This window comes from Numenius arquata, chromosome 2 (genome assembly GCF_964106895.1).
Source record: "Numenius arquata chromosome 2, bNumArq3.hap1.1, whole genome shotgun sequence".
Classification (NCBI taxonomy): Eukaryota; Metazoa; Chordata; class Aves; order Charadriiformes; family Scolopacidae; genus Numenius; species Numenius arquata.
In genome coordinates, this window is record NC_133577.1 from 21,582,371 (window position 1) to 21,705,910 (window position 123,540).

Here is a 123,540-nt window from a genome sequence, read left to right on the forward strand (position 1 = left end):
TTCTCAAATAAAGAACATTTCAAGGGATGCGTAATGATATGACAAATGATGTTTAGGGTAATTGTATCATCATTTGCCTGAAGGCTGCCAATGACTAATCCACTGTCTTGGAAATACTTCCATTCCAGTATATATCAGTTAAATTGGGAAAGAAAGCAGCTAGGTTAACCTCCCACCACATTCTGAAGATTTCTCTCTGGTTTTATTATTTTAAAAAGCTGAAGGCATCGCGTACAATTTATGATAAAGAAGAAAAGTGTGACAGGGTGCAGCATGCAGGGACATAGATACTAGAATTAATTTTTGGTAGACACTCCAGGTACCAAGAAGCTTCAGGAAATGTAGATAGTATTAGACAAACTAACATGTCAGTGCTGATTAATTATTTTTAGTGTCTTGCCTTCCTAAAATGCTATCTCCATCAATGTATCACTTGGTTGTCTGGCAAAATTGTGGAAGAAAAGCTCTGTGTTAGCTTCTTTCAGTAGATGTTAAAAACAATGAACATCAATTAATAAATAGAAGTTCAAGGCAGAAAAGGATGTTTTCCTTATATTGACATCTTACTGACTGCCTTTATTTTGTTTCCTTTGGGGAATGGAGTTGCTTACATGAATAAAGTTAGAGAGTTTACATCCCTGGTTGCAGTCCTGAACATGAAAGTCAATGAGTGAATGCTGCTGATTTCTGTGATAACTGTCTGTCACCACAATACATGCCTAACTCCCTAACTCCAAAGGTATAAATAATCCTACTGGAGGCAGTGAGGCTGCAGGCAGGCTTCAAAAAGCCTTCGTCCTAAATGAACAAGGTAAAGAAGCTTTTTGCAAATTCCTGGAGTGGTGGATCTTGGAAGCCAACTATAAAATGCAGTAATGCCATTGTTTTGTGATTGTATTAAAATATAATTTATATGTATGTTATAAACAAACATACGTCTTGATATAAGGAAGAATTTTTTTTACAGTAGGAGCAATCATTCACTGGAGCAACCTCCTCAGGAACATGGTAGAGTCCTCACCGCTGGAGGTTTTCAAGATGCAATTGGAAAGGGTTCTAGCTAATCTCATCTACGCTCCCTTTCCCATGAAAGGTTGGACCGGATGATCTTTGGAGGTCCCCTCCAAGCTGGGCTGTTCTATGATTCTGTGATTCTGTTATACATGCTATAGGATCTATAGTGAATATATGTAAAATGTAGAACCTCAGTGTGAAAATAGACCAGCTTAAAACAGATTTTGAACTATATCATGTTAAAATATTGCAGAATTGTCCTCTTTACCTGATGTGTTAAGTACAGACTAATACTTTACATCAAAAATATATTGAGTACAGAGGGATGAGGAGGGAGGGAGACAGGAGGGGAGGCAGGGAAGGAGGAAGCTTCAGCTCTCTTACGCTTGAGCTGCCGTGCCCAAACAAATCATAGGGATAAGGGAGCTGCTTAACTTATGACATCCTACTTCAATACCCCAAATAATAACTAAAGAAAGGCTGTGGGTTTCCACCTTCTCCTTCACCATTGTGACATGCTCACAATGACAGTGAGGAGAGCTCGCAAAATGGAACTTAATTATTTTGAGTTCACCTGAACATTTCTTCTGGGTTGTTGACTTGTCAGCTGGCTACTTGGACTTCAGTGATATCCCAAGAAGCACAAAAGTAGCAAAACTGAAGCTGAGAAAATTGCCTGTGTCTGATTCACCAGTCTTTTACCCAAAATTCAGGGTCTATTAATTTATTTCCATCAGGAAGGGAAACAGACAGTAGAGCTATTTATTTATTTATCATTCATACTACAACAAAGTACAAAACTTACCTTCTTTAAGACAAGAGAATTGGAACAACAGTGCAATGTATTTGTTTGGAGATTCAAAAGTGCCTGTTAAGCTTTTCATCAGGATTACAGTATTTCTGAGGAGGGCCATGAAAATGGTCGGAGGCCTGGAACACCTCTCTGATGAAGAAAGGCTGAGAATTGGGGTTTTTCAGCCTGGGGAAGAGAAGGCTCCAGGCAGACCTTGTTGCAGCCTCTTAATAGGTAAAGGGGGCTTATAAGAAAGATGGAAAGAGAATCCTATAGTGACAGGACAAGGAGCAATGGTTTTAAACTGAAAGAGGGTTGATTTAGATTGGATATAAGGAAGAAAATTTTTACCATGAGGGTAATGAGACACTGGAACCGGTTGCCCAGAGAAGTTGTGGATGCCCCAGCATTGGAAGTGTTCAAGGTCGGGTTGGATGGGGCTCTGAGCAACCTGATCTAAAGGAAGATGTCCCCGCTCATGGAAGTGGGGTTGGACTAGATGGTCTTTAAAGGTCCCTTCTGACCCAAACCATTCTTTAGTTCTGTGGTTCTATGATGCTATGGCTATAGAAGATCACTGCTGTTGATTTTCTGTTGTTTTTCTTTCATTATGTATCATTTTTCGTCTTGACTCACTCTGTCAGGCACATACCTCTCTGGAAGACTACCTATTGAAACCCTTATGTGTATCTGGTTTATATTTCTTACTGGTTTCACATGTTTGTTTGTTTGTTTTGCATTGTGATCTGTATCCCTGTTTTGTTTGGAGATGACATGGTTTCAGCCACTGGGTTTCCTAAGGGAGCTCTATGGTTTCTTACAGTAATCACAAAGGGAAAAATAACAGTTGTATGTTGCAAGTTCAGTGAGGTTTAATCATATCCATTATAAGAACGTGTTGTGGAAGAGCCAGGAAACACATATTTTTTCACCTTTCTCCTTTTCTATTAGCTATCTGTAAGAGACAGAAAGAGTTTAGATGTCCCTTGACAACAGGGGTTACACATTTTTAGCATTTGCATTGGTAGCCACTGGATGTCAGTAATGGTTTACAGAAACATGGAAATCTGTGCACTTTTTCCAGGCGGTAAAACAATGACTTAAAGAGCACAAGGCTTGGAGAAGAAGCATTTCTATGTGAAATGGGAGCAAATTATATCAGTGTGCAGTAAGCATACATCTGGTTGAGATCGCCAAGTTGTGTTGAAATTGGTGACTTTTTAGGCAGCAAAGAGATCTTCTGCTATAAGACTCTGGGGAACAAAGCCTGCAAAGTTTTCTTGCATAGCTCTGTTAAGACACATGAACATAGCCAAGCTAGAAGAGAAACTCCATATAGGAAAAGGTGTGAGTTGTGGTGTATGTATAATGGATATTGCACATAGGTATATGCTCACACACACAAATTCCACCTAATAACACCACAAGAGAGGAAATAATGAAGAAGGCTCAGATGTGCTGTTATTGTATAAACTGGTTAAGGGGAAAAATACACATCTGAGGATTTTAATCAATGTACTTTAAGCTGGCAAAGCGTCTTCAGGACAACATCACCATACAAGTGCCACTACTGCTGTGCTTTTTGCACTGCAAGCCTCAAGAAGAAATCATACCAAGTGACTTAATGCTGCTGTGATTTTTGGATTAAATTAGCAACCACTAGCATACCTGCTACAGATGTAAGACTTACAGACTCTGTTCAAGAAATCCTAAAGAGAAATTTCTGTTTATGCAGCACATATGCCAGATATCAGACGTACTCCAGCTGCTTCAGATTTGCTGTGAGTGTACAGATCAGCTGTGCAGCCACCATGCAAGGGATGACTGTCTACTGCAGTCCAGGCAGGTGTTTTGGTCAGGTCCACTGGCCTCAGATGCATTCCCATTGCCTGGAATGCCACGAATTTCCTGACACACCCAGTCAATCTGCTCGTGCACCACCAGCCATCTGCCAGCAGCTGCCTGATTTCTGGAAATGCCAGAAAAATAGCCAGATTCTGCTTTTTCTTCTAGGACATAAACTGCAAGAAGGAAAAGAGGGCATGCCAGTCAAAAAATGAGGCTATAACCAAGCATACAGAGAGCAGAAGTAAAGGTACACTATAAATACAGTATAATCACTGCTGTCTGGGAAGTTGCTAAGGCAAGTTGCCCTTATACATGAACACATATTTGATCATTCTTTGTTCGTTTGCTATCTCTATTTTGAATACTATTATTTTTTGCTTTGTCTACTGTCAGTTCCTTCCATTTCCATTTTCATCTCTGTTTCTAAGTCATAATCGTGTTAATGTTTGTGTGCTCATTAAAGCCCAGGCACAACTGAAAGTGATAGTGGCAGTGGTATATGCAAGGTGTGAATTTTATGGTATGGGATACAAAAAAAACCCCAGGCAGACTATAATGAGGCTCAGTGTACTAGTCACCTTGGTATAACTCTTATGACTTCAGATGGATTATACCAATAAAACAAAAATGTACTTTCTTACTATGAACAAAAAGACATGCAGCATCAGTCAATGGCAGCCAAATGTAAGACATCTGCATTTTTAAGAGACTGATCATTCATAGACAGCATACCCATAGCTCTCTCTTATCAGTGCTTGGGCCAAGGACAGATGCTTACAAGATGTGCTATCAGCTCCTTTGGGGGACTGCGTCCTGGTCTAAGACCTTGGAGAGCTGAAACTTTAATCTTGGCTCTGACATTAAGTTCCTTTTTGATCAGAGGCAACATGCTTAACCTTTACTTGACTCCGTTCCTCCACATTTTAAAAAATGACTGCACAGCTGGAAACTTAGAGTGATATTATTTTTTTAAAAAAATCCTAAACTCTATTTAAGTTAAGCTTACCCAAAGGTTCAGAAAAAAATGCCTTTTATGAGAAAAGCTGTATTTGATTGAAATTAATTTTGCCCCTTCCTACCAGGACACTGTCAGGCTGAATCGTTTTCTTCTGAGAAGAATTCTTAATCCTCATGCAGATGGGAAGTAACAATAAACACCATCTGCTGCAAATTAGGTTACTCTCTTAGCAACGAATGAGATCAAGCTCCGTCTCAGCCTCCTATTTTCTGTGCTGAAGTACACACTGGCACTTCAGCCTGTAAGAGAGCAAGTGATCAGAAACAAAGTGGAAATGAGAAATCAAAATCTTTCTTACTCCCCTCCTGGCGAGATCCTTCCCATCCCTGCCAACCCCGCAGTTTTATTGCTGTACACCAAAGAGGCTGAGCTCTCCTCCTCACCCCATCTTTCTCCAGCTCCCAGCACCTCCCAGGGGAGTGGGAGCAGCATCACGAAACGCTGGCAATCTCTCACGGCTGCTAGGTGCTGGGAGCCAGCCCAAAAAGTAAATGGGATCAGCAGGGGAGGGCTACGTACCAGTTGAGAGGAGATTTAAAGCTGTCTGCTGCTGGCAGAGCTCATGGAGAAGAGGGCCAGCAAGGCACTCAGTTGCTACCTGGCCTCCCCCGACAGGACCCATCCCCTGCTCTGTGGCTGCACCGTGGGTGTCGTTTGCCTCCCCAGCCAGCCATCAGCCTTCTTCTGCCCAGCTTCACCCCGGGACTGCTCGATGATCACAGCATGCCAAGTTGTTGAGGACAGCAGGTGTCTGAGCAGACACTTGTCATTAACTTGGCATGGCATCTCTCCATGCAAAGCTCTCTCTCGTGCGCTGTGACAAGGTGATTTTAAAAGGTGATGGTCTGGTTTTTTCCATCAATTTATATGGTGTCTGATCAGCACTCTCTGTTGGTAATGTCCAAGAGGTCTCAACCAGCTTCAGGAAGTCCTTAATTCAGGTGCTGTGCAGATCACAGATTCATATGCATTCTCAGAATATAGAAATTCACAGCCTTCAGAAGTCATTTAAAGTTTCTTTCTGATGCAGCTATATAAGGAAATGTTATCTTTGCCCTGAAATCACCAAAAATACACTTGTAGATAAAGGACTTGAATTTGACACACTGCCAAGGAAAAAAGTCTCTCTTCTCTTTATTCAAATATTTGTGAAAAATTTGCACATCTTGACAGTTGCAAGAACTCCTCATGAAAATACTGTATGTGTCATTCCTTTCTCATATTTGTCATGCTACGGTTTCCAGTTAACGTGCTGGTAGGTGCGCATTGGCATGATTAGTCACTGGGAACCAACCTTTTTAATCTGCTCAGAAAATTTTACTGGCTGTGTATTGGAGTTGTTAAATTAACTCATGTGATGCTCCATAAGTTGTGAGACTCAGCTAATTGCAATGAGCCATATAGACTATTTAATGCTTCTAGGGTATGTTGCACTCTACTGAGTGTGTGCACATGTGCTAATGAGCTGATGCTCCTGAGAAGGGTAGGGTTTATGAGCCCATGGGCTAAACCATCCACATGTTCATGTGTTGTTTCTACAGGTCAAGCGCTGTACATCTATCTGATCTATTGATGCTCTGAAGAAATATGCCAGCTTTCCAGATATACAATAGCCTGGTCAGAGCTAGTGAGAAATAATGCCAGCTGCCCAGAAATCATAGGCAAATGTGAAAGATCCTCTCATTCTTCCCAGGCAAATTTTTTTGAGTGGAAAGAGACTATATCTGAGGCATATGGTAGCTTGAACTACTCATAAGACTGTGAGTCACTGTCATTGTCTAATGCTGTACAGTTAGAGCTGGGGAAAAAAAAAAAGAAGTTATGATTTGCAATCCTCATTCTGGCCTTAGGCCAGCTTTGTCAGATTCTCACTTAGGCTACCAATTAATTTACACATGGCAATAAATGATCAGACATGAGCCCATATTTTCTGTTGATTCGAGCATTTTCTGCTTGTCCTCTGCCATCTAAACTTAATGAATGGCTCTTGTCAGGACACTTGTGCAGCCAAGTGCCTTTGCTGAAAAAACTTCCCCCTGACCTAAGCTACAGTATAGAAAGATACTGTAATTGCAGGTGAAATCTTCAATCAACTAGTTTTATGTTGCTTTTAGTTTAGATAGTTTATAACACTTCAAAGGAACCACATATTCAAAAGCCATGTTTGAAGCTTCTTAAGAATCAGATCCCCACAAGATGGATCACATTCAGCATCTGAAAAGCAAGGCAGGCAAAATCATGAGTCATTTATTAAAAAAGTAGAACGGATCTGTCCTTTACCAGTGGTGTAATTATGTGCACTAGGTTAAGAAAGCTCTTTTTATTAAAAAGAATTTTTAGCATGCACCCTCCTGAGATATAGGCAAAGAAATTAGGAATAGAAATTACCTGTTTGGTCATTAAGTGCATCCCTTCACAGCAGGATAATTGCTGTGCAATAAAGAACACAAATAGCTCAAATAAACTTAAATTTCTTATGGAGAAGACTGAAGACAAGATACGACTTCTTTGTACAGATAGAAAGGAGTTGCTTTGATGAAGTGGTCAGAGTTTATTATAAAAAAAAAAAAAAAAAAAAAAATCACGGTGCCAAGAAGGCAATGCTCAGCCTGACTCAGTTTCTGAAAAGCGAAAATTGTGGTTTCATCTTTTCTGCCATCTTTGAATGTGTGGTTCCTGTGAGATATGGGAAAGGTGTGCTATGGACACTGATTAGAAACCGTAGTGGTATATCATTTGCCATGACGAACTTCTCCCATTCCTTCCTTGCTGCTCAGTGTTGTTGGCCATTCTCCACCTTCTGAACAAGTATGTGTTGTCCTATTCTGTAAATCTTGCCTGAGTGACGTTGGATATACGGTGTACTCTGCTGTGGTTCCCCACACCCACCTTAAAGGTAAAGGTGGAGAGTGCGGTGCTGGGCTGCACACATGTTACCGGTGGCCCTGTCTGCTAAACTAACAGAGCTGACTACCCCTGAGTCACCCCACTGTGGGGGAGCTGCCAGTGGGAGGGAGGCATGTATGTCAGCTGCTCGCAAGGCTCCCACATGTGCTGCTTGCTGGTAATTTTTATTGTAAGTCTCATAATACATCACTTGTTTCCTTGAGTTCCTATTTCACTTTTCTTCACCATAGCCAAGTGGCAGAATGGGCAGCAGCTGTTTTTCAGTAGCTGGATGAATTCTTAGGGGCATGTACAAGGACAAGGCATAGACATTTGACAGACAATTAGAGAAGTTAGGAGCGCTTCTCAGCCTGAGATCAGAAATTCACACCTCCCAGATATGGTGTGCAGCCCAAAGTTGGACTGACAGGTGGTTTTGAGAGTGCTCTTTGGGTTGCTCTCTTTAAAGGGTTGTGTCACTGAGGAAGCCCCAGAGCGTACTGAGCACTACTTTGCATTTTAGCATATTTGCATCTCCACTAAGGGGAGCAAGAGAGGAAAAACAGAGGAAGAAGGATGAAGGAGCCAGAGTGGTCTGAAATTAGCCAGTAGACCTATATACAGGTGCTGCTAAGATGCCCAAGAGTGCTGTGTGAAGTATTTGAAGTAAAGAAACCGCAGGAAATGAACCTGGAAGAGTTACAGGACATCTGGGAATGCTGAAGAAAGTGGGTTGAATTCAAGGGAAGGGATAGCTCCTGTCTGAATAATGAGAGATGCTCATGAGAAAAACAATGAGGTTGTAATACTCTTAAGCCTTTCTGAAGCCCACCTCTAAAAGTTGTTGCCTTAGAAACTCTTGGCAGTGCTGAGTCATCTGAAGCTCTATGATGACTATTTCCCTTGCTGTTCACAGCTTGATTCCACTTGACCAGGTACCTCTAGATCTATCTCCACTGCCAGATTGGTTTTGTATCCATTTGAAGTTCCATAAGCTGCATTTCACATGGCTATAGTAAGTGATTCCCAACTGAGTATGTTGCATCCACAACAACAGCATTGTTTGAAAAAGAGAGAAAAGAGCCTGAGAGAATTTTCAAGGTTGAGGTACATTTCAAGTAGATATAAATAGACTAAAGCTATCATCACACCTGCTTCTCTTCTCTAACAGTCCCGCAGATCACAGACTCTAAGTGTCACACTTGGCAAGGACAGGAGAATACAGAAGAGAGAAAGGAGTACTGCTGGCAGTGTAAAAAATACAAGGTTTAAATTTATTTCTGGCTCACAGGCCCTAAACCATGACTATTTTGTGCAAGTTGTGAGTTCAACCATGAAAGCACTTTGGGTCACCTTGCTACCAATATAACTCACTGATATTTTCTCTCATTGTCTCGTAAAGTATGGTGGGTGAGGTTTCAGTTCTGCTTTACTGTTCCGGCGCTCTCCCATTCTGCAACTTCCCTTTCCTAAAATGTTTTCCCTAGTCTCCTCTGTAAATTAAAAACATTTCCAATTCAGCTTTTGGGTTCTTTTTTTTTTTTTTTTATATATATATATTTTTTTTTTTTTTTAAGATGATAACAGTTGCTACAGAAAGTCTGATTGACAGCTCAGCTGACCCTACATTCCATCTTTGGTGGTATCTAAAACCAACAAGGATATTTATTGAATCCCTGAAAGATACTCTCCTGAATTCTCTCCCTAGCAAAGTCTCAAAAGGGCTCAGATGCCTCAAAGCAAATTAAAAACCTGAGATGTCAAAAAAAATCCCTTCTTATCCCAAACAGTGACTGCAATGTCCCCATTAATGAAAAAAAAAGGCCAAGACTTAGGCTTACAGTTAGAACCAGCTGCAGGAATAAATACTCCAATGACTGCCATGACCATGTGCTTGGAAGGACCTTGCCATGTGCCACCCTGCCCAGTCCTGCATCCTGTCAAGCCACCCCTCTGCAGCAACCACGGATGTGCAGGCTTTAAGTCAGGATAACTGGTGCTCTCTTTCCCTTTGAAGGAAAGACAGCTTCACGTACACTGTGGCACAAGATAGCTGTGATGCTGGAGCAACAGATGTGTTCTTGTGGGAGGTGGTGGGTGTGCAGCTCCCGGATCTCTTTGGCAGCATCCTGTGCAAAGACTGGGCTGGTGTTAGGACCTGCGCTACCCTGTGAAAGCACTGGTGAGGCTCGAGGAGCAGCATGCAGGATGGGGTGAGGCACTGGAGGTGAGCAGAGAGAATGTGGGAGAGGTGGAAAGGATGAAGACAGCCATGGGATGGGCTCTCACCATGTGAGGGAAGGTAAATGTGCTTATTTTAGAACAACTTAGGGCCCTGTATCCAAGTTTGGCGGGTGGCCCAGTTTTATTTCAAGCCAGTCTTTACAGCACACATTCACTCCTCACCAGAGAAGGAGGAGAATTTTCTTCACAACATCTGAGCTGACAGGACCAGCTGGAAGCAGACAGAGTGGAAAAGGGAAGGAGGACTTTGAACTGGTCTTCACTGGCCTGGTTGACAGCAATAATTTAATTTATTCCTTCAGCTCAGAGCCTCTGCAGAGAGCAGTGTCTCATCAGCATCCTGATTTGTCTTTGTGACCCTAGGGCAGAAATCTGTGCTCTTAGTTTTGTATTGACCTCGCAGATAATTTTTTTTTTTTTTAATTTTTATTTTTAAGAGAGGGCACAGGAAGTTCCACGTGCTCTAACAACATTTGCTGTTTATTATCCTGCGTCTCACTCAGGTTATGGCTTGCAGCTTTTGCACACTGGGGAAGTCTGCATAATAGTTTCAGTTCACTTGTTAACAGTAATTATTTTTTCCAGTCTCTCTTTTGATGTAGGCTGAATAGCGTGGCCTCTAAGAGATGTAATTAGTGATTCCTGCAGTTTGCTATGGAATGGGGCAATTGCATCATTAATTTCAAGATAAGTCTTAACTTGATGTTTGAGGCTCTCACATAACGTGTTATGCAACAAGGGAATAAGAGCTACATGATCCTGCCCTTAAGAACTTTGCCCCAGTTATTTCTACCTCTCCACAGCTTTAATGCAAAGAGAGAAAACACAGATTTACCACTGCAGATGAAGGGATATCAGCTGCCCAGTTAGCATCAGCTGGCATGTCCTCAGCCTGTGTGACACAGGATGAAGCAGTGCAGTTCCCTCCACTCCCCTCCCCGTTTTGGCTGTGCAGCTAACAGAGGCTGGATATAACATGCAGCAGCAAAGATGAGAATCGATACTAACTCAAGAGAAACAAACAAACCAGCCCCAACTTATTTGGAAGGGATGGTAACTGGGGGAGTCAGGTCAATCATGCAAGAGTGTTATCATTTACTGTTTTCTCTCAGCTTGTTTGTTGTCTTCTGTGGAAACACAGTTACTGTAATAACAACACTTGAATTTTTTTTAGCATTTAAGATCAGTAAATATATAAATAACAGAAAAATGTTAATGTTATTTAAGCCTCATCTCACTCCTGTAAAGTAATCATGATGTTATTAATAAGAATATCTATTCCTTAACTCATCGGGAAACCAAGGCACAGAAACTGTAATGTTATCTGTGTATGGTTGTGCATAGAATAAGTGGTAGAGTGAAGAACTGATCCCTAGTAACATGCAGCTTTACGAATTCCCTACCTTCCTGTTTTATGCCAGTAGCAAAATAATTCAGAAAAAAAATCCAGTATCAGGGAAAAAAATAGAATCTTATTTAAGATTGAAACCTATTATTTAAAATATTATTTACTCTTTTCATTTGATTCCGCCCTCCTCTTTGCAGATAATTAGGGTTGATTTTAAGGTAATGATTCCTGTAGTTTATATATAATCTCCTTAAAAACATCCCTGAGTTGGGACTGTCCTTTCCTCAAAGTCATATTGCAACCCTGTGACAAGGCAGTGTTGTACCTGCACACAGAAATCGTAACACTGCTGTGATGATTGATAGGACACTGCCACATAGGAGACAGGAGCACGTTTTTAACAAATTGCAGTCCTGTTTTAGGACATGCAATGCTGAACTGCATGACACTCAAAAGAAGTGGCAAATACACCAAAACTTACCACTTTTATTTGTCTCCCCTGCCCTGAAAGCTAATACGTACCTGGATGGGTGTCTCCAGTATTTCTTTTCAAATCATCAGTTGTTCAAACCACACAAAACATAGGTAGTCATTCTTTGACTGTTCCCTGAAGCGCACCAACATACCTCCATTCTACAGTTTTACTAGGGCTAATGCCTTGTCCTCTGATATTATCAGAAAGCAAAGAGAGAGGTGAATAAAATGTTCTCTTCTTTCATTATGTTGCCTTTTCTAACTATTTTTTGTGTAGTGTATCTCTTGCCTGCATGCATATTCTGAGATTCCCTAATTGTCTCTTTTTCCCTCCTCTCTTACCTGTTTTCCAACAGTTTTTGTTGCTTTTTCTCTCCCCTATTCCATTCCAGTTCTTTACTTTTAACATTCCTAGGAGAATATCCCAGATATCCTAATGGATCCTGTGAATACTGGGCCAGATTTAAAATCCATTTTAACCAAGGGAAATCTCTCAATTTCAGCTATAGACAAAAATAGCATAACAAGAGCTGGAGTTTGGCATATCTGGTGTCTTCTTCCATAGCCCAGATCACACATTGGAATTTGGCAGCTCTGTCCCATATGGTGTTTTTTAACTTTGCAGAGATACAGTCCATTAGTAGGCCTTGTGCATGTTTTTCCATTTCTGAATTAGCCAGAGCTCTTGATTTTAACACCCAGACTCTCATAAATGTGTCTTATTACAGCAGTATCAGTACTTCCTTGAAGATAATATCCATTGCATTTCTGGCTTTTTTGGACAAGCTATTTCTTGCCTAAAACATGGAATCATTTTTTGAAGATGTCCTTTTACACTCGATTAATTTGTGTACCGTATCTTACGTATCAGGCATTTAATTCCTCATTCTTACTGTAGCCAATAGGCAAGAGAAACATATAATTCCTCTAAAACTTGCTACCACAGGGATCAAGCCCAGCTTCTTCAGATGATTTTTGGGATATGCATGGCTGTACTCAGGTGGCTGATCCTCTGTCTCTCTTCCCCACCATTCCCTGTCCCATTGATGGATGAACATTCTTGGGATCTGTGATGTGAGAACTGTGCAATAGATCTCTTCCCAACTTTGGTTCACATGATCCTTCTATTCCATCAAGGTTTGCCAAAGAGAAAAGAACAACAGGTAGAAATCTCTGATTAAGCTGGGAGCAGAGGCTGTCCTAGTGACATATGTGAAGAGCAGCTCCCCTTGCATTGCCAGGAAGCTCAGCTACCAATAAATGTTAATTAGTTCATTAGCGTCCCCATTAGTGTCTGACAGCATGTGATTAAGTTGCATAGAGCACAATGGGGAAGCCAGTCAACAAGCAAGGAGGAACCCAAGTCACTCTGAAGAAGTCTGCCAGCAGCAGAGTATTGGAGGATACTGCTCTACAGTGTCAACACAAGTCACAACAATTTCTGCAGGAGTTAAAAGGAATGGAGCTCCCACTGTAGGTGAGGGAACATGAGGCAAGCCTTGCCTGCTTTGGAAAGGTTGATTGGGTTGCTCTCTTCTCTCTCAATCTCTTCTTTCACCATGTCCCTCAAAAACACAGACTTCTCATTGATTCCCAACATGAGGCAGTTCCACGGAGAGCACTGTCCATCTGGACAGAAGTCTGGACTTCTTTCTTTTTCACAGAGAGAGAAAGGTGTATGATTGTTTGCCTTATAGTTCCTCTCTTTCCTAGTACCTGCAAGGCTCCTTTCCTTGCATGGGAAGCGGGCAGGAGCATCGCTTTTGCATACGCAGGCTGTTCTGCCTTGAATGGATGCTCCATGTGCAGAGGTTGTAGATGACACCAGCAACTGGGTGAACAGAGCCCTCTTGCACAGGCACTAACACCAGCCACGCTCTGCCCTGCCTAGCCAACTAATCCCTCACAAAGCCTCGCAAAGGAAAAAGAGCTTTAGAAATACCTAAGCCCCTGCTCTAGTTGTCATCATTTCCCACTCCTTCACAAAGCCAGAGGCCACCACCTTCGAGGTCAATGCACACGTAGGCCCAAATCCAAAGGGTGGCATGCGAAAATCCAGAGCTGCAGCTCTTCAGTGTCCCTTTAGGACAATACGGCTGCTAAAAACACCTCCTGCGCAATAGCTACAGATTATTTTGTAGAAGTGATTTTACAATGATCTAGGGAAATAACTTCTCCATTCATTGACTACTGCAATGACTTTGCAGTTTGTGAGAAGTCTGGGATTTACTGATTTGAATAATTTGTTACAGCATCCTCACCTCTTAATTTTTAATGAAGTGGCTTAAGAAAGTTCTAGTAGCTATGTTATAGACATGTTTTTCCCAGTGTAGCTTGGGCAGTATTGTTCCTGCAGTTTCCTTACTCTGCTGAGAAGCATAAATCGTCAGTTGCTTAGTACTGTGCTAGGGATACATCCTTCAAAAATGTGAGAAAGAAGCCAATTACTGTCGAAATTATTTTGGATAGCCAAAGAAAGCTGCCTTCGCATGCCAAGCTTAGCTTTCTTGACAAGTCATTAATATTATGTTGGCAAAACCCTTCTTTTTCTTTTTAATCTATATTTTTTAACTCAGCGTCCCCATTGATTTTACAGAAGACTAATGCCATACTAATACAACCAGTGTAAAATGAGGGCACAAAGTTACACAGAGGAAACAATAAAAAGGAGAAGAAACATGAAAGAGTATATTGTGGCAGGGACTGAGTTCCTATCAGTGCCTGCAAGTAAGGCTGCCTGACACTTCCCAGATAAGACTGCTTTCTGTCGACTGTAATTATATAACTCTTTAGCTGTTCAGGATAAAACTTGCCTTCCTGGGTGTCTGCTGCAGATAGATTTCTTGGTTTTTTTCTTTATTTATTATTTTAATGCCAACTAAATACTCAATGACAGAAGAGAAACCCTGAGGAAGCTTTCCCTGATATTCACCATCTGGAACAGTAAATTCCAGAATGGCATCCTATGAACCAGGACTGTCCAGAAAAACCTCCGTAATGGGTTATGATTTATGTGGCTATTGGCATAAGCAAGTAGAAAAGCTGCCTGCTTCTTTAACATAGGTAGCAATGCCCTGGCCTTGGAAACCTCAGCCTCATTCAGTGACCTACCCGTTTTGAGAGACCACAGTTTCTGTGATGGGGTGTGACAACTTCTCAGTTTCACAAGGTAGTGCAGTACATCAGATCTCTTTTTATGAAACTGAGAAAAGCAAAGGTGAGCAGCTTTGCCACTGATGAAGAGGAGAGACTAAACCTCTGTATGTGTTTTCATCCTTGCAAGAGACAGTTGTAGTCAATTGAGCTTCAAGGCAGTAACACATCTTTGGTTGGCCAGTCTTTGCATGTTAGCTTTACTAAGTGACTGTTCCTTTGTGCTTCAAGTCTGTCAATAGCTCAGATCCCATCTCTCCTATGTAGGAGAAGGAATTGTGTAAAGACTGGCGCTCTACCCTGAGCCTCTTCCTCCCTTTCCTCAGCTGTCACTCCCACCTATATTCACATTCATTAAGGTTCATGTTCATCCTTGGGTCCACCCATATCCACTCTTGGTTCATTGTGAAGGACAGATCCTTCCTGTTGCTGTAAATGCTGCCCACACCCCTTAGCTCGGGCTCCTTCTGCAGAAAGCAAACAACAAAAATGCTTGCCCCAGGGATCTGTGATCGGTGACGTGCCTTGGCAGAGTAGCTTCAGCTTTGCAGCGTAGGACCGACCTGGATCTCATTTCCAGTGAATGGAGAGCACCCAATGGGCCTGTCTGAGGCACGCAACCCAGAGATAAGCCACAGCGGCCTTAGGGACTGGTCCTCACTTCCTGAAGCATTTGTGGGTTATGTAAGTGTATAAAGGACACAGTGCCTTTGGAAGAGACACTCACACCTCAATTTTATTAAAAACTGAGGAAATTAGTCATGACACAAATTAACTCACTAAAGCACTACTTTTTCTAAGCATGACTTCTGAAGCTAAAGAGATGTTAAGCTTTCTTTTTGCATTCTCAAGGAATTCTTCTGCAATAATTAGAAGTCAAAAACATCAGGTTTGTCCTTGTATGATGTAGAAAACTTATCATTTTGAGTTCTGATATCCTGGTCAAAATAATATTTTTAATATGACATACAGTGATGAAACTTTGCTTGCATGCATACTATTGCCAGGTCTGCCAAATCAGCTAAGTAAAGCTGAAAAATCAGTTGGTCATAACTGGATTCAAAATGCTGGTCTAAAAATACACCCTGAGCTGAAATTTCTGTTACTGATAGGAGTGGTAAGAATTGCCAGATTTTTAATAATTTTGTACCTTCTGCCTTCAAATCTTGATTTGATACTGAATTTTTGGATGCAAAAACTTTGAAATAGATGGCTTAAAAACATCCATCTGTTACTTTGATTATCTGAATTTACATGTCACCTAATTTTTCATTCTTTTAGAATCTTTTTTGTTACTGGTCACTTAGAAACCTCATCAATTTCCAAGCTTCTGGTAGCAATCCTTCCAAAAAAGTGTGGCTTCTTAACTCTTTGGGTCAATGAAAGTGAATTGAATGTTGTTTTCATAAGTGGGTAGTTGATGAAATTTCCAGACTTTGCAGTACGTTAGAGAGATTGCTCATCGTGATTCAGTAGCAAAGAGGAAGATTAACTTTTCCATCTGACATGACATGCCCCACCATTCGAAGTCTCATTTCACGATCTTTCACTGCACCCTTTCAAAACACGCTGTACCAGATAGCTTTGGGAGGTAGAGCCAATGCCTTCACACAGACAGTTCCTGTCGTTGGATTAAAGACATGCATGCCTGGTGCTGTGACTAACACTTCCCACCTTATGTCCTGAAATGCAGCATCCTGTTTGGATCATTTCTTGCTTCCTTTTTCTTACCCCCATAGTTATGTAAATAGCTTTTGGCCTGTCTCTTATGGTGGTTTTGGCTTGTTGCATTCAGAGCATGCCTGTGGCAATAAATACATCAAATTCATATTTCCTTCTGTTGCCATCTGCTTTCTACACCTGACACAAAGCCTGGCCTATTAGCAAAATCATCATTGTGTGCACTCTATTTTTCCTCCACGAGAAGTTGTTGCTCCTCATAATAGCTAATCTCAATCACATTTGTCATGTGACATGTTTATTTAATGTCCTTCAATTTATTTGTAGCTCATTTGAAATCATCATCGGCTCCTCCATCATGCGGCAAAGTATTTCATCATGGAAGCTGCTTCACAAAATTGCCCTGAGCAGGATGGCTTGCACAGACACTTATGTTAACCTTGTGTCTAAGTATTTGGGCAATGCAAGATCTGAGCAAGACTCTTCCTTGGCTAGAATTTTCCTTGGATGGTTCTGCACTGGAAATACAATTTACACACTTCCAAATATCATTGCCATCTATGTAATCTCTTTGGAGGGTCTATTAATTGAATATTGGAAGTACCTGAGCTGGACATCATGTTTACTTCTCTTCATTCAATGTGTAAAGGTGCTTTGGGTCAACAGTTTCTGCATAGCCTTTTCTCCTTAACTGCAGGAGAATGCCCATACTGAGTCAGAACAAAGACTCCTCTAACTTGTCATCACGTCTCTGATACTGGCTAATAGCAGATACTTAGAAGAAGGCAGTAAGAAAAAGGGCAAATATAGAACAATCTTTCTTCTATTTCTTGATGCCTCAGCTGTTGAGACATCAACAGCTGGAAGTTTTTGGACCAGGAGGTTTTCTTCACCTGGAAGACTTAGCTAGAGCGTACATTAAATAACCCTTTGTGGACTTCTGTATTAATGAATACGTCTAGCAAGTTTTTTAACCCATTCGTGCTTTAGTCTCCTCAACACCTGTGGCAAAGAGTTCCATGGCTCAATTACCTGCTGTGTGAAAGAACACTTCTTTTTGTTTTATTTATATTTGTTGCTGGCTATCTTGTTTTGGTGCTCTTTCATTCTTTCATTATGAGAAGCAGTGAAGATCTGTTGTCTGTTTCCAAACCATTATCATTTCATAAACCTTAATCATATTTTCCCTCAGTCATCTCTTTTCCAAGTTAAAAGACTCAAAGCTATTTCCATAGCTTTGAACACTTATTTCCTTTGTCCGTATCTTTTCCAAAGAAAAAAAAAGAAAATTTTTTTCTTTGAAAAAATGTGTGCACACAGTGTATTTATCTAATAATGATGCGCTCTATTTGTGATTCCCATCCTTTTTTTTTTCCCCAATGTCAATAGCTAAATTAGAGCCCACTCACTTTTATGTATACTTAGAAGTGGTTTTCCTGTAGGTGATACAATAATCTTAACCTTATGTTTTGTCTGCCATTTTATTTTGCAGCTATTTGGCGTTGCAAAATCCCTCAGCCACTTTTTGCAGTCATTTTTAGAACTGTTTTTAGTAAATCATTTTTTATCATCACAAAAAGTTTGTCACCTACACATGTACCTCCTTTTCCTGTCATCTGTAACTGTCTCACAAGTCCCAGCACATAACCTTTGGGATTCTTGGTGGTAATTTCCCTTCATTATTAAAAGTGACTGTTTGTTCCTGTCCTCTTTCCCCTATGTCATAAGCAGTCTTTAATGATAAGAGCTCCTTCTTCCCCATGTCATGATAACTGTATTCCTTTAAGAGCTTTCTGTGAGAGAGCTTACCGAAAGCTTAGAAAGGAGCCATGGAGCAGGGGTGACCTCTGAGAGCTGGGGATTCAGATTACAGCAGCAAAGCATCTGGGTCAGCTGGACGGAGCTAGAGCCGCTGAAGGTCACAACAAAACAGCTGGAGAAAGTATTAAGAAGACCTAAAATTAGGTCTGGTTGAGATAAAACAGGTTGGAGAGGATAAATATCAGGCCGTATCAGATCTTGCTCAGAAAGCTAATTCAGAAAAAGCCATGCTATACAAATGAAAAGAATTATATTAAAATCATGTCACAGACAAAGGATTAGATCACTCGAGGGAGAGGCTGCAAGTCTCATCCCTATTTGACTGTCAGTTTAAATCCAGATCAGGGCTGTGTTGCTCAAGACTTATTAGCATCTTGTGGCCCATCTGAGTACAGTATGAATTTCTAATTGCAAGTTCTAGTCATTCAAATGGAGACAACACAGAATTTCCTCTGCGTGTCTGCTCCATCCTTGAGCCAGTTCTCATGACCAAACCTCTTAGTGTGTATGGATGGCACTTAGTCCTAAAGTACCATATTAGAAACTGTTCCTCTCTGGGTGGCAATTAATTCAGAGGGGGGATAGCTCTTCAGAGAGATAGTGGAAGTAGGTCCACAATAAATATTGAGGAGTCGGAACCCAAAGCTGGTTTCCTCATCAGTCTGTTAGTCATGAAGGGTGCCAGCAGAGAAGCCAAGGACTGACTGGGTAGGAGGCAAAACCTCATTCCCAGCCCACCAGCAAATCCATTTCCAATGGGCTTGTACTGATAACTAAAGACACAATTTTTGGTCAGTGAGATCTTTCTCTTTGTGCCAGTGCCTACTTCTGACCCAGCTGATTTATAAATGTTACAGAATTTTGAGAGAGAGGTTGAAAATAGGTTTTGGAAAATATTTGGACTTGCCTCTTCATTACCCAGCCTTGGCTTTTTGGATGTGCTACATGCCCAATCCATCTTTGTAAGGGTACATGGAGTCTGCTGCCACCAAATTGTCCTTCTCAGTAATAAAATTGTGGTATTTAATGGAATATATTTTTATTCCCCAGACTTTCATTCACTCAAACTGCTCCTTCTGCAGTGTTAATATATATTTTAAAAAGGCAAGGAAATAAAAATACTGTATGATCTATTTGAAGAAAAGTAATGGCTGACAAGGAACTTGAGTTTATGAAAGAAAATGCTTTAGATGACTGAGACAGGGCTCTAACCACATATCAGAAAATTCCTTCCATGTGTGTTGTTATGTGACCAACAGAATTACAGGAAAAAGAGCTAGCATTTCTTTGTAGAGTATTCTCATGTTTCATCACAGAAATGCACATGGTTCATTACTGAAGGAATGGGTTTGCTGCATGAAAAGACAGAGTTCAGTATGATATGTTGCTGTGCTGTGCTAGTAGTGACTTTTATTATTCCCATACACACAGCCAAAACCTCTTGCAGTCTGGATTACTTTAATTTAAATTTCAGACTACAAAGGGAAAAAAACAACACACATTTCCATGTCAGATATAGTACAGTGTGTGTGTGTGTCTTCTTTTCAGACTATTGTGAACTCCCAGAGGGTTATTAGCTTGAAAAGCTAAATACATAGAGCCATGAATCTCAGCAGTTGTCTTCATTGCCTGTGTCTAAATTAACATTTTAATTTGGACAAATAGTGAGGTTTTTAAAGAGAATTCTGTGATTGTCTCCACTTATCACCTGTTGCCTTGGTTCACCAAGTGGCATCTGTGCACAGGAACTGAATTTGCTTCAGAGAGAACTAAACAGGAAGCTCTGCTCCAGCAGTGCACCAAATGCCCTTGCACCCTTACTGGGAAACCTAGAGATCTGGAACAGATATTGATCCTTGGTACAGCTTTGAACCACAGACACAACAGAATCATCAAGTCCAAGAGTCCATTGAGTAAAGCTAGTTCAAAACACAGGTATAATGTAGACAGAGGAGCCTCATCTAATCTGCTCCAGTCACCCCAAGTTAGATGCTCATGCAGACAGCTGCTGAATACCCCAGTCCACAGACAGGAGTAGAATCACAGCATCATAGAATTGTCAAGGTTGGAAGGGACCTTTCAAATCATCAAGTCAAATCATCAACCTAACATTGACAAAAACCACCACTAAATCATGTCCCTAAGCACCATGTCTACCCGTCTTTTAAATACCTCTAGGGATGACAAGTACTGCAGAATGGACAAAACCAGACATCTTCCAAAGTTAAATTACCTCTGTTTAAATAAGACTTGGTGGCATGGACAGGAGGAGCAGCCTGTGGATGCCTCACTGTGTTGCAGGGTGCTACTCTGCTTACTGACTGGACATCAAATAAATCATCAAAAAGTTTGGGGAACAAGTTGTCCTCTGGTCTCAAATACCTGCTTCCCATGTGGAGTCAGGCTGGTTGAAAACTGAGCTTCCAGTGAAAAAAATTTTCAGTAAGACATGCTTTCCGCTGATGGTGTTGTATTTCCAGGCAAAACTTGTCCAGAACATCTTTGTCCCAAACTTTCCAGTCTAGTAAAAAGACCTTCAAAAACCTCCTTGTCATCTTCTGTGCCTTTACCCCAACACATTTGATCAGTTTCCATTGGGAGCTCAACTCCAAGATGGCTGAAATTGAAGACACCCATTCTGGAAATATCCTTTTGCTCCCACCCATTGCCCATCACTCACCCTTTCCAGGCAAAAAGAGAAAAATAATAGCTTTGCATTTGGGTGAGGGTGGGTGGGTGTGAGTTACTGGAGTAGGTGGAAGGTGAGAGAGCCAAACTGACAGAGGAAAAAGGATGTTTGAAACAGTGGGTAACCAAGGGACTATTTAAAAAAAAAAAATATATATACACGCGAGTTTCAGTGCCTGAAAAAAAAAGGACAGAGAAAAGCAAAAATGTTAGAACTGAGAGAAAAAGGGGAAAGGAAAATCAGTGTTCAGACAGAAGGTAAGAATAAAACTGTAGGAGAAATGTAATAAAAGGGATGAAAGCCTGGAAGAATGGTATTAAAAGACTGTATTTTCATGATGAGAAAGCAATTTGGTTTTATGCCCATGTGTTAGTGAATGAAGTTGGCTGTGGTGCCAATTAGTTTCTGAGGGCTTACAACTTGTCCTCATTTTTCACTGCATTTTCCCCCTCGTCTCAGCTGCAGTTTTATTTCATTTCAAGTCTATTCTCTCTTATTGGAGCGGCAGGAACCATGACCTGCTGTGCCACCGGCGTCTCACTGGATGTGCATGGAAAGCTGCGGGGGCTGTCAAAAGCAGGGCAGATGGCGACTGTCTTTAGACAGAGCTTCTTCAGCACCCGCCCAGGTTCCTCAGCATAAAACCAAACTGGTCAGGGTCCAGCTTCATCTTTGCAACTGCTGACAGGTTCTCAAATGGCATTACTGCAGTCCAGGGCTTCAGAAGTTATTCATTTGGGGGATTGTTTGTTCTTGCTGTCTAGCCCTTTGAGGTGGAAATGTACTGTTTTTCAGAGGAGTTGATGTGCTTTCTGTAGTATTTTAAAATTCTGGGGACGGCATCCTTTTTCAGTGAAAATTTGGGGACCTTTTAAGATTAATTTCAACTGAACTGCATTTTGACTCTTGAGTACTCTCTTGTTCCTGGAGGTCACTTGGAGAGGTCTTCCTAAGACCACAGGATGTTATACAGAAGGACAACAGGAGCAGGAGTTCTGAAATAATTTTTTGACATAAGGAATAAAAATAAAGTTTTAACCAAAGAAAGGAAAAAACTTTCACATTTCCAGATGCACAAAGTCTAACAGCCATTTCCAAAGCTCCCTGAAAAAAGTGGTGAGGTTTACTTTTACTCTGCACATGCCATGGAGCTGTCTCTCAGCCCTCCTTTTAATCTGAAAGCAATGATGACTTGCTGTGACTAATTTGTTCTGCATCAAGAAACTCCTTAATTCCTCATACACTCTAGAACATCAAAATTTGTGGTGGGGCAACAGCGCAAAAAGTTTAATTAAAAAAATAATAATTGGATAAAAGAGTAGTAGTTTCCTTGTGCATGAATACTCCAGCAAGGGACTTTCTGGAGAGCATTTTCATTAACAACAATAATAAGAGTAATAATAATAATGGTAAAAATTAAGAAATATATTTTGCATTTATATGAAGAAATAATTTATCTAGAAATTTGCTTCCGAAAGTGATATTATTCCAGTCCAGTGACATGCACTTACCGTGTTGCATGTATATCTAATTAAACCTAGGCAGCAGTGCTCCAATTTCAGATATCTTATATTTTTAATAAACTGTATAAGAATAAAATCCATCTGACAATAGCATGAAGATCTTTCAGAAGCAGGCTTTATTAATCTTTATTCCTGCCTGTGAGCACTTAGTCACATGAGGAAACCTACTTAAATGAATGAGAGAATAGTGTGGAACTCTGCACCTCTGTAGATAATTATGCGTAACTTTGGGAAGAAATCTTATCAATGCTGTCTTTGTTCCTTCTTGAACCAAAGGGAATGACTGACCAAGGGATTTATAAGTCACATAATCAAATTTGTAAACCGTATCTGCAATGAAGATTTGAAAGTCACCTTCTGTTAGTTTTCATCCAATTTTGGGGTGTGCACGGTAAACTTGCTTGTTAATTTAGCCCTTGTGTTGACTCCAGCTACTAACATAGAAAGCATTCTGCTTGCCAATAATGAAATGCTTTCTCTTGCACTAGTGGAAAACTGCCATGTAGTATCAGATTTGCATGGTATAATCCTGAGTCTATGTCTCCCCTCTGACTTTGAGCCACTCAGAGTTCCCTTAATGACTAAATGGTCAATATACGTTATAGGTTCTGTATTCTTTCATTTACATTTTTTAAATTATTATTATTGTCATTATTGTTGTTGTTGTTATTATTACTATTATTATTATTACATACTGTGCTGCATTCTTTAATATGTTCCTCCATCGACAAGAATAATGGAATGGATGTGGCAAGTTCAACAGAAAATCTTTAAAGGCGATGCTTATACAATTATTTACATCTCTGTTCACTCCCTATTACCCTTGGGTTTTTTAGATTCAGGGAAGGTAAATGATTAAACATTATGTTGATTACTAAAAACAATAGTAACATCAAAATCCTTTGATTATTTTTATTGTGTAGCAAATTCTTATATTTTGATAGTTTTCCAGTGTGAGTCACATTCTGCTTAAAACTGTCAATTTCTCTTTAGATTGTAACCATGCAGGTATTACACGGGGCGGGGGGGGGGGTTCGGTTCTGGAGAAGGTTAGATACCTGCCTTTTCCTTCACTGATTTGCCCTGGTATTTTAGTACTTATCTCAGCAGAATTATTGACTTAAGCTAAGTCAACCACAACAAATATATGCAAAGCTGCACACCCACACAGCAATTTCTGCCTGGCATCATACACGAATGACAAACACTCTTTTGCCTATTTATGCCAATCACCTAAATTCTTCTCACCAATTTGAAGGCTATCATCATTTTTCCTTTCATCAGGTAACTCTAACAACCTCTCCATTGCTGCAGTGACCATTTAAACAAGCACACTTGCCCATCAGTGCTCAGACTCACCTTGAATGGGCGCTTATGCTCAGGTGGAGATGTGAGTGGGTATAAATCTCAAAGAGGATTTTTCTGGTAACAATTCTCCTACGTGAGTCAGATTCTACATGGGCCTTGAGAACATAGATTGAAAGCCCCTCCTCTCACTTGATTCTGTACATTTTCTCTACTTGCCCAGTCTATGGCTGTAGGCAGGCGTCAGCAGTGTCTGCGGAGGATGTCATGACTCCAAGTAATGCAAAAGAAAGTAGTTAGGAAGGGCTTTTGAAGGTCAGTAAACTCTCTCTAAAGAGAGGATTCAAATTTTGTGGCGTCCACTCATCAGCACCCACAAAGGACCAGTAAAATAATATTAGATATTAATTTTAAAAACTAGCTCAAAATTTGCCCCAAATATCTGTCCCTTAACCTTTCTTGCATGCTTTCTTTTGAATCATCCCTGGCGAGTAAAAGGAAATCTGATCAAAACAGTGATTTTGCCTTCTCATTTGACTAGCCCATTACCAGAGTTCAAGCCTGGGGACTGTTCAGCATTTGAATTTTGTTGCTCAAAGCCATCTTGATTTTGAGTTCAAAAACATTTACAGATGGAGTGAAGAAGCACTTTTCCTGCAGCGAACACTCTTCTCTCTGTGCTGCTTTCTTGTTTTCTTCACAGTGATTTTTCCTTTTTTTCAGGGACAGACAGCATTTAGCGCTGAACATTACCATAATGTTTTCTAAAAGCACTTTCCGTGATTGAAGAGACCACTGCTGGATTCCTCACAGGCCCGCTTGGTAGCCTTGCAACAAGGTAAAAAAAAAAAAAATGTAGGGTAATGAGAGAAATCTGCAAACTGACATAATTCCCCACATTAATAAATATTTTAAGTCATCCCACTAATGCTGCGATTTTCTAAGAATACCCAGAGCCTTTCATTAATGACCTCTGCTAATGCCTTTTACTGGCTAGAGTCGTTCCTCTCAGTCACACTAATAGAAACATGACAGACAGGCCAGTAATGGCATCCCGGGGGCTGCAGCCACCGCAGCCCAGCCGGGGCCTTGCACCAGGGAAAGAGGGCTGGGGGAAACTGTGCCATTCCCCTTGTGATGGCCATGGGCTTGCCGTCAGCCCAGGATGCCTCTGCCGGCGTCGGTCGGTGAAGGAGTGGTGCCCATGGGAGAAATGGGATGATCCAAAGAAGAGGGAAGTAGGGAAGCCCATGAGCTGCTCTGAATTTTGTGAGGGACTGAGCTCACCCTGGCTGCTTCAGGACCTGGGAAACAGTGGAAGAAGGTTTTAAAAAGCCACTTTGTCATGATCTTAGTTGCTGCACTCAGGAATATTGTCCAACATTTTTACCATAGTATATACCTTTGATATTAGTATTTTTGCAGGAACATCTCCTAAGAGCACAAGGAACTAAGAGCAAAGGTTATCCACATAACAAAGGTAAAAAAGCATCCAGATTTTGATAGTTATCACTCTGCCCATAGAACATTCCTCATGCCTTTTTCTGGTATCTGTTGAAAACATAGGTATGTTCCTGCCTCCGTGGAGGCCACTGAGGAGTGGAAACTGTCATCATCTGACTCCGGGGAGGAAAATGCTGCTGCTCTGTTGGATGCTCTGGGACTTGTTCTTGGGGACCAGAGTGAGAGAAAAAGGCTGAGCTACACACAGCACTTTCAATAAGTCCATGCCTGTCAGTGAGGGTGGCACAGGGCCCTTTAGGAGGGCCTTTTACTCCTCAGGAGCTCACTCTGCCACCAGCACAGAACTTGCTGCCGGACCCAGCCTTCTCTGTGCATCCAGGAACACAAGTCATCAATGTTTCTTTATGAAGTGCCTTGCTCAATTTTCACTAGCAAGCTTGCTAGGGGAGACTTTGGGATGATGGCTGACGTGGGCACTAACAGCTCCGCCAGCAAACACATATTGTCAGCCATTCCCCAAACTACTGTTGCCCCAAGAGGGGCTGTGGGTCAGATTGTGTGCTCTACTGCCCATGCATGGCCCTTACAGGACGGTGCTGGCTCTTTACCGTGCTTGAGCTGATCCGAAGCATAAGTTGTTTTAGATCAACAGACTGATGTAGAGCAGCAGCAATCTCCAAATCCTTGCTTAGAGCAGAAATGTCTAAGCTGCCCATGTGTGGTGGTGACAAACATGACACTGCTCCTAATATTTTCCAGCTCTATCTCTGTCATGCAGGAAATTATTAACAAATAGCTTCAAGTTATGCAATACAAATACACCTGGTGTGCACCTCGTGCTGTAGTGCCTTTCATCCATTCACCATATCGGTATCTTTTCAGACAGATGCCAAACAGTTGTTGCAGGGATGTTTTTCAAAGAAGCTTCTGGTGTGAGCATCTTTTCTTAGTTCTCCAAATTAAAAAAAAAAACAGATCTATAGCTCAGCATGATAATTTTCCTTCCCCAACTTACAGTCCTCAAAATAGCTTAGAAGCAAAGAATTTAAAAAAAAAATAGTAAACTGAGTTTTTCTTCCGTGTTCTCCTTAAACATGCAGAGTTAAGGGAGAAGTTGAAGGACCAAAGTTTAGTCAAAAGTAATGCAATATGACAGATGCTTTTGACAGAGATGTTAGACATGCCTAACATCAAACTGAGGTGAAACCAGCTTTGCTGCTGTGTTGCATCGTGAAGGAAGGAAGAGATTTCTAGTCTTAAGATGACTGAAAGACATCTTTTTTCGCTTACTCTGTACTGAATGACTTTGGTGCTTTTATACATATTTTGGGTGTAGACAGGACAGCAAACAATAAGGAACCTTAAGGGTGAGAAATCAGAAATGCAGAGCGCACTTTCTTTTCAAGCATGTGATTCAAAACAGTGGACTACATCTGCAGCTGCTAAAATTAACTTCATTGTAACCCGAGGACAACACTGTTCAGTTCGCCTACAGGATATGGCTAACACTGTTTCCCACACATTCTTGAGCAATGCACCAGAGAGTATCACAGACTATCACTTCCATTGCAGCTTTGACTTAATACCTTACAATATGCAAAACATCTACCTCTCAGGGTGATCAGCAAAAAAGTCAAGACAGGAAAAGTTCTGGTTAGTGAGTTTCAAATGCTGCACTTTTAGATACATAATTTGACAAAAATGCTACCGGTAAATCCATCTGAAGTTCTAAATAAAAGTAACTTCCTTCTTGATTTTGAAACAAAAAATACTAATGCATTGGTTTTCTTTAAATACTGTCCTTGATGAAGAGATTGTTGCCTTGCAGCAGCCTTAATCTGGATTTTTTTATAAAACATTGAGCTATAGCAGTCCCTCCACTGGGTGAACTCTGAAAGTTTAATACATGTTCATAAACTAGCCTCAGCACAAGGACAGGGGGTCCTGGATGTCCCAGAGTCAGTGGAAGGACCAGCTCTGGTTGTGATTCCTGACTGCCTCCCTCCTTTCCAGAGGCCGAATTCCTTACCATTCCTCTTCCTCCACGCTGCTGTGAGCTAGAGGCATTTTGCATCAAAAGAGGGAATCACCTTCATGTCTAGCATTTTGCAGAGCAGTGTGCATGATCAGGCCAAATTTGGATCGACCTAAAAACATAACCAAATAACTCTTCACAAATAGGAATGTTTCCACTGAAAACTACTGGCATTTTTTGAATCTAATTCTCCTCCAGGTAGATTTAGTGCTTTAGCTCTTAAAAGAGATATTTGGGCTCTACCAAGTACAAGAAAGCAAGTTCTTTTCTATCCGCTTCTGAGTAATAGCTAATTTCTAAATTGATTTCTCTTAAATTACACGTAGCTGAAGAACTCAGATGGCCAAAAAAATTCTGTTGAATTCTGTTGAAGCTTAAAAAGAAAAAATAAAATTGGGCTGATACTGAGAAATCAGATTTTGCAATTTTTTCATCCAAATTGTGATGCCTGAAATAAATAAGAAAAATATTTTTCTAACATATAACAGAGACTCTTTAGAGAGTGTTTTATCAGTCTCAATGTATGCATTTAAGAAAGAAACTACATGGAATTAAACTCTCCTAAAGAATTCTCAGGCCAAATTTACTCTTAATGAAAGATGGTGCAACTTTTTTGCACCAAAGAGTTACATTGGATGATGCCTGTGATGCATTTGGCCCTGCAAATGAAGCTGTGGACCACCAAGGTAATTTTCAGCAAGCAGGTTTCCTATGGAAAAATGCTGATTCATTCAAGCTGAAACCGTTTGCAGGAAAGTGATGGTTCTCGCAATATTTTACCATCAAAAATTTTCAAAAGTGACTAAAAATATTTTCAAAATAACATAATTTCAGGAAATTTTCATATTTCTATTGTGTTTAGAGGGTTTCCCTATGTTGATAGAAAATCTGTGGTTTGAGTAAGATAATTGTCAAAATTGGGTAGAAATATTTCAAAGCTTTTGAAACAAAAAAATTGACACAAATTAAGTTTCTTTCTTTATTTACTCACACCCCACCCCCCACTGCAAACCTCAGGATTTGACCTTTCAGTCTGTAGAAAAATAGAATTGTTTGTTTGCTTTGTTTTTCCTAAGAAAACTCTGGGAGAATCTATCTACATCTAGTATATATGTTAGCCAGAAATAACAGTTTCAAAACACTGACTAATATATCCATTTGTACCTTCTTTTTTTTCTCTTTTTTTCCCAAAAGACTCTGATTAAGTTGTGAAAGAAACCAATGTCTTAAAGTTCAGCAACATAAGGAAATTACAGATGGTGAATGAAGCCCATGAGAGGCTCTCTATCAGAAGGGAATAGGCCTGTAGCTTATAAAACCACAATAAATGTCTAAAAATTCCATTGTGAATTCTATAGGCTGTTCTCAACCCTCCAGTAAGAATTAGCACCATGGAAATGTCTGCAATTGAAAGCTTCAAGACCAGTCTCAGCTTACCCTGTTAAATATTAGTGTCTGTGGTCATACTGTATAGTACCTCCAAAAGACCTCTCACTGACTAAACATAACCCATTAATAAACATGTTGATGCACATCCTTATCTTTGCAATTAGAGGGTCAATTTGTATCATTCAACCATTTTCTGTTCCAAGGTAGCATCAGATCACTTCTATCCCCTCATGGGTGTTGGCACATTAACCCCCCTGAGAACTCGTTATCACCGTTTGGATGTATCTATCTATATGCATGTGTCTTCTAGGAGCAAAAGGTGGCCTAGAGTGTGTTCTTACATAGGTGTTTATTGATTTAGCATCTCTTGGTCCTGAGAACACTAACTTTAAAACACAGGCACATACACGACAAGCATATATGATGGTCACATATAAGTTCCTGCTGTGGCCCACAGGCAGTTTTCATTTCTGCTTGGCTTAAAAGCTAATTTTAGTCACAACTGAGCAACTCCGGTAGCGTTACAAAGATAAGAAAGGCATAACCAAGACTGAATTAATCTGCATTTGTAATTTCCCTTCTCTCCCTGGCACCTTACACTACTGTATTTTGTGTTATATTTGTATAATTGTGTTCTCAGCATCTTTAACAAACAATGCCTGCATTCAGCTGTTTGCCTTGTTAGAAACAGGAAGATGGCAAACGGACACAACGCGAGACCATCCCTGCAGATGAAAAAGACCTGTCTCTTCCTGAAGGACCTCCGTTCAGCCCCAGTATTCTGTTAAACATATTGATCTGTGAGCTGCTGCCTGGGTTTCGATACGATTGGATACGGCCCTTCCACGGTGTCCTTGTGGCAAGGCATGATTTGGTTTCCTGAGAGCACAGGTATTTCCCCACCTCCCTGGGCTGTACCCAGCAAGATGGATGATCGATGCTTGCACAATGACAATGCAGTGACAAAATGGCCTCTTGACTCCTTCGCTTTCCTTTCTATAATTTGTTACTGCCCATGTCTGTTTAGCGATGCATTTTATGGTTGAAGCTGATTCATTCGAGTTTAATAAAGCAGCCAGGCTGCTTTCTGGCATTATCACTATCCCAGCATAATCACTATAATTCCTTCTATTTCCAATATAGGTCAAGTTATGCCTGATTCAATAAAATATCATTGTTAAGTAAGCATCATTCATCTTAGGGTGCATTAGTGTGTTTCATTTTGGTAATTGGTCTCTGTCATTTTTGTTTGCTTTTTCAGATTTTCCTTGGTCTTTAATTCTGTAATCATGCAATGGATTATTAAAAAGCTGAATCCCTGTTAAATAAGGTGACCATATACAGAAATTTCTTTGCAGTTCAATTTCCATTCTTTCAGGCTTCAGCATTCATGCTGTTTTGGAGTTGAGTAAAGAAGTGAGGAGTTCTGATTTTCAATTGTAGGAATAGAAAAGAAGAGGAAAGAAAGAGTCTAGTTGTAGTCAAATCTGAAATTGAATAGAAGTAATTTTAAAAATAACTGGATTAACTGAGAAGGTTGAGGGGGTCTGGGAACTGGAAATCTGATATTTTCTTGTGTGGTGTGTGATAGCTTTTAGATAGTGGAAAACATCACCGATGTTGAAGAGGGAGAGAGACAACTGTAGCTGTAGAAGATTATACTTCTCTTTATTATTAGATATGCCTGAGCCCAGACTCTGAAATGACAGATGTGCAAGTCAAAGAGATCGGTAATAAAAGAATTAAAAAGAAATACTAATAGCTTTTGTTATGATAAGTGGCTTCAGCCTAAAAGGGGCCAGAGACTCCTCAGCAGATGAGGTTCCTAAATGTAAAGATTTGCATTCAGAGGAAACAGAATTTCAGAAAGTTCCCAACATCCAAGGAAAGGGTGCATGATAAAAATTGGCCAGAACTTCAGTTTCTTTTGGCAGGTAGTACAAAGTTGTAAAAAGAGGTTGTATTTTGTATCAAAATGAAATTTAATTAAATAATAAAAACTTAAATTCAGGATTTAGACAAATTAAGATGTTAAATACTTTATTCTGATTCTACTGAAACACTTCAATAATGTTGAAACGTTATAAAATATAAATATATTTAGTACATGCACTGATAAATATAACATTCTATGTAGCATAGTATTAATATTTTAATATAAGTCAAAATTAGGTGAATGAAAACAATGCAATCTGAATGAAATTATCAAGACAAGACAGAACCAAGCTATTTATGACTGTTTCCTATTGCACATGTGAAAGAAATTGGTGTATTTCTGTGAAATTTTTAGGGGGGAAGTTGCATTTTTAGGGGAAATGGGTATATGGATTTTTTTCAACTAGCTGTGTTTCCAGCAGGCATTTTTAAATAACAGTCTGCTCACTGTCGGATGATAACTGAGAGTTTAGCTTATACCATGCAGAAAAATGAATACTGAAAGTAATCACAAGTAATTATTATATATTTTTTATTCTTACTTGTATGCCTGGTGCACTTGCAGCTCTATAGACCCAGCAGAAGGACGGGTGCCTTCCCAGGAGAGCAGCTGGAAGACTTTGATCTATGACAACCTTCCTACTCCTTCCAATAAACGTAGAGCAGAGGTCTCCCACCTTCCTATGTTCTCTGGAGAAGCAATGGTGCATCCTGCCCATTTTGAAAGTCTCAAACCAAATTGCCATTAAGAGGTGTGTGAAAAGAGAAGAAAAATTAACACATCATGTGCACTTTGCAGCTAAAGCTTTGTGCTCTTGAGAAGGCTGGATGCACTGCAGCTGTGGGATTAAGGCGATCTGAGTGGCACCAAACCCACCACAAGCACAGATGGAGAACTTAGATTAGGCAGTCTTTTATGTAGGTATATGCATATATAGGACATTGATATTTATGGTTGAGGAAGCAGACTGATAGTGGTTGGGAGAATATTCTCAGCAGGCCGATCACTCCATAATTAACTCTTGTACCTCCCTCTCACCCTGGGCACCGTCTCTGGTTAGGTGGGCCCACAATGAGGAGGGAGTGTGTGTGCATGGGGAGCTCAGATCAATGAGCAGTGTGCTCTGAAGGACACTGGCACCACCGCTCAGCCTGCTTTTCACTGTAATACTTGCTGGGAAGGGAGTGATCCTCACTGTGCCCAGTGGCGCAGGACGTGGTGCTGCAGGACCATGGTCTTGGCTCTCCCAGGGAGGTGCTGCATAAAACTGGATGGTACTGGTGAACATCACACACCTGAGACTGGCTAAAAGGAGTGCTGGATCCCACCTGGTACCGGCTGGGTCTGCAGCCCAATTTTCAAGTAGCTTGCCGAGTTGCTGCTCTTGTTCCATGGTAGCCAAATTACGGCTGCATGGCTGGCTGTAGCTTCACCTCGAGTGGCACAGCAAGGCAAGGCAAGAGTGCCCATGACCAGACCAGCAAGCAGGGGTAGCAGAAATGAATGGTGGGGTGGTGAATGCAGCACCCGATCCTGTGGCCGTACGCTGCACAGCTGGCATAATTGTGCCCACTGAGAGCAGGGTGGCTGCTCAGTACAGGGGCATTTTAGCCAAGTGCTAATAAGTGGCTGGTTGGCTCTCAGCATCTCTTCTTCAGATCAGCAGAAGGGGCAGGGCTCGTCCAGGTGAACTGAGGGTCTCCAGGGCACTGCTGCACCCCGAAGCCATGTGCTCGGCTGAGGGAGGGGAGCACAGTTTGGTGGGGCTGCTTTTTGGGGAGCAGTGAAACCCTACAGACTTGTAGACCAAAGTGTACACTAGAGGAGTGGATGCTACCCTGCGTGGAAGGGAGCAAGCAGGGGCTGACACCTCATGTCCCCTTCCTCCTCCCTCTACGAGCCAAGGCTGTTTACCTATGTCTTACATGAAAGGAGCAGAGTCCTTTTCCCAAGCCCTAGCAATATCTAGGGCATTAGAAAGAGTTGTCAAGCACAACTTCTTCTTGTCCATGTGTCTCTGTATCTGAAAAATCACTCAGCCGGTCAGCACAGCCAGCAAATCTGAGGAACTGAGCTTTGCCTCCCTTCCCACGCTCCTCAGGCAGCTCCTGCCCGCCTGCTCTGCACTTCTACCAACAGCTAAGGAGGAAGGGCATGGGGTGGCAGTGAGAGGGACAAGAATGAGTGGGGACAGAGCAAGGAAGTCATGCAAAGAAATGAGGGTGGATGTTTCTGAGCATTAATGATCTGACCCAGCTCCTGCAGGAATCTCCTTGTGGCATTCTGAACTTATTTAAGGTATTTCTGACAGTTAGAAGGGGAAACAAAGCGTAGATAGTGATCTGAGTCAAGTGAAGGGCTTTAAACTCTTACAGTTCTTTACAAAGATCAAGGAGAATGTGCTTTTTCCTTAGGATAAAATGTGTAAAATCTCTGGGAACAGTTCTGTTTCTGACTGAACACAGTGTAGTAAATGCAGGCTGTCTCAGCTCAGCTGCCTGTTTGAATCTCTCCTGCTCTAAGACAGTTCTTGCCATTTTTCAGGTAAGACTTGGCAGGTTTAGAAGGGGCTCTCTGTTTCTAGAGTGGATGACCTCTTCTTTTTTGGGTAGGTCAAAGAGACTAAGGTAGGACAAGTCCCGCATTACTCAGCTGTCTCTGCACTTAATCCTGTCCCTCTGAGCACATGGACACCTGGACAAAGAATCTGTAGCTTTTCCTTTGAGTTGCAAGCCTTACCCTTTTGACTTTACTGTTGGGCAGCCGGCTGCCAGCGTCACTGGGCTGGTGCAGAATATGGAAGCTGCCTGGGAGCCTTCAGCACCCGTTCTCCAGGACTCGCACCGGATGAGAAATCTTAGGTTAGCAATTATAATCCCAGGGCAGACTGCTTCCCTAATTCTGCCCTACATTGCCCAGATTATATTTCTTGCTTTATTTCGTGCTTTGATGCTCTTTTGATCCTTTTTCTCAGACAAATAAGCCTAAGAAGACTCCTGGTTCAGAGGCCAGAAACATTTGTATTCATTTCTACACCATCGCCTGGACTCACTGCTCAAAGTTTCTCCAGAATTCATCCCATCCCCTAAAATCCAAGAAGGCTGTCCACAGTATATTTATCATTGCCACAAAATGGATGAGAAAAATATTTTAAATTAATGAATTTTTAGACTGTCACAGGTGATTCATCCTGGTTTAATTCTATTTACTTCAGTGGACTAACATTGGTGATCATTTGGCCCATACCTTTTGGATCTGTGAAGTAGATAGCTATTAAATTCCATACATGAAGTCAGAGCTGTCAGTGTGCCAAATAAAATTAATACAACTCTTGTCTGATTTGACATTTTTTCCTGGGTTGGTCTAGAAGAGACTTGCCACACTGAAGAGCAATTCAAGATGATGCGATTTCTTACACTGATTAAGTCTTTGACATGACTTCTTGAGAGATCTACTCTTTTGGAGATAATAACTGTTTTACGTAAGTGTGCTGTGATTTCCAAGTGCATCCATGTGGAAAAAAAAAAGACAAATTCCTCTCTACCAGGGACAGCAATTAGGGTTGCAAGTTCTTGAACCAGCAGCCACTGGCTTTTAGTTACCATTGAGGATGACTGAAATCAGAATATGAGAAGAGGCTGCTGTGCAGGAGGTCATTTTAAAAGTAGCCAAGGCATGATTCAAATAACAAGTGAAGTGGAAAGAGAGCTGTCTTAAGGAAAAGAAAGCCTTGAACTTCAGACTTTCCCTAGCATTTTATGTTATGCATTCCAATTCATGAATGCACAAGAGACTTCATAATTTCTCCAAGGTCTCTGCTCCTGTTGTGGAGCTTTTGTAAGTGGCAACAGCTTCTTTTTCTGGACACGGACAGAGTCTGACCCCAAGCACTGAAGGAGATGGAGGCAGTTTTTCTTTGCTGTTTCACTGCCTTTCATAATAGTGTGCACACAACTGGTCCCCCAAGGTATCAAAGAGTTTGTCTACGACATCAGTTAAACATGGAGGCTAGCCTGGTTTCCAGATCAGACCCATCCAGCATAGACATATTTATATTGGTCTGAAGATAACTCCTCTGCCAGGGTGACAGGGCACTCCAAACGCGAAGCAGAGATAGTCAGGCTTGCTGGATGCTTTAGCCTGTATGCAACGCCTCTTTTGGGTGGGTGGACTGGCAGCACTGGCAGAGCTGAGCACACACCAGCCCAGTCTACCCATCCTGAATGGAGCTTTGCTGAAGCCTGAAGAGAAGCTCCAACTCACGGTCAGCCACGGCCAGCCACAGGGACTGCTACAGTGGTGCAGTGCTAGTTTTTCTCAATGGGTAGGGACAACAAGATGCACCATGCTGTCTTTGTTATTATCAGCAGAGGGAAAGAGGGAAAATTGCCAGCAAGGCACAATAGGATTTCCTCTGCTAAGATATTCTGTCTTTGATGCCCAGGGGGACATCACCGGAGAACTAAAAGGGCCATTCATTATCTCTGTGTGAGACCTCTAGTGAAGTAGTGGGACAAGTCAGATATTCTCCAAACCCTGGGGAAACCTGCTGTAATTCTGCATCATTTCTGGATATCAGCATGGTGTTTGCTTGTGTTTGGAAGAAGCTGCCTCTTTCCACTCTGACCTGTTTATATAAAAGGGACAGAATAAACCAGTTTCCAAAGATGCTATTACTACCTGGATTTCTTCATGCTGGCTTCTTTCCCCAATTAAGTCTGCTTTTAATATGCTTTTTAAGTCCGCTAATGAGTACATTCATCAACATTTCCAAGTATTTTTTTTTGTAATTCACTGACTTGACCATTCTGGAAATTGCCATGTTACACTAAACAATTTTTTTAAAGCAAAGATAGCTGGGAAAAAAAGACATTTATTTCCATAAGACTGTACGCTTTCCTTCAGGTGTTCCAGATTTTTTTTTCCTTAGATTTAAAAGTAACCAAGAGTAACTAACTGAAGCTAAATCAATTAGTCAGTTAAAAATAATAAATGAGGAAAAGTCAGGTTTGTAACTAAATAGGGAGAAACTGTCTGGTCTCCATCCTGTTTCTAGTCTAGTAATATTTTTTACTGGAGTAATTGGGAGAAAAGCAGGTTAATTTAGTCATCTAGACATTCATGGGGTCAACAGAGAAGTATAAAAATCAATTTGACTGATGGTCATCTCTTTGCAAGGGACTGAAACAATTAAACTATTCAGATAGTATAAAGCCAACATATGTGCGCCATAATCCCCGAGGTGCAATAAAGAGTAATAATGCTGGAGCACATGAATTTTCACATGAAATATTCTAAGACAGAACTGCTGGAAACCTCTTAAGGCAATAATGGCTGTAAATTCATATGTAATTCATTAACAGAGCCAATATATTACATGTACCTTGCTGTCACTAAACGTGGGGAAAATTTTAATCAAAATAATTCTTTTCATTCATTCATTTCATCTTTTTACAATTTAAAAAATAACAGAAAGGGAACTTGGGACTAGTATTCTAGTTTTGCATTTATCGCTAGTGGTACTCTGTGCTCAGTACAGGCAGCAGCACAATAATCGAAATGAGGCTGTTTGTCCTACCAGCTGCTGACATTCACCTCTTGCGTCCCCTGATTTTCTAGACTGCACCTGGGCCCCTCTGAGAAGTGGTCCCTGGTGCAGTTGCGTGCTGAATAGCTACATCATTTCTTCTCTCTTCTTTCCATGTCCTCCTGTCTCCACTGAAATGCCATAATTTTCACAATTGCAGCATCTTTGATTATTTTCTGTCCTCATCAGGAATTACAATAAATGCTGTTATTCCTCATTGATAATGTCTGCTTCAACCAAATGTGAAAAGCAAGGTTGTATGGTCCACATCTTGGTCATCTCTTACCTCTCATGCTGCAACTTGCTTCTCTGTAGCTTCTTCTTATCCAGCTACCTGTTCTTTCTGAAGATGGGCTGAGGAAAAAGAAGTCTGTATATTTATCTTCATATGAATTTATGCATCCTTGTTTCCTTTTCCACATTTTTGTCTCTGTTTTGATGATAGATTAAAGCACCTCAGTTCTAAGTTCTGCATCGCATTATGTTCCAATCAGCAACTATTATTCATGAAAGAGAAATTGGGTTTTTTTCTGGATAACTCCTGAAAACATCAGTTCAATATTCAGCACCCATGAAAATGGAAAATAGAAGACTAAAAACTAGAAAGGAGTAGAAAATAGAACAGAAAACATTGATAGGTCATTGCCAAAGTCCACAATGCAATCACACCTTGAAAACTTCATGCAGTTTTGATTAATCAATCTTTAAAAAGATATGGTAAAACTGGAAAAGGTACAAAAGAATATAAATCTGTATAAAAATAAAAAATCATATATAGATATAAAAAATCATGAACACCACAGAGAAAACGAATGGGGAATAATTATTAACTGTTTCTCACAATGCAAGAACTGAGGGACATCAAATGAAATGATCAGGTGGCAAGTTAAAAACAAAGGAAATACTTTACAAGCTGTTCTTAAATTGTGGAATTCATTGCCAAAGCATGCTGTAAAGGGTGTTGAGAAAGCCAGAAGTACAAGTCTGCTCAAAATGCAATTAAAAAAGTGATCGGAAATAAAGGCTATCAAGGCCATTAGACAGAGAGATGTCATTACATCCATCTCTGAAAGTTCCTAAGCAGATGAGAGCTCAAGGCTGGGGGGCAAACAGTGGTTGCATGACGGCACTGTACCATTAGGCTTTTCCTCTAAGCTTCTTCTGCTAGCCCTTGACAGAGAGAGTAGGTAGGCAAGAGAGACCTTTGGTCTGCCCCAGCATTATCATTCTTATTTTCTGTCTTTCTGTCTTGATGAGACCCTTTGTCTTTTGGTCTTCCCCTCCAGCAGGTCACCTTTCCTACTGTAAACTTCCCATATGCTCCGCCTCTCTCACAGGAGTTCCTAGGTATGGAGTCACCCTGAAAACACATCGTGATTAACCTCATACCTTTAGTGTGTGTGTCGTAACCTGAACTGAAATGTCAGAATGTCAACTGATCTTGGAAGGTGTCATACTTTTTTAACATTTGCAGATAGCTAAGAATACCTTCAGGGATGAAGAAATGCCACTGTATCTTCCAGCTTCATATATCATGCCCACATCTGCAGAGATCAATAGGAAAACAGAAATAGGAGAAAGAAAGAAGAGATGGATGGGTACACTCTGCATTGAGCATTGATCAAGTTTTACTTCTGAGTTAACGCAGAAAAAGATAAGATAGTGCTGGAGACATCTGAAATCCTGCCCAGCAGAGCCTTCATGGAAAGGAGGCTCCATGCTCATGCCAGAGAGGGATGCTTCCAATGGAGTGCCCACAAACATGGCCCATCTCCTGTCTTGTGACAGAAAGTTCATATGGCATCTGGGGATGGCATCTGGCACTCTCCGTCAAGCAACCTGACATGTACCCATCATGCAGTGGCAGCACCGATCTCTTAATTAAGCGTAACGGGCATACATCCAGTCACTTGGAGCTGGCTGTCAAGGCTGGAACAACTCATCCAGTCAACAGGCTGGCTCTCTGCTGTGTCTGAAGAGCCTTTCTGAAAGAACGCGGCAGAGCCCTTGTGAAGGAAGAAGTGACACAGATAAGGTGAATCTTGTCAGTGTCTCATGGGGTCCGGGCCTCTGTGCCCAGTGAGCCTGAGTTTCTGTGCTGCTCCCCGTGCTGTGCATGAGGCAGAGGAGGAGAAAAACTGCAGACACAAGCACTGACAAATAAGGAGTTTCCTCCACGTGATGAGCATACATCTTATGGCCAGATAAGGCTAATAGGGCTGAATATTATTGAATCAGGCAGTTACAGCCCCGGATTATCTGGCCTAACCTATTGATTGATCTCACTTAGTACCTGCTGCAAACACATATCCTCATCAACAAGCAACCATTCATTGACATGACAAATGATAAATATAGGATGTTTACGTGATGAAGGAGTAGCCAGGCTTTCCTTAAAACATGAGTGCATTTTCCACAATTATATAAATTAAAGTATATGCCTTTATTGCTGAAGAGTGCAGATACACAGTCAGCTGTTTTGTCAGTAGCCTTTACTTACTATTTTCTCTCAGTGGAATCAATGTCTCTTTACTTAAACCACCAGACAAAAGGTGCCCAGTACTGAACAGATCTGTTTAACAAGCTTTGCAAGATAAATCTTGCAGAATATATATTTGGAAAGACATTTCCAAGACAGCTAAATGGTCAGGTTTTTCTTTTAGCTTTCAGTCTGCTTTTGTGTATTTCAAGATCAAGGACATTTATGTGCACTGAACTAGCAGAAAGGGGACAGCGTTACAGCCAACAGCTGATGATTTGACCTCTGCTCATCTTTGTAGAGTGTCTGATCGGAAAAAGGAACGGAAATGAAACAAAGCTGACTTAAAAGTACACCAGCTATATTCATCAAACAGTACATTTAAGGCTCAGAAATGACTGAACATTCAAGAATAATCCTAGTAAGTGTCCTTGGAAAGTAATTGTATCAAATTATTAATCTTCACTAAATAAATTGGTTTGACTTGTACTGCAGCTGCCTGCAGCAAATGTCTATTTTACTAAGAAGTTAAAGGCTCCAGAGAAATATAATTTACATACCAATCCTTAAGTAATGCTAAAACTAATTGTCTTTGGGAGGGGGCGGTATGTTCCTGAGGTACCACCTTGCTAGTAGGTGTTGATGCTGTTGAAGATGTCCAGGATGCAATAGCAGTTGAGAAGTTTTTCTGGAGAAGACAGACATCAGAGAAGACATCTAGTAGCGGTAACTGAGGATGGGAATAAACCATGAACTAGATTTTGCCTTCTCTCTGGAAGGCAATGACATAGGTTATGTAGGAAAACATAGGAAAACAGAGCCCCAGGAAGGGCAGGTGCAAATTTACCCAGGGACAGAGAAAGGAGAGAAGCTACAGGGACTGTAGCCGCATCACTAGGTTAACAGCACGCCCATGATACATCTTGCTGGCCCGGTGGCTATGCAATCCTTACCTGTGGGAAGGGTAAGTTATTGAACAGTACAGCTTGTGAAGGAAGGCTGTGTCTGCAGAGCAGCATGATTTCCCCTCTTTCATGGGTAAGGTTTCATAGTCAGATGAGAATTTTTCCCTCTGTAATTGTAGCAATCCACTAATAAGGATGACCAGGGTGAAAGTCAAACCATGCAACCTTTTTTCAAGACTATAAATCAAAAAACCCTACAAGATATTTTTATGTCAGTTAAGTCAGTTAAACGTAATGTACAATTTCCTTATTGCTCCCCAAATAGATATCAGGAAGTGATATTAATTTATATTTCTTTGCTATATTTTGAGCATGGAGGGGAAGAGAATTTGGAAAAAAAAAAGTGAGCCACTGTGGGAAAAGAATTCTAAAATAAAGAAATCAATCTGGGGAATGTTACAAGGAAGATGAAGTCCACAAACCTATGCTCAGTTAAATCAGTGACAAAAACTCCTACTGGTCTTGATGAGATGGGTGGCCAAATGAGATCAGAGAGACCAGTTCAGGGCTGTGTGTAAGGGAAATGCAGGGAACCAGCGTGTCCTCAGCCTACAGACTGTGAAGAAGGCTCTCATCTGTGATGGCAGGCTTCCCAGAGGAACAAGCAGTGGTTGTATACAGTGGGGAAGATGAAGAAAGATGCAGCTGTTGTTAAATCAGGAGAGAAATTCCATATTTCCATATGTTATTTGTGTAATCTCCTCCAGGGACTAATTTTACACATAACGAGCTTTGAAAAGGCAGGTGACCCAAGTGAGGAAAAGTGAATGAGCACTGCAAGTGAACAAACAAGTGGTCTGGTAGCTAGAATATTTTGCATAATATATATTTTAAGCTTCAATAACTAAACTGGCATACAGAAGGGTTTTTCTTCTTTCTCTTTCTTTTTTACTAGACTATCTGTGTTACAGAGCAACTTTGAAGGACCAGTAGTTAAGTAGCTGACAAATATCAATGTCACTCCAGAATTTAGTGAAGACCCAGTGCCTTTACCCACTGTGGTTTCTCATTTACTTCATGAAATTAAGCAGACAAGGGTGTGACACATGAAGCACTGTCAGATTTACAGTGGTAGCTGAATTTCTATGAACATTCTGCTGCTTTCAGCATACATAGCTTTGCAAAAAAAAAAGAATCTCAGCAAAGTAGTGCTCACATAGCAGGAATTCGTTTTTAAAAAGAACATGAAAAAAGATGTGTTTTCTTTGTCCCTTTTCTTAAAAAGCAGACAACAGAGAAGGCTTGTGCCTTGATGTCAGAGAAGGTGCCTATTCAAATCCAGGCCAATGTGCCAGTGCCTGATCTTTGTATAGTTCTGGTAGCTGGTCAATGCTCTGACTGAAACACAGTGGTGATACTCCAGACAAACTACAACTCAAGTGTCTGAGCAGCAACAGAATGATTACAAGGACTTAAGTGATCCCTACAAGCAGTCTTTGCCAATTTAAGAAGAGTAATCCCCAAACAAAGTCTCTAGGAAATGTTTCAAGGTCCGAGGACCAGACTGCTTGGCCATGAAGTCCCAATGAGCAGCAGGTAGCTCCATACCATGGGACAACGTGCTGCAATAAACTGAGGCACTAGAAGAAACTGTGGCTTTATAGCTCATATGTTGGATTTAATCCATAGGTTGGCACTGTCAGAAGAAGACAATGCAATAGCCGGGGTGTTGCCAGTAGCTCTCTGCAATGGTGATTCCTTCAGCCATCCACTGTGTAGCAATGATGCACCATACGTGGAAGAGCGATGTTCTGGCTTGGGACTTAGCTGCAGCTGGTCACCAGAATTGCTTTAATGCCTCTCAGACCACGTAATCTCCCTGCAAAAAAGGATCAGAGTAGGATTCCATCACGTAAGAAAGTTTTCACATGTTGTCTTAAGATAGTGGGAACAGGCTTTTTAAAGAAAATTTCAAGCTTGTCTTGAAATGTAATCAATCCAACATAGAATAAGTTTGCCAAACTGTGAAAAATCAAGGGATTTTGTTAGAGCATGCCCATCTGAATGAAAGTAACAGGCATTAATCATCTAAGCTACACAAAAGCAAAAAAACAAAGGGAGAACATAAATCTAAAATAAAAGATGATTTTTTCATTTCTGTAAAATTATTTTCAGCATCCCATAGAGGGAACTTATAAAAATGCATTTCAGTTAATAGTTTTCTCCATCTCACAGTACCAAGAAGTCTGATTTTTATCTTGACAAGGCTCTTTGGAAATGTTCCTCTTCCGAATCCTGACTGTGTATTTGGAGAAAAACTGGCATGCAAATAAACCATTTCTGACAAAAGATTGCAAACATTTTTTCCAGATGTCTTTTAAATATGCTATTTCTAACAACATTACAAGCTGTTTAGAGACTACAGCTTCTGGAATTGGTAGCTTCCAGTGTTGCAACTCAGAATAGAAACTCAGAGCATGTTGAGCCAGAAGTCATTGATGTGCCCTGAAAGGACCGTTTGATGGGCCAAATCCTGAGAGTTGGGAAGTGTTTGTATGTTTCATTCACTGCTGCAGATGTTCAATTACCCTCAAGAGCAAAGCCCACTTATTTTATGATGGTTGAACTTTCAGCCTTTTCTTGGAAAAAGAAATTATCTCTTACGGGGTAAGAGATGTCAAACAGAAGGTATTTTTGAGATTAACAATTATTTTTGTTAATGAAAATATTCTCTCTCACTTTCTTCTTCCCTATCCCCTCACACATTTTCAATATTGCTCCCTTTTATGATCAGATTTTGACTTCTGGAAGACTTCTTTTGCAGGAGCTAATTGGGAACTGGTCTCTCTTGTGGCTTTATTGATTGAACAGAGTGGGTAAACTTTCTGAATTTAATGGTGACTAACAGCCATCTGCCATACTCTATGACTAACATTATTCCATTTTTGTGGGAAGATGTGATTCCATTTCAGATCCTTAAGCAACTGAAATCGCCCTATACAGAAGATATGTTGCCTTTTCAGCCTCTTTTCTTTTTCCTCTGGAGACAAATTGAATCCACTAAAAAATGTGATTAAGGGGGCTGCTTTTGACCAAAACATAAATGAATCTGCTTGGTGTCTGATGAAATGCAACAGGGTGTCAGTCTAAGCTCACTTTGCTAACCTGCACTGCTTTGCAAGGACTACACATAGCAATAGGATTATAATTGTCTGACAAGTTACTAGCGCACACGCAAAAAAAACCCCACCAACCAACCAGGTAATCTCTTATGAGAAGGTTTACCATAGGGTGTTGACGGATTGGAGCCTATTTAGGTAACACTGATCAATGCATCTTGGCAACTTCCAGATGGGGTACTGCATTTCCTGGTGGCTTCAAAGGGCATTTTAGAAAAAGATGCTAAAAAACAGAATGCATTTCAGCACAGAAAAGGAAAGTGGTGGTAGCTGTCAAAGATATCAAGGAACTGGTTTTGGGCATTGTGGTTCTTCTACCTGAAGGGACCATTTGATGGGCCAAATCCTGAGAGCTGGGAAGTGACTGTACATTTCATTCACTGCTGCAGATGTTCAATTACCCTCAAGAGCAAAGCCCACTTATTTTGTAATGGTTGAACTTTCAGCCTTTTCTTGGAAATAGAAATTATCTCCTACGGGACTGTTTTCTGTCTCCAAGAAAAGGCATTCATAATGTTAGTGTATCTTTGGGGCCACTTTTCACTAGCATCTTATTTTATGATATTATTATTCTAAAGTTTAATGGTTTATTAATAATATTGATAAGGTAGTTATGAAGTAATAATTTATTATCAAATATTTATTATCAATGATTAATTTTTGTAATATTTAATGATATTACCACTCTACTTCTGTGTTGGAAAGGTAAATTTACAAGCCAATAAACAAAAAGAATGAGCAAATTCTGCAGCTGAAGAACTCTCCGATTTGAGCTGCAACAAAAAGAATAGATGCTTGTGTAGCCTGTAGAGTAAATAGACAGAATCTGGCTGTACCAATTCACTCAGCCAGACAGGCACCTGACTTGGCAGCTGAAGCATTCTTCTAGGAAGGTCTCAGGAAGGTGAGCTTGGAAATCTGCAGACCAGTGGTGATAAAGCAAGGACAGCCATGGCAAAGCAAATGCTACGCAAGACAGCAAATGAGGAACCAACCTGGATAGGATCCTGTTCTCTAGTCACCTCTTTCATGTGTTTCCACAGCATGACTATCTCTGAAAAAGCTTTTATGTTTTTACTGAGCTAATGAACAAAGAGGATAAGACCTGAAATTATCATTTAGAGCAAACACTGTTGTAGGTGGTAGAAATGCAGGTATGTTTTAATGTGTTACTTGCATAGTAAGGAGTAAACGTGTTATCACAGTCCTGACTGTGAGTTGTAGGTCCAGAGGAGCAAAGTTTCTGTCACTATCTGTGGGTGTCATGTCCTGCAAACTTAATGATCCTGTAGTGTATTTTAATAGAACTAACTAGTTAAACAAAGAGCCTCCAGATGCTACCCCACTCCCAATCCCAGGGACTTTCTAGATTCCACTCCCATGTTAATCAAAAGCTGAACATGATTTACACTGTAGGGGACAAAGGCTGCTGTACAGCATCGGCTTAATGACTGCAGCCTTTAACAGCACTCCCATGAGGCTCTGCCTTACTGGATCAGGTCTTACCGTGAAGTGTGAGCATGGGGTCAGCCCTTCAAAAAGTGCATTTCAAAACTGCATGGTTTTCAATGGAAAAATAAGTGAAGCACTAGAGCACTCTGATTTTTAAGAGACAGCACAGTTATGTGCTTCTGGCTTATTGGCTATAGCTTCTGCTCCATGAACACACCAGAGAGCAAGACAGGGCTTTTGCAGACTGTTATAGCATACTCTATGGACCCTCCATAAATTAGTGATGAAACAGCTAATCTTCCATGCATGCATGAGCAACACACCTTATCTTTCCCTTTGGAGCTTAGGTGAGAGTTGTTCATAATACAGCTTTGCTAAAAATGTACCATGCATGCACAGAACATGGTTTTCAAAGGCTCTTAAGCCAAACAAATCAAAATTGTTCATCGCTGAAACACTCAAATTTCTCTGCTAAATTTTAAATTTCAACCTGCACTTGTTTCAGTGTTAGAAGTGACAAAAATCACCTCTCCCTTTTATATTATGAGAAAAATATATTTGTTCCCTTTTTCTCACTTGAAAACAGCAGCTTGCTTTTTTCCTTGAGCTTTGAGTTAACATCAGATCTGGGCAATGTAAAATATCAATCCAAGAAACAGAGGGTTCAAACACTACAAACAAGTTGAAAACCAGGAAGCGAAAAGGAACTATCTAGACAAACGTTGTTATTGTTGTTAACATCTCATGCTGTAAATACCTGATGAGTTAAAAAAAAAACCAAACAACCCACCTATTACCAATGTTACTTCCAACAGAAGAATTGTAGGGAGGAGAAGAAAGAGCCCTGCAACTCCCTGTGTGGAGTAAGTGTATTACACAGGGCAGTGCAGTGGCAAGTCAAGCCCGGCAGAGCTGCTTTTCCCTGTGCCATGCAGCCAGGCACGTAACAGAAGCCTTTATTGCAGAGCACGGAGAGCAGTGGAACATGACTGGTTATGGTTGTATAGATTTCTTCCTTGTGAAGTAGGGACATCACATGGTGATGTGCTGAGAAACAGCCTGATCCGTGATCTCTTCCAGGGACGGGACAGCTCTTCCTTGCCTCTTATCAGGGGCTTGGAAGGAAACCGTACACTGGCTCCAAGTCATCGCTGTTTTCAGTCTTGATGAAGCCTTTTTCCCAAGTTTTCCTGTTCGCCTGAGGCAGTGAAATAATGGAAGAGGGAACTAGAGCCTATTGACCTCATGCTGGATGAACAAATGGACTCTAACTCTACAGACTCCTTTTAGGAGGGCATTGAGATGGAAGACAGTTTGAAATTCAGATTCTGGGCTGCACTTGCAGAACAGGGGATTAGAAAAGAATAATTTTGTAACCTGATTAAATATTATGCCGTCTCGATGTATTTGTGCTGTAAAAGGACCAGGCACACACCAGGGCTTAGGTCTACAAACTCTGTGAAATCAATAGGAACTGAGGAAGCTTAGGCAGGAGAAAGAAATGTCAATATTCTGTTGGATCTGAGCCAAGGTTTGAGAGTGTAAAGTACTGTGCACAGATGGCACAAGGCCCTTCCTCAAAGAGCTTGATGTCTAAATATGAAGAGTAAGTTACTGAGAAGTGAGAAATTCAGGACTTCTCAGTACAGGCACAAGGCCTCACTTTTCTTATCCTATTAAGTTTTAAAACCCATAACATTGCATCTTGGTTTAACAGACCAGCTCAAACTAGCCCGCAATCCTTTTCTTGTAGCATATGTGCCTTCAGCGAGAGATTACCACCTCCTGATACACATGGAATAGCAGTACAAGAAAAACCCTGATACATTTCTAGCTATCTTTAAACACTGTAAAGGGAAGCGGTTAGAGGAGGAGAGTTAGAAACCTATGATTTGCCATCTTTCAGTGGTTCACTTTCTCAGCAAGAGCTCTTCAGGCAGCCCACAGTCAATTTATGGGAGCTACAGAACCACCAAAGCAGGCAAATGTGAAACTGAAGTGGTCTTCCTCAGCAACCCAACCAAGCAACTGAGTTAGAGACAGATCCCACTCCCAGCAGAGACCACACTGATCAAGGCAATGGGATTAGGGGACCTTTGGCTGCAGCAGAAGCAGGACGGGGTTTGAAACTGTGCAAAGTGAACACAAAGGACCACCTGACCACTAGTGCTGGCACTGCTCAGTGGGCTCTGCTATGCATGATGTGATCCAATATGCATCTTCCTCAAAATAGTTTATCAGTTCGTTGAAAGATAATTTAAGAAATCAGCCAGTGACAGGTGGCCATTGGAGCTGCACGGGAAGTGTTAAAGACTTCAATGACCTCTTGCACAAGATGAGAGGCTCAGGCCTATCATAGTCTTAACCTTGAAGGTTGGCAGGGTCAGAAGGATTGTACAGAAGGTACAGATTGTACAGAAGTTTTCTGAAAACAGAAAACTTCAAGGAAAAAAAACCCCAAACCTTTTCTCTGTAGGTAAATTAAAAATGGATCCACAGGTTGCCATGGATACAAAAGTCCGTTTACTCTAGTAGTGTTTTCTAGCAGTTAAACACAAGTATAAATGATTAAGGAGAAAACACAGCTATGTTTACAGTGTCCCATTAGGTTTATATAATTAGTTCTTTCAACTGCAAACCATCACTGGTGACCTTTTTCTCAACTGTTCATGAAAACCCAGTGGGCTGATGAGACCATTTGTAGAACCACCTGCCCTATCTCTGCCTCTCCACAATCATTTGGGATCAAATGACTACTAGCACGTCACCCATGGCAATTTTCATGGTCCAGAACCCTCATTTCAGGTTAGCGTAATCCAATGAGCAGTTTGTATGGCTGGTCTGAGAGGAACACGTGCACAGCTATGTCTTAAACCGTAAGACAAGACAAAACTCTAGGCACAGAGCCCTGTGGGGGAGCCTTTATAGTTCTGTCTCAGAAAAATGATCTTATGCTCCCATGCATGCATGAGAGATTAAAGCAGTCTCTCGGCTTGTGGGACAGGCAGAAGAACTTGCCTTTTTGCAGACTAGGCTAATGGAGGGGAAAGTTCTGCCAACAAAAAGCTCATGAGTGTGCATGGCAGGAGACTCCATCTTTAAAATGTGATGTTGGATTGGCAACTGCAAGGCTCAGTCCTGCCTCTCTCCATTGATGTTGCAGTGGGCTCCTCTCAGAGCTCTTGTGTCCAGCATTCCCTTCAAAAGAAGGAAAGCTGAAGTTCTCACATCTGGCATGCCATTAGGTAGGAAGGTCCTGGCAGTGTGCCTCAGCCAGCTGCAATGGGAGCCAGCTTTTGGAGTGAAGTGTGCAAGAGTACGGAGAAATTGTCTTTGCTGCAAGCAGCAGCTAGAGAAGTCCGGGTGGGTTTCTTCAATCTCTGGACTGGTTCCATTAATATTTTTACTGGGGGCCCATTCTGATAAATGTTCTTTTTCTGTCCTAGACTTCAGAGCAGTCCTTCACACTGTTGTATTTTACTCAAAAATAGCAAGTTTAAATACATTTTCATGTCCATAGACGCTCTCATAGAACCTGGATGCTGAGGTGAATTCTACGTCATCTGGATAGAGAGACCCATCCATCCACAAATCCAAAGTTTAATTCAATGGCCCTAGTGCAAAGAACCTTTTGACATCTTTAAAGTATTTTTTTCAGTCTTAAAAACCATTGTGTGAGAAGGTTGACACAGAACACCACTATTTTTTGTTTCACGGGAACTGCATATAAAACAGACAAGGTTTGTGAAGAGTAATCTGTGGTTTTCTACATGCCAACCCAACAAACTGGATTCATGAGGTTCAAGATGGTCTCTCATCATTACTAGCATGAAAAATTCTGCAAAGTCTAGTTATGCCTTCCTGTCAGGGTATTCTGAGGACACAGGGTGGCATGGATGTGATTAAAAGGATAGTTTGGCCTACAGAGCTGTGATTTCTGGTGAGAAGGGAGATGAAATGAAGCCAGTGTGATGCCCAAGTTACAGGCTAAGTTGGCAGTTTGCAGTAAAAAAAAAATTTAAAATCCATTTGTATATAAACTTAGTAATTTTTTAATATAATCAATAAGACACTTATGAGATTTTTCAAAGTAGAAATATGGCTTGAATCTCACCTCTCAAATTACACTGGGCTTTTCTGTTTGCTTAAGGACATGCAGGAGATGGATTTGTTTCTCTGGATTTGCCTGTATGCATTACGTAGAACTTTAAAGTTTTAATGAAGTCATTGCAATTTAAAAATATCAGAATAGAACATAAGATTGGTCTTTTAAATACTTATACAGTCCAGCTTTTATCATATTCCAGGTTGTGCTCAAGTCCTCGAGAATCACGAGAAGGACATTAATCTTTGTTTTTTGGACAGAAATATTCAGTATTATAAAATTTGTAAAATCTGTAGCACTAACAGATCTTCAGATCAACCTACACTGAAAGTTTGCATCAAAAAATGCAAATAATACGCCACTCCCCCAGTTGCATACAATCAATCCACAGAATCCGATCACCATTTATTTTGAAAGCACTGCTGTGAAAGGGTAGGCTCAATAGCTGCTATCACTGTCGGCGAGAAGGGAGGCAGGGACTGTCTTCCTAATGAGTGTTTGTACAGCAACCAGCACAGTGGGATGCCAATAGTAATAATAATAAACCTTGATCAGAGATTTCAAACATTCCTGTAACATCAGACAGACCATCCTGACTGCTGCACAACCAGGGGCTTCAGCTGCTGCATGAAATCCTTAGATTACTCCAGGGGTACTTCTGAATCACATTTAATTAACCCAGTCAGGGCATGGGTATTTTCACTTCCCTCATTTTTCTTGTGCCACCATGTTACTTTTAAATCACTGGCAATTTTGGAAATATGGTTACTGCACACCGTACTCGCCCAAGAAACCAAACCTCACACCACAGGCGCTCAGCCCCACACCCTGCAGCATGCTCCATGCTGGATCCAGCCATGGGCCGGAGCATACCTGTCACCCCAGGCCCACGCAAATCGTCCCTGGAGCCTGAGTCGGGTGGCAGGCCAGCACCAGGTGGAGCCCAGGTGCCCCACGGCCCTGTGCTCCAGCACCTTCCATACTTAGCTACTTGACCCACCCCAGCGCTGGAGCTCTGTGCCCTGTTTTGGGACCACGACACCAGGGCCATGTACCTGTTCATGCTCCCCTGCCTGCTGTGAAGCCACGCTGGTGTGGCCCCGGCCATGCCATCGAGGCCCCAACCCACCCGGGCCCTACCTCAGCGCTTTTCTCCTCCCTGGGGAGGCCCCGGCTGAAGCGGGGGGTCGGCAGCCAGACCCCGCTCGGCGGTCCCTTGCCCTCGGGAGGCCTTCACCCCCCTCTCCGCACACCGGGCGCTACTGGCAGGACCTCAGAGGCACCGCGGCCAGCGCTCCTGCCTCTGCCCGGCTCCAGCACCGTGGGCCTGCGGACAGCTCCCGTCGGGGCCGGGGCCGGGGCCGGGGCCGGGGCGCGGCGCAGGGACCCCCCTTCCGGCGGCGGCGCGCAGCGGCGGCTCCGCCGCAGCCGGCGCTGTGGTTTTAAATGGGCGGAGCGGCGGCGGGCGGCGGGGCGGGCGGTGGGCGGCCGGCGCTGGCCCGCGGCGCCCATATAACCCCACCTCCCGGGCGCGGACTGCCGCGGTAATTGGCTGGATGTGGTACTTGGAGATGTTGAGCTGGCTCCTTCCCCCCATGTCCCTGCACACACACAGGGGCGGGTGGTGCGGGCGGGAGCGGGAGGCAGGGCTCAGCCCCGGCGGCGGCGGTGGCGAGGCTCCCCCTACTCCCTGCCTGCCCACCGCCGTGCCCGAGCCGCTCCTGCTGCTGGGCTGCTGCCTGCGGCCGCAGGACCCGGCCGAGCCGGGCCGAGGGGAGCGCGGGCGGCTGCTGGCGGCGGCCGAGATGATGGCGGAGGGCGGCGGCGGGCCGGCGCGGAGGAAGGCGCTGTCGCTGCTGGAGGCGGCCCGCTCCCGCTACGAGAGCCTGCAGATCTCCGACGACGTCTTCGGGGAGTCGGGCCAGGACAGCAGCGGGAACCCCTTCTACAGCACCTCGGCCGACTCCCGCTCCGCCGCCTCTTCCCAGGACGAGGAGGACGACGAGGAGGACGAGGGGCGCCTGGAGGGGCCGGGCCCGCGGGGCAGGGCGGCCCGGCGCCGCGCCCCCAGGGCGGCGGCCACCCCGGCGGAGCGGCGGCGGCAGCGGCAGTTCGGAGGCAGCAGCGTTGTCCCGGGAGGGCCCGGACCGATGGAGGAGGAGGAGGAGGAAGCGGAGAAGGGGGGCTGGACCCGGTCGCTGCGAGACGTCCCACCCCCTCACTTCAAGGATGGCAGCGGTACGGCGGAGGGCGGGCTGCCGGGGCAGGGGGCGGCGGGGCCCGGCCGCTGCGGCCGGCTCCGGGGAGCGGGGCTGCCCGCGGGGGGTGCCCGGAGCGCGGCGCTGAGGCCTGGGAAACACCTGCGGGCCCGGCCATCGGCCTGGGCTGATGCCCGGTCCTTGGCCTCGGGGCGGGACGTCAGGTGCCTCCTTCCCGGTGCCCTCCCGGGAGCGGCCCTGCGGTCAGGCCGCTGGTGCGGGGCGAGCCCGGCCGAGGCAGTGAGCGGGCGGGCGAGGGGAGGCCGCGTGTGCTTAGTCACAGGCATCCCCTCCCCGGCGCCGCAGCCGTGCCCCGAGCGGCAGCAGCTCCGGGGATCCCCGCGGGAAGCGGGGAGGCTCTCCCCGGAGCAGGGTGTGCTGCGCAGGCCCGGCGTTGGCTGTGCTTTGGTGTGGCAGGTGGCTCCTCATCCCTGCTTACAGGTGGGGAAAGCCGCGGATCTGGACAATGCAGGTGATGTGCTGTGCAGAAGGGCTCTGGAAATGGGACTAGGAATCCCTCTGGCCGCAAGGCTTTCTGCGGAGCCGTCCCTAACCTTAACCCTTCTTGCATGGCTTTTGGCCAGAGTGAACTGACATGGCATGACACCTAGCAGCAGCGCACAGCACTGAGATCTCTCTGGACTGGCTTGTGTAGCAAGTGGTACCACTGGTTTTCCTACAGAGCCATTCCAATGTATCTGTCCGCAGGCCTCAACAACCAAGTTGACTGTGTTGCAACAAGGCTTTGCTAGAAGAGATTAATGATTACGGAGAGCTGAGATATGAGAAAAACCACACATTCGCATCTCGGAACAGGATGTGATGGTTGCTGTCATCTTCGACTGAGCTGATAGTTTGCATGTCTTAAGCTTGCTTGTCTTCAAGCAGTGGTTTTTTTGTGTGTAGTGTTTTAATTCCTTCATTTTGCTATGAAAAGGTAAATGCAGAAAAGTGCTGCTAGACTTGGTGTAGTGTGATGAAATTTGTGCAGTGAGACAGGTAGAAACCTATTTGAGGAAGGAGCTTGGGGTAGGGAAGTAAGGTAGCACTGGAGCCCAGAGAAAGTTCTGTTGTGCTTCTCACAGATGTGCAAATAGAAGTTGCATTTGCCTCTAGGAATAGCTAGACACTGTGAAATATTTAAATATCAAGCTGGTGTGCCTCTTTAAAGAACTCTGCAAGTTTTAGTGATGATTCTTATTCATAAGCATTTCTAAGATCAGGTTCTGGACCATAGGCTTCATGGTGTAATGCTATTTCAGTATCAATTATCACTTAATTTCTCTACCTTTTCTGGCTGATTCCTTCATATCATGACTTTATAGTAATATCCATTTTAACATAGACGGAACTGGGATTAGGGTTTGGAAAAGAACTAAATTGATGACCTGTTAATTCAGGAAATCATATTTCCTTTGAAACAAATGAGTCTGATTTATGGTTGTCAGAAGCAGATGCAGATGTCCATTGAGGAAGGTGTATGGATCTTGCTGTGAATCTCTATCTCCTTCTAGTAATAGATGGAGAAGAGGTTGCTGCTGCCCTTTCATTCTGATCATGATGATGATACATGCTGCATGCTCTTCATAGCATGGTGATTTGATTTGGCATTGTATATAACTAAGCTCCTATAATCCTAGTTTGTAGATCAACTGGTTTTAGTCCACACATATGTCATAACTGGAGTTGCACTAACATACTTGCACTGGCACCATTGTCACTTCATTGGATGCTGTTCTGACCCAAGAGCTTTGATCCATACCCGCTGAGAAAAAGGTCTCCACCAAGGTGAAGACAGGTGTCCCTTGCAGTGACAGAACATCTTTCAGTCACTAATGGAGTACAAGCAAGAAATGCAGGGTCAGACACAGAGCACTAACAAAACTGTACTCTCAGATCAGATGTGTTGGATGTAAGAATCCTTTCTTTCTAGGCTCTGAACTTAAAAGGAAGAGGCTTTCATGAGACTGAGATAAAACTTACCTTAGGGTAGCACCAAAAGTTCCAAGTTCAGCCTTTTGGTCAAAATCTCAAGAGAAGAATCCTAGTGGCAGTACCTGACATCATCTGATGCCAGAAGACAAATGTCCTTGTGGACTTAAGTCTCCAGAGACTTCGTCTACGTCAATGCTGGAAATAAATCCTTGAATCAGACTAGGATCAACTCTAGTGTCAAGCTGTTTGATTTGGGAGACTGCCCCTTCATGAAAGGGAAGATGCAGAGGAGGAAGACGTTTGAGTTAAAGCTCCTAAGAAAAAACTGAAGAGCTACTTACAAAACTCTTGTGGTGTTTCTAAATAGAAATAGAAAATGTTATCACTTCCTTTTTTTTTTTCTTTTTTTTTTAATAAATTACTTAATACCACCTTTCCCTTCCCAGCCTCAGCATTAAACTGATGTCTTAAAAAAGCGTTATATCCATCCCTAGAATTAGTCCTGAGCACAGACAGGCTAAGTGATACTTCATCTCAAAAATATACCAGAAGCCCAGATATCCCAGATGTGCTGGGGGCTGCTGGCAGTGTTAGATGGTTCAGTACAGTCAATCTGTAGTCAGTCACTGTGTGTTTGTGGTGACGCCTGCCTTGCCCTTGTGCAAGGTTCTGACAGACCAGGAAAGGTCTGGATTGACTTCTGTGTCTGGGGAGGAGTGACTGGATGGCATAGCTATGCAACACTGTGCTGCTTCCGTCCCTGACTTTTGTTTCCTGCCCATTTTCAGGGATCTCCAGTTACTATTGTTTCTGTTCCATTTAATAAAAATAGAGGGTGCTTAAACTCCCTGGAGGGTAAAAAAAACCCAAGTGATGACTTCCTTTGTGGAAATCCAAAGTAACTGTTAACTTTAACACAGAGGTTAGAACAGATGGCTTGCTGGCACTTCGTGTTATTTCCAGTTAAGAGACTCTGTGAAATCATTCTCTTTAGTTACTGAGAAAAATCTCAACCATATTGTGGTGACCTGATTTTTAAACTGGTAACTAGTGGCACTGTGTAGTTCTAATTAAAATAGGCTGAGGAAACAAGGGAGCTTAAGTGCCTGTCACAAATATCAAAGCAGTAACATGAGTTCTGAGGTACTGGGATATGAGTAGTGGATAGGAGGTCATAGAATCATAGAAGGTTTGGGTTGGAAGGGACCTTAAGGATCATCTTCTTCCAACCCCCTTCCATGGGCAGGGTCACCTCCCACTAGACCAGGTTGCACAAAGACCCATCCAGCCTGACCTTGAACACTTCCAGGGGAGGGGCATCGACAGCTTCTCTGGGAAACCTCTTCCAGTGTCTTACCACCCTCAGAGTAAAGAATTTCTTCCTAATATCTAATCTAAATCTAACCTCTTTCGGGTTAAAACCATTATCCTTCTTCCTATTGCTACACTCCCTGATAAAGAGTCCCTCCCTTTTTTTCCAGCCCCCTTTAGGTACTGCGAGGCTGCAATAAGGTCTCCCCGGAGCCTTCTCTTCTCCAGGCTGAACAACCTTAACTGTCTCAGCTTGTCTTCATAGGAGAGGTGCTCCAGCCCTCTGATCATCTTTGTGGCCCTCCTCTGGACCTGCTACAACAAATCCATGTCCTTCTTATGCTGGGGACCCCAGTGCTGGATGCAGTACTCCAGGTGGGGTCTCACGAGAGCAGAGTGGAGGGGCAGAATCACCTCCCTTGACCTGCTGGCCATGCTTCTTTTGATGCAGCCCAGGATATGGTTGGTTTTCCGGGCTGCAAGCACGCATTGTTGGCTCGTGTTGAGCTTCTCATCATCACCCCAAGTCCTTCTCTTCGGGGCTGCTCTCAATGCTTTCTTCAACCAGCCTGTATTTGTGCTTGGGATTGCCCCAGCCCACATGCAGGACCTTGCACTTGGCTTTGTTGAACTTCATGAGGTTCACACGGGCTCACCTCTCAAGCCTGTCCAGGTCCCTCTGGATGGCATCCCTTCCCTTCAGCATGTCAACTGTGCCACACACCTTGGTGTTGTTGGCAAACTTGCTAAGGGTGTTACTCAATCCCACTGTTCATGTCACTGACAAAAATGTTAAACAGCACTGGTCCCTGTCTTGGAGGCAGATGCTGAAATGCCTTCCCTGAGTGCCTGGCTACAGCAGGTCCGTGTGTAGGTCAACATGTATGTGTAAAAGGGTGATGATATCCATGATCAAATGTTGGATCAAGGTGTGTTTTGGCATCTCCCTTCTCATTCTCTCCAAACCTCGCTGTGAAGGGGAAGCAGAATTGATTTGTTGCGAAGTGACCCTACAAATAGACTTCTAGGGAAGAAGGTGTGACCTTAGCCCAAACAGTAGTTTACTTCTGGAAGGAGGGATAGCTGGGGCTCCTCTGGCTTCTCTTTCTCTGAGGGCAGGACTCTGCAATTCCACAAGAATAAGAGAACAAATTGCTGCTAGGATAGGGAAAGGATAATTGAAAAGGAGAGAGGCAGCAACTATTATTACTTTAGTGACAAGCCAGTAACTCAACACAAATCCTTGATTTCTAGTTGCTCCTGTCTCAGACTTAATTGGTATCCTCTTTCTTCCTTCAAGAGTGGGTGGCTCTGGGTGGTGCTTTCTCTTGTTAGCTCAGTTACTGGCCAGGAAATGTTCCATAACACACAGAGGCACTATTGGTTCTGGTCTTTCTTTGTGGAGGGTCTTAGAAGGTGAAAATACCCTGGTATTGCTGCAGCTTCATGTTCCTGAATTGGGGTGGCTGGTGTTCTCTTCCTAGGTTCCAATGCTTCTTGTATGCGTATAGTTCAGCGATCAGAAAAGTGGACCTCAGGTGTAACAGTACTTCCTATTGTTAGGGATAATGTTTTAAGGTGGCAGCAATAGCAGAGAAGTCTGAGAAAAAGTTAATGATGAAGTCCTCAAAGTTACAGCCAATCAAAGTAACTCTTTCATTTTCTATGCCCTCCAAACCCTGTTCTTAAGCCTAGACCTGAGGGCAAAATGTTAACAATGTTCCTTGTTGAAAGACTATAGCAGCTCCTCTTCAAGTTGCATTTAGAGAGTGTTTTAGCTTTTTATGGACTTCCAGAGTATCTCTCTGAAACACTAAATGTGTTCTTCAAAGATGGTAACTTACAGCATGCTCCAGTAGAACAGCGTTCTCTCAGGGAGAAGTTGCAAAGACCAGGTCTAGCAATCAGGCTCTCCTTGTCACCTTGAAGAAGTTCAAAGGAATATTTAAAGTAGCTTGGGTTTTTTTGGTTGGGTTGTTTTTGTGGTGGTTTTTTTTTAATGAGAAATTCCTTTTTCCAGAAGGACCAGGTTATGGGAAACAGTCATTTATTCCATCATGGCTGCCATATGAGAGATGATCTTCTGCCCAAGGGAGGGTGTGCTGAGAGATGAAATAAGCCTGCATGTTCCAGTTAAAATCAAGGAAACAAGCACAGCTTTAAGTTTCAGGTTGTGACTAGCCTCACAGTAAAAAAGATTTTTCTTATGTTTAATCACAGGTGTCTAGTTGCATGTCAGCTGATAAGACTTCACTCTTGATTGGATTTTTTTTCAGTAGTATTGTTAATTTATAATGTTAAATAAGGAAAATTAATTTAGTCCCTTCAAGTTAGTCTCCAGTGAATCATACGATACAATATATATTGATATAGCATGGAGTTGTTCATTTAACCTGTGTTCTAAATAGTTTTAGCAGAGCTAAACAATTCCATTAGAGTTAAATAATCAAAGGAGAGGAAAGTGATACAAGTAAGGGGAGAAAACCTTTTAGCAGCAGGGAGCTTGGAGGAAGAGCTCTTGGGTCAGGCTGGGTCGTAAAAGAGGGCCATATACCTGCCGCCATCTCACAGTGGTGGTGATCTTGGTTCAAGTCCTGAATTGAATCTGAAGGCTTTAGTCTTATTAGATTGAGGTCAATACTTAGAGATTCCAGTGGAAGAAAAGCTATGATAGCTTCTTAGTCACTCATGGCAGATTCTGCTTCAGAAATATCCGGGCCAAATTCTCTGACTGTAAGTGGATAAAGTGCTGCTGATGTGGCTTGTTCTTGCTTACTTATGTCATCAGAGAAATTAGCTGCTTTTGACTTGCATAACCATGGAAAATACCAGAAAAAAATGTGTATCTGTATAATCTGTTCTTGCATTCTAAGTAGAAATTACTTATATCTTCCTAGAAGTGTTGTGATGCTGTCATGATAAATACATCACAAAGATGTACACAAATACTTTGCAGATCTTTTATAGGATGACTTAAAAGGTTTGAAGTTTTGCTAAATAAGTGAATTATGCAAAGGCTTAATATCTCATGTGTCTTAAGCAAATCTAAATTTGCTTTTCAAGTGGTTTTACTGGGTTAAAAGTGCATTTTCCTGCTTCCATCATCACTGAAGCAATGCAAGTGCATGACACGACAGCCTTATTGATTCTAAAATTTAGTGCAACTTAGCTATCTGTGTTCTTTTCTTTCTTTTGCCCATATCTCTGCTATTGAACACGCATTTGGGGGATAACCCAGTGTTGATAAACTTCATGGAAAAAATTGTTGTTCTGCTTTTATACACAGAATCAGTTTTGGTCAGTACTTGAGACATGAAAGTCTGTAAGCACGGCAGATCAAGGTGCTCTCCATAGACACTGTCTAGCCTTTTACAGAGAAAAAGCATTTTACTTCTAGATCTGTCACTGCATCAAATGAGTCTTTTCCCCTTGCAGCTATTGATGGGGTCATTTAAAAGAAGTAGATTAGTTCCTACAGTTACTCATGTCCTTTTGTCAACATCACAGAAACAGTACAGCAAACAATTTCCTTGACTGCATACCTCCAAGTCAATCTAGAGATGAAATTAACTTCTCTGCTGAGTCTAATGAGGATGCTAATAGTGGAATTGACTTGCTAATTCTGTATAGACTGCTAGGTCACAGGAAGCTGTCCTGGATACCACTGACTTAAAAGAAGCTGGAAATTTCTCTTGGGTGTGCTTGTTCTTGTAGATGTTTTGTTTCACTCCCATGCTCAAGCTTCCAAAATTTTGAAGCAGATAGATTTAGCAGTTTGGAAATACAAGGTGCTTCCCAAAGAGAAGGTAACTGTGGATACAGCTACATATCTTATCTGGAGGTCAGTGGAATATAGCCCCTAAAATACCTCATCCTTCTGAATACTGCCAAAAATTTGACATGTTATTAGAAAACAGAACAGATGGACTGAAAAGGAATGCATGGCTAAGACAAACGCATGAGAGTACTAGCATTTGACATTTCGCTTCCTTGTGGCAAGACATCCTTTCTAGGAGCTTATCCAAGCTCCCACTTCATATTCCTTAAAGAACAAGATGTTAGTCAGTCACTGACTCTATCTGAAAGTGAATGGTCACATAACTGAGTAGGTCTTTTAAAAATGAAGCCAGAGCTCCTTGATTGAGAGGCTGCAGGGAAATAAGCTTGGAAGGCTCCTTAGCTTCTTTTGGCTCTGTGTAAATTAGTCCTGGATTATCTCCTGATTTTCTTTGAGGACAACTGGTATTAATGGCACATGATAGAAAACATGCTTTCAATTTTGCTTTCTTGGTCAGCGTGAGGGATTCACATGACCTGTATTAACAAACTATGTTTGCCATTAAGAAGGACGAAGAACAAAACCAAGCAACTTCTATTCAGCAAGCAACACAAAGCTGCAGCTGTTGAAAACTGGGCAAACTGAAGAGTAGTTGATGAGACACACTGTAAGGAAGCAAAAATCGTGTCTGAGAGGGGTACACAGGAGATGCTGAAGCAAGGAATATCATATATGTCTGTATGGATTAGGCGGAATTAGCTCTGCATTGCACAGGAGGATTATTGGACTGAGATAAAATATACAGTGAGCCCATCAGTGGGCACAAATGGAAGTGTTATTTCTAGTGAAGAAAAAGCAGAAAACAGACTTAAAGCAGCTGCTGTTGTAACCGTGATTCATTTCTGATTACATATGGCACAGAGGTGGGTGTGTATGAAAGATTAAATTGGAGTTAAAAAAAAGAGAATATCTTTCTTTTTTTAAGTTACTTACAAAATCCACTGTTGTGGGAAGTCTGACTATCCAGTACTTATAGTCACAAAATCACAAAATGACAGGGGTTGGAAGGGACCTCTGGAGATAATCTAGTCCAACCCCCCTGCCTCTGCTTTTTTTGAAAGGTAGATGCTGGCTAACTTCCTGGTGGCTAGCACTTGTAGATGTGCGGTCTGGGGTCAGTGTGTAGGTGTGGGTGTGTGGCTGTTCCCATTGATGTCATGGTGCTGTCTGCTGCTGGATGCACCCTGCTGGTACAGGCAATCTTACCAGTTCATGCCCTGAAAAACTACTTTGAAGAGATTATATGTATTGAAACTCATGCGTGCGTGCATTTATGCATATGGCATTTGGGATGGGGAATCTAGGATTACTTATTCTGCCGCAGTACAGGGAAAACAGTTCAACTGGGCTGCAAGGCAAGAGATGGCCAGCCTTCCCCAGGGGGCAGGGTGGTGGTTCATAAACCTTCACTTGCTGCAGCAACCTGGTGAAAATGAACTACCTTTAGTTTGGAGCAAGAAATTCTCGAGATAAACTTGAAAAATGTAAATGCTTTTATATCTGTCATGCTGGATATGTTACATTATGGATATAAATACACAGGTGGATATAAATTCTTAGTCTTTCAAAGGGCTTCTAGTTTGCTGGTCTGTATTCCTGAATGGGATCACTAAATGAGAAGACCTCCATGAACTGAAGACTTCCTCGTTTCTTGGGCTTTGTAGTTACTCCTTACTTATAAACTTGTCCTATTATGTAGTAAAATACAATGTCTGAAGGTTTATACTTGTGAGATCTGCATGAATTCCCTCGTCATTGTCTTTGAGATTAAAAGAAATTAAGCACAAAGACTTGTAGTGCTTTTGAGTGATCTGTAGCTATTTTCATGGTGCTAACATTGCTGCAAATAGTCTCAGCCATTTCTTTTAAGGATAAGGAAAGGAGGCAGCTTTAAGCGTACCACAAATCTCCCCCATTGGGAAAAGAATGATGAGTTTTGGAGTAAACGACGTCCTGCTCTTTCTGCTTGACAGGGTTGTACTTGATAAATAAGGAATGACCCTCTCAAAAAAGACCTTTCTTCATCTGCCTTTGTGCTACTGGGTAATGACTCACACTTAAACTGACATCAGAGATGGTCTAAAACAGCTTGTCAAACTCTACAGCAGCCCTGTCATAGTGCCCCATGGGGCCTGGGGGCTCCCTGCAGGCTGGGTGCTGTGGGGGCTCCCCCTGGGGGTCCCTCAGAGCAGGGCTTGGCAGCCAGGGCCTGTCCTACCACCCCAGCCAGGACAATTGCAGCCCAGGGCACTGAGACAGCCCCGGGCATCAGGCACCTCCCTGGGGACAGACTGAGGCCGGGTCAGGACGTGGGTCCATGGCTGGGCAGGGCAGGCCTGTGGGGAGCTGGAGCTTGGCCCTGCAGGGGCAGGGGCTGATGGCCCTAGGGGTGGACATGGGGTCCTGGGCCAGGTAGCCGGGCATAGATGGTCAGGCATGGTGGTGCCCCTGGAGCGTCAGCAGCAGCTCCTTGAAACAAACTCTTTGGCAAAAGCCATGACTTTCTATAATGTCTTTTCCACAAAAAAGGTGTTGAGAAATAATGTTTGGGCTGCTCTTCCAGCCCATTTCCCAATGGCTTGGGACTCTCCTTACCCTGTCCCTACATCTCTGGTTGTTGGTAGCCAGCCCTCCCTCAGCCACAGAGAGCCTGGCTGCTGCCACAAAGCGACTGGGAGACAGCGCTGTCTTCTTGTTACCTTTCTATTTCATAGGTGCCCTGAAAGTTCCTTTAGGTTCAAATTACCTTTGGTGTTTATTTCTTGTGCATGAAACCAGCTTGTGGTGGTTTTGGCACCTGGAGCGGTTGTGCATAGCGAGGAGCTACCTGAGCCTTGTTGGGGCCCGCCATGGTCACTGTGCTCTCCATCAGACTTATCTCCTTGTTTTCTGTACGGAATTGGAAGCAAAATTTTGAGGCAAGGACCACCTCTTCATTGCTAGTTCTGAGTTTCACATTGTGCTCTGTGTTACTCTATACCTATTGCAACAAACCTTGCAGAGATTAAAATGTATAGGGGGGAGAAGCAGGCAGATGCAGAAACACCTGAGTGAATAAATACCATCTAATCCCTGTCAGGTATTCTCACTCAAATTGTCATTACTGCCAATGTCTGTTTCTGTCTCCATTTGAATTTGATAAGGTCTGGCCCAGTACCTCCAAAAATGTGTTGCATAAAGATCTGGCTAAAGCTTAAGTGTTCTGATGGAAGAATTTTGTTTTTTGTGTTTTGGTCGTTTGTTTTTTTTTTTTTTTTAATTTAATGAGAATTTGAAACTGCCTTCCTGAATGGAGGTGGACTTACTGAATTTGTTTATTAAACTCTTAGATAACATGAAGTTGAGAGTGACTCCATGTACACTGGAGGACAGGCTGAGAATTTGCAAGGTTCTTGACAGCCTGAAATAGCCCAGGGGTGTGAAAAGGGCATGGCGCAAGAGAGAAATGCTAGTGTGAAGGCAGCAGTGACTAATGGGAGAAGTGGAAAATGGAGGGGAAGGGGAAGAACTGTTTAGGTGGAAAAGGAACTGGAGGTTGAAGCTGAACACCAGATAACTGTGACTCAGTGCCACGTTGTTGTGAAAAGGCAAACATTCTCCCCAGATATTTAAACAGAGTGTACAAGACTTGCCATGAGACTGGCTTGACATTTAGGAGAGAGAGTCTGGGTTACCAACCCAGGTGAGAAGCAAATAGCCAAATGTGAAGGGAAAGGACTGAGAAGCAGAAAATCTGCTAACTGGACCACCTTTCAGTATTGTATTTTTAAGCTATGTGGCCATACGTTTGATTTATAGCTCTTACAGGAAAGGGAATTATTTGCCTTATCTGCTCTGAAAACTGAATATAAGGAATAACAGGTATAAATTTAATTGATGAATAAATAGATCGTACACAATAGAAACTCTCAAACAGACAGTGCAGTGCTGCAGAAGACATGAGGTGTGTCACTGGAAACCTAAAAGAAAGTGGTGCTAAGCTGTTGTGATAGACTGACAAGTATGTGTGCTGAACGGGGACAGAGGTCTGGACTAAAGGACTTCCTGAGGTCCCTTCCAGTGCTCTTCTCCTCTGTTTTAGATTGGTTAAGATAAATGCAAGCACTAGGAAAGCTGCTTAGTGGCAAATTGTATGTTGGAGTGCTATGCTATTGGGGCTTGCTACTTGCATCTCTGGCGTCAGCTTTGGGAGCAGGGGGGAAGCTGTATAGCTTGTGGGAAGGAGCTGTGTGCTCAGAGAAGGCTTTCTGATCCACTAAGGCGAAAATCCCTCCTTCCCTTTGCCCCCAAAAAGTGGCCCAGGCACACTTGACAGTTACTTAGGGTACTGTTCTCACCCTCACTTCTATGGAAATGAGTTGTGTGTCCATGAATCTTGTATCTCTACTCAAATGACTAATTATGAGCTTCCTTCTGTGTGTTAAAAACACTAATCTTATGCCAGGGATGTGTGATACAACACTACCCAAATACATGTGAGATTAGCAATACTACACTTGGGAGGCACTTAGTTACTGCATCGTCCAGTGGTGCCTAGGTTTGTACTTGCCTTTGTCCATTATTCTTTTTGAGGTACAAAGCAGCTGAATCCCAACACAAACTCTGTAGATGAAGATGGCTATGTGGAGGAAGACAAGCGCAAGTCTGGAATAGGCCCACCTAAGTCATAGTCCGGACGCCTGCAATAACTGATGACCATGTAACAGATGTCTTGGCAAGAAAGGATAACAATGTCTACTCCATGTTTCTCCAGTTCATGGACTGGGTATCAGAAGGTTGTTCCTTCACTTCTTTGTAAGCATTGTAAAATTGTTTAATTTTGCAAAGAGTACTATTGGCACTTAGGTCTTCTTTTTTTCCTGATATTTACCTCAAGTACATATATGAAAGATTTGCTTTTACCCCCACACCTCCTTTTTTTTTTTTTTTTTTTTAAAAAATCCTAGGCTAAAAATGAGAAAGTAACAGGTTTCTTTATAATCTTCCCTTGCAAGAATATACCCATACTTCTAGTAGTAGTTCTGTCTTTCCCAGCTTTGGATCAACTCTTTGTTGGCAAATTGCACAGGGTTCCAAGTAAGGTCTTATAGTTCTTTGTTCAAAGGTACTAAATATGTCACTATCTCCACTAAAGATAACTAAAAATCTGCTTAATGCTACCTAGGAAACCACTGGTTTAGATGTCAGTTTTGCATACTTTTCTGCAGAATGAGAGATTTATTAGAGGAAAAAAGTTCATTGTTTGTAGGGTTTATTTTGGTCAACAAATCCAGCTGTTGTCTAGTGAGATGATCAGGCCAGCCTTGCCAATTTGTCTTGATTGTACACTCGGTTCTGGTAAAAAATAAAACAATCTCTTTCCCAAAGTCACCTACCTTCATCCAGACAACTCCTCTCTCAGTCAAGGATCTGGGTAAAGTGGAGACAGAAGTACCTAATCCTGCAGTCCCCACTAAACTGGGGCAAATACAAACCATGTTCAGCCCTGTCAAGTGCAAATTATAGTTCAAGCACCTACTTGCTTTCTGGGACAGATGGTGGGTATAACATACTCAGCTATAGATATATTTGAATTGGTACTGTCAAAGTGGGTACTGAATATGAAATTTTTCTAGGAACATGAAATGGACTTAACACTGTTAATATGGTTGAAATTTTACCAGTTTTTAACTCCTTTTCTTTTCTTTTTGGCTGTTGGCTATCACTCCCTGAATCAATGAAAAGAAACTAAGTGAGCATTAGTTTTCTTTCTAAAAGCAGACATTTGTATTGTACGTTGAAGCAGAAACATCTGATAGCATTTTATGGGCAGATATTGCAGTGGAGTGAGTGAAATGTTAAAATACAAACTGTGCCTTTTCTTCAGGTCTTTTGCTGAAAGGCTGACTCAAAAGGGGTCTGAGTATTGACCTGGAGCAGCTTGACATTGAGCAGCTTGCCACCAATTGTTCTAATGTCAGCTTTCTTCCGAAGATAAAAGGGAGATAGGATTCTTTCTTTTTAAACTGAAATGGGCAGCTAAAGGGAGAATGCTTCAGCACAATACTTTAATCAGAAAAGGAGCAAGAAGCAAGTATAACAAAAGCTGTTCAAAACTTTACTTTGAAGCTTTCCATTTCTACTGAATCCTTTTAATCTGTAGTATAACCTTTTCCTAACCTGCTCTTCTCTGCTACAGCATTTATAGTTTCTCTAATTGTGTTTCGCTTCCTAGAATCCTTTGCTGTCATAAAAATGAATGTTTCTCTTGCGTCTTAATATAGATCCTACCAATACTTCACATTTTAACATCATGTTCTTAGCCATTATGAAACTTCCTTTTTTTATTCTTCTAGGCTCTGCTGGGCACCATGTCTCCACTGTTCCTGTTAAAATTGCAGGTAGTCTGGGGCAGGGGTTCATTGTTCAAATTTTGCTGCTTAGTAAGCCAGAATTTTTTGTGGTTTTGCTCTGCCCAATGTGCCCAGGTTCATTTCTGCGGGAGGAGAAGGTAAAGGTTTTCCAGGTATTGAGTTCTCATTTACAAAGAGGTGCAAAAATAGCAGATGAGGGTGACAGCCTTTTGAATTTTCCTTGCTGAAAGATGGCTTGCTTGAATTCAATCCTTATTAGACAGCACATTTGTAGTGAGAAGAGCTTGTAGGCTCTAACAGCACCTCCTGCGAAGAAAAAGCTAGTCAATGTTGAGAGACAAGGCCATGTGAAAACAGACTCTGTGTTATTGCATTCATAGTGTCACATCAAGATGACAGCTGGTACTTCTAACACATCAAAGTGGTGGCCAGATGCCGCTGACCATGCTGCTCACCCACACCCGCTCCAGCTGATGCTCCAGATCTGAGCACGTAGGAGATCCAATATGTGAACAACTTGTCACACCCACCACATCAAATTTAGCTTTAAAAAGCTGGAACGAATGCAGCATGCAGTTCAACAAAATTTGAGTTTCAGATCTAATAGGAGTGATACTTATCCACGGGTTTGGTTAACTCATGATTAATCAACCTTCTGTTTGGGTGAAGGTTGAACTTTGGGGTTGTCAGCTCTCCTTGCAGAGTTTTGAGTGAGCATTTTCTCGGGACTGAGGTGTGAATGCATCTCTGCTCCTGCTGCCTAGTGGAAGTTTAGAGGCTAATGTACTGAATAATGGGCCCGATTCTTTGTGGCAAGCATTTAAGGAATGTTCTCGCTTCTCCTCCCTCACCTCTGTTGGTGGGAGTGAGGAATAGGTCTCCTACTCTGGTGCTTCCCTTGCTTGCGTAGTGTACCCTGGAGCCCTTTATCCCCCAGACATTGGTTCTAGAGACAGGAGGATGTGGCCGAAGCCAAGTGATAATTTCTATAAAGAAAACAAAATGTTATGTTTGTTTAAGCCATTTTGGTGTGGCTATTGCTTTTCTTTTCCTCTTTGAGACCAGCTGAACTCACTGTTCTGCATACTGGTGGAGCTTGAATGCTTCCTAAAGGAGACACATGGATAGATTTTAAGTTTTGTTTTCTGTGACCACTGGTGTAGACAGCCATTGTAAGTTGCCTTCTCTGTAATTTAGATTGGGTAGGAGAAAGTAAGGAAGCTTTTAAACTCAAGTAGAAAGAGTTAGGTCTTCTAAGCAGAGTCTTTAAGTACCTCTTTTGATGTGTCTTTAAGCACTCTGTGCTATACTCCTCACTACACATTCTTTTGTAGTTATTCCTCTTTTTATACAGACTTTGTCACTTGACATTATAGTACTTCTACCACTAACTTGTTTGGAGCAACCCAGAGCTACAAGAAACATGCCTAATCTCACTTCAAATACAGGCACTTCAGTGTAGCGTTGCACTGGTGCCTAATAATAATTTGATCCCTGTAGCTTAAGTTTGAGAATCTGCCTCAAATGCTCTCTGCTGAACTGGAGCTTAAGAGACCTAATAGAGATGAGTGTTGTCAGTTAACTCCCAAACTGTAGTCTCAAAAATTTCTTAAGAAATCCCTTTTGATGTTTGTTGGAAAGCATAGACCCGTTTGCTTTGGCTATACAATGAGTTTAAGAGCCTGACACTGTTACATGCCTAAAACTCCAAGGCAAGTTGCGTGACTGGATTGCTCCCTAAACATAGCATTTAATTAGCTTTTAATAAACATTTTATATACTTGCAACAGTAATAAGTTTGCTATCAGATCTGAGTATAAGTAGCAGAAGCTAACATTAAGACTCACGATAAAAAGGAAAAACGCGTGTTCCCTGAAGAACACAGCAGTCGCAATTTGCTTGCCAAGGTTTGAGAAGAACAACCACAATCTATTGAGTGATCGTTGTAAGGCTCTGAAGGGAGAACAATGGGGCTGGAGAAGAGACTACAGAGGATTTTTGTGATAAAAAGATATTTCCCTCCTTTCCTACCACTATGCGTATTACAGCCTCAGTCTTGCTTATAGGATTAATAATTTGCATGGCTGAGTGCACCATGAGTGTGTGCTCTGGAAACTTATTTCCACTAGAGAAAAACACAAGACTGTTAAACATCCTTTTGATTTGTGAGTGACAGAAATGAAAAAAGTCCTAAGGTGAATGGTGAGGAATGTTAATATAGTACTTTATCCTTTGAATCCAGAGAAGCATATAAGCACATGCTTAAATGCATATGAGGTACTACTTTAATGATATTAGCATGTTACTAGACTATAGCAGACTGACATAGTAACGGCTATACCAATGCAAAAGTACCTGTGACTGATACCACCATTACCCTGTTCTTACAAGAAAAACAGTTTTGTAGGGAGGGCAAAGGGAAATGACTCCTTTTCAGAGCAAACTGGTTATACTGGTATAAAACCTACAGGAAGATCAGCTGAAGCTTATAGGATTCAAGTGCACACTTGGCTCTCTACTAAAATGAGGGTGAACTGTGTCTGCTTGGCTGCTTTAATCCTGAATGCTATTACTGAAGAACTGTAGAAATACTTTTGGAGAACTCTTTTTGCACCCCAATCAGTAGAAGGTTTTGAGCAGGTACCTCCCATCTATGCGTTTTTATTTATTAATTATATACATGTACTACGTGTGCTAATATACTATGTACTAGTAATATACTATGTGCTAATATACTATGTACATTATAAAACATACACAAAAATAGAAATTTTAAAAGGATGAGATAAAGATGAAATAAATGCTGTTTAAAAATCTTGTTATATTTATTAACAGTACCAAAAAATAGTTTCTTCCAGCACCCCAACAGATTGTCTTGTGCACTCCCTGGGGTGGGTGCACCCCACGTTGGAGACCACTGCACTAGGGTCTATGACAAGATCTTGATAGTTCATATGTGGGCAAACAGACTGTGCTTAGCAAGCAGGGCTGTGGTCATTTCTGTCCAGCTCTGCCAGACCTTCTGGCAGAAGGTGTCTTCAGTCCAGGCCCAGAGAGAGAATTTCTTACTCCTAGACCCAGATCTAGTGTTTAGCTGTGATGAAAAGTGGTATGTTCACCTGCTTCCTCTGTTTTCTTTCTCCCTTCTCCCTCCTCCCCAAATAAATAACATTCTAGCTTGCCTAGAGGGCTTGAGGTTTTGATCACACTATGTTATAAAAACTCCAGACCCAGCCTCGCTAATAATCTCAAGGAGAGATTTTCCCTGCTAAAACATTGATGGGTGTTATAGCACTTAGGACCTAGTTGAATTTGGCCCTAAGGGAGGAATGTAATCAATTCTTGATGTGGAAGGGAAAATGCTGCCTATTTAGGGCTATTCACAGTTAGTGAGGAGGAAAGAAGCTGCATCAAAGATGATGGAAGAAGCTGATGGGGTTGAATGAGACGCAGCAGGTCTCTTACTTTTCTTAATTTTATTTTATGAGGCAGTCAACATAAATAAAGAATAAATGGAGAGAAATGCTGTTTAAATGAGAAAACTTTGTGAATGTAGCAACAAGAGATGAGGGAGTGGAAGGGCAATACAAAGGTGCAAATCTGTCTATAATATAAAACCAGCTTTAGCAGTAAAGTCTGGAAGGCTTAGGAAGCAGGAGCCTCCCTGTGGAGATGCATATTCTTCTTCTGTATTTGCCTTGCTGTTTCTGCACACAGAGTCAAGAAAGCCAAGGAGAAACTTAGCGATCAGAACTTGAGCTTCTCAGATATTCCTTTTCCCGGGGGATTCTATATTCAAAGGAAAAACCAAATCAGAAAATGAAAGAAGGTTTGGAAAGAGATGAGCATTCTTCATGCCAGAGCTGCAATGCCGTTACCCCAGCTGGAGCAGCAGCATAGACTGATTTCTCCTGGAAAGCAAGCTGGCACTGGCGTTTCTGATAAATGAACACTGACTGAGGCAGCGTCTCAGGGCACGAATTGGGGCTCTCAGCTTTCTAGAAAACACAGAGGTAAAGAAGCAGAGATGCTTGCATGTCAGTAGCAATAAAAGGAAGAAGAGTTTTGCCATGGTTAAATAACCCTCAATTGTTTGTTGTTTAAGTGGAGGCTGTGAAGCATCTAGAGAATTGAGTTTTCCTTGTAGAAAATGCTGTGGTCCCAGATAAACACTGATGTGCTCCACACAGATGTTGGGCACTTCCTTGACAACAGGGACTGGCCAAGACAAGAAAGGGACTTGCAATAGCAGCTTTATGTGAGTTGTTTAACATCTGATATGAAATTAAATTGATTTTGGTGAGCTGGCTGGCTGGGCTATGCAGAAGAGTACATTTATGTCTGCTCACTTGCAGAAATACGTACATCACCTTTTTGATGTTTTGTTTTTAAGCCCACAGAATTTGAATCCACACTTTAAGATTTTGAATGCCTCTTCCATTTTGTTGAGAATGATTGAAGAGTGTCTAGATGCGTCATGCTCATACCTGTGCATTGTAGGAAAAGAGGCAGGGAATACAACTTTCAACACTTTCATGTAACATTACACTGTCTTCAAAATGAAAAAGTCTCCAGCAGCAGACCTCCTTCACCAGTAGTTATGTCATTTGATCTGTGCTTACCTGCTAATTAGGTATTCCTTGCCAGAAAGGGTTTGATGGAAAAAAAGATGTATGTAAGTATGACTGTAGACATCAGTACTGTGTTAATTCACGTGGGCTAGGGCTTGGGAGCAAGGGAGAGAAGAGGAACAGGAACCAGAAGAGGTTGAGACATCTAATTTTTCCTTTTGAGCAGCCACATGCTGGCCTGGCACAGGTGCAGATCTTTATCCTATGACTTAAAACTGAATAACATACAGTTGGACAGGCTCCTAACCAACACTGACCCAGCTGACCACTTGTTGTATCTGACAGCTAATCCTTATCTCAAAACATATCCTTAGAAACAGCAGTTGTAGACTTGAAGAATTCATACTAACAGAAGCCTCATCTCATCACTTAAGTGGGATGCCAAGAGTGGGAAACTAAGGTATGGCAGTGTCTCAAAAATGGAGGAGGAAAGGTGGGGAAAGCAGCAGAGAAGTGGAGCCTGGGGAAGCTCAGGGTCGGATGACTACAAGCAGCTGGGGAAGGCTAGGAATGTGCAGAATGGAGCAAAGGAAAACAGAGCATAGGTCCCAGTGCCAGCCTGAGACATGGATAAGCCAGAAGCACAGATGATATGATTAGCCTAAGATAGCAGAGCATATCAGTCACAGAGTAAAACATTCGGGGAGGCTGACTCCCAGTTCCTGAACTCAGGAAATATTTGCTCTGGTTTGGTGGGCAGGCAGTTTGGAAGGGAAGCACCACTTTGTCTTTGAGCAGCAGTGAAAATTCACAGCCCTTACTTAAATGGGAACTTTTCCAGTTACTTGTCACCGAGTAAATACACTCCTCCATCGTATCATGAAATCATAAGCCAGCCTGATATGAAAAAAGCAGCTTACATCTTTCCGCTTAAAGAAAATCAATCAATAAGTAGATAACAGCATGCAAGACAGGACATGGGGCCGGGTTTACAGAGGAAAAAACATACTCAGAAACTTCCTTATTATTATGTTACTAAAACATTATCTTAAGCATGCCACTGACTCTGCCTATGGCCTCTAATCAGTCATAGGCTTTTGTTCCAGACAGATTTTTCCAAATTGTGGAGGATTTAGCTCTTGTATAGTAATCCAAGATCTGTTCTGAAACCTACTGCGAAGATTGCATGCTTCTTCTATAGGAGACAGAATATAGCTAGGAAATGTGAAGCTCCAGCCACTGAGGTCTCGTGCTATAAATGTCCTAGTCTGTGGTTACAGAATGGGAAACTATTATTTCTGTTGTGATAATGCCCAGAAGCCTCTGGAGGAATCCTTAATGTGAAGTGCTTGGCACTTTGCAAACAGAAGGATATGCTTTGCAGTGGTGTTCCTGTGTTGCTAATTTAAACTTACTTTGCAGGTGCATCCTGTGTAACTATACCTGTAGATTTAAAGAACTGATGTTTGGGCCTGGTTTTTATGGAGCAGAAAGATTTATTGGCTTTGTCTTTCACTCTACTACTTAATGTGAACCAGATTTCATCACCAGAACCATTTTTATTTATTTTTTTAATGTGAGCAGACCATGAAGTACTTTGAAAATCTCTGCTGTATGAAGTGTCTGCTGCTGCTAGGTCCAAAATGAGAAATACAAGCTACTTCCTCCTTTTATAAGCTGAGATATGTCCTTACAGTGATTAAATCTTACGGGCTCTTTCAGCTTTTATTGGTTCATATCTTGGCAGCCCCCAAGAAGAGCGGAGAAGATGATCTCTAAGTGTAGCTGTGATTTGGTCTGATGGGTGGCTACCAGTAAGCAGTGCCTATCTGGTGACCTCAAGTCTGTTCCCTGCCTAGTCTTAGAGTACAGCATAAAGATTGTGCTTGAGGAGATGTACTTTGGCTCCAAAATTACAAAGCATCTCTCCTGAAGGAGAGAAGCTCCTTCCTGAAAACACATGATGCTCTTCTTTGCAAACCTAGTTTTGTTGCCTAGATCCTGCCTGCCTGTGCCCTGGCAGCTGCGCGGCACGGTGCGGGCCATGGGGGCAGCTGGCTGCTGAGCAGTTATGTTGGCTGCACGCAGTAACTGGGCAGAGGTTGCAGGAGCAGAGCTGTGTTGCTTTGGGACTGCTATTTCTAGATCCTGCTCTGACTTCCCTGCGCTGTTCAGCTCCAAGTTGTGCTTTTGGCTCACTCTTTGCAGATACAACTCCCCGAAAGCCTTCCCTGGGAGTACAGTGGTTTATAAACACGTCTGCGTCACCCTGGAGTTAACACAGGTGGTACAAGTAGTAAATCCACCTTTTTGCACAAATGACTGCATTTTTTTAATTATTTTTTTTTACACGTTGTAGTTGAAGATATGCTCTGGCTTCTTAAAAATGAGAAGTTGTGGGGTTTTAAGAGTTATTTGGAAGCCTAAGCAGTTGGAGTATTGTGGAGAGTGTCATGTATCCTATATGTGGTAAGAGGATTAGGGATGGTGATGTGCATGGTATATAGAAGTCATTTATTGAACTTTCCACCCACGTGGCTATTTTTGAGTTCAGATGTTCAGACAGCCTGTGGCAGTGGTCACTTCTAAGGGCAGGCAGAACAAGGATGGAAAAAGGCAGTCTAACAAAAGGGGCAGGAGTAAACGGGCAAAAAGAAAACAGCACAGGAAGTGATACTGTGCGTGCGTAAAGAAGCCCTGGCCCTAGCAGAGATTGCAAATACGTGACCTCCTCTTGTATCTTCTTAGCTATCCTAAGAAAATATTTAGACTTTCTTTTGCCTCTAAGCCTAATGCACCAGCAAGGAACATGTGGTTTGTAACTGTTTGTCCCAAGGTTTTTGAGGGTGTTGGAGAGGAACATGGAGAATATAAAGTGGGACAATTGCAAGTTTAAAAGCAGCTGTTTAAATGCAGGTGCATTATGATCCTCTCTGTAGAGATGGTGCAGCCTTTAAATGAGGGTGTCTGCGACTGAAGTGTTGATTTATTTATTATGATGATCTCTAAAGTGACTAGAGTTCCTCCTTGTCTTACTGGGCAGTTTGTGAAGCTCACCTAGAAATGCACGTGCGTGCTTTCCTACAGACAGCAGTAACATCCGAAGGAGGATGGTACAGCCCAGAGGAAGCTGGTTTGGAAAAATAGCCTGAATATCATTCTCATAGAGTTCCTGGCACCAACTTCCTAGGGCAGATTCTGGGTTTTGGGCCCTTCTAGTTTGGCTGCAGCAAGAGTGCCCCACTCATCACCCTCTCCCAAGTGGGTGCAGCAATAGGTGCTTAGTCCTGTGCATGGGAAGTAGCATTGAACACTTTGGGGACTATGTGCTTGCCCTAACAACTGTTCTCTGTCTTCTCCAGGAAGAGGCTGTAGCTGCCAGGAAGCAATTGCAGAGACTGGTACTGTAGCTGCCTTAGCTCATGTGGGATGGAGATGAATCATTAGGAGGTCCTGTACTGAAACAAATGTTCTTATCATAGAATCTTGTATGAAAAGGTTGTCTCTAATGCTTTACTGAACTGTCTGGATTTCCAGTTGATAAATTCTTTCTTTCTTTTTTTTTTTTTTTTTTAAAATAATCAATTTTTGAACAAAGCAGAAAAACATTTCCTCATAAGACTTGCTCAAAACCAAGAGATTCATTTTTCAGTGGCATGTGTGTGTGCTGCATGTAAATGCAGGAGTTGACAAGAAGGCTTTCAGCATCTCATTAGTTGGGTCACTTGCTTATTGACTTTTATTTACAAAAGATAAATTAAATGTCCTGATAATTTGCCTGGAAAACATACTAGGCTATTCTTCTTTCTTCAGACACAAAATCCCTCCCTTTGGAGGCAGGGTCCTGACATCAAATATTGCTAATGCTTATACAGGTGGATTTTTATTTTAAATTGCCAGAAAGGAACAAGTTGCATGCAGGTAATGGTATTTGTGAACAGTGTGCAGTAGAACAGACCAGGAGCCCGGGAGAGAAAGATGTGAAGATGGAGTACATCTCCAAGAGTTGCCCGTGCAGGGGGGCTCCCACCATGGGATCATCCCAAAGCAGCCTTCTGGGATTTAGTTACGAAGGTCACCCTGCTGATAAGGGAAGGTGTGCTGACATAAAACTATTGGTGCTGCTTTGTAGAGTTATTTCAGAAATGTGCACAGCTGTGCCCACAGCCAGATGTGTAACTGCTCTGTGATCTACCAAAAGCTGTATTACAGATGATGAATGGAGTCAGCATGTTCATGGTTGTCTCTAACCTGCTAGATATGCTCAGTGTCAGCTGGGCTGTCAGGAGCAGCCAATCTGCTCTGATGGTAGAGTGCAGTAAAACGTTAATATAAAGTGCAATGGACTATTGCCATGGAAGAAGCTGTAGCAGGAATTCTCCTGATGAGGGGGACAAGCGTGTTCAGTCCCACAGCCAAATGAATAACGTGCAAAGGATTGTGTAAGCTGACACGATATGCTACTGTTTCAGCATTGACTCTGCTGCTTTGAGGTGTTTGGCTTTTTAAAATTATTTTAAACATAAGACCATGTACCAGTGTTTAGGAGGTTCTGTTGGGTGTGGATAATGGTGATTGGTAGGTTGCAAGATTTCACCACAGAAATGAAGTAAGTGTATAATTAAAGGTGTGAAAAGTACTAGCTTTTTATTCTTTCTACTTCACTTGTCACAGCTTGAAGGCTTTGTAGCTTTAAACATGATGGTAAACACAAATAAATACTCTCTTAATTGTTTTTTGACCGTGGCTTAAATCTACAACAAGCCACACTTCCATGGAAGACTGCCATACCATCTCTCAGATGTTCTCATTCTCAGACCAATGCTGTTGGTGGCACAGCACACATTTGGTCAATGGGAAAGCTTTAAGACTCACCTGCTTGGTCCCCTGAAAATGCCCAGAAATTTAACTGTTTTCATACAGTGTCTTATCACACATGGTAACCTGCTGAGTGACAGCCAAAATTCTTTACCGTTGGCATCCCAGTCTTGTTCTTGGTGCTCCACTGAAGTTCTTCACCTTGTCCAGGCTGAACAGCCAGCTAGAGCACAGCAGCATGGGGCAGGAAGAGTGGGCAGGGTGCCTTGGTTATATCACCCTGGGCCTTGGGAGGCCATCGTCACATCGAGTGGGAAGGCCATCTTATATTGGGTAGGAACAGGTACGTTACTTGTCCCCTGGCCTGTGTCAGGTTGACATGCTAGACTTGACTCTCAAGGCTTTTGCTATAATGCTGAAGAAAGTGAGATGAGAATCTGGGTCCAGTACCTAGCAGGGAAGCAAGCTGAATTGCAGGAAGTGCCTTAGTTTGCTAAATTTTTACCATATAGTTTAAATTTTACTGTTTGGTTTACTAAATAAGTTCTTTATTTAACTTGTGCTGTCTGGTGCAGAGGCTAAGGACTCCTTTGACCAGTGACAGCATGAAGCAGCTGTGTGCTGGTTTTCAGTCCTTTTTCATTTGTCCTAGGATCACTTTTCGACCCAGTTCTTAATTCTCTCTATGGATAGAAGTCAGAGCGCAATGTGTGGATCGCTTTATTGCTGATGTTGCGAGGAAAACAATTCTTTGTAATGCTGTGCAGGGAAGGGAAAAGTGCCCTTTCACAGAAGCTGTTTGGAACAATTTTTGTGACTACGGCTATTACGTGCAGACGTGGAGGCATAGTCGGAGGCTTGCTTATAGAGGTTGGAAAAGTGCAGTGAAATCACTCTTTGCTAATTTGCTTGGAATAAAATTAACTGAAAGCAAATGTACAGCAAAAGTGTGTGCTACTAAGTGCGCAGGCAAGGGTGCAAAGTAAGTTTCTGGGGGAAGGTGACGTAGTAAAAACTTACCCAAAAGCATGAGCTGCTGAGGGAGCTCTTATGGTCTAATAGAACCATCTTTGGAAGGACCACATCCAGTTTCATGTTTCTCATGTAAGAAAGCTGATGTAGTGACTGTTTGGGAGTTGTGCGTAGTGGTTTTTTTTTATTGTAACTGTTTAGGTTGGCTCTGAGCTCCAAGCAACTCTACAGTATGGATCATGTTTTGATCATTTATGTAGAATTCTTGTGCCAGGCAGCCCTAAAGGCAAGTAAGATTCATCTACCAAAATAGAAAATACAAACATCTACTTGCCCTGAACTATTGGTCAGAACCACAGCTAGTATAAATTAGGATGACTCCTTTGACTTGACAATAGACTTGTCACTGAGGCTTTGGTTGCTTTTTTTTTTAATGAAGGTGAACAAAATACATGCTGCATAATATCCTAGATTAAAGACCTGGATACTTGCTGTCCAGTTCCTACAGGAGAGCGGTATCTGAAATAAACTGGAATAAAATGCAGAAGAGAACTGTTAGATGCATGTACTTCAAGCTGTCTTGACAGGCTTGTCATAAGGCCGTCAAACTGGCTATGGTTTGAGAATGGTCTGACATATATTCCTTCCAGGCCATTAAGAACAGAGCTGATACGAAAACTGATTTTCTGGCAGGCCAGATAAGCTCCAGTGCTTCCAAAGCTTGCATGAGGGAACTTAGTGTGAAATCAAAATTCTGAAAAATCTCACTTGGGAAATATTAAAAAATTGGTCTTGATTTTGTTGCTATTTTTTCAGCTCTTTGTATTGGTCTCTACTCATTGAGAAAGACAAAAAATTGTTTAAACTGTCTGTCATGTTTTATCAATTGACACTTTCTATAAAAACATCATGATTTTTTTGATGAATGTGTATTTTCTGACAGAAATCTTCCATCAGCAATTTTTTATGTTCTTTAAATAAGACCCAAAAATCATGTTGTGTTCTTTTGGAAAGGTGACTTCTCAGGAATATAAAACAGTCTTTAATTGCTTGGACTTGGGAAGAAGGAATTAATTTGCTTCTTAAACCCTGGTCTTTGAAAGCTATGCCATATGTCAGAGGAGAAAATACTTCCCAATTGCCAAAAAGTAACAGGTTCTGGATAGATTTTTCTTGGGTATCTATCTGTACATAACACACCTAAATGTGCTGCTCTCATGCATGACTATGAATTGTTAGATTTTTGTGCAAAGAGGAAAATAAAATTACTTCTATATTCTTAAACCAATGCTTCTACTACTCCTGTGACTGATTCAGGACTATTCAGGTTCTGCCCAGTTGCTAGTGAAGTTAAATTAATTTCAAAGTCAACGCTGGATTAGCTCTGTACAAGGTTTTTTTCCGGACCATGCAATTTGGATTGGCATACATATGGTGATACCTGGGCCTCTCAAGGTACTGGGATACTTTGTCATGAACCTCTGTTATACTTTGAATGAGAGCACTTAGTCTTTTGCGCAGTGGAGCAAAAGGAGAATTTTCTTCCACTGCATTTTCTTCTTACACATTTGATTTATCCTACCCAAAATGACAATGCTTTTGACCTCCTTAAGATTTGTATATTATGTTGTAAGCACCAATAGATTGTGGTAGGTTTTGGAACTTTCTATCTTTTATTCTGAGTCTATGAACTCTGAACTACAAAAAAACAGGGTGGTTATCAGAATGGGAAAAATGGAAAAGGATAAATTAACCTATTAAAAATGTCCTCAAATTATATAGTCCTGCAAACCAATTAAGTAAGGAAAAAGCAGTTAATCCACTTGGAGTTGTTATTTTTTTCCTAATGTGCTGCTCAGTAAGGAAGACTAGAAGCTGGTGGGATTGGAGCAGGGGGAAAAAATATGACTGGTAGGGGCCCATCTGAGAGAGAAGACCAGAGACTGTAGGAGGATGCTCAGGGAGTACCTGAAGGATGGTCACACAGAAGTTTCACATGGACATTTTCTTAAATCTTTCTGGGTTTTCTGCAATGTGTATGTTTGCTGAGAAGCTGGGCATGCAGCCTGCTGTCTCGCCAGGCCTTGGACCCAGCAAGGCTGCTGCAGTTTGCCCTGAGCTGAGTTGAGCCAAAACGGGCTCTGCAGAGTGTGCAGTCCAAGGGCGAAGTGCCAGCCTCTGCTCCACAATCCTATCTCCAGTATGAAACACAAATGGCTTTCCCTGCTTAGCTGCTTCATTTATTTTGAGTCTATTCTTACAATTTAAATAGTTATGGCTCTGGGGGAGACATTGCTTCTGAGTGCGGAACAGAAAATGGAATGAACCTGGTCAAAATAGGTTTTAGTAGCAGTAATGACTTGCAAGGTAGTTGCTGCCGATTGCACATGCAAGTTTTTGCTGGTGGACAGGGTAAGAAGGAAGAAGGAGAGTTTGTGTGTGCACATTGTATCATAACAGAGGAAGTTTATGTTATTTTACACATTCTGCAAAGTCACTTAAGCAAGACCAAAATGCTAGCACTGGCATGGGTGCTGCCTGGCCAGAGGTTACTCAGTAGAGCTCTGTCGCACCCTGGGTGTCCACAGACCATGGGGTCTAGCTGCATGTTGGAAACACCAAGAGTGCTTTTGTGCTCTGACTCTATAACTTACACTGGAATGCCTGATTGGTTTATAAAGCAAAAAAACCCTACATAGATAAATATATTCTCCACGCACACGCTTTAGGGCAGAGGAGAGAGAAAAATCCAAAATTTACAGTTATAACTGTATATTCTTTCTGAGAATGGAAGACTAGGCAAAGTCACTATTTTATTTGACTAAGTAAAGCTTTGAAAGGTAAATGGTGCATGTATGGAACTGAACTCTTTTCATACCAGTGTTTTCTGGGTAAATGCCATTTAAGTCAATGTAAAAATCCTTAAAATGTGCGAATTCACTACTTAAGTTTCTTACGCAGCTGGCTCTATATATGGGATATGTTGTGTACTTAGATACAAAGTCATATTTAAATAATTTATTTTAGACTAGTCATTAACTATACAAAACCCAATTCATGTTAAAAATTCAGTTCTCTTCCTACAGAAATTCAATGTCACTCTTGTTTTATTGCATATCAGTAAATAATGAATCAATTGTGCTCGCTTTGCCAATAAAGGCTGTTTTTTAAGACAATGAGTTTATACAAGGGCTTTCAGAATTATATTTAGTTAACAATTAGGTTGATGTTTGAGTCAGAAAGTGATTCAGCTCTCTTTTTTAGAGCTGCGTGGGTTCTGCATGGTGAGTGGGCTACAAATCTTGCACATTTATTTGAAGAAGGAGAGCAGATAGGAGATTCTGTGTGGCTGGAGCAGGACTGCTGGGTAAGAAGGGTTTGTCCTATCCAGTATACCTGGCAGTTTCCCATAATCCCTTTTCAAGGTAAACTGGTGCAGCTACTGGAAACTTAATTACATACAAAAGTACCTTTTTGTGCTTCTGATTGCACTTGACTTCCTAAAGGTGGAGTACACCCTATTGTCCATGTCTATCTGTCTCAAGACTGACATATTTCACTTGGTAAGACTTAATGCTTTATGCTGCATTTTGGTTGCTGTAGGCAAGATTTAAAATGTTACCCCCACTCCCAAGTTCTGCTTCTAAAGGCAAGACTTTAAAAACTGCCTCTATGTTCTACCTGGAAGGCTGCCTGGGCACTGGACTTGTATTCGATAGCTGCTCAAGACTTCCTGTATAAGTAGGAATACACTCTGTGCAATGCATTGGTATCAGAAAGCCGTATCTACTGTAGGATGTCAAAACTTGATTAAGCTGTGTGGAAGGAGGAAGTGATGTACTGTAAGTCATTCATACAGAATCAGTTGTAGAGCATTTTATGTCAGCTACAACAGTCTAGTAGGTGCTAGTGAAATATAAATCTCCTGCTCAGAAGAAGCGAACTCTTTGTTAAGAGGCTTTATTACCGCAATAGCAGTTAAAGTTAAGTAAATATATCTATCTGGCCCCATAGTTTTCACTTGTTAATGAAAACCTTTTACCATTTAAGCTGACATTTTCTGCTCTGTCTTTACCAGAACGTGGTTTGTGTGGGGCTCTTTACTCTGGTCTTGCTATATAGAGGAATGTGCTTTCAACTGAACTGTTTCACTTCCAGGTTCTCAATCTCACAAATTAAAATTGGAAACTAATGTTTAAATATAAGTTTCTTTCCCCACTGCACTTGGAAAAAAAATTCCACTTTAGTTTGTTTTTGGGGATTTTTTTTCGACTTGAAGGTCCACTGTTTCAATGTCTTGGTGCTATTTTTGCTGTCCTTCTAATAGGTTGAGTTTACCAGAGTGCACCCAAGCATTAAGGCTTAAGAGCAAGTCCAACCACAGTATTTGTGTAGTTCCTTGTAGTAAAGTTTCATACAAAATTTCTGCAAACTATAGTTGTTGCTGTAATTTAGGATGCGAGCTGAGATATAGGGGTAGTGGACAATGCAACCTGACCAATAAATTAGTGGATCTTTGCAGAGCCAGATTGCAGAATAGCAAATCTCATGCTCTCATTTGACTGGGAGAACTGATGCTGAGATCCAAGCAGCCATGTAGTGCAAGGAAGACTCACTCTTGTTAGGCAGAACTTCGAATGAGAAGCTGGTTGCCTCCTGCTTTTGGTCAGGAAGAGTGTTTTTCACCCAGTCCCAAGGCTGTTAAACTAAGGCACAGTATTTATTGGATCCAGCTCTTAGTTTAGGGCTACAATCACGACACTGTCTTTCACACAGGGATGTAGAACTGCTCTTAAGCACTGCCCTGTCCATTGGGTTTATCCATGGTGCCCCTCTCAGGTGTATTGATTTTCACTGCTTCTGTAGGAGAATAGAGAATGTCCCTGTCTCCATAGCCCTTACCTGGTGACTAAAGCACTGCCACGGGGTGGGAGCATGAAAAGCACTACTTTTAAAATGGAGCTTGATTAGCTTATGGAAGGGATTAGAGGAGAGAGGGTTGTAAGGAGTTGTGTCTGCGTCCCTGGTATTGCGAGCTCGACGTTCCTAATTCAGCTTAATGTAATCTGGTGTCTGACTGGATAACCTTGTTACACTGATACAGTGCTGACAACCCTTACAGTCTCCCTTTCCCCTCTCCTCCCCCCTCTTCTTCTTATGGAATAGTTGAAACTGGCAGAGAAGGTGCAAGATCAGTGAAAAGCTAGAGTAATGACAGCACAGGGCCACAAGTTTTATTACATTATGGGAAGAAGATGACCAGCCTATGCACTGTAATGCTAAAAATATTCCCTGTGACGTGGGACAGTGACACTAGCCACATGGTGTCTTTGACTTGTTCTGATGATGTGGTCTCACGGCAATGTCAGAGTGCAGGGTAAGGCTCCGATGTAGTGGCAGGGACACACAACTCAAAAGTGCGTAGACATGGTCTGCCTGGCTGTGTGCGTGGAGTGGAAGCAGATTTGAAAGTCACAGGGTTAATGACAATGAACTGGGCAGGAACTGGAGGTGCAAAATAAAAGGTGGGCTCAGGTTCTAGTGCCCAGGAATCATGTCAGCTGGGATGGGGGCAGCACTCTCTCTCTGGAGGGCTCAAACACCTTCCTTCTGGGCTGTTTTGGGGAAGGCACTGCTTTGACATGCGTATGGACAAATAAAAGGCTCTCCAGAAAAAGGCTGAAACAGCTGCTGAGGGTAAAAGGTACAGATAGTGTATAAGTGGAAAAATGAAACACGTGCTGCCTCACAGACCTGCACGCTACAAACTAATGAGTGTGCAGGGCAGAGGAATAAACTATGCAGAGTGTGTTACATTTGCATCATATAAGAGGAAGTCAGAGAATATAGGGGGGCAGTTTCCTGATGAGATCTGTCAGACTGTGAGTACACTTTCAAAGGAATTAGCTGACATGCCATCACTTTGGCCTTGTTTTCTTGCTTTAGGAAAGTTAATCCTGCTTTAAATTGCTGGTGCTGTACATGCCTTGTGATGATCTGGGGTAAGTTTATCTTCCCTTCTTGCTTTTGTCCTAGGTCCAACACGAAAAATGCCCCTGACTGCCAGTGCAATGGACTTTTTTCAGCTCTTTGTCCCTGACAACGTATTAAAGAATATGGTGGTCCAAACCAACATGTATGCCAAGAAGTACCAGGAGAGGTTTGGTAGTGACGATGCCTGGATTGATGTCACCTTGACGGAAATGAAGGCCTTCTTAGGCTACATGATATCAACCAGCATCCACCACTGTGAGTCTGTTCTCAGCATCTGGAGCAGCGGCTTCTACAGTAACAAGAGCATTGCACTTATCATGACGCAATCACGGTTTGAGAAGATCCTGAAGTACTTCCACATTGTGGCCTTCCGCTCGAGCCAGACAACACATGGCCTCTACAAAATCCAGCCTTTTCTGGACTCTCTGCAGAATGGCTTTGACTCCGCTTTTAGACCTTCACAAGCCCAGGTAAGAGTTAAGCTGTTGGCAGGGAACATCTAACCTACGTGGTCTGGGTTGTCTTGCTCTGACTGAAAGCATAGAGCACAGCTGCCAGAAGAAAGAGCTGGGGCTTCACAGTGTGAAGCCATCCTGCAGTGCCTCTGTGAAGCATGAGAGAAAGCAGCACTGTCCTATCCCAGTGCTCAGCAATGTCTGGCTTATAGCTCTGCGGTGCAGGTACCTGGCATCTTTCAATAGGAATGATGCTCTCCGAGCTGGGGCTGTTTGCTTTAGTGGTCTAAAAAAGCCTGGAGACTTCTCAGTGAGATTGGCACCACTAGGTTTTGCTGTCCTGAGAATGGGAGGTTGCAGGCTACTCCCATGAAGGAGAGTCGAAAGGGCAGAGCTGGAGTGAGAACCCGTAGCTGCTCCTGCTACAGGCTGAGGGCTGGATGCAGGAGTTGAGCTTGCCTAGGAGTGACCGTCCCGGACCTTAGCAATAGGTGCTTGCCGTATGGTCCAGCCACACAGCTACCTCCTCACAACTGAGCCAAGGGAAAATAAGCAGGGGTGCAGTTGCCTTTGCTCGCTGTGATTGTCAGCTGCCCTCAGCAGCACCCCCTTTGCTTTGTGCCAGTCCTGGTTTTTAATGGTAGGTGATACTCCTATGGAAAAACATCGATTTGTGGATTTGTAACCAAAGTGCCAGCAAACTGGAACTATTTTTAGCCTACCAGGAATAAAAGTAAACAGGACTCCAATAAATTTTCACTTGCAGATAAAACTAGGGGTACAGCAGAATGCTGTTCTGTAGAGAGACTGTTCCATAGACTGAGCAGACAATGTAAGGAACTAAATATAGATACTTCTGTAGCTGGTGGTTATCTGACTACAGCTGTACAGCTGAACAACTTTTTTATTTTTTTTTAAAGTGCAAAGAAATGTTTTCTTAATATTCATCATACACTATTTAAACTTTGTTCCAGTATAATTGATCTCCTTTTGGAGCTGCTGCTACTGGTCATATTCAGAAGCCTGGAAAGATAAAGGAGTAAGCATGAAATATATTACTGCTTGAAATAACTTTTCAATCAACTCTCTGTTTTCAGAATATAAATATTTGACCTACACCTTTGGAAAGGGTGTTGTGTCCATCATCCTCTTTTTCTTCCTGTTTCCACTCTGAAGCATCCAAAATTAATGAAGACATAGATGCACCACATCCATTGAAGTGTGCCTAAAATAAATTGGGAGTGATTACAGGCTTTTTCTACTTTACAGACAATATAAAAATCATACCTGTATAAATACAGGACAACACAGCTGCCTAAAAAGCTGTTAGGGTGGAGGAGGGAGGAGTGTTCTCACTAAGCCGTGCCAGCAAGGTGCATTTTCATCAAGACAAAACAGTCGGTGAGAGACACGGTATTGTTGGGACTGAGCTCTCATTAAGATATGAAATCTAATCCTCATGGCCACTGACTTCAATGGGTGGAAGATAAAGGCTTCAGAAATGTGATCACTGTGTCTAATGTAAATGCTCATAATGGTGTGCTGTGGGACATGCTGTGAGTGCAAATCCATTAAAGGATAAAATTTGATTTGCATGTGTATCCCTTCTCCCTTCCCCCATCCCGAGCAAGGTTTGAGAACTGAATTGACAAAATCATAGCGTCCTATTTGCAGAGGCAAAACATCTAAATCTCTACAAGCAAAATGTGTGCCTGTGCTGAGCTTGGTAAGGAGATGCTACTTTAAAAAAAAAAAAAAGTGTGGGGGGAGAAGTAATGACAACCCAGTTCTCTCCCTTCCCCTCTACTTCTCTGCTCCTTCGTCAGTGTTTACGTCAGTGATTTCTATACAGCATGTTTCAGTGGTATTGAGCAGAACAAAAAGCTCGAAAATACAGCTTCAAAAATAACTCTGTGAGAATGAAAAAGGTTTTGAATCTGTTGTTAAAAATACTCTAGTGTAGCACTGGTAGCCTACTGAGGGATGTTCCAGGCCTCCTCCCAAAAGGAGCCTTGTGCCTAACATCCTCCTGGGTGCCATCAGGCAGGGCTGCACACTACCTATCTCAAGAGACGTGGACCCCATCTGCTCAAAATAGCAGGAAAAACCTCTCCCTAGAAATTGTCTTGAGTGCAGATTAGCAGACTTCAGTAAACATCAAGCCCAGAATGTCAGGCCCAGTGAGAAATAATAGAAATAATTAAAAATAATAACCCAGTTGCACAGAAACAAAGGGAAAAGGCAAGAGGAAAGACTAATTCAGATGGGCTTTTGGATGTGCTGCCTCTGAAAGTGTTTTGGGAAGAGGAGCGCAGGTATCTGTAATCAGTGATACCTGGAATCCCAAGTTCAAAATGGATTTGTACACCTGTATCTTAAACATGACGCTTGTGGGGTCTGGGTGGCATGGGATCTGGGTGGCTTGTGCTGGGGCTGTGATTTATGCTAAAGCTTTAGGCTAACATCTTGTAAATGGCATCAAGCAGCAGAATGACTCGGGCTCTTTGCTGTTGAGTATAGCAAGGCTATTCAGACTTGTAGGTAGACTTGTTACTGACTTGCTTGACTTGCTTCCTCTGGCAGTGTGGACTCACAGAACATAGGTTAGGAAGATGCCACGTTTAACTCATCCCTATGGACAGAGCAGACAGTCTGCATCCAGCCAGCAGGGCAACATCTGCTTTCACAGTTTTTTCTTCTATAGATTTTTGGAGAGCTAGAAAAGAGTGTGGGAGTGGTCAACTGATGCTTGAGCAATCTGATACCGTTCTATAATGGCATGACTGGCTGAGTGGATGAGGGAAGAGCAGTGGACGTTGTCTGCCTTGACTTCAGCAAGGTTTTTGACAGAGTGTCCCATAACGTCCTCATAGGTAAGCTTAGGAAATATGGGTTAGATGAATGGACGGTGAGGTGGATTGAGAACTGGCTGAATGGCAGAGCTCAGAGGGTTGTGATTAGCAGCTCAGAGTCCAGTTGGAGGCCTGTAACTAGTGGTGTTCCCCAGGGGTCAGTACTGGGTCTTGTTCAACATATTAGTTAGTGACCTGGATGAGGGGACAGAGTGTACCCTCAGCAAGTTTGCTGATGACACAAAACTGGGAGGAGTGGCAGACACACCAGAAGGCTGTGCTGCCATACAGCAAGACCTGGACAAGCTGGAGACTTGGGCAGAGAAGTTCAACAAGGGCAAGTGTAGGGTCCTGCACCTGGGGAGGAATAATCCCATGCACTGGTACAGGTTAGGGGCTGACCTGCTGGAAAGCAGCTCTGCAGAAAGGGACCTGGGAGTCCTGGTGGCCAGTAAGTTGACCATGAGCCAGTGATGTGCCCTTGTGGCCAAGAATAACAACGGTATCCTGGGGCACGTTAAAAAGAACGTGGCCAGCAGGTTGAGGGAAGTCATCTTCCCCCTCTACTCTGCCCTGGTGAGGCCGCATCTGGAGTACTGTGTCCAGTTCTGGGCTCCCTGTTCAAGAAAGGCAGGGAACTACTGGAGACAGTCCAGCGGAGGGCTGTGAAGATGATCAGGGGACTGGAGCATCTCTCTTATGAGGAAAGGCTGAGAGACCTGGGTCTGTTTAGCCTGGAGAAAACAAGACTGAGAGGGGATCTCATCAATGCTTATAAACATCTAAAGGGCAGGTGTCAAGAGGATGGGCCCAGACTCTTTTCAGCAGTTCCCAGCAATAGGACAAGGGGCAACAGGCACAAACTGGAACACAGGAAATTCCATCTCAATATGAGGAAAAGCTTCTTTACTTTGAGGGTGCCAGAACACTGGAACAGGCTGCCCAGAGAGGTTATGGAGTCTCCTTCTCTGGAGATACTCAAGACCTGCCTGGATGCGTTCCTGTCCAGCCTGCTCTAGGTGAACCTGCTTTAGCAGAGGGGTTGGACTAGATGATCTCTGAAGGTCCCTTCCAACCCCTACTATTCTGTGATTCTTCAAGTGGAATTTTTGTCAGAGAATATTTCGGGTTTTTTTCTCATGTGTAACTCCCTGCCCAAAAATGTGCATGCAAAAATGATACCACAGTTTCTATGAAAGGAAACACAGAGAGAGAGAGAGAGAACTATGCTAATATACCAAAACAAAGAAAACAATCTAGTGAATTATAATTATTTTGCTAAGTATACGGGGCAAACAAAAGGAAATAATTACTTTCCAGCTTATTGAAGTTATTGAAAGCCCGGAATATTATAATTGTGTATCAGCAGTGCTAGCTTCAGTTTCTGAAGTAAAAAAAAAAAAAAGATGTTCTGACTGAGATTGGATAGGAATAACAGGAATATTCTCTGCATCCCATACCTCCCCAACATCTTCTGTATAGATAACTACTGGCTCTACCTGAGCAACAAGAGGTGGAGTTTTCTGTCTGTTCCTGGAATCAGTGTCGTCTCTTTGCTGTTTAGCTTTGTAGCTGTGCTGCTGTCTACAGTACAGTGCTACTGTGGAAGCCTGAAGAGAGGGAGGATGCCCTGCCTGAGCTCAGGAAGGTATACTGCAACAAATTCAAGGGTACTCATCTGCCAAGGATATACACTGAATTCCAGAAACCAGAGGAGCTCAGGAAAATAACATCACTGCTCAAATATCCTTCTGTGCCTACTGAGTATTTATATGCTTGTCAGCGGGATGCGACTAGACAGGATTGCTGTCTCTGGCTGCCCCTGACTGGTGTGGGAGAGGTCAGGAGCACAATGCCGAGCACTCTCCTCTTCCCGCACTCTCCTCTTCCTTCACCCCCCAGAGTACCTTCTCTTTGACATCTTGGAACCAAAGTGTTCTGCATCTGCCCAGTGAAACATCAGCTGGGAACAGCTGGTTTAAGTCCTTACCTCAGACAGGTGTGAACTCCCTGGTAAAAAGAGAGACCTCCAACCTCTAGCTCCAAGGGCATGGTGCTAAAGTTTGGCCAGTTACGAGGGAGCTTGTTTGTGTTCCGCTTTTGGTGGTATCTTAGGGAACAGCTAAGCACTTTCAACAGAGTTCTTCCAAACCAGCTCACAGCATTAGACGACAGCTTTCTCTGAAAACAGAGGGGCAAAACCAGGCTGATAAACTTGTAGCTCTTTTGTGTCCTCATGATTAAATGTTGCTTTGGTATTGGGCATTTCCAAATTATAAGATCTTGCTCAAGTCACACCTCTATCTCAGTTTTCCTGTTTTCAAAATGATTCTTTGTGAGGAAGGGTGCTGATCCCAAACCAGGACTGTTCTGTCTTAGTGCTTCTGTGAGTGTAACACAAAGACATAAGTATTCAGAGAATGTTGGCCAAGTATAAGACATGGAACAAGAGAAAGACAGACCAAGAAGCAATAAGAATATTGAATAGCAAGGTAAATTTCTGATATCCTGTACCTCTTGGCCAGTTGATCCTCTCATGAAGCCAGATTTTAGGGAGAGTTTGACAGCATAAAGTGATGAACTGTTATTATGGCTATTTTTAAATTACCTAATGGTAATGGAGTGCTGTAAGAACTGATTATGTTTTTTCTTTAAAAAGAGTCAATTGAAGACTGAACAAATGGGCAGAGGAGCATGAAATCATGGCTCCATCGGAAGTGGGAGTTAATCTTTGAGTGATGGCAAAGAGTATCACTAAAATGTGGATAGGCCAAACAGACTTTGGAATTGAAGAGAAAGAATCTGTCTGATACAATGCAGAAGATGAGCTATCAGAGAGAAATAAAGAAAAGTAATGCAACCAGTGTGATGGACTAGGAGAACAGCTTTCCACCAGCAATCTGTAGGGCAGGATTGCCTTATGTTGAGGCTAAAAGGAAAACTGTTGAAGGATGGCTGTGGGCTTGGATGAAAACTTGACTGGGTGGGTGGGTTGTTACTCTAAAAGGAATAATATTTTCGAGCTGTTACTCAGAAAGCATGAAAAATGCAGGCACTGCCTGGATCAGGAGACCTTGCAAGGAGGTGGAGGTAAAGACTGACATTCAGATTCACCAGCCAGTGAGATCTGCAGCAGAAGGAGAGGGATGTCTGCAATGACCAAAAAAGGAAATAGCAAGGGGTTATCTGAAGGGGAGGGAGATGCTCTCAAACACAGTGTAATAAAATCAGAACTGACAGATACGCAAGCAGAGATGTCAGATACTAGCAGAGAATTTAGTTTAGACGGGAGGAGCTTTGGAGCAAAGAAGCAGAAGCGCGAGCTACTGTTGCAATTAAGCAATGGCTGAATCTGTGCATACAGGTGCAGTTGCCCAGGGGACTCTGTTTGCAACTGGATTGTACCCACCAAAAATCAGAGACAAGGCAAGCTGAGGCAGTTTCTCTGGGAGGCAGGCTGAAGACACAGCCTGTGTTGGGGATGGTCGTGGAGCTAAAAGAAGATGAACTATCTCAAGCACATGTTGGTTGATTATCTAGGGCAATGGAGTGTAGGAAGTTCACATTCAAAAGAATTAGTGGCTCTGGGCTTTGCCTACAAGCCTATTTGGGCTGTGGCAAGAGCAGGATGGGTGTAACTGTGGAGCTTTGGAGATGACCTAAAATGGAGAAGAAAGGCAGGCATCCCTGACAATGGCTAGCTGTTTTGTGCAGTGAATGAAAGATGTTGTGACATGGAGCAATTGCTAGAGAGGCAAGACCCCAAGGTGGAACTCCAACACTTGGAGTGCATGTACATATTGAGGGGAAAACAAAGAGTGAAAGCTTGGCAAGAAGATCAAGCAAGGATGAGGATGGCTATAAAGAAGAGGAAAACAACCCCACAATGCTGGGGGAGTGCAGCAGCTAGATTAGGAGCTTCTTAGACCTGAACAAAACTGGGGATTTGAGAGAAGAAAATGGGGATGATTTCTATTAAAAAATCCACAGGATAACTTGCATGAAAGGAATTCAGAATAGGAAGATGGGAGGGCTTGGGGAGTGAGTCAAAGATGGTGAAGAGGCGGCAAGGAATACATGTAGGAGTCAATTAAGGCTGAAAGTAGATTTTTATCTAGGAAGATGAGAAGCAGGAAAGAATATGCCACAAGGGCAGTAAGCTCACTCCTGGAAAAGCAAGTATTGCAGCGACAGCAGGAATGGGGAAGGAGAAAACACCACCACTTTTCTTGGGGATTTGGCAAAGAGATGGATTTGAGATTACAGAAGGAGCAAGGAGACTGCGAATGAAGGAGGGTGAAGGAACTATTAGTTTGGCCAGTGACAACAGGGGTAACTTTTGTAACGAGAAAACCATGCCAATGTCCCCAAAAAATTGCCCCCTTTGAAAATGAGATCGGGATCAGCTCTTCCAGCAGCAGGCACAGCCCATACAGTGACTTGCTTGCAGTCCTTTACAGCTGTTAAAGCAGTGCTTGCATATGGAGGGGTGACAACACTTGCCTCCCATCTGGAGGAAGCAAGAATAGCAAGCTCCAGGCTTTTCATTTCAGTTACCCTGCCTGTCCACATTCCCTCTTTGCAGCAGCTGCAAATCTTGCCCTAGTCTGTTTCCATTTTCACTTTTCATTCGCTTTTTCCAGCAGTTCAGTAGGGACTTTGGTGCAGCATTAGTCTTCTTATGAAGAAATGGGAATGACTTAAACATTTGGGATAGGTGAAAGGAGGGAAAGCTCTGGGTCCTAGGGGAAGGCAGGTCTGAGTGTGGGCAGGGAGAAGAGGAAGATGAGGAAAGGTTTTCAATGTCTTGATTCGCTTTCTAAATTTAAGGCTGACAGGCCTCCCTGTGTCTTAGAAGGCAGAGAGTGTGAAGGGTGAGCAGGATGCAGTAGAGCTGCTGTGATGAGAGCTGATGCTGCGGTGCAGAGGAGGGAGCTGAGCTAATGACAGAGGGTAAAAAATTTCACTGAATTTTCACTGAGTTTTTAGAGTTGGAAGGGACCATAAAGATCATCTAGTCCAACTCCCCTGCTGAAGCAGGATTGCCCAGAGCACGTTAGAGCATGTTACTCAGGATTGCATCCAGGCGGGTCTTGAAAATCTCCAAAGAAGGGGACCCCACAACCTCCCTGGGCAGCCTGTTCCAGTGCTCTGTCACCCTCACTGTGAAGAAATGTCCTCAAGTGATGCTTATACAGCCTTTTCTTTCTGCTGCTCTCCATCCTACAGAGGGGAAGATTATAACAGTTGAACCACACCACTCTGGGATCTGGCAGGTAAGAAGGCCTTTTCCAGAAGCTGAGGAATTAATAGTATATCCAACCCGATCCCGAGCAATATGGTCCTCCCCTCTGCATGGAAAATGCAGAAAGGCAAAAGCAAATGAGGGCACATTTAATATTTGCAAAACACTGTGAGAACTCCTTGAGGTGGAAGCGTGAAATGCCCCAGGTGGCCTTTGGAAAAGAAGAGCGGTGTTTTGTGTGGACCTTGAGAGAGGAAAAGGATTTGGCTCCAGCGGAGAAACAGGGCAGCTGCAGCTTTAAGAACAAATAGCTTTGTGTGCAGCTCTCCTTGCTCGCATCTGCATTTTGGTGTATAATTTGAACATTTCACAAGAGTGCTTTCAGATGGTCCTGTGAATGTTTTATGAGCTGTTAAGAAGTTGAGTGCGTATAAATGAAAGTCTGCAGCCGCTGCTGTGTGGGGAGGGCACGGGGTGCCTATTTTGGGCTGACAGAATGATGTTCAACAAACGTCTTGTATTGAGGAGGCCAGCAGCTGCTCATCACTGGTGCTTAACTGCTCACCCACCACATCTCTCCTAGGAGCATCGCTCTCAGGTTTACTGCAGCTTTGTTCTCATTTCCGCCACTGGCTGCCGGCAGATGTGCACAAAAGTAGCACACATGCCCACGTGGAAAGGGTCCATCTGAGGGTGAGCGCCTCTGCCTTGTGGATACATCTGAGCCTGCCTCCTGGGGTGGTGGTCACTGGGAAAGAATGGTCTCCTTTAGATCATAACCGATCTGACTCATTTTACACGTCTTTAAAAGGGTATTCATTTTGGCCTGCCGGGACTGCTTCCCCTGCGTGTACTAGGAGGGGAGCCTGCAGTGACCTGCATCTACTTGAGATGTAGATGTCAGAATTTGGTCAGCATTCATCAGCTGAGACTTTGCAACAGTTTCTGAGCATTTGTACTCTCACTTTCTAGACGGCTCACAGCTGGCGCAGTCAGGGGTGTGTATGTCATACACAGCTACCTGTGTGCTGAAGGGAGGTAGTAGTGCTTTTCTATAGGTAGGTTCTGTAGTGTAAAACCTAATGACTTTGCTACAGAATTAATGGAGAGAAGTGTAACAGAACAGCTATAAGGAACAGGGAACAACTTGCATCATCTGGATGCAGAATGCAGAAATTTCTTCACTTTCACAGATTTTCATTACTTGCTCCAGTTTGCCTTGTCTTTTTCTATTCCTGCCTCCGGTCCTTTATCTTTCTGTCTCCTTTTGTCAAATTTTTCAGCTCCTGAGGCAAGAGAGGCTTCCCTGAAGCTGCTGCCACCAGGAAAAATGTTTTCTGTCTCTTCACCACCTCCTTAAATGGCAGCAGAAAGTATCTTTTCCTCCCTTAACTTCTCTACCTCTCTGCTGTGTGTTTTTCTTTGCTGTAACCAAGGAGTGTACTTTACAACGTATTGTAGGGGATGTTTGGGTGGAAGACGTTCTGCCAAACAAGATGAAGCTCATGATGAAGCTTGGAGAAGGATGCTGCTAACAACCCCCACCCCCCTACCCTGCACCTCATTTTGGAGAGATGTTGAATTGTAGCTGATAGTGAGAGGTAGAGGCTACGTTTCAGATGGATGTTAAACTGTAGCTGACAGTGAGAAGTGAGAGCCATGCCTTGCAATGTTTGCAAACCACGTGTAGCACAACCATCCACAATGGAGTGTGCCTGGCCAGGCTTTGGGTTTTATTGGATGGTAGCATTGAACAAAAGTGGGTTCGCTCCTTTGTATGAGGTGATGTGCACAAGTACAATACAATAATTGTATTTCCTTGGAAGAACTTAAAACACCGTTTTTTTTTCCCGATAATCATGTACTCTTCTGTTTCTTCCCCCCACCTCTTTTCTCGCCAATTGCAGGTACTACATGAGCCCCTGATTGACGAGGATCCTGTTTTCATTGCCACATGCACAGAGAGGGAGCTGCGCAAGAGGAAAAAGAGGAAATTCAGTCTCTGGGTCCGGCAGTGCTCATCCACTGGTTTCATCTGCCAGGTGGGTTTTTCCTCTTCAGGTGTCTTGATTCAATTTCAGCAGGCCCTTAAGTGTATTGTAGGACAAAAGGTAACAGTCACTTCTCTTCGTACAGTCTGAATGCAGCAGGCCTCTTACTCCCACAGATACTAGGTCCAAAGGACAGTGATGACAAGTTCCCGGTGCTGTTTGCTGTATGATTTCACTGAGGGTGCCTGTCTCTGATACTGTCCATCTGGCTGCCAGCCCTAGCTAATTAAATTGAAATGGACTTAAAAAGCCTATCTGTTTGTACATCCTAAGTTTGTCTAAATGTCTAGGTACTGTGACGTCTGTCATTTTTAATGAGTCAGCTTCTCTCTCTAAGTATAACTCTGCATCTGTGATAGCCAGTGGTGTCCAATAGACTAAATCAATATGGTATCAAGATGTCTATTTTTCTGTGAGAAACATATTAGCGGAGTTTCCTATTGCGTATCTTTTCACACCTCTACTTCCCTACCAAAGAAATAAAATCTGATGTGACTTCAAGGTGAGATATGAGCATGACCGGGAGATGGGTTAAAGGGTTTGTTTTTCCTGCTGTAAAGCACTGGGAACAAGTTTTCAGTTTCTCAGTTTCCCCAATTGCTGATGTATTTTGAGAGTGCTTAAAAAATCTGGCCATTTATTTTGATACCCAGAGGTGAGGGGGCAGATTATCTTCCAATATTTCTTTTTCACAAGAGCTTCTGTGAAAATGTGGTGTCCTGCATGTTCCAGAGCAGCGGTCCAGAGGTGCAGGAAGGATGTGCACACTGCCTGCTCAGGCTGAATGCATGTCAAAACTGCAGGGCCTGTGGATTTGCTGTGTTTGAACATTTGCTAACAGTAAAATTTGATCCGTGAATCACTACGACTGTTTGAGTAGCTACGCAAGAAAAGGGACTTGCTGGGAACAGGGGTTTACATTTTCAGCAATGCTATTCACTCTGAGAAGAAAATTGGGAATCATACATCTTCCACCCAGGTTTTAAAGCAGTTTTGTCCGATACGAAATAGATTCATCTTGTGAAGCATCCTTGGAAGTTTCCTCTCTCGAGGCTTTTCGAAAGTCATTTGCTACACAGAGGCAGTGTGCTTAATCTCCAAGGTGAACTCCACCAGTTCCACACGCAGCTTATTACTGATGCGTAACGGGTACAGCAAGCACAAAGTTTGCTGATCTCTCTTGCCGTGCTCCCCCCAGCCAACTGCCACCAAACTAATAAGTCTTCAGACATGCCAGAGGTTTCAGATTCTGAGCTATAATTACATTGCACCTCCCATCCTGTCCATTGAGACAATAAATTAATGGAATGCCAAATGAAACAGAATAGATGCTCAGCACCACCCTAATCCTGCTGTTCCCTTGATGAATTAGGTACTCATGCTTGACTTGCATCCGGATGATGTCCAGAATCATCTTACCAGCTGCCTTTTGCTTTCATTCCATGACTTGGCTGTAATTATCATCATGCTAAAATGATTGGGTGAGAGAGACCTTAGGGAAGGGTGAAATAGAACATACAGGAGCATGAACGTTCATGCCACAATGGAAAAACCTAGTCTAGGGAGGATGGGGATCTTCAACTGCGGTATGTTGAAATGCTACATTCAGTTATGTGTCACAGTTACGAGGGATCTTGCAGAATCTAAAACACTTATTTGGTGGTTGTTTGGTTTATTTACTGTATTAAAATGGGGTGTGTGTGTGTGTTTTGTGTTTAACGTAGGAAGAGAATTGATCTAAACAAGAAAAATATCCAATGTTTTCCCCCTTCATGTGCACACCTTTGCCTCCATCTCTTGTGAAACTGCCATCATGAAGGTCTATCACCTGTCTGCTGTCAGAAAAACCTTACGGCACCCACTTGGAAATACGTAGATATTCTGTAATACTGTCTGGATGAATTCCCTCCCTCATTGTTTCCTCATGGTTACATCAGGGTCATTTTATTCAGGATAAAATATGACTATAAACACTTCATAAATCCGGCTAATTCAGTTTCAAAAGTCTGAATCACATATACCTATAAAAAGGTGAGGCAAAAGAGGGAAATGAGTTACATATGACTGGCTCTCAGGAATGGAAGGAAACTCAAGAGGTCTGTGATGCTCCTGGCCAAAACCAAGGTCCTCTAAACTTGAATGAGGAGTCTGATGTTAAAAAATCTAATTTTGAGTTCATCTCAGTTTTCCCAGTGATCTATTTTTTTTACAATTAAAAAAGTTGATTGGTCTAATTTCCTAACGTAAAACGGGTATCAGTGTTTTAAAGCCATGTGCTGAGCTGCTCTGTGTAGGCAGCTCACTGGGCAGTTGTTAATGTTAGGAGTTTTAGCTCTGTCTGCTTGTTCTCATGAAAAAAACTGAATCAGTTTTTTTAGTATGAGTAAATACTTCTGTTTGATGGCTCATCATTTGCTTTTTTTAAGCAAATGGTGTTTGGTTAAAAATCCAGCCCAATAAGCCATTCATGGAACAGAAGTGGCATAAAAACTAAATATTGTTTGTGGATATAAGGTGCATAGGCATTATATGCATAATATAAATAATGTATACATATTAGACTACTTTTCTGCTTTCTGTAATACAGATAACCTGAATCCACCCTGACAGCTAAGTCTTTGTTTTAAGATGGACTGTTGTGGTTTGGGCCTCAAACCAGGACATGGATGCACAATTTCAGATCATATCTCTGCTTTGGAATTTCTCAAGCAAAGCATCTTGTTGCAGCGAATAGCTGCTTTACTGAGTACCTTTTCATGGTCAACTGGCCAAGTGGGAGCACGCAGGAAGGACAGATCATTCAAACAAAGTAAATATATATCTACAGCAGCTGGGAATATGAGCAAAACCTTTCAGAGGGTTAGAAGGGCTCCAGGAAGGCTGACTTTGGCAAAGTAGGCAGAAAAACTGCCCTGATACTGTTGCTTTTTTTACCCATCCTTGATGCTGGACATCAAGGTGGCAGCAGCTGCTGCTGCAGCAGAGGGCTTGGGGCCTTCTCGTTTCTTTCTTTCTTTCTAATTCAGTGAGAATAGCAAACTCAGCTTGCAGGACCCCAGGTGTCCTCTGCTCCATCTTCTCCCTGCTTTCCTCATTTCCTCCAGTGTATTTCCCTACATATGTGTTACCACCAAGATACTTTTCAAACCAATATTTTAATATCTTGATTGCACTTTAAATGACCATAGGAGCTTAGAAGTGTTTCTTTCTTTCTTAGAGTGTTTGCTGAGTTAAGTCATCCTGCTTAAATCAAAACTCTATTTGTGTCAGTTCTTATTTCTCTCAAAAGTCTGGAACACTTGCTTGTAAAAGATGATCATAAATGTGATTAGTAGGACTCTCTTTCATTTTAGTTATAGCAATAGAGCTCATAAAAAAATGCTGAGAGTTCCCAAATACCTGATCAAGGCTAGATATTTTGTCCTGGTAGGACATGTCATGCTCTCTCTTTCCTTTTCTTGTATGGCTCATAAGGAATGAACATGGTCATGAGTAACTGTTACTAAGTGATGCTTAGTCCTTGCATAGCTCCTCCTGCACAAGAAGGTTTTCTGGTCATTTTGCAGAAGGAGAAGGAAGCAAAGGAAGCTGGTGCCATGCACTGAATCCCATGGCGAGTCAGGCAGGACGAAATATTCCCATAGGTGCCTCGTCCTGGACCACAGGCCCATGGCACAAACATAACCCTAAAGACAGTCCCTGGCCCAAAGAGCCATTAATCAACAAAATTGAAAGCAGTGTGTAGATGGTAGAGAGCACTGCAAAGGGACGGTCAGGCAATATTAATCACTATGATAGGTGGTAATGGAATTAGCCCATCAACCTTATTATTCGCTTAGAAAAATGTCATGGTGGAGAAGAGATGGCTTTATGGATGTGTGTATCCTTTCCTATTCCTTGGGGTTAAATTTGTTCTCTGAGGCTGTTCTGGACAGTCTTCCCTTCCTACAGCCCCTCCCCGCCCCCACCTATATGGGCTCTGCACTTGCTTTTATTCACTGGCTGAAAGTTCTTGCAATAATGCACTTCATTTTCACTAATGTGAAATGTGTCACTAAGTTTTATGAAGTCCTTTAGATCCTTGTACTGGGATTGAATTTGAGTTTCCACCTTCCACTGCTTACCCTGAAGAACAACAGATTAAGGAAAAGGACTGTGCGTCTGCAGCTTGAGTCTTCCCACGTTACTGAACGATCAGTGACTTGCACTGTAGTGGTATTCAAGGAATGCAACCTGGATCAGGGTGTCCCCACCATGAGGGAGTAAGAAATTATTCTCCCTGAGGAGCAGCTTTCAGTGAAGTGAGATGTCTGAGGTTGTTCCACAGATTAGTGGCAGAGCTGGGAATAACCTGAGCTCGCCCCACTCGAACGGCAGTGCCTCATCTGCTGCTTTCCATTGCTTTCCTGCTGCATCATGTCTTTTTTTCTTACAGTATCTCTCAGTTGCAGCAAAAAAAGAAAGCACTGTAAACATCATGCTTTTAAAGTCAATGCCGTAGTTCATTCTTGATTTTAAACAGGGTAAGTCCAGTCAGCTGGAATATTTTATAACCCTGCTGATTTTACAGAGTAAGAACTTCCAGAATTTAGGGAAACTGAGATAATGCCCCAAAGAATTTCTAATTTCACATCACACCACATAGGTGCATTCACTCACTGGGAAAGGGAGGGGTAAATAAGCCTGGAGTGAATTTTGTTTTCAAGGACAGAGTTGCAGGAGAGTTAGCCATCTGTGCATTTGTTTAATAAAGCCGCTCAGAAATATTGGCATTTCAGCCTGTTTAAGTTCTGTTTAGAGATTAGTCTGAGCCCTTGGGTTTCTTTAAACAGTGCCCTGATAATTTCTCTGTTGCTGGAACAGTTGCATCTGGAACGCACAGATGTAGCAGCTGCTTTGAGGAGGTTCTCAAGGTCAGGCTCTGGCTGGGAGGGGATCCCGGGAAATTTGATCGCTTTCATTTGTTAGTCACTGGTGGCTGGAAAATCCTATCTGCTTTCTTCCTCTGGCTCCCACCAGGCTCTGGCTTTTTAATGTATGTGTTTTTGTCAGCATCTGAGAATCTCAAATCTCAATTAAAAGTCTGTTTTCCTCTTGCTCACTGGTATTAAGTGGGAAGGTAGTCTTGCAGGTGTGCGATGGGCCAGCCCCATTCATTTCTGTGGAGTTCACAATCTTACCGTGTTTCTAGATAAATGAGAAAACCAAACATCTGAATGAGACCTAATGCAAAGATCTCTCCTAGAGTTTACTTGCAGTCCTAGTGTCTATTTGCAGGTGGGAATTAAGGTTATTTTTTTAGATCCCGTCTGTGGTGCTTGGAATTTCTAATGATAAAACTGCCTGCATGGTTGCCTCCTTTCTGCAGCTGTTGTCACTCCGTGGAGCTTTGCCTGGGGAAGGAGGATAAAAGCAACAGAGCTTCCTCTATTCCTCACTTAGTAGTTTGCCGTAGGAACACCCCTTGCGGATCCCATGCCTTTGTGCTGGGTGCTGTAGGCAGAACAAAAAGGCAATCCCTGCTCTAGCAAGTTTAGCATCTAAATGCAAGATGGAGGCATAACATGAGCCTCCCACGGTGAGTCACTTTAGTTGGGGCACCTTTCAGCTGCCCAGAGACTCTGCAAGCGGGATGTGTACAGCAGTGTTTACTGGCTAATGCACACAGCGGAGAGCTGGGACCAGCACCCTGCTGGCCCCCAGTATGCTCCCCGCTCCTGGGGAGCCTGCACAGGCCGGGTGGTCATCAGCCTTGTTGCTCCCTGGAAATGAGATGGGCCCTTTGATGTTACTGAATTGTCATCTTCTGTTTTTTCCTTAAGATTTTATAGCTTTTTATGTAAGTATTTTCCTCCTTGAGCTACCACATACTATCCCCTCAACAGTTACAGCACTTTTGATAGTTTTTACTTTTCTTATCTTGCATCACTTATCTACCTTCTCACTTGCACTTCTCACCCGCTTATACACGTTCTCATGGCTCAATAGTAATTTTCTTAGTAAAACTAGAGCCAAAGCCATGCAATTGTATGGCACCAGAGTGAGGCCTCGATCCTGCACCTTAGCTGGGCTGCCAGTTACACACAGGGAGCCTGACGAAGCAGCGGCAGCAGCAATGCATAGATTAGCAATTGTGTTATGGGGGTTGCATCCTTCCTAAGAAAGGTATTGAAGAACAAAACGAAAGAGCTTTGCAGAGGCTGGCGGTGATTTCCAACCAGGCAGGAGAAGGGCAGCATCGAAGGAAGCAAATGTGGCCTTGTTTGGCATCAGTGGGTGGATGCCTGGCTTCACAGGGCAAACACAGGCAGGAATCAGTATACTGAGAAGGTATAGGAAGAGAAATAGGTAAGATGTTGTAATGTCTTCAGTGATGAAGAAATCACATGCAAGGGGGACATCACGGGAAGGAAAACAAAGAGCTTTATTTTAAGCCATATTGGACTTGCATTGTCAAGTCTACCAGGATATTTCTGCCAGTCTCACGAAGATCTCGTTAGAAACTTTGAAGAACATGTGCAGACAAGACAGGGATATGCCAGTCCTCAGCACAAATGTTATCTGGATCTGTGTGTTAATGCAGACTGAAATCATCCAAAGTAGGAGGCAGAGGGAGAAGAGAGGGGGACCAAGGAAAGAGCTTTGTATGGAACCCTGAAAGGTAGCTGGGAACAGATTGGGAAAGCTGCATGGCCCTTGCATGCTATTTGCAAAGTAGCCTTTAGAAGTGTAGGAAGAGAATGAAGAGAACCTCAAACCGATGAAAAGATCCAGTCGTGGTAAGAGCACCATCAGTGGTGCCAACAGCTGCTGAGGAAGAGCTAGGCCTAAGAGCTGGCTGAGAAGAGGGCATTAAAGAAGGGGGGAAACATGGGGTGCAGAAGGTTTGGGGTGGAACTGGAGGGGAGGGTCTCCCAACAACAATGGTAACAGCAGCAGTCAGAGATGGGGTTTAGGATGAGAGGGGAAGACAGAATAAGGCAGGATCTAGAAAGCGGTGCTAGGAAGGAGTAGTTCAGTATTTGCCTGTGAAGTCTATAGAAAAATGAAGTTATTTTTTCAATAACTACTCAAGATCCAAAAAGTATGTCAGTACTGTTCTTTGTTCTCTTGCTTTTATAATTGTGTCATTTGAAAACTTGGCTTCTGTTTTGTGGTTGTTTAGGGTCTGCCCTTTGTGAGATATTTTGCACAATGTAGCCTTCAAAATCTTCCTTCTGTTTATTACTACCCCCGCCCTTTCTTTTTTCTTCCAAATGTCATCTATTTCATTTGAGAATTGTACCCTGGGGTGTTTCAATTATGTATGAATGTGGAGTATTTGGGATGAGCTATTCACAAGTGCTTTCAATTTGCCATCTGAGCTTTGAATATTAGCAGAATCACCAATATTTTAGTTTCTAGGGCACTTTTTAAATGTGCAGTCAAGATGCAGCTTTTGTTCCTAAGTGCTCGATTTTTTACTCTGTTTCTAGCAAGACCTTATGAACTTTCCACATGAATTTACCATAGAGTAAATTGCAAGCAGTGACCAAAGAAATTCCTCTTGGCTTGTAACACGGGTGTCTACTCTGAGATCTTCCTTCTTCTGGAAGCACTCTCTCTAGCAGTCTGCCTCAGTAGCCTAACATACTTGGTTTGAGTTTCTGAATGACAGGTGATTGACCTGTCTCTCATCTGTCAACCCGTGAAATCTCCTGCTCAGAAATGTGATGTCATTTTTGATTGCCTCTGTGTAGGCAAATCGTCCTTCCAGAACAGTTTGTCCTGTTTTTCTTGATTTGGAAGAGCTCAGCACAGCCTTCAACCATACCCTGTCGCTCTGGCATTCAGGTATATTGATTGATATTTACTTTTGCGTTTGTGATGGAAGGAGGCAGGAGCAGTTGTAGGTGGAAGGAAAGACGAGCCAGAGACTGTGGAGGTCTTTTCTTAGTGAGGCATTTAAGGGGAAGAGACCATTAGAGTGCTGCATGGAAACTGAAGGCAGAAAAGAGAAGGGCTGGAGGGATGAGTTAAACAGTGTGAGTTTAACAGAGAGCGAGCTGATATTTTGTGCAGGGGATTAAAACGTGTGGGATTAAAAGTATCTGGTGCAGTAGGGCTGCACTAAATGATAGAAAGATGGCAGAGCTGAACGTGTAGCTGTTCTGGTAAGAAAAGAAGAATTGAGGGATGACTAGAGAAAACTCCTTCTTCATCTCAGCATTGTAGAATAAAGACCTTCAGCATGTAGTTGGCTCCTAAGACAAATGATGTTACATCTATAGAAGTTATGCCGTTTGGTGCTGTAGATCAAAATGGATCAGTAGCCACTAGAAAAAGATACTTAGTGAGAGTGATCTCTGCAGATATTTGAGAAGCACCGCTTTGACTGTCACCCGCAGAAGTAGGGGATGTTGCTGCCAACATCTCCATCTTGCCAACTGTTGTCCAGCAGCAGTTGCTGAGCTTATACTTCTGATGACATTTTGCTGTTGGAGCATGTGGAAAGGGCACAAAGCTCTGATGCTGTCACAGGGCAAACCAGAAGCTCTGGTGAACAGTTGAACAAACATTTTTTGGGGACCAGCTTCTGACTCTGCCTGTGAAGATCTTGCAGCCTATTTCTGGCACCTTTTCTTTTTCTGCAGGCTGTTAACTGTTAAATACCACTTCTAAGGCATTACGGAACAGGAGGGAATGCTGTGGCCTTCAGTAGGTAGGATCTTAATCATTTGAGGTAGAATGAAATGAGCTGGAGAGGACAGGGAGAGGGGAAATAAAGGCCGTATGAGATCCTAGGCACTTGCAAGGATATTTAAAGCTACGCCTTTGCCAATTGTCTGTACTAAGCTGCTGTTTCACAGCAGCCTTAATGCCTTCCAACATTATGCTGCCGTCACCCATCTTCCCAGTAGAGCTCAGCATGATAAAACTTTGAATGATGCTTCTCCAAAACAGGAAAAATTGTGCCAAGAACAAAGGCTGTGCTTGGACAGGCAGCAAAATGCCCAAGGAGAAAAAAGGGGGATATATTTAACATTGGAGGAGGAGGGAAGGTTCAGTAGTGGGTATGGATGTTTTGGTAAAGGGCACTGGGAAGGTGAACAGTGCAGGGAGGATGAAAATCACAAGGTGGCCGTTACAAGGACCCTCAAAATAGGGCGGAGCTCAGGAGGAGGGTGCCGGGTGCACAGGGGAACTCTGCTGACAGAACCTATGGAGTATATAGTATCCTGGTAGGAAACCAGTGATATCTCAGTAGACAGTTGCATGGTGGGCATGCGCTTTAAACCAGCTGCTTGCAGACCCAAACCAGCTCACGTTGGGGGACCAATTGGCTCACCAGCAGACTGTCCCATCCCTTAGGGGGGTACCCTGGGGGGAACACAAAGGGAGCATGGAGCAGGAGAGACCCTTGGTTGGCTAAGACTTACTGCGGTAGAGGAGGGAAGGTGTAAGACACTTTCCTAGATTTAGAGATTCCTGCTTTGTTTTCAGCTCAACTGCTAATCCAAGGTCAAAACTAATCTGTCTGCATCTTTTGTCTCCACTGCCTTATAATGGCTTGATGTGTGGTCTCTGTGCTGACATACTGGTAACCTAATCTTAATTTCGATGCCAATAATCATGAAATACTTTTGCTGTAAATTTGGAACAATCTGCCCTTTATATGCATTCTACTGTTAAGCTGCTGTCTTGAGCCCTTATTAATAACCTAAATCACTTACTGTAATTAGCTAGTCCTCAGCCTTAGTGTTGGGGAAAGCACAAATTTGACAGCTTTCAAAAGTGAGTGGAGCACGGTCAGGGAGTCTGCAAACATTCCTGCTTTTGTCCTCATCTGGAAACTGTTTCTATCAAAAAAGGAATTTCTATATCTTTTTTTTAAAGATAAATAATGTATATTTAAGACTTCCTTTTAATATAGATTATTAAGGAATATAATGAAATATTATTTCAGCCTTATTGAAAGTCTGAGAGAGCTGGGACTCTTTAGCCAGGAGAAGAGAAGGCTGAGGGGAGATCATATTAATGCTTATAAGTATCTAAAGGGTGGTTTGAGGGAGGAGGGAGCCGGACTCTTTTCAGTGGTTCCCAGTGACAGGAGGAGGGGCAACGGGCACAAGCTGGAACATAGGAAGTTCCATTCAAATATGAGGAAGAACTTCTTTATGGTGAGGGTGACAGAGCCCTGGCACAGGCTGCCCAGGGAGGTTGTGGAGTCCCCTTCTCCGGAGATTTTCAAGACCCGCCTGGATGCAGTCCTGAGTAATGTGCTCTAGGCAATCCTGCTTTGGCAGGGGAGTTGGACTAGATGATCTCTAGAAGGTCCCTTCCAACACCAACAATTCTGTGATAATTTTCTTTTGGAATTACCATGTATTCATCCTTGCACCAACTTTGTTCTTTAGCACTTCAATTACTTTAATATACAAATTATGTCTCACTTCTCAGAGATTTCATAAATAACACGCTCCTCTGGGGTCTGTTCCATGATGCATGAATTGCTGGGGAATGTTACATTAATGTGTCTATAATACCAGTACTGGGAGATACACCATCTAAAATAGGGAGAAGCTGTTTAATTGAATTTTGTTCCCCTCTAAAATCATTAAGATATAAATTACCAGGAGCACTACTGCAAACATGCGACCATTTTTGTTCTCTGAGCATTGTAATGAACTTTGCTTTATGAAGGAGTATGTTGTTAAGAGAAACAGATGCTATGCTGCATGATCTGGCTGGTTGAGGTCTCAAGCAAGTTTAACAAAAGCTCCTTGTGGCTACATCACTCCAAGAAACAAGGCAAAATTCCTTTCCCCTGCCCCTGAATACTGAGCAAGTTTCAACTTTTTCTCCGATGGGTAAAATTTTCTGGAATTCCTAAAAGATCAAAGTATTTCAGAGCCAAAGTCTCAAAGGCAGGCCTTCAAGAAAAAATGAAATCTTTCAGAAAATTTGCATTTCTGTGTGTTTTTAAATCTTTGCAAGTTCCATCGTGTTACAGTACTGCTTGAGTGACTGAGCACAGTGTCTTCTTCTCATTTCTCTTTCCAGCAGGTTATTTCTGCTGACTTTTAGAACAAGATGCCTAGTTGTTTTAATAGATGTTCAACTTTGGTGAAAGTTATGCTTGTAAAATGCTGTCAGTGAAATAAAATTGAAGGCTTGTGTACAAAGGAAGGGTTATGTGCTTTCTCCTTCTGCATGACAATGCAGAAGACTCCTCTTCTACAGGGACCACTTGCAGGAATGAAGGAATAGCTTTACTTCAGTGTTCTTTCAGTTGCTGGATATACTATCTGGACTGTGTTCACTTAATTATAGTCATACTACTAAGGGATAAATGTTCCTGCACTCTAACACAAACATGTTTGTTCACCTACAGATGATGGTGATAGCTCTCTTGAAATCCATAGCATTGTGGACTACACAGGCTACTTGCTAAAGCTACTGCAGCCTGCTACAAATGAGCCAGGCATTTCCCTATTAACAGCAGCATATTACTCCGTACCCTGCTTCCTGGTTCAATCTGTTTGGTGGGTTGTCTCCAAATCATGATGGAAGTAACGGATGTAAGAATTAGTGCTGTGCCTGGAGAGTTTGATGAGGATGTTCTGGCTGGTTGGGTATGTGTGTTGCTGGCTGGCTCCTCTCATTTATGGGTGTGCACACGCAGTTGCATCGCAGCCTAATGGTTGTTGCCAGCAGAAATAAATCTGAACATTACTGCAGCGAAGCTAATGGGCCATTTCCTTCTGGCCATCTTGGAAGGGCCTTTGTTGAAACTAAAGTTCCCGTGCTCTCCTTTTGCTGGCAGCATTGAAGCCTATGCAGATTCAGTACAACACGTAATCTCAGTTATGACTGGAGTCTTTTCCGGCCAAGCAAACTGTCTTCAAACTGCACAACAGTGACAAGAACCTCAGGAATCCCTTAAGCTGAGGCAAAGGACGCTGCATTTATAGGTAGCTGTGCCAACTAACCTGAGGGGTTTTTAAAACAACAGCCCCTTGAAAGGGACTTTAGATTAATTAGCAGTTTATAAAAAGTATTTGCTGCCTTGATTCTCAGCTTGTCTCTAGTTGAGCTGAGCAGGTACGTTAGCAATTGCATCTGCTCCTTCTGGATTCCTTATAACCTTCTGACTTTTCTTACCATTTCTCATTTAAGATTTATGTCCATCTCAAGGAAGGGAGTGGTGCTGACGGACTGGATGCTTTGAAGAACAAACCGCAGCTTCACAGTATGGTGGCCAAAAGCCTTTGTCAGAACGCCTCTGGGAAGAACTACATCATCTTCACTGGCCCAAGCATTACCAGCCTGAATCTCTTTGAAGAATTTGAGAAGCAAGGTGTGTATCGGGTGACTCACTGGGTTTTAATAATGACAGACCTCAGTGTCTCCTGCCACTGAATTAAAAAAAACACTCCCAAAAGGCTTCACTGATATTTCAAGTCCTTGTATAGATAAGTTGGTCATCTCTAAGAAAAGTTCTCATTCATGAAAAGGTTCTATGCAGAGGACTTTCTAAATTGCTCTTTAAATCTTCCTCTTTAAATCTTCTTAAAGTTCAAAATGAGGATGTAAAAACATTCTAAATAAGGTTATTTAAAGCCCTTGCTTTTGTTCCTTGCCTTGAAAATGTGAGGTCTAATCTCCTATATGGCCTGAGGGACTTTTCAAGGGATTCCAAGCTGCCTGTGATTTTTCTCTTCCCATTGTGAAAGACTAGGTATGGGATGAATTCTTAAAGCTGTGCCTTAGAAGTCCTTGCTGGTTTAGTATCTGTTAAAGATGTGACCTCTCTAGATGACATTTTATGCCATTGCAAAAGCCCTAGTAAAGTTTGCCTTTTTTGCTGGTATCAACATGCATTAGTAGGACAGTTTTCAGTTTTGAAAGCATAATAAACTCTACATTAGCAAAAGCACGCTTGCTAGCAGAGTGTCCAGCAATATGGCTCTCCCAGCCAGTTTCTTTCTAGTCCAGAGAGTAGTCCCAGGACATTCTCTCTGTCAAATGCCCCCTCACCTTGGGGTGTGAAAAAGCCATGTGTTACTTTGTTTTCAGAAATGCTGAGGACTTGTGACTCATGGCAGGGGGGTTGGAACTCGGTGATCTTTAAGGTCCCTTCCAACCCAAACCATTCTATGACTCCCCTTAAATTACAGGCTCCTGCACCGCTGACAGTCACTTATAAGTCATCTCAATGTAACTCTTGGCTCATTCTTCAGTCAGCACAGCCTTTCAGAGTCAGTGTGGTGCGTAGAATAGATCCTTCGTAGCAGTAAGACTGGAGGCTGCCATTATGCATCGTGTACAAGGAGGCTACGGGGCTATTTCCCTTTCCAGCACACCACTGACAACCGAGTTTTGCTTTTGGCATGCTTTTTGGCATTACAGAATATTAAATCCACTTAGAGCATTATATTAATGAAATGTGGCCCAAAGCAGGGGAAAAAACTGAGAATTGAGACAATATCATAGAATGGTTAGAGTTGGAAGGGACCTTAAGGATCATCGAGTTCCAACTCCCTTGCCATGGGCAGGGAAACCTCCCACTAAAGCAGGTTGCTCAAAGGCCCATCCAGCCTGGCCTTGAACACCTCCAGGGATGGGGCATCCACAACTTCTCTGGGCAACTTGTTCCAGTGCCTCACCACCCTCACAGTAAAGAATTTCTTTCTAGTATCTAATCTAAATCTCCCCTCTTTCAATTTAAAACCATTACCCCTTTTCCTATTGCTACATTCCCTGATAAAAGAGTCCTTCCCCATCTCTCCTGTAGGCCGTATCTTGATTCTCATTTAAAATGAGAACACCAGTGGGCTGCACCAGTGCTGTAGCTGAGCACTTAAGACTGCTGGCACTGAGGGGTGTCTCTGTTGAGGTCAGTGCAGGACTTAACTCCTGCATTATTTTAGGTAAGCTCACAGAGTACAGTGGAATACTGCCATATTCTCACAAAAGAGTCATGGTTTCCCAAATGCCGCAAACAGCCAAATGGGAAGGAAGTCAAGCATATTTATAGTGCACTGGAGTTTTTTCTCTGGGCAGAGACTGTTCTTTAGTAAATGACTCTGTTCACAGCTGATTATAAGCATTACAATTTTAAGACTACCAAAGCAATGATGCAAAATGAGAGTTCAACAAATTTAGAGGATAACCCACATACTCATAGTACCTGTCAGGTTTAATTATAAAGACTGACAGACAAAAATTTGACTGCTGAGTTGCTGTCAAATTTATGCTCAGCTGGGGAAGGATAAAAACATATGTCATGATGCAGTTGGTCCATAAGCCTAGTGAAAAAGATGCATGGCTACTAAACCAGCTGAGTGTTTATTACTTACAGATAATTCAAATTGTTCACAGGGGTGAATTATTCATGGTCTTTACACCGAACAGATCATTCAAATTAACAGTTTCCAGTGGGTAGCAAATTCAGTAATGTCTTTTTAAAGCATACAATTTTGACTTACTATCTGATCAAATATGTTAATGTTATACTGAGATTTCAGTTTGGTTCATGATTTGTTATATGGCTTCATGAGACTTTTTATGATATTTGACAGCTTCTTCCAAAATTAAATTTCTGATCTGGTACACGTTATCACCTTCCTAGGGGTGAAGCTATGGGATGGGTGGGGGGTGGACACTAAGATAGCAGTTTTATTTGCTTTGTGAAATAGTGCGGCACTCCTATATAAAGAAGATCACAGGGAGAACGTTGAAAATGTTTCTGTTTAATAAGGCCATGGAATCATCTGTGTTTGCCATGGGGGCACTAGGGGCTAGCTCACATGTTTGGCAGGGGGATGTTGAACTGGAATGGCTCTGAGGCACTGGGAGAGGTAAGATGCTAGAGATGTCAAGCAGGGTGAAGTCAGTAAGAGCCCTGGGAGGAGACGGTGTTTACTGACTGCTGCAAAGCAGCTAATATATTGCCAGCACCTGCTGGGATCCTACTGCATTGGCAGGACATTCGGGGAGACGCAGGCAGAGACGCCTGGACTCGGCAGAGAGATGTCTCCTCGTGTGTCACACAGTTGTCCTCAGCAATGACCTTAGTGCTTTTTTGGTGTACAGCTAACTAAATCTCAACAGGGCCACACCGTGACCAAGAAGCATGACAAAAGCCTGTTGAAGAGCATCCATGCTCAGGTGCTCAGGACAGTTCAAGACTCATTCTTAAACTGACAAATTTACTTTTCTTGCTCAAGAACATTTTGTTTCTGGCTAGAGCAGGATCAGTGGTGGAAAGAGAAAGATCCCATTGAGAAATGAAAGCAAAAAAATTGGTATTGATCTTAACTGCTTTATATTGTTTGGGGTTTTTTGTAACTATCAACAGGAAATAGGGGGAGATTTAGATCAGCTAATGCTTAGAAACAACAAACTTTTTGGGAACCTAAACCGATATTTAAGGGAGCTGAAGGAAATTCTGGAAAATCTAGAAACAGGCAACCACCAAAAATGTATTCATTCCTCTCAAAATGCTTGATGAAAAGTACCTGGGGGACTTTGTAGCTAGCAAGTTGAACGTGAGTCAGCAGCATGTCTTGTCAGCAAAGATGGTCAGCACTATCCTGGGCTGTGTTAACAGGACTGCAGCCTGTAGATTGAGGGAGGCAATTACTGCCCCCTACTCCCCATGTGTGTTGCCTCCTATTTAGCACATTTTTGGACAACACCCTTCCAGTACAGGAAAGGTATTGATAAACTGGTATAAGTTCAGCAGAGGGCCACCAACCTGACCAGGGGCTGGACCACATGATCACTATGGGAAGGGAACTGCACTTGTTCAGCCCGAGAAGGCTTCGGGGTGGCATGGGGGGCAACAGCAGCCTTACACTCCCTGAGGAGGTTATTGAGAGAAGAGAGCTGGCTTTTCACTGTGGTGCATTGTGGAAGGATGAAAAACAACAGACATAAGCTGAAACAAAAGAAGAAGTTCAGACTAGATGTAAGGTTTTTCCTGAGGACAGTGGAGCAGGATGCCCAGAGAGGTTGTGCAGTCTCTGTCCTCAGAGGTTTTCAAGCCCAGACGAGATAATGCCCTGAGCAGCACTGTCTGACCTCAGAGATGAGCCTACTCTAAGCAGGGGATGGGACTAGAGACCTCCTGAGTTGCCTTCTAACCTGAATTTTCCTTTAATCCATAGGATCCCATGATCCTATGAAGAATTTTGTGGAACTAAACTATTGTTTGCTTTTCCTGACCTTAACCCACAGATGTATTACTGCAAAAACCAGTGTTCATTATTGAAAGCCTGCTATGTAGGACCTTCACTGTACCGCAGTAGAGAATATGTGCCTAGTAATATAAAAGGATGTCAAGTGAACATAATCCTAAGGTCTATGAAGATACCAAGAGCTGAGAAAGCTTCAGAAAATAAGACAGAGCACTTTGATTTTTTTCAAAATCAAAAACCTGAATAGTCTTCTTTTTTATTTTTCAGGGGACACACAAAGCATTTCTTTTTCTGGCCTCTGAACAGAAGTGCAAACCTGCACTGAAATGACCCAGATTCTCTGTTCTGTGAGCAGACAGCTGTCACTGTTATTTGCTGTGACATTCATTCATAGTGCACATCTCTTTTCCCCCCTTTAAACGTTAGTGTTGTTCACTACAGAGGACAGCACCTCCTAAAGACCTGTGTCCCGTGCTTCCCTTAAACATATGTTCCCCAAAAGTCCCTTTTGCGCATTCTGAACCAGCAGGAGCAGCTGGCTCTGTCCTGCAGAGTGCCTGGGGTTGGCAAAGCTGCAGGAGTTGCCAGCCTGCGTGACCATGACACCCCCACAAGCTCTGCAGGATCCTGCAATTCCAGCATATGGACTAAAGCAAGGTCCCATCTCCTTCCCACAGCAGGCCCACCAGTTGCCGTAGCTCTGACTCGACCCACCGTCGCATGCAGGATAAATGAGAGCAGAATGTGCATTTTTGCCTGAACTAACTCAAGCCTGGCTGCCTTTGCAAATGGTACTAATAAAGATGTGGTAAAAAAAGCTTCAGCACAAGCTGTCTGAGGCCTTGAGACCCTGGGAATGAATCTTGGGTGACTACACCACATTTCCTCATCTTTGCTAAGCTAGCTTAGGTGTATGCGTTTATATTGCAGTCACAGTTTAAGAAGACCAGAGGAGGACAACCTGTCTCCACTGACTCCTGTGTATGTGGCAAACACCTGTTGTGATTCTGATTTAATTACACACAAAAGCTTCATTGAGCCAGATGGGCATAATTTTTATTGCTTCTATTGCTATAGTAACTGGGTGGTTTTTAAAAACTCAACAGATTAAGGGTGTCATCCATGATGAGAGACGCTAATAAATCTGCAGAAGTGCTGCACTTTTCTCAACTATACAGCAGGAAGATTCCACGGTGTGTTCCTGAGAGAGGAAATGGTTCCCATTATTCTGGGAACCCATGAAGAGTGACACATCTGCTGGAAGCTTTCTGCAGGCTTATTGCCTGAGCTAAAAGAAAGGCTACAATTAATTATTATGGGCATCTCGGAGATGGCTGTTACTATTTTGAAGCTCTAGCACAATAATGTAGTTATTAGCTTGTTCTTATACCATTGCTTCTCCTGGAGAGAATAAGTATCTCCATTCAGTGAGTCATAAACTTTAGGCAGCTAAGGAAATTCTTCTCAGGCTGGCTTGTTATCAAAGCAGGAAGATCTTAATATTGACTAGAATAAAGCTTTCTAAAAGTTTGCCATGTTAATGCCAAAGTTTGCAGGTATGTGGCCTTCACTGTGTACCTCTTAGGAAGACAAGAAATTTAAAAAAAAAAAAAAAAAAAAAAAAAGCCTTCCACTGGAGGCGCACTTCCTCCTATATAGATTGTGAGCCTTTTCAGGCTTTTTTTTGCTGTCTTTTGTGGAAGGAACTTACCAGGGACTGACTCATTCATTAGAAATAACCGATGGAGTGCAGATTTTCTCCTTCAGAATGAAGTTGCCCATTGCTGTGTTGGTTGACCACCTTCTGACATGAGTCTTAAATTTCTGATGGAGGAGCCTTAGCTCCTTAGCTTCTCGTAGACCTGCCCACAGCAACTGGACCAAATCATGACTATTAGCAATTACTATGTTAGTCTTCCTGTAATATCTGTTAGCTGTTGAGGGGATGGTCAGCATACCAGCAACTATATGAACCAAGAACAAAGGCTGCACCTGCAGTTGAGAGCTTAAGTCATTCCAGAAAGACAGAGGCAGAAGAGCCACATAAATGGTAACATGCTCAGGGGAAGCCAGACACTGTATCCCCTTGTAAGGATATCCAGTTATCAAACATGCGAAATTCAGCATGATGAAAAATTTGATCAAGTAGACTTAGCTGACAGATGAGCTTTAAATTACCAAAAGCCTCTGCTGCCATATGAAAGATGTGCACAGATGTCATCTGCTTCAATGCCCATCATATTTTTTTCCATTCAAGTGGGTTAACAAAAACCTAGGGAGACCGAGGTTTCCATCTAAGATTTCCATGAGTTCAATTAGTTTGATCAAGAAGATCTACTTCTCTTAGACTAACAAAATTATTATTTCACGGCCTAGTGACAAATTCAAGCATTGTCATTTTTAATATTAGTTCCAAATCTTGGGCATGCATTGAGACATGTTTTGTGGTGTTAGATTTTATTCACACATACGAAGCTGTGAACAGCAGAACGCGTTGCCTGTGGAGCCACTGATGTCTGTGCTGGACAAGATTAGCGCTCACTCAACTGGGGCACTGTTTGGTTTATCTCCTTTCCCTAAAATCCATTTTCATTGAACTTGTATTTTCACCTTCTCCATCCTTCTGACACACACATTTTTTTAAATCAATTAGTGGTTTCAGTGGTTCTTAATTGCTTAAGCAGTATTTCCTTAACAAACCAGATGACACAGGTGCAAGGAGCAGTGAGCTGAAAATCAAGAACTGGGCAGCACAGTGAAGCAGTAGATTAAACCAGAGTTTGTCAGCTATGTACACTGTGATTAAAAGTATCATGGGAGTCATGTTGGAGAATTTATTTCAGTTAACATCTAAGATGCTATACCTTTCCCTACCTCTCTGCTCCCTCCACAATTTATTCTCCTAGTTAAACACCAAAGACGCTCTTGGATCATAAATTCTGATTTGTTCCATAATGCACATCACCATTGGGGTTTTTTTCAGCCCAATTTTAAACATGTTGTGAAGATTATTACACAGATTATAGATGTTATTGTTGGGAAGATACCCTGAATTCTTCTCCTTGTTATTTCATCATGACTGTGCAGGAGATGTCATACATTTAATCTAGAGAGTAAGCCTTCTGCACTTATCTCAGTTTCCAGAGACATTCATAAAGGACACAAATCTTTGTTATTACAAGAGACGGCCAGTTGGCTAACATATCTGCTGGACTAGAATGTTGTAGGACAGGTTCTTTCTCTAATCAGGTCATTCAGACTTGCTCCACTGCTCTTGCTTTCTGGGTCCATGCAATGTCTCGCTGATAGGGAATGTTTTTGTTCACATGCAGAGATTTACTGCTGCGGGTTGCTGAGCACCAGGAAGAGTGACTGCACAGGCCTACCTCCATCCATGCTGAACAACCCTGAAACTCCCCAGTCTAGAGGACAGTACAGAATAAGAATGAAGGGAAACATGTCTTTGATCTGCTGGTACAATAAAGGGCACTTTCGTTTTCTGACCAATGCCTATTCACCAGTTCAACAAGGTAAGCAATATTCCTACTGCTCATCTCTAATCTGCACATGCTTTATGTGACAAGGCAAAACGAGCCACTGAGTTTGATAATAAGCCTGAACAAAAAGCTTGATCATAATATCCTAGATTAACAGTAGCAGTAGTGATTACTTCCCTCTTGTGTCTTCCTACAGCTATTTTTTCCCTGTACAAAGGTTAAAAGCCTCTTGCTAATGCAGCCTCCTTTGCCTGAGCTGGTAGAGGCAGTGTCCTTTTAGGTATAAAGATTATATCTTTGCTGATGGTAGGAGAAGGGAAGATGATTGTTGTATAACACTATACTAGCCCCATTTGCAAAGCATCTTGTAGGGTTGCTGCTAAGGAAAAATTAATAAATGTCATGATGTACTTAGAACTCTGAGCAGATCCTACAATTAATTTATCTTATCCAGTAAAAACTTAGTCACAAACAAACGTCTTTTTGCCAGAAGTAAATATGATTAAGGCTTCCTGTTGTACGTTAAATTGATTTTAGCAGCTGATGAAAAGAAACCAAAACATATAACTTTGACAGTTCAAATAATTGCAAAGAGCTTCTTGATACTTTCCTTTTCAAAAGTATACAAATGGTTTTAAGGTGTGGAAACTTCTGTAAGATGCAATATCTATAAGAAGCTTCTGTAAGAAGCTAACTCTTTGAAATTAATCTTTCAGTGAAAACACTGTTTCAGTTCCTTTTCATTTTTATTATTCAGATTTATGTAGAACTGCTTGAGACAAATAAAAATAACCTAAACCTTTAAATGTAAAGCCACTGATTCAAAGGCATCTTGTACACTCATGTTCTGAATCCTGAGTGACTCTCACATGTGTGTACAGGCTACAGAAGCAAAGTTAAGGCCTTAGACTTTGCTGTCTGGTAAGCTGAGAAGTTGCCTTAGTGTGTTGTTCAATGCCTTGGCAGAAGGCTCATTACCTTTGCAAAGAGTGGCTGATCCCAAGGAATTCTGCCAGGCACCCCAGCAGAGAGAGGATTTGGTGATTTGGATGGACCAGTGTCTGATCACAAATGCTGGAAAATATGTACGTGAAGGAAATATGACACCTTGGGGACCCTGCTGACGCCAGTCCTTGGAGTAGTGTTACTCCCTATGAGGGGTGTTCACCATCAGGATTTGTGCTGTTTCCCTTGTGCGCTTTGCTGGATTTAGATTATTCAGCTGCAGTAACTGGACAAGAGTTACCATTACCTGTCACCTGGTTTTTATAGGCTATCAGGGACCATTTGTTTATAGCTCATAAAAATTACTAGAAAAATAGTCTGTCTGTAAATGTCAGTATTAACTGCCCTGTTAAAAGAGGGAGCAAAAACAGACTCTGCACTGGCAGCATCCTTTACAAACAGCACATGGAGATGTGAACTATTGTGCTTGCGATTGACTTTGGGTCTGTTTTGACATAGATGGGATTTTAGGCTGCGTGTGTGAGGTAGTTTAACGTCCACTGATTAGAACCTGTGTGTGTGATGGGCAAGACTTGCCCAACACATTGCTCACCAAATGCTGGCTGGGACAACTGATATAGTTCATGGTGAATCAGAGCAGAAAACAGAGACTGGCTTTTTAAAGAGTGATGCTGAGGGGAAAAGTGTCTCTCATAGAGAGCTGGGAACAGATGGAGACTCAGTAGGAAGGCAGGAAACCAGATTGCCTGCTTCTGATTTGGCATCTCTAAAGTCAGTGCAGCAAAGCTAGTTTAAACCAACTTGAAGATGGACCACCAAAGTCTCCTCTAAGGCATGTAAGTAGAGAGGAAGAGGAAGAATCTATGCTCCTTGAGTCAGCCTGTAGCACAGACCTGCTAAGCACGTGTTAGACAGGAGAGGAGGTAGGGACAAAGGGCACTAAAGCCCATGCAGGGTAGCTGGACAGAGACTGGCACCAGTGGGATTGCCTGACAAAGCATGGCGCACGTTTGCTCTTGGTTGACCGTAAATGTTGACAGCGATGGAGGAGGCTGTGAAGAGAAAACCTTAAAAACAGAAGGCAAGAGATGGTCAACCCAAAACTTATGATGAGAAAAGAGGTGGATGTAGCTAATACTTATTTGCAATTTAAAGCAAAGTCGAGAGGGTGAATCTTGACTGTACTCAGAGTGTAACTCTCACCCAAGCCAGAGGCACCAGGAGGGCAGTACACTTGTCAGAGCCAATCTATGAATACTATTCTTAGATGCAGCAAGTTATTTATTATGGATGTTTTGAACCAACATGTCATAATACATCATCTCAGATGGTAAAGGATGACTTTTACTCCTTTAGTCTTGCAAAAATATCCTGCTTAGTAGGAAGTTTCTGCCTAGAACAAAATTCAGTGGGGTTTTTAATTTCCCTTAAGCTTTAAATTAAGTTTAATTTTCCTTTGTGCCTGTATTACAGAAGAACTGAGAAACCAAAAGAGATTGGGACCCCCAGAGAGTAAAAAGTTACCCTTGTTCTAAAGTATGTGATGTATCTGCTGGCCCAAACCTCCCCATCTCTGCGTCAAGGCTGCATTTTTGTTTTTCCACTATAGATCTAGTGCCCACTTTCCCAGCATTTCCATTACTATGTTCTAGAAATAACTACAATTTTTCATATGAAGCAGGACGGAGTAGGCAGCAGCCTCACTTGCTGCACAGCAGGATGACCAGAATAACATCTTTAGCAAAAACTTGTTGAACCTAAGAAAAACTGTTGAACTAAGAATTAGCTTCTTTCTGAGAAGAGCTTTCATAGCTGCTCTTCACCAACCAGCTCTATTAGAAAGCTAAATGGACAATAGCTAAGGATAGAAAACAATGCTTGGGCCACAGACACAAGGACTGAAGAGCTGCAAATGGCATGTTGGTATCTCACAAGTGACTTGTGAGAAGATGGGAGATGTTGTGGAGGCATCACAATTGTATGAAGCAGTTGTATAAGTCCCTGTGTGATTCATAGCCCAGGAGAAGCTGGAGTGAGGATTGTCTGGTGGAAATCTAGTTTTCTGAAAAAATCAGCTTGTGAGATTGGCCCAGAACTGGAAAGTCTGGGGAAAGAAGCATACTTTTTCTTAAAAAGCATGTTTCAGGATGGGGAACCTTAGGGTTTTTACTTTATTTCCACATGTCCTTTGTAAAACTACGTTCAGGGAGTCTTGTCCAAGTGTGGTGACAGTGGGGATGGGGCTGGAGAAGTCTAATGGGAAGACCTTGAAAACTAGACCTTGCACTGTCTGCAATTCTGATAAAGAATTGTAACAAATCTAAGTCCTGATAAAAAGCCACACAGCACTTCGAACATGCAATGCCCCCTCTGTTATGTTATGCAATCTCAGCGTTTGCCCAGGTGAATGCAAGTGCTGGTATTACTGAGCCTCCATTTTAAAAAAAACGTGATCCTAGCTCTTAAAATCACAGATTTGCTTAGAATAAGTGATTTGAGGAAACAAACATATGTACACCTTTTTCTTTCTGCTTAGTTCATTTGGGGTGGTATTTCTCAAGCTTTGCTTGACGAGCACACAGCTTAAAAACCTTTTTTTTTTCTTCAAAAAAAAGAGTTAAAAAGTCCCCTCAAACCCAAAAGGTGTCGCCTGTCCCCCATGGCAGCATGAAGGCCACCCTTTCCAGCATGCAGCCAAAGGCAGGCTACTGCTGCAGCGCGGGCGGTGTGTTCCCTGGAGGGCTGCCAGGGACGGGAACACAGCGATGCTGGGGGAGGACCAGGAGGGGAAATAGCTCATCGGATGTGCCGGTGAGTCAGCTGGCTTGGGACCACTTGCCAGAGAGATCTGCAGCTAGGAATGACCCAGCTCTGGCAGTCATCTTCCCTGGAGAGGTGGCCTACGGCTACAGAAGCAGCCTAGGAAAGGCTATACAAATAATGTGCCTATAAAGCTATTTATATTCTCAAAACAGCGGAATATTATGTGGAATATAATAGAAAGTGAGAGGGAGTATATGGTACCCACATAGCTGCCACTGCAATGCAATTTCTTAAGGACTGTGAATACAAAGCAAATTGCAAAGGAAATCTAAGTCCTCCAAAGGAAGAGAGGGGGAAGAAAGAGAAGAGAGGAGAGCAAGGGGAGAAAGAATGGGATTTTTTTGTAAAAAGCTGGCACCAGAAACATACTTACTCCTTCCTGACCTGCCCAGGTGGGATGGCAAGTGATTTTGCAGCACTGATGCAGCAGGCTGGTGGTATACCCATTCTTTTTACCTCATGCTGGCCAGATTAGGACTAATTAGTAGGACTCATTAAAAGGATTCTAAAAGTACTACAATAAGTATGTGACTGTAATGAAGCGTTTATTTATTTGATTGGGGTTTTTTCCCCTCCCCTTGGGCTACATTTACACCTAGCTTGAGGAGGCAGAGGTAAAAGGAGAGTATGTTGAACAATTTAGAGGTGATATCATTTTGGACTCTTGAAAAATCAGACTTTAAGGACTCCAAATAAATAGCCGCACAGCTCAGCTGTAACATGACATTTAGTATGTGTCATAAGTCTTGCTTCAAAATAGAGCCTGCCAGCTAGGACAGCACAGGGGGCTTGACAGGGATAATGGATGGAATGAGACTTCCAGCTGAAGGAATGAAATGATGAAGTCTGTAATCAAAACGTGAGGAGCATTTTAGGGATGATTGTAAAAGAGTTGGCAGAAGGAAGGCAATGAGAGTTTGAAGGCTTGAGAAATGAGAAAGCCCAGAACTGCACCTGTAGTGAAATAACGCTGAGAAAGGATGCAACCAAGCTTGTGCTTCTCTAGACCTGGAGAAAAATAATGTGCTGGGGAGAGAGTAGGGATCCTCACTAGACAGCGTGTCATAGACTTGGAGCAAGAGGTGGTCCATACCCTGGAGTACTGATCATCAAACCCTGTGGGGATGTAAAGTCAAAAGTTAGGTAACAGATTCCTGTACTGTATGTTTGGTTTACTCATCCTTCCCTCCTACAAGGAGCTTCCCCCAGATAGGGAAAACACAGAGGACAGGAGCAATAAATCAGAGAAGAGCTAGGGGCTTTTTGTGGGAGAGCGTTGGACTCATAAATACTGCTGTATTTTTGGAGGCCAGGTCAAAGATGCTCCATGTGAGGGAACAGGCCCATTCTTGGAGTAACCTGCTCTAGGCAGCACATCTTTGTCTATGTAGAGAGTGGTTGGTAGGTAGCTGCAGGGAACTTGTTGCCTTACCACACATTTCTGCAGTAAGAAGGATACTCAACCCTGTGATGAGCTGAATTATGTAGCAAGCAGACCAGGCAGGGCAGGAAACATCACTCTCAGGCTGAGAAATATGTACTTAGCTCCACTGAGCCACCTAAACCACACCTGAGCTCTGGCTCCCCACCACAGCAAATCAGGTTGCTTCTCATTTCAAAGATACTGTGGCTGTGGCTCCTTCAACTCACCCACCAGCATCACCTCTGTCTTGACTGGGTTTAGCCAGTTGGCTCCTTCTTATTGTATTTTCTTTTCTTTGTCAATTGGCACCCAGTGGAGTGGAGGTACTGTTGGTCTTGGCCTCCATGGGCGGGGATGAGCAAAGGATTTAATTTCAAAGGACTCATTTGGGACCTTTAGAATTCCAAGCATAAAATAGCAAGGCAGAGCTCTAGAGGGGACCACAATTCATTTTGAAACAACAGAGGAGAGACTAATACTGTCTGTAGAGGGCTACTCTGGGACTACAGCAATGTGTGTTTTTTTCTGAACGTATGGTAAAAGGGTTTGTGTCCAAAACCTTTCCATTTCCAACTGAAAAATGATCCCTCGTCTTCCCCTTCCACTAGCTCAATGTATTACCAATTTAAAGAAAAGAAATATCGAATTAGCATGTTACAGATAACTTCCTAGATTTAGAGCAGAAAATGTCAATAAGATTTATTTTATACAGAAACTGTTCTTTTAATAGGTAGACCTATCATATGGATTTAAAACTGTCATGTTTCTAATTGATGCAGGAGTTATAATTAAGAGAAAAAGCGGAGAAATTCCATGCCCATTGGCAGTTGAAGCCTTTGCTGCTCACCTTAGCTATATCTGCAAATATGACGACAAATACAGCAAGTAAGTAACAATGTGTGCGTGTGTATTTCTTTCACTCCTCTGTTGCTGCAATGTTTGAGTTGTCCATGTTGAGCTGCAGCTGAGGGACCAATACTGCTTTCATGGAATTAATCTTTGACAAAACTCCTCTTTCAATCAAAGATCAGAAGCTGGCTCTGCACAAGGGCAAGAGCTGCATGGCTAGTGGTGTTTTGGCTCTATCTTCCCAACCACCAGTCACAAAAAATTTGAGACTTATGGTCTTAGCATCTTGTAAATGACTTTTAAGAAGTGTTGGGAAGGTGAGCCAGCAGGCTGATGTTCTTGGCCACATCAAATTGAAGGCTAAATAGAGAATTCAACAAGGGTCTACCAGCCTCTCTCAGGCTAGCTCAGCTCTCCACCCCTATCAGCAAGATGGTATTTAGGTGATTATCTGTGATAATCTTGATAATACTTGTGTTACCTGGAGCCAGAACTTTCGTACAATCAGTTGTGGATGTAAAGCTGATCTAGGTGATCTGGGAGAGCAGAATGTAGATCTTTTAGCTCCTGAATTCCAGTTGGGGTCCTCAGTGTTAGCTCTTAATGTAGCAGGGAGAAACAGAAAAGAGTAAGAATAGCAGTGGTGAAGCTTGGCTGTGGGATTAGTGATGAGGTACAGAACATTTCAAGAATTAAAACTTGAGGAGAGAGAAAAAGCAGCAGGGATTTTCCAAGCCAGTTCTGGGCAAGGCAGCAAGAATTCAGTAGAAAAGATGAAAGAGGAAGAGGTGGTTGCTGGAAACCGATGCTGGGATCTGATTTGAGGAAATCAATATGAAAAAGAGGTGAGGTAGTAGATTTAAATGGTTACTAAAAAAATGAAAGTAGGAAAGTGGGAAATCTTATGACCGAAGAGCGAATATTTTGGCAGTCCTAGAATTAGTCAGAACCTAAATATAAGGATGTCAGTCTTTTCTAGTTCTGCCTTATGGAGAGGTGCTCCACATACCAGCACTGCACGCTCTGGTTCTACCCCCACATCCTCCCACCTACTGTTGACAGCAGCAGAAATCATTCTCTGCTGGCAATAGAGATAAATAAGAGGAGAGAAGCATCAGCAATCCTCTCTAAAGTGTAACGTAATGTGCCTGAGGCTTTTTTTAGTTACAAATTGAAGGGATTCAGACCCACAGCTCCCATCACGTGGATGTTTGTCACAGGTGAGCTCGAGGAGTCTGTATTGGTGTCTTACTTATGTGGAGCGGTGCAGAGGTGAGAGTGTTGCTGAGGTTTTGCTTCTGAGAGCAAGGAAGTGTGTTCTTTTAGACGCTACTAGAAATTTCCAAAATTATGCAACTTAACTGTAAATGACTGTTACATACATTGTACAAAATTTCTTAAGATGATACTTACACTAGGTATTAAGTCCTGGGCCTGCTTTCCCTTTGGGACTGCAGAATCTTTGGGGCTATTTCTTGCATCTTAGCTGCAAGCATTTGGCTGAACAGTGTTTTTCCCTCCCCTTCTCTCTTGGCTTTTTAGGTACTTCATTTCTCACAAACCAAACAAGACCTGGCAGCAAGTATTCTGGTTTGCCATCAGCATCGCTATAAACAATGCCTACATCCTCTACAAAATGTCAGAGGCCTACCATGTGACAAGGTATAGCCGCGCACAGTTTGGTGAAAGACTTGTAAAGGAGCTTCTGGGCTTGGAAGACACCTCACCCTCCCATTGATGCATTGTTCTTGGTGGGGTAGGCAGGGGGTGGAGGGTACGTAGAAGAAGATACCACACCTGGAACGGCAAAGCAAGGAACTTGTGACACCACCAGTGCTGTCCTTATCCAAAAATGCCAAGTGATGCCACTAGAGAGGTGGAAGCTTTGTTCCTAGTAGCAGCTGGATGTAAACATGTCCTGCAGAAAGTGCCAGTGGAAAAGCTGACACAAAATTGCGTATGTGAATGCCCTGTGGGAATCTGTACATCTGAAACAGACTTAAGTTAGTCATCATCTCAATACTATTTGTTGAGCAGGGTCATCTTGTAAAGTTCCTCTTGGGCTAAGAGCTTATCATAAGCTGACATAGCTCAGCAGTCCTAGGCGGGCATTACAGAAAACTCTATACCTTACTTGGTGTTATTCAATTCGGGGACAAGCAACGTCGGTCTGCACCATGGGCTGTGGCTGAGAGTTCCTGCCACCCTGTAAGGCATCACTGCTATCCTCCCGGTGTGCTACATGAAGCAGTTCAGGTGCACAAACACTGAAGCAGGTGTATTGACAAACAAAACCTTCACAGGCAGGCAGCCAGGAGCTGAGGACCAGTTAAGAATTTTTCTTTCTATTTTTTTTTTCCTCTATTTTTATTAATGTCATGTAAGGCAATTTGATCCTAGGTAGAGCACAGCAAAATTAGGAGAAACCAAATAGGTTAGTGAATTTAAAATGGAAAATACATTACATTTATTTTCTTTTTTAACCAAGATGAAACATTTTATACACAAACAGTGAGTAACACTGTAAGTATTAACAGTAAGTAAACCAGTAAGTAAATACTGCCTCACATCTTAACTGCCACGGTCAGTGTACAGGTGAGAAATCAGAGTATAACGATTATATTTTTTCTTGATTTCAACTGTATCTTAAATGTTGCTTAAAAATCTAATATAATGGACTGTTAGGTTTTTAGGAACAATGATTTCTTTCTTTTCCTTTTGTAACTGTCAAGACTTTTTTGGTCCATTTTAGAATTTCATTCAATACACAGTTGGCAAGAAAAAAATAAGTCACTAGTAGCAGTGTGTTTCCCATTATCACTGCGGGGTGTTCTGTAGGAATTATTCTTGTTAGAATTCAGGGCTTGTCACAGTAGTTGTAATTAAGCAGATTACATGTTTAGCAAAATAACATAGCATTGTGTTTTACAAAAAAAGAAAGCCTAGTTGCAACCGTACCTTAAACCTCACTCAAACAGAGCAAGCCCAAAGAGTTCTCCTGTTCTGAGTAATGCCACAGAGGACAAGCATTGTCGTGAGCTGGTGCCCATGGCTGAAACACCACGTTTTGGTGCTGGTGGAATCTGAAGGCTGCTGAAGCTTTGGAAGACAATGCTGAGAGAGAGAGAGAGAGAGGCATGATTGAAAAAGGGGAGAATTGATACTGGGGTAAAATACTACCCTGCTGTCTACACATTACTGATTTCAGTCCACAACTCAATCAGCAAAAAACTCTGTGTTCTAAAGGTTAGCAGTGATGGACACAAACAGAAGTGCATTAACTTCCTGGGCAGAAAACATGTTGCTTAGAGGACCAGCTGGTTTTAGGTCCCCAAGCCTGAAACATTCTACTGAAGAATGACTTGGGTTGATTCAAGAGGAATGGAGTGATTGATGGAGTGATTTATTTATCAGTGTAAACCTCACCAGGTTGTATGCATCTATCTGGCAAGAGACAATAGAGGGTAAGTAACCGACACGAATTTGAGAACTCCCCAGATTTCATCATTATGTGATGTGCAAACGCATAGCATGGAAATCATAATAGAGGAAGGCTCCAGCAGGGGTTAGTAAATTACTGACTAGCCCAAAGAGCATCCTTGCACTGACATCTTTCTATTTCCACCGAAGTCTTATTTTTTTGGAGTAGACTTAGAAGCAGATCTCACCTGGTTGCAGGGAGAGTATGGGGATGGCCAGCTCCATGGTGGTTCTGCTTACAATACAGCCTGGACACTGTCCCACACATCCTTCTTTGCTTGCCAGCTGCACGATGTACTGCGGTGGGTTTCCTAAGCATGCCTTTTCACTGCTCAGTCCACAAGGTCTCCACCCAGGAAACATGGGAGAAAGGGCAAAACCTTGTGCACTGAGGCCGCCTGGCCTCAAAAGGTAGGAGAGGGTTTGTACCACTCTGGCTCTTGGTGATGCCAAGCTACATGGAAGACCAAGGATCAGTTCAAAACTTCTTAGCCCTACAGAGAACTGAGACCACCTCTCTTCAGGGTGAGTGTGTGTGGTGACTGGTTCTTATTGGTCTTGGAAGTATTCAAAGAGGGAGACAGCTAGTGCGAGGCACGAAAAAGAAGTGTTCAGCAATATGAGCCCTCAATTTCCTTTTTTGAGGGAATTCCACAGAGGTTCCTAAAGGCAAATGGTGTTCTTATTGCTCCCTGCTTTAGACAATGCCAGCCTATATGGCAACAGAAAGAGTAGCTACGAGTTCATTATGCCCTGTAAATTTATATGGTAGCCAAAACTGGGGCAGTACAGAGAGGTCTGGCTGGAACTTTGCTTCTGGGACAGCTTGAATGAACAGTAGCTGCTGGGAGCCCAGCTTCCTTGCATTCCCTTGCAATGCTGGAGCATTTGCAAAGTGCACATGCCCCCAGCAGAGGTGGGGAGGTCTACAGAACTTCTGAGGAGTAAGCACAGCACTCTCCAGCTATGTTGTAGCCCCCTGAGATAGATCTGAAGCCCTTAGCCAATTGTTACATTATGCTGTACACTTAAACATGTGGATCTAGGCCATCCCTTACAGAAAATGCCTTTTCTTTTTCAGGTGACTATAGGTCCAAGGCCTTGGAACGTTTAATTTTCCATTAATGTAGGCTGTTAATTTTGTGAATTACTTGAGCTAAAATCATGAGGTCCTAGCTTTTTGCCTCAGGGACTGGGTCCTGAGTAGTTTTCCCTAGAATTGGTGTTGACGGGGGATTACACAGTGGCTGACTATTACAGGGAAGATGCTTTAGTCTCCTTTGTAAAGGAGAAAAATTAAGACAAAGTTATAGCTTTGCAATGAATTTCATTTTCTTAGCCTTAACCATCCCTCATCATTTTGAACTGGTGCCCTACATATGCACAAACATTCCATAACTAAGCAAAAATATTTATATATATTTATATGTACAAAATGCCTGCATTTTGGCTCTTGAAGCCAACAAGCAAAACCCACCAAAGCATAGTCTATATCCACAGATGACTATTCCACCTCATCTTCTCCATTTATTGACTAGGAGTGGATAGGGTTGGGGAAAGTTAAGATTTCTCCTTGTTAAAAAAGCATCTTGCACTTTCTCTATGTTACGACAAACAAGGCAAAGTAATTAAGGAAGAAACTGAATCATTTTTAAAAGGCAAAAGTTTGTTAACTGCGGCTCAGCTTCTGTAGCATTACCTTTTACTGCAAAAACTGGCTTACTCAGATTTGGTTCCCCACCTGCTTGTAACATTAAAGTTTCTCCCCAGTTAAAGGGGACAAAAAAAAAAAGCATGGGGGTTAGTCTCAAAGTAGTGCAAGGAGGCTAGTTATAGTGTGTGTGTGTGTGTGTGTTAATTGTGCAATGGCTTGTGAAATGACAGCAAGTCTGGGTTGCTTGGGGGTTTTTTTTGTAGCCTTGAGACAATCTGGGTAAGAGATCTTAAGCTCAGCAGTAGCTAAAAAGCAGTGGAAATGCCAACCAGGTCACAGAGGAACATCTCTGATATTTTTTCTGGGGGGGCGGGGGGAAGTTTGCAGCTGAAGTAGACAAGGCAGCTCTCCTGCTGAACCGAACTTTCATTCACATATTTCTGAAAAATGAAAATTACTTATTTATGGTATGCAAACTTTGTTTCAAAGAACTGAGACCATCAGTAAGACATACTGACCACCTTCTATGCACAGTACTTCTTTCAAGAAACGTCTATCGTGCCACCATCCATTCTTGGAAAACATTTCTTTTTCTACTGCTGTTGTCTCAGTTGAAAAATGCTTCAAGGGCTTGCAGAAACTCTGCCACTTTTTACTTCAGCCCATTTGTGCACTTGACACTAGGGCACAATTTAAAGAAATCTCTTCTCCATTTTCTGTTTCTGTTCTCTAGCCCCTGCAGTTACAAAGTAGTCCAAGAATCCCAATTTACAGAAGTCTCAGTGTCCCTAATGGGTACAACTTTGTCTTCTTCAGACAATTCCTAGAGAAATATTAATTTAACTGTTTCCAGACTGACATTAAGGGCAGAAACTCAAAACAGGATTCCCATTCTTTCCCTCCACCTACACTTCTGTGGCTTTTCTTTTTCTTTTTTTTTTTTTTTTTTTTTTGGCTGAAGAGGTTTTTTTCCTTCTAACATTTATTTAATAGTCTGTCTAGGCTGGTGAGTAGTTTCACTAGTCTATCTAGATACTAGTCATATCTCAGTCTTATATGTCTTAGTCCCCTAGTCCTAGAACTTATTTTAGGCGTGAGTGGGGGATTATGCTGCACTGATACAATAATTTTGTGCATCTTTGCTACTTTCCATGCAAGGATTGCAAAGTGCTTTAACAACCTCAGCACTCATGAGACATCATTAGCTCCCCAAATAGGAGTGTCCCCTTTCCTAATCAGACACCATGGCACAGCACAGGTAAGGGGGTGATGAAACTGTGGAGTTTTTACTCCTGCTGATTAAGTCCATATTCTGCATTTTCAGTGACTTGGTTCTTGTTCAAATGCACTTTTCCAAACAAGAAATGAAAGCACGGTGAACATAGTTCCACCATGAACTAAGGGCTGTGGGACTTCATCAGCACAGGGTCCTTACTCCATATAGGCCGGTATGAGTCAAAACCAAGTTGCACTGAAGGTAAGAGAAAACCGGATAAAACATAGCAGCCCAGCCTGCCTAGAGGGGCTTAGAGGAGAGAAACAGAGAATGTGAAGCTCTGCTATAGTCCAGTAATCAATGTGAAATTCAGAAAAATCATTACTAAGACTGACTTGAGAAAAGTCACCAAGGCTTCGATGGAATATGAAGTCTTCCATCCATCTCTGATGTGGAGTTTGCCATGGC

General features: G+C 42.5%; 1 protein-coding gene across 1 annotated transcript; it reads left to right on the forward strand.

Moving 5' to 3' along the window:
- The first annotated feature begins 50,135 nt into the window (after positions 1-50,135).
- PGBD5 (piggyBac transposable element derived 5) lies at positions 50,136-118,460 on the forward strand. Its single transcript, XM_074144240.1, has 8 exons — positions 50,136-50,402; positions 50,484-50,565; positions 80,420-80,847; positions 90,837-90,971; positions 103,140-103,322; positions 110,499-110,694; positions 116,653-116,758; positions 118,265-118,460. The coding sequence occupies exons 1-8, from the start codon at positions 50,136-50,138 to the stop codon at positions 118,458-118,460; spliced, it is 1,593 nt and encodes a 530-aa protein (XP_074000341.1).
- Positions 118,461-123,540: the final 5,080 nt, after the last annotated feature.

Bases quoted from the DNA above. Each gene is read 5' to 3' on its own strand.
- PGBD5 (XM_074144240.1), top strand. From the start codon at position 50,136: ATGGCGGAGGGCGGCGGCGGGCCGGCGCGGAGGAAGGCGCTGTCGCTG. The intron at 50,403-50,483 runs GCGGCCACCCCG...GGACCGATGGAG, and splicing joins GGCGCCGCGCCCCCAGGGCG to GAGGAGGAGGAGGAAGCGGA. The intron at 90,972-103,139 runs GTGGGTTTTTCC...TTCTCATTTAAG, and splicing joins CCACTGGTTTCATCTGCCAG to ATTTATGTCCATCTCAAGGA.